The sequence below is a fragment of the Meriones unguiculatus genome, chromosome 6 (genome assembly GCF_030254825.1).
Source record: "Meriones unguiculatus strain TT.TT164.6M chromosome 6, Bangor_MerUng_6.1, whole genome shotgun sequence".
Taxonomy (NCBI): domain Eukaryota; kingdom Metazoa; phylum Chordata; class Mammalia; order Rodentia; family Muridae; genus Meriones; species Meriones unguiculatus.
Window position 1 is genome coordinate 51,169,783 of NC_083354.1, and position 131,101 is coordinate 51,300,883.

General features: G+C 43.0%; 2 protein-coding genes across 7 annotated transcripts; one reads left to right on the forward strand and one right to left on the reverse strand.

Moving 5' to 3' along the window:
* The first annotated feature begins 5,449 nt into the window (after positions 1–5,449).
* On the forward strand, positions 5,450–91,309 carry Armc8 (armadillo repeat containing 8). Of its 5 annotated transcripts, XR_009592349.1 has the most exons (23): positions 5,462–5,793; positions 30,248–30,324; positions 37,280–37,351; positions 38,130–38,272; positions 38,545–38,642; positions 40,856–40,948; positions 43,198–43,278; positions 45,467–45,542; positions 45,641–45,731; positions 47,365–47,425; positions 49,475–49,675; positions 52,595–52,690; positions 66,659–66,741; positions 67,005–67,086; positions 69,515–69,601; positions 72,322–72,414; positions 74,612–74,761; positions 75,742–75,837; positions 80,263–80,358; positions 83,115–83,187; positions 84,431–84,524; positions 88,775–90,926; positions 91,037–91,309. XR_009592349.1 is itself a non-coding variant. In XM_060385444.1 (22 exons), exons 1-22 carry the CDS (start codon positions 5,749–5,751, stop codon positions 91,104–91,106), a joined length of 2,058 nt encoding a protein of 685 aa, XP_060241427.1. In that variant the 5' UTR covers positions 5,454–5,748; the 3' UTR covers positions 91,107–91,309. The 5 variants fall into 5 exon arrangements, 4 of the variants coding, with proteins under 4 accessions (XP_060241428.1, XP_060241427.1, XP_060241429.1 ...); XM_060385444.1 differs by lacking the exon at positions 88,775–90,926 and having other exon boundaries at positions 5,454–5,793; XM_021636590.2 differs by having other exon boundaries at positions 88,775–91,309.
* A 2,467-nt stretch (positions 91,310–93,776) lies between these two features.
* On the reverse strand, positions 93,777–115,594 carry Nme9 (NME/NM23 family member 9). Of its 2 annotated transcripts, none has more exons than XM_060385447.1 (12): positions 115,482–115,594; positions 115,061–115,097; positions 112,626–112,683; positions 108,569–108,642; positions 107,704–107,775; positions 105,652–105,768; positions 102,720–102,795; positions 99,785–99,867; positions 99,222–99,314; positions 98,180–98,334; positions 96,988–97,124; positions 93,777–94,091 (listed from the first exon to the last, which is right to left on the reverse strand). In XM_060385447.1, the coding sequence occupies exons 2-12, from the start codon at positions 115,091–115,093 to the stop codon at positions 94,030–94,032; spliced, it is 960 nt and encodes a 319-aa protein (XP_060241430.1). In that variant the 5' UTR covers positions 115,094–115,097; positions 115,482–115,594; the 3' UTR covers positions 93,777–94,029. The 2 variants fall into 2 exon arrangements, with proteins under 2 accessions (XP_060241430.1, XP_021492271.2); XM_021636596.2 differs by having other exon boundaries at positions 93,779–94,091; positions 108,539–108,642.
* Positions 115,595–131,101: the final 15,507 nt, after the last annotated feature.

The window sequence follows — 131,101 nt, forward strand, 5'->3', positions numbered from 1 at the left end:
GAGAAACCCTGTCTCATAAAACCAAAAAAGAAAACAAACAAGCAATAAAACAAAAAAACTGTCTCAAAAAAAAAGAAAGAGAAGACAATCTATTCAAGATTATTCAGAGATTTATAAATCTGTACTCTTATTTTTTTTTTCTTTTGGTGTCTGCTCTTTTAGTTTGTTTTGTTGTTTTTGTTGTTGAGACAGGATCCTTGTGTATATCTGGCTGACCTGGAGCTATGTAGATCTGACTAGCCTGGACCTCTCGGACATCTGCTTGCCTTTGTAAATTGCCCAGTTCTGCGATTAAAGGTGTATGCAGCCATGCCGGCTGTCTGCTTCTAAAAAAAAAAAAAAAAAAAAAAAAAAAAACACAAACAAACAAACAAAAAAAACAACAAAGAGAACATCCTAGGAACAGAGGCACAAAATCAATTCTAAATAAAGCAAGGCGTGTAAGCAGACCAGAGATAATCGAAAGGCGGGAATGATGTCAAAGACTAAGTACAAGAAAGCCAGAGAGGCACTGCTGGTTAGACCTGGCTACTGCATAGATGTCCAAAAAAATTAGGATTTCACCTTGTGGGGTGGGACGGGGTGGGGGATGTGAGTGTCTGAAGGAGAAGGGTGGTGAGGCACTGCTGTGGGAATTCTTCCTCCAGGCAAGGCCAGTGTAAGCATCTACATGCCAAAGGGCCACTGACCAGCACCAAGGCTATGACTTTGTTAAATTCTTGAGTGAGGAAAACTCAAGATACAGCAGTAAGAGCATGAACATGGTTAGATTTTATAGGACACCAAAACAGACAACAAAAATCTGGATGTAGGAGCCAACATTCTATTTCCACAGGGGAGATTGAGCTTCTGGTTTTTGTTGTTGTTGTTGTTGTTTGTTTGTTTGTTTTTATCTTGGTCCTAAGTGTTTTGCAAATGCATAGAGAAAATAAAACCATGCTTATTGTCTTTAAAGAAGATGAAATACAAAAGCATTGTGCCGCCCCCAGCCCCCTGTGATTTGGGGATGGTTTCTTCAAATTTACCAGGAAGACATAATTTTTGTAATTTTTAACTTGAAAAGATAGAAAATGAATGTTTTCAAATTAGCTTTTAACATTGTCCTTCTGCATTAGAATTTTGAAACAGAAAAAATGAAGTGATTTGACAGTATTGTTAAATTTAACTCCCAACTGCCTTTTATTCATATTATATCATCATATTGTCCAGGCTAACCTTCAACTCCTAGGCTCAAACAATTCTCCTTCCACAATTTACCAAGTGGCTGGGATTACAAACAGCAAGCTATTCAGTGGCTAGTTTTTCATTTTTAATTTATACCAATTATTTTTTTTTAAGATTTTCTTGTTGTTGTTTTAGTGTTTTGTTTTTTGTTTTGTTTTGGTTTTTTTTTTTTTTTGAGACAGGTTTCTCTGTGTACCCCTGGCTGTCCTGGATCTTGCCCTATAGACCAGGCTGGCCTTGAACTCAGAGATTCTTCTGCCTCTGTCTCCCATGTGCTGGAATTAAAGGCATGAGACACCCCTGCCTGGCCCTTCTAAAGTTTTTACATGTAATTTTTTTTTCATTTTGTGTATATAAACCTTTAGAAATATGCCTTAAAACATCAAATGTCACCCAGGAATGGTGGCACATGCCTTTAATTCCAGCACTCAGGGAGAAAGAGGCAGGTGGATCACTGTGAGTTCCAGGCCAGCTTGGTCTACAAAGCAAGTCCAGGACAGTCAACGCTACACAGAAAAGCCCTGCCTCAAATAAAAAAATAAAATAATAAAATGATAAAATAAAAATAAATTAAATAAAATAAACAAAGGTGTATAAAAACTTGTATCAATGTATCTCCAAAAAATATGTTGAACTAGAAAGAACATATTTATAAAAAGCTAAGATACACACCTAACTTCCTGTAAGGTCTATATTCTTCTATCATTTGACTGCTAGTATCAATGCCAGTTTATAATATAATCTGTCTCAGCAAGGTTTTCAAATCCAAATCAGATGAGCTTTAATTTCCAAATCTAATTACTAGAAGGAAACCAAGGCAATGTTGTTACCTACCCCCAGTACCCAACACATGCTTTTTGTTTTGGGAGAGTCTGGCAATGTAGTCCCAGGCAGGTCCAATCCCCTTGCCTCCACTGCCTCAGTGCTGAGGTGATAAGTGGCAGCACCACACTGAGCTTACCCCTTTTTTTGACAAGCTAGTGAACTCTCCAATGGTGGAGTTTCCTCTAGTCTTTTACTTCCTCCCATCTGCTAATGGGGCTCAGGGCGGTATCATCCTGGTAGCTCCAGGTACCACCAGCTGCTGTTTTCAGGAAGGAACCACAAATGCCTGGTCTCCACAGTCCATCTCTGCCTCCCTGTCTTGGTCTCTCCTCTCTGTTTTTTGGTTTTTAGGCAGAGTTTCACTATATAGGCTGAGATGGCTACCAGCTGATGCATTTCCATCAGAGCATGGCCCACCTGATCCCTTCTATAAGTGTGTCAGTCCTTTCTTCCCCATCATGTAGCTAGGAAGATCCCTAAAGCCATGCAGGTCAAGGTGGATTTCATTATATTTCATACGTGTATATAATGTATTTAGATCACATTCATCACCCTCATTACCATCTCCTGTTGCCCCTCCCCTGCATGCTTGACCCACAGCCTGTAAGTCATTCTAATAAATCCCCTTTCTATATATATAGAGATTCATTCCATAAGTACTATAAGCTCTGCTACTGTACAGAGCCTTGACTAATACAATATAGTTATTCCATGTGGAAGTTCTCATATAGATACCTACAAAGACTTTTCAGACTTACTTCTGGTTATTTACTCTATATTTCTATTTTTCTGCATTAAACTATTATTGTGCCAACTTGACACACAAGCCAGAGTTATCTAAAAGAAGGGAACCTCAACTGAGAAAATGCCTCCATAAAATCCAGCTGTAAGGCATTTTTTAAAATTAGTGATTGATGGGGATGGGCCCATCCCACTGTGGTCCTGGGTTCTATGAGAAAGCAGGCTGAGCAAGCCAGAGGATACAAGCCAGTAAGCAGCACTCCTCCATGGCCTCTGCATCAGCTCCTGCCTCCAGGTTCCTGCCCTGTTTGACTGGCTTCTTCCTTCAGTGATGAGCAGTGATATGGAAGTTTAAGCCAACATAAGCCTTTCCTCAAGTTACCTTGGTCATGGTGTTTAATTGCAGCAATAGAGACTCTAATTAAGACAACTACTACTTTTTTGAATACAGGGAGAAGTGTTATTCTTGTTTGCAGAGGTTCTGGAACATGGTCCTCTGGGCCTAACAAGCCCCCACCCCCCACCCCCCCACTGTCTTAAAACTACCAAAGCCTCAGTTACCCACAGGTGACCCTCACAAAAATGTGCCCACTCACCTTCCCTTAAGAAGGGGAGGGAGGGCTCATGAAGTGCTGGAGACGGCACAGAAGTGTCTCACAAGGCCGGTCCATGAGTAAATATAAGCACTTAAGAAGTGGTGAGGGAGTGTTGTGGGTGACTATTCTCTGAGCTAAGCAACCGAAATCTTGGGCATTATGCTCTGCCAGCTTGCAATCTCAGCTGGGTTGCTCAGGATACACATACACACACACACACACACACACACACAAAGGGTTGGGGGCAGCACAGAAGGAGACAGGCCAGAAAGGCAGAAAGTCAATAGCTTAGGGGGAAATCCTCAACTAACACAGCGGTAGGACACTTGCTGTTTCTCTGAGGTGTTTGAAGACTATACAGTGATCTCAATTGCAGATTATTATATATTTTTTTTCTTTTCTCCTTTAGAGTCACCAACTTGTTCCTGGAAATACTTCCAAAATAAACTGCCTGTACTCATATATTGTTCCAGGATGAAACGAAGCCAAAAATGTTTATTCAACAAATATTTAGTACATGCCTATGATAGGCATCAAGATAAAAGACCAGGAAGATAACGTTTTTGGAGTCTTCCTGAAGCAACTAGTACAAGTAAATTCACTTCCCCCAAACCTCTATAATCGATATGTATAACAATATATAGCAAAACACTGTTAGAGATATTATGTTACAGGAAGAATCAACTGGTGACTGAAGTTAAGGGAGACGCTTCAATATGTGAAACCTCTTGCCACTAAACCTGATGGTCTGACTCTGGTCTCTGGAACCATGGATGAAAGGAGAGAACCAGCTCCCCAAGTTGTCCTCTGGCCAGCACTTGTGCACACACACAAAATAAATAAATGTAAAATAATTTTAAAGAAAATATATAGGGGTGGGGAGAGTCTCATATCTCATACTCGGGGGAGGAGTTTCTTGGAAGCTGCATTGATGGAGTTCATTGGTGAGGTATAGATCACACATAGCTACAGACTATCAAGAATCGCTGGTGCTTTTGTGTGCTACGTGCAGAGTTACAATCTGCCTGGTTGTAGCAGGCATACTAGGATGCAATTTTAGGTGCTACATGGATGGACACTTAAATGTTTGTATTTTTGAATGTCAATGTGTACTAGAATGAAAAAGAACACAACAAATTTAATTTCACAGACTATGATTTAAGACAAGGTAAAATTTTTAAATGGGTTGATACTGACTTTAAACAAAATTATTGAATGAATAATAATTCCTGGGTGAAGATTTACAAAGACTGTTTAGGCTATACTGTTACAGCTGGAAGGTTCTCTTAAACTTCCAGCCTTCCAGAAGTGCAATCTTTTGTAACAGACTTATAAGCAAGGGCGAGAGATGATACAATGAATTTAGACACTAAAGTACAGAAGGAAATGAGGAACGATGAGAAAGATGCCCTTTCACTTCAAGAGCACTCGGAAGTGAGGTAACAACCAGAATTAGGGATGGCTTCACTAATCTGAGTATTTTAGTATGAAATATTCAGATAGTTACTAATTCCCCCCTCACCCCCCATTTGATGTAGAGGCTGGAAAAATGCTAACACATAGTGTAATGCTTTCCACAGTTTAGGCATGTTGTTTTATTGGTTTATTTATTCTCATTGGCCCTTATTTTACAGTCGGGAGAACTGAAACGTAAGGAGACTAAGCAACCCGACCAAGATTATGGTGCTAAGCAAAGCGGCAAGAATTAAACCGGGCGTTTTGGCTCTGGAGAGCTCATTCTTACCACTATAGCAGAGTAAGTGGGTCGGGCAAACAATGCTAAATGAAGCAGGTCATACTTGAGCGTTGAAGCGCGAAAAGACGACTTTTTTTTAATTGCAGGTCTACGACCTGGATTTGAGAGCAGCTTCTCCAGCTTTAAGACTGAGATAATACTGAAACCAGGAGTTTGGTGCAGAGTGAGATAACGAATGTGAAAGCGAACTTCCAACTACGTAGGTAACTCCACCTACTAGCGGTTAGGAAGGCGAACCTGTAAACCGAAAATTGAAGAGCACCGACAGCTCTCCCGGCCAAACCGAGGCTCCGCCCCCAGCCAGCGGAAGGTGGGGCAGGCAGGCCTCTGCGCATGCGGAGGCCGCTACCCGCGCCCACCTCTGACCCCAGCCGGGAGTAGCTGCTGTTTCTCAGAGGAAGATTCGTAAGCGGGGAGCCGGTGCGGCGGCTCGATCCTTCGTCCTTCCGCCCGTCCCTTCGGTGGCCGAGCGGCGCCCTGAGCGCGGTCGGTTCCGGGCAGCTTGCCTGGCTTTCTCCCGAGGCTCCGGCTGCTCGCCCCGTAGGTGGCTGTCGAAAGTGCCGGCCGCGCGCCGGCGCCGGCAGCCGCCGGGTGGGAAGGCTCAAGATGGCGTGCCTGTTGGAGACCCCAATCCGCATGAGCGTCCTCTCGGTGAGTGACCCTCCCGGCGCCGGGCACACACGGCCCTGCCCACAGCAGGACCCTGGCGCCACGGGCCTCCCGAGCACCACCTCCTACGGTGGCCTCAGGTGGGATGCACGCTCCCTGGGCTGAGTCGGAGGCGTCTTCTGCTCGCGAGTTCCCACCGGTGCGGCTTCCCGGGACCGCGTCCGGCCGGCGGGGAGGTCGGGCTCCCGGCAGCCGGCCCCTGGGCGCGGCTTGGGTTTGGCGGAGCGTTTCCCCTACCTTCCTCTCTCCGCGGTTGGTTCTCGGGATCAAGCTCACTGCCTGCCGAGGTTCAGGGCGGGCCTGGGACCCAGCGTCCACTCCGCTCCACTCCCCCCCGGCTGTGGCTAGAAGAGGTGTGAGCTCTTCGGCTGCCACAGCACAGAGCTGCCAGGCTCTAGGGCTGTGTGTCTTCTGTCACGTCTCTACACCCGGGCACCTGCCAGGGCTCCTTGCTTCTTGGCAGCGGGGGTTTTCGTATAAGCTGCAACACTTGCTATATTGTAAGTGGTTATTTAACCCCCTTTGCTCTGTTCTACTGCTGAGGCCGCGGCTCTGAGACTAGGGAAACTTAAGTCTCTACTGCCCGGTTTTCGGTTTTTCTTTAGGGACCAAAAAGGTGGGAATAAAAAGAGATTAGGTTTCCCCGTTATTGAAAAACGGGAACGTATTGATATGCCTAGAAGTAATACCAGTTTTTTCTTCTTAAATTAAAAAGAACAACAACTAAAGCCCAAGAAGGCGACTTTCACCGTCCGCTCAGTTGTCCCTAAAAGAACAGGACCAGGAATGAAATGAATAAGAATGAAAGTTGCTGCGAGGTAACTTTGGAGGGTTTTACAACAGTCTTTAGCAGTTGGTCTCCAAATAGAGCTCACCAATGATAAGTTTCTCGGTGGAATTAAAGAAGTAGGCAGGCGAAGAATGATTAATCATCTTTTAGACCTGTGAAGACCTACTGAGATGGTAGTTGGGTTATAGATGACTTGTCAGATTCGTACAGTCTTACAAGCAACTCCAACCGGTTTCTTTTCTCTTCTCTGACCTCTCACACAAACACACATGTCCAAAGGCACCTGGTACATCACTCCGATTCAGGGTGAGAGCCATGGAGCAGGCTGCTGCTACCCAGAAAAAACTGCAGTTCCAATACAGTGCAAAATGTAATTTGGGGAAGCAGTCGACAAATCTCTCCCTGGATCCGTTTTAATAAACTGTTTATTTAAGCTGCAACTAGAGAAGTACTGTTTGCCCAATTATTGAACACATTAGCCCATTATTTTATTTCATGACGTTCATGAATGTTTTGGAGAGGAGGATAGAACAATGACTTCTTGCGTATTAGAAGGCAAAAAGAATGTTTCAGAACTGTTCAATTCCCTTTTGATTATGTCATCTAGATTGCAGTTATCTTTTAGTTCACTTGAAAAACTTTCGATTGTTTGGTTCTGTCTCCCCTACCCCAACCACCACCGCTGGTGATTGAACCCAGCCCTTAGAGCATGCTTGGAAAATGCTGTTCCAAAATACAGCACTGGCCTCACCTGTTTCTTTACTTTCTGTACATTATCAGCTTATATACTGTATATAGTTGAAAACTTCATTTGGCCCACTTTCCTACTACATGATTATGTTCTGTTTATTTCGCTCAGAAACTTCTAGAAGAATATTTTCCATTTTGAGTTAAGACTTTGCTTTAGCCCTAGTCTTATCTGGGAACATAAACTAGCTGTAAAGTCTAGTCCTCCAGTTCTTCACCATTAGGGCCTTAGAAAGGCAGCGCTTCGGACAAATGATTGCAAATGTCTGGAACTTGCTCATCTTGCCAGTTTAAAGGGAACAGATAACTAAAGCACCACTTTAATATCAGTTAGTAGTTAGAAGTTTTTGGGAGTTGAAAAAATGGCTCAGTGGGTGAAATGCTTGCTTCATAGGCATGAGGACTGGAGTGAGGACCCCGGTACCTACATGAAAAGTCAGGGGTTAGGGCAGTGCATGTCTGTAATGTCAGCATTGGGAGAGGGATCCTGGAGGCTTTCTGGCCAGTTGGGCTAGTTGGAACAGCGGCTTCAGGTGCAGAGGCCTGTTTTAGAAAGTAGGTTAGAGACTGAGGAGGACACCAGACATCGACCTCTGACATACACATGCACACACACTTAGGGGAATCCCTTTAATAAGCTACTTACTATGTATCAGTGAAGTACAAAGCCCTGTGTTGTGTACTTTAGCAAGCGCAGGGGTATATCAAAATGCTGTGATGGAGCTCGTAGTCCTGGTGATTCTACAGTTCGGTAGCTGAAGGTGACTAACAGGAAGACCTCAATTGCTAGCCTAACCTTAACTGCTCAGTTCACACATCTACCTTATCATCTTGACTTTCCATCTACATCTAGTCTTAAATCTTTGTGTGGATGTCATCCATAACATCTAACAAAGCATGTTCTTTTTCCTAAGAGGACGTAGTCATAACTTCCTAGTTCCATACTGTCTGTCACTAATCATGCTGTTAAACTTCTCTGAATCATCTTCTGCTCTTCTTTAACTCATTCTTCTGTGGAATCCGTTGTGTTTCTTTTCATTAGTGTTGCTCACATCTTTCTGAACGATGATGTTCTTTCAGGACAGTATTGCTTTGTATATTCACTGTCACAGCGTCCTTTTAATTGTTATTATTATGTTTACTTATCCTGTGTCTATCTTTTTATATGTGGCGGTAAGGTGCATGTTTGCTACAGAGTGTATATGAAAGTCAGAGGCAACTTGAGGAGGTTGGTTCTCTCCTCCCGTCGTGCAGGCTCAGGGGCTTGATTTCAGGCTACTAGGCCTGGTGGTGTTATTCTGCCAGCCCTTCGTTATTTTTTGAGCTGGTGTCTCGAAACGTTGCTGGTCTTGAACTTAAAACAAAACAAAACTCAAGTGGCACTCCTGCCTCAGCCTGCAGAGTAGCTGAACTGTATACAGATTCGCCCTAGTACATCCTGCTTTTCAATTCCTGCCTCAGTTCAAGTCTACTTCTGCATGAATTTTCATAAAGAACACTTTAGAGGACCACTCCTAAATTCTTAGTGGGCTCTGACTTGGAAGGGTTGATGTCTGCATATAGTTTTGAACTTCGGCGTTGTTTATATTCCATACAAATCATCCATTCCATACAAGTGGATTTCTTAAGTTGAATTTGGTAATTAATTCTTCCACCAGTAACATTGCCTAATCTTTTGTGTGTAAGTGAAGTTTTGGATACCCTTTTGTTGTTGCTGTTTGCCTTTTTTTTTTTTGAGACCCAGTCTCATTGTAAAACTTAGACTGGCTTGAATTCAAGGTCCTCTTGTTGGGGCTGGAGACATGGCTCAAGTTAAAATCACTTGTTATTGAAAAGGATATAGATTTGGTTTCCAGCACCTACGTGGTAGCTCACAACTCCAGTTCCAGGAGGTCTGGCACCCTCTTCTGACCTCTGTGGACATGATGCATGCACATGGTACATAGACATACGTACAAGCAAAAACACACATACAAAATAAATACCTTAAATTTTTTTGTCTTGCTTCAGTCTCCAAAAATACTGTGTAGCTTGTTTTCTGTAATGTGTTTTGAGCTTCTGACATTGACCAGAAACAGCATTAAGTTGGGGAATGCGGTGGTGAGCTTTCCCATCTGTGACCTTTAGAGATTTCATTGCAGTAACAACCCAGAATCATGGAAAGTTTTCATGAAGACACTGAGCAGAGAGTTCAAGAATGAGTTAGAACTAGCTAGAAAAAATGGCAGAAGAGCATAGCTTTGCAGATAGCTTTAATAATTACTCTGCAGTAATTTCTTGGAGAGTAAATTAAATCAGATTTGAATGTTAGTCCTTTTTTTTCTCCTTTATCCCATAATTAGAGCTTTTGTTGTTTTATTTTTCTTCCTCTTGTAAATACAAGGCTCTTAATGATTAATTGAACTGTTGGAGGAGGTGAACAAATTTAGCTCTCTTTGTTCTGTACCATGGTCTTTCCTGTTTAACCTCTTCAACATAGTTCCCATGTTCTTGAGACTTTGAAATTGTATTTATTTTTATTTTTTGAAATAAGTATAGGTTCATAGGAAGTTGCAGAGAGGTCATGTGTATAACTAATTCAAGTTACCCGATTTGTTGCATTTTTGTATAGTTAAAGGACCAGGAAATTGGTATAGAATGTGGATAGGTTTATATCATTTTGTAACCACTGTGGTTAAAAGATACAAAACTATCCATTATCATGAATTCCTTCATGTTACATCTTTAAAGTCACACCCCAACCCCATCCTTAATTTTTGCTGACAACTACTTACCTCTTTTTCCTGCTCAATACTATTATAAATTTTATGCATTGTTCCATGAATGGAAACTTAAAGTATATGACCTATTGGGATTGGCTTTTGTCACTCAGCCTTATTCTTCTGAGAGTCATCCACAGTTTTGCATGTGTATGTAGTTTGTTTCTTCTTCTTTTGCCAAATAGTATCCTGGGAATGGATGTCCCAGTATTTGTTTATAATCAGTCATCTATTGAACATTTTTGTTTCTAGCTTTTGGCTGTTATAACATACTGTGAACAGTCATCGACAGTTTGTGTGTGTGTGTGTGTGTGTGTGTGTGTGTGTGTGACTGAGAGAAATGCCCAGAAATGTAATCACTAAAAGTATTGTTTTACATATCATAAATGTATGTTTAGTTTATGTTTTATATTCCTATCAGTAATGTATGAGAGATTAAATTTTTCTCAGTTTTTATCAACATTATTGTTAGTTTTCATTTTAGCTTCTCTAATGGCTGTGTACTGATACTGATCTTGTATCATGCTCTTAATTTGTATTTTCTTTTTTAATTAATTAATTACAATTTATTCACTTTGTATCCCCACTGTAGCCCCCTCCCTCATCTCCTTCCCGTCCCACACACCTACTCCCCCTATGCCCTTTCCCTAGTCCCCTGATAGGGAAGGACCTCCTCCCCTTTATCCAACCCTAGGCTATCAGATCTCAGTATTTATTTTCTTAATGAACAATAATGTTGAAATCTTCCAATGGAATATGGGGAAATGTTTGTGTCCTTTTTACTCACTCTCTAATTGAACTGCTTGCTTTTTGATTACTTAATTTATGTAAATATATATTGAATTTATATGTGTATCAGATGGGTACTTACAAGTATCTTATGAACCTTGGGGGTTCTCTCTAAAAAGATGCCTTACACAACAAGTAACTTGAAGGGAATCAAAGATTTTACTGTAAAACATAAAAAGAGAGAGAGAGGAAAAAACCCAACCAACAAACAAAAAACAATCTTTAGAATAAAACAGGAAGGAGGGCTGGAAAGATGGCTCAGCAGTTAGAGGCTAGGCTCATAACAAAAAAATAGAGTAAAACAAACACACACAAAATCCGTGGAATCTTGGATTTGGATTTGGTGAAGACTTTTACATCTGCTTAAACAATTGATATACCAGATTTTGTTTTGTGTTTTGAGACATGGTTTTCTGTGTAGCCCTGACTATGGAGCCCTGACTTTTTGGGAACTCTAGTGTAATCATCAATCTGTCTGCCTCTGTCTCCTGAGTGCTGGGATTCAGGGCATGCTCCACCACACCTGGCTGATAACATTAGATTTAACAAAATGAAAATCTGCAAAGATATTGTTAAAAAGATGATTGCATTTTGCTTTGATCACTTTGTTATTTTTTGAGGGTGGCATGGTAATAAATGCATTTGAATTGTGTATATCTGATGTAGACAGCTCAGGGGATTGTTGTTTCTTTACAGTCTTTACCAAAGACCAGCATGACCCTTTGGCAAGCAGAGTTTTGCAGGATATGGTTTCTTGAGTCTAGCTAGCTCTCAGGTTTTGTCTGTTTGGTTCTCTACAGTTGTGTTTTATTGGCCTGTTGCTGCCTATCGTTCTGCTCTCTTCTGTGAGCAGTTAGTGGTAATTAGAAAACTCTGAAGTTAAATCCAGCTAGCCTCTAAACATGTATTTGCCTTCCCTTGGTTTTAGTAATAAACACAAAAATGAAATTTGTTCATCATGGTTTAGAAGTTTGCACTTAGTTTATAAAACACCGGTAAGGTCAGGGCTTGTCAGGAGCCGTCTTAAAGTAGATTTGCCAATATGAACTTCTTAATCTTTACTGGCAGTGTGTGACTTACGGGAGATGCTTATTTCATGTTTTAGGACATTTTACAGTGTTTTTAGGGAAAGATTGCCATGCTAATTCAGATACTTGGTGCTCAGCAAGTCCTTTTGTTTGTTTTTTGAGACAGGGTTTCTTTGTGAAGCCCTGGCTGTACTGGACTCGATTTGTAGACCAGGCTGGCCTTGAACTCACAGAGATCCGCCTGCCTCTGCCTTCCTGAGTGCTGGAATTACAGGTGTGAGGGCAAGTCTTCTATGAAGAATCAGAAACATCTTAGTATAGTCTTCAGCTTCATCTGGGGAGCTAGAGCTAGCCTTTGGATTGATTCTGGGATTCACACACACTCCCCCGCCCCCCTAGTCCAGGGCTGTGTGCACTTTCTCTGTCACTGAACTTTATCCTCTGCATTTTGATTTTTGATGGTTGTTTTCAAGTAAATACCATCTGCCAGGTTGATTTCTGGGTAAACATAAAGTATTATATGGCAAAACATAATTTCTGTTCCTTGCTGGAAAGTGAACAGCCTCATTCACTAAACATGGGTGCTGTGATCCCTGCAGCATGGTGGAGGGGTTTAGCTTCTTAACAATTAGCACTATCTACCCTCTTCATAGAAGTACCTGCATATGGCCTAAAGAATCACATGGTTTCAAGAGGTTCCTGTGCCTTGGTTCTGAATTAAACTCCTTCACTTGTCCCAGTGTCAGGCACCAAACATGCGCTGCCAAAAGTCAATTTTAATTATTTTGGAATGGTAAATAAAAGTTAACATTGTCATCTTTGACTTGGATCTGAGGAATTTAACTTTTCTGTCCAGAGCATGTCAGTGAACTTTCCCACAAATTGAACTCTGGCCACTGTGAGGGCTTTGTGCAGTTGCTGGCGTATGGATGTGGAATGCAAGGTTGAGTTTACTGGAGAGTCAAGCTAGAAGAACATAAGAAACTTGAGGGTCTCAACACAAGCAAAAGTGGAAAAACAGATCAGCTTTGGCTCCAATTGCCACGGTGTGGATTACAAGCAGGTAGATGCAGGGAGAAAATCGGAAAAGCTCTTACCAACTGTTAGATGAGACGCCCGAGTGCAAATTAGCACCACGGATAGCTCCGTGGCCGCGGTTCCGGCCTCTGAGAGTGGGAAGCAAATGAGGCCCTTATTTATAACCAGGAGGCAGCCGGTTACACTTAGGGATGTGCTGTGAAAGACCACACCCAGGATCCTGAAGTCGCTACACCATTACAGTCTCGAATGATTTATTATACAGTGCAAGGCAGCATCCTCTTGTGTCTAAGTAGCTTACTTTTTTTAATGTCAAGATTGAGAAATAGGCATTTGCTGTATCTTAGAGGATTTCCTTTGCTGTCCTGTCGTTGAAGGCATGTGACTAACGTCAGCCAAGCTCTGGGACACTCGCAGTTCACTTGTGCTTATCAGAGGCAGTCTCGATTTCTTTTTGGACTGCCACACTATGCTGTTTTGCGCCCTAGGTGTCTTTAGCTTATTCATCCTATGTAGGGTCATCTCATGCCTACACTGAAGAGTAAATGTGCTACTTTTCAAAACAGGGCGAAGGAGCATTCACAACCAAATAGACCTCTGTGTCTATTTTTGTGCCACATACTGTCTTATAAGAATGAATACATCTGGTGTTTGGTTTTAGAAGTATGAATGGTACCAAAAGCAGTGTTGCTTCTGGTTCTTGTGAGCACCAAATCTGTTTTTAATAGCATGCACCAGGGTCATGAAAATATATTACTAAATTAGAAACTCAGTACAGAAAAAAAATCAAACAAAAGGTGTTCCTTATACCTCCTTTACTCTAACTGTGCACTGGCTTTTCTGTTATGAAAAAATTCTGTTGTATATGAGTATAAAGTTAGGGAATATTTTACCTGGAAAAAACCAGACAGTCTAGTTCATCTTTGTCATCTTTTATTGGGGGAAATCTAAGAACTGGATATCTTAACTTTCCCTCTGTTGTATGCTGAATGTCCAGCTCAGCTCTACAAATTCCTGCATTTTAAAATGCAAAATTGGAGCAATGAGCTGGTTCATCAGGGTAGAGGCACTTGATTCCAAGGCTGACAGTGTGAGTTCAATCCCTGGCACAGACCTGCAAGCTGTCTTCTGATCTCACACATTCACTGTCCTGTGTGTATCATGGTGTATTTATGTGCCGCCCCGCCCCCAATAAATAAATGAAAAAAATCTCAGAATTTGTATTCTTGGCTTTATATGTTAGGAGTTTGTGTCTGCATTTTATGAGCACTGCTTAAGTTGCTTTTTGTAAATTCTGTTAATATATAAAGCCTTGTTTTCTGTATTTATTGAGAGGTCAGGGTTCCAGCATAAAGAGAAAAACTACGTATTTGGTATTTTCATGGTGACGTTAGAATTAAAGCAGGTCATATTTTAATGACATACTTAGATGCCAGAGTATATTACTGATGGGGCTCAACTCAGCTGTCAAATTTTAGAAACTTGAGGTTATAGGAAAGTGGGGTTTTGATTAATCCGGAAAAGAAGGATGTTGTGAAACTTCAGAATAAAACAGAATAACCCTATGCAATACACACACACACACACACATATGGCTAAAAAATAGGTGCAGATATATTTTGTAAAATGTCATTATGAGTTTGTTGGGTCCTAATGCAGCCAGAAAACCAAGACAAACAAAACACAAAACCTTAGATTTAAGTAGTATGGGGCTTTTTTCTTTTCTTTTTTTTCTCTTCGGAAGCAAGTTGGAATTTTGTTATATGTAGTGAGGACGGGATAGCTGTCTGCATACCAAAGGTCTTTCTTTGTTAATGATGCTATTTCTTTTTTTGTATTGTCTCAGAAGAGGCTACATTTTTTTCCTGTCAAAATTAGGGTAGACTTATTGAGTACTTAGTTTTGTCTGATATTGAGATTAACTCTTGGACAAAGAAATACTTACTTTCCAATAAGCTGTCACATGTCAGTGAGAAGTGAGGCAGTGTTAAGGTTTTGTATCTTTTGTGTTGTTAAAAGAACACAATTCAAACAAACCAGGAGGGAAACATGATTTGAAATTGAAGCAGTTTAGTAAAATGACACTCTCAGTATTGGCTTCCAGTTCTTGACTGTGGGGTTCCTGGTTTCTCGGGATACAAACATAAGCATAGTAAGTGTCTAGAACTTTAAAATGAATAATCGAGAACATTTGACTGGGTCTGGATAGAATTTATCTATTTGATATTTCAGAGTGTTGACATGGTGACAAAAGGAAGTTTGTTGTTTCTGTTCTTGTTTTTTTCAGATGGTTTTGAAGACACTGGAAATCCAGATTTTCATTTTGCATTGTTTTGCATAGGAGTGCATTTCTGAGGCTTCCTCTTTGACTGAGTGGGACATCACAAGCCCCTGCAATTAGTTGTCCCCAGCCTTGTGCTCACTTTCTTGTAGTGGTAGACATTTACAAATGGATACTCCTTGTCTGTTCCAAAATGAAAATGTTAACTGCACTTGTGTATAGCTTTTTAAAAGTTGACGTAATACCCTGCTCTTGTTAAAAGGAAAAGGAAGCTAATTTATTTAAATTATGTAAATGTGTAAATATGTAGGTGTATTTACATAAAAATTATTGATATGTTTCCAAATGTGCATGTTGGCTACTAATATGACAGGCTCACCACAGACTGATGAAAACTCTAAGGTTACTTAAATGGAACCATTAGTGGTTTTTATGCAGCCTCTTCAATGTCTGAACTTTTGGTAAAAGATCCAAACAGGACGAAGTACAACTTTTATGTATAAAGAAGCTTCATTCTTGAGCAACTGGCTGTGCGTTAAGATAACACAAATGTACTTTAGCTTTGTATGTAGGATGGAATTTGATTCTACTGTCAGATAAGTAAGGGTTTTTTCTTTTATCTTGTTACCTGGATAGTATGGAGTTGTGGGATATGGGTGGTGGGCCTGCCAGTCAGGCATACACCATTCTCAGTCCAAGTCCACTAGATGCCAGATTTATTTTATTTATGTTATTTTCACAGATTTAGAAAATACAGTCTAAGGAGCTGTTCTGTCTACTTTAGAACTGCTGGGCTTTCCCAGTAGTGTTTCTAGCTTTTTGGCTCTAATTCCCTTTGATTCCAGCTTGTGATGGTGTGGTTACAACAGAGGGAAATGGAAACATAAGTGTAAGCTTGTAGACATAGGCACCATTACTTTTTTCTGCTCTGCCTACCTGACTGCTTGGACAGACATTTAACTCTTTAATGTAACTTCAGAGTCTTTTATATTATATCATTTTAATACTAAATTCTTTTCTTACTTTTCTAAATATACCTGTTGTTTAGAACTGTTGTTGTGTATGTGTCATCCTTCCCCCCTTCCTTTTCATCTGATAAGTTAATATTAGATCAGTCACCCTTGATGCTTAAATATTACCTTCCCAAATCAGTTTTTTTAAATCTGTGTGTCTTTTTTTTTTTTTTTTTTTTTTTTTTGCAAAGAGATGTTAATGTTTTTTGACAGTCTCAGTATGTAGCTCTGGTTGGACTGGAACTCACCTTGGTTCAGGGTGGCCTTGGCAACACAGAAATCTGTCTTGCTGCTTTCCAAGTTCTGGGATTAAACAGTTGGCCCCACACCCAGCTTCTGCTCAGTTTTGTGCCGATAGTCTCACTTGCTACATTACCCAGTATTTTCCTTGCTTGTGTTGAGACCACAGTGAAGGTAGGAAAGCTATTTTATCTCGCTCTTCCCATCGAGCGTAATGCCTGGAACTTAATGGTAGAGATGACTTTTTCTTTTCATTATTATCATTTATTACAATTTATTCAATTTCTATCCCAACTGTCGCCCCCTTCCTTCATCTCCTCCCAAACCCACCCTCTGTCCCGCTACTTCCACTGTGCCCTTTCACTAGTCTACTGATAGGGAAGGTCCTCCTCCCTTTCTATTTGACCCTAGCCTATCAGGTAGAGATAAATTTTAACATGCAGTAGGTTTAAACTTGAATTCTCTTCAGAGTTCAGATGCCTGGCTTTAAATTTCTTGTATCTTTCTACAAACTTACCTTCTTCTGACATAAACATTATGAAAAATTTAAAGATCATATCAGTTTTCTAATTAATTGTTATTAAATTTTGCTGTCACTTGTTTAAACTTTCATTTCTTATGGGATCAGAATTTCATAGTGGAGAGCGGGAGAGATGGCTCAGTGGTTTAAGAGCACTGGCTACTCTTCCCGAGGACCTGGGTTCAGTTCCCAGCACATGTTGGCTCACTCTAGTTCCAGGGAATTTGACACTCTTAAATAAGCATACACGCAGGCAAAACACCAGTGCACATAAAATAAAGATAAATAAATCTTTAAGAATTCCACAGTGAGCTGGGCGCAGTGGTGCACACCTGTAGTCCCAGCAGTCAGGGAAGCAGAGGCAGGTGAATTGCTGTGAATTTAAGGCCAGCCTGTGTCTACAAAGTTCAAGACAGCCAAAGCTACACAGAGAAACCCTATCTTAACAAAAAAAAAAAAAAAAAAAAAAAAAATCAAACCAAAACCAAAACAAAGAAAAGAATTCCACAGTGGAGTCTTTTTAAAAAATATTTTATGTTCCCAAAGAACCATATGGATTAGATTATAAGTTCAATAAGAAAATGTGTTCAGTAAGCTGTAACATACTAAAATATGTATGTATTTATTTTTTCCAAGTATGTAGGGTGTCCTGAGATTCAGCTGCGGTTACTTGAGGACAGGTGTCCTTGTTTGAAGTTTGGCTTCAACCATAAGTATGAGCAACTATGAAGCATTGATAGACTCATCTAAGCAGCTCTTTTTCTTTGCACAACACACCAAGAAAATAGAATTCTTTTGAAATTAGTAGGATATGTTCACAGTGTATAGGGAATTTTTTTGCATGTTATTTCATTTAAACATGTAAAACTCTGAGCTTTGTGTAGCCATTTTTATAGTAAAAGAAACAGTGACAAAATTTAATTTTGCATGAACTTACATATTGTTAGAACTAAGACTCAAATCTTTTTTTCTACTGCATGGCGTAAATAAAGACTATTATATTAGCAAGGTAAGTGTAGAAATAAAAAATAAACAGGAGAGTAAACAAATGAATGGGCAAGAGCATCAAAAGGTACCTCTTAAATGAAGTACAAATGAACAATAAATGCATTAAAAAATGTTCATCTGGAAGCTGTAAGTCAAAATGACATTAAGACCCCATTTTAAGCCAGTCAGGGACTTATCAAAAAAAAAAAAACAACCCACAAATATTGATAAAGTGTGAGAGAAAGCTGAATGCCTGTCACCAAGAAAACAAGTATTTATGAGTGTGGAAAAAAGGAACTCTTACACACAATGGATTAGTCCAACTAGTGTGGAAACGATTATGGAGGGTTGTCAGTGAGTTAAAAAAAGGACTACCATGTGATCCAACTATACCATTTCTGAGTATACAATTCAAGGAGTCAAAGTTGGCTTCCAACACACCCGTGTTGTGTCACAGCGCTGTTTACAGCTGCCAAGTTACAGAATCTGTCTAGGGACATGGTGACAGCAGGGTAGAGACAGGGTAAGAAATACATGCAGTGGTCTTTATACAGCCAGAAAAACAAAACCTGTCACTTACAGGAAGACGGCTGTAACTGGAGGTCATTCTGCCAAGTGAGATTAGCCAGACTCACAAAGAAGAAAAAAGGGCAACAAATGAATGAACGAACAAACAAACCCATGAAAATAGAAAGGGAACCTTCAAGCAAGAAAGGGAAAAGGAGAAGTTAGGTATAAGATAGGATGATAGAGATGGTGGCCAGATCAAGGTATGTGCACATGAAAGTGTCACAGTGAGACTTATTGCTCAGACAGTTATATACTCCAGTGAAGAATAACGAAGCTAAAAGTAAACAGAGGAAAGAGGTAATGAAATAGAGTAACTTCCATGCTTACTAACTTTTCATTCTCTAGTAAACTAGTAGTTTGGTTTATGTAGTTCTAAACTCAAGTTTGACACTTCTCTATTTCTAAGTTGACTCTATTCTTGGCAAGTCCTGGCTTTAGCAAATTGTCACTTCAGACCTTTACTGAAGAATTTTATCAATTGATTTTTTCCTTTTTTTAATTAACTTTTTATTTTTTATATTAGTTATATTTTATTCACTTTGTATCCCAGCTGTAGCCCCCTTCCTCATTCCCTCCCAACTCCACCCTCCCTCCCACATCTCCTCCCATGCCCCTAAGTCCACTAGTAGGGGAGGTCCTCTTCCCCTTCCATCAACTCTAGCTTATCAGGTCTCATCAGGACTGGCTGCAGTGTCCTCTTCTCTGGCCTGGCAAGGCTGGTCCTCCTTCAAGGAGGGTGGTCAAAGAGCTAGCCACTGAGTTCATGTCAAAGACAGTCCCTGTTCCCCTTATTAGGGAACCCACTTGGATACTGAGCTGCCATGGGCTATATCTGAGCAGGGGTTCTAGGTTATCTCCGTGAATGGATCTTGGTTGGAGTATCAGTCTCAGAAAAGACCCCTGTGCCGAGATATTTTGGTTCTGTTGCTCTCCTTGTGGGGCTCCTGTCCTCTCCAGTTATCAATTGATTTTTAAGAGCGAATGGCTTAAATTCATCCTGCTCATGGATAGTTTAAGAGGCGTAGTTAGAGCTTGTTCTGGTTTGTCTGTTTAGAATCTCTGATTAGTTTTCTGTGATGTCTACGGATGTTTTTCTTTCTTCTTTGTTGCTACTAAAGAAGTGTAAAACTCAAGGTATTTCTATAGCCCTGGTTGTCTCCAGAACTCTTGGTTTGTGTGTCTTCTGTGGCAATTAGTAATAATTTCTTTTTTACCCATAAGCCATTCTGATTTTATACATTCAATGGCTCAATGTCTAATTTGTGTGTGCGTGTGTGTGTGTGTGTGTGTGTGTGTGTGTGTGTTAAAAATGCCAAAATTTAGCTGCTTAAAAGCAATGTTGGTTATCTGTTCCTTTTGAAAGTCAGGAGTGCAGCTGAGGGTTAGCTGGTACCTGGCCCAAGTCTCTCATGAAGTTGTAGGCTGATTTTAGGAAGAAGCTGGATCTCAGCTTATTGGTTGTTGGCAGGACTTAGTTGTGGACCGTGTGGGCTCCTCTGTGGGGCGGCTCATAAGCACAATTAGCTTCTGAGAGGAAGAAAGAACTCCCTGAGGTGGCATCCCGCCTTGCCTGCTGCAGTCTGTCACCAGAGTGAAGTCACGAGCCCAGCGCTCCTTTCAGGGAAGACCCTGCTCCAGGGAGTGGAGAGCAGCAGGCGGGGACCGTTGGAAGTCATTCAGGGGCCCTTTGCAGATAGAAAAAAAAATTGCACCAGCACCATACTTTCTACAGCCAAGCACAACTTGTGACGTTGCTGTTTTTGTTTTCCTGAAATAAAGAACTTGCTTCGAGCTTTTCGTTCTTCTTGTTGTACGTGCTTGATCATGGGATTTATTCAGTAATCAATTTCTTAGCATTAACTCTAATTTACAAATTTGATATCTACAATCTTTCTGGTGAAGGCATTTATTTTTACGTAATATAATTTTAGAGGAGTTCTGTGATGGTTTTATTGCAGCTTTGATTATGCAATGTGAAGACAGTCAGGGTTTAAGGTCGTGTCAACCTGTTTTAAGCTCCTTTTTAAAAGGCACAGACTTTAGAAAAAATCTGTAATTATTTTCTTTTAGTTCTTAAAATTTTATTTATATATTTACTCACTTTACATTCTGATCGTAGCCCTCTTCCTGCTCTCCTCCCAGCCCCTCCTTCCCTCCCTCTTCCCCCATCCACCCTCCCCTACTTCTCAGCTAAGGGGAGCCTCTTCTCCTAACCCATACCAGGACATTAAGTCTAACCTTCTTCCCCTGTGCATCTTCTTCCCATGTGGCCTGGCAAGCCAGTTCCACCAGGGGAAAGTGATCGAAAAACAGGCAACAGAGTTCATGTCAGAGATAGCCCCCTCTCCCCTTTCTAGTGGACCCACATGAAGACCAAGATGCCCATTGATGACATATGTGTAAGGGGCTTAGGTTGAGTCCATGCCTGGTCCTTGGTTGGCATTTCAGTCTCCATAAACCCTTCTGGTCCTGGTTAGTTGGCTCTGTAGTGGCGCTCTTGTCCATTCCGGCCCTTTTCTTCCAGCCACTCTTCCATAAGACTCCCTGTGCTCTGGCCAGTGTTTGGCTGAGTGGAGCTACTCAGAGGACAGCTGGGTTAGGCTCCTGTCTGCAAATATAGCAAAGTATCATTAATAGTGTCGGGTTGGCTCTCTCCCATGGGGTAGGTCTTAGTTTGGGCCAGGCATTGGTTGGACATTCTCTCAATCTCTGCTCTATCTTTATCCCTGCCCTTCTTGTAAATTTTGGTTTCAAGTTTTTGTGGGTAGGTTGGTGTTCCCCGCCCTTTACTAGAAAACTTGTCTAGTTAGAGGATGTCCTCTTTAGTGTCCATGACCCCTGCTAGTAGGAGTCTCAGCTAGAGCCTACCCTGTCTTAGGTCTCCAGCTTGTTACAGAGATGCCCCTACCCATGATTTTTCTTCTCTCTGCAAGCCCTCTGTTCTCCTGCCCCTGCTCTCCCCAGGTCTGATCTCCACCCTCATTTCTCTCCACACTCTCTCTCCTACCCTGTTTCCTCTCTTCAACTGCTTCCACTGTCTATACTATTTTCCCCTTCTGAGTGATATTTAAGCCTCCTCCCTTGGGCTCTTCTTATTACTTACCTTCTTTGGGTCTATGAATTATAGTATGGTTATCTTGTACTATATAGCTAATATCCACATATAAGTGAGTAGATACCATGTGTGTCTTTCTGCTTCTGGGTTACCTCACCCAGGATGATATTTTCTAGTTCCATCTATTTGCCTGCAAATTTCATGAGTTCCTTGTTTTTAATAGCCTAGTAGTATTCGATTGTGTAAATGTGCCACATTTTCTTTATCCATTCTTTGATTGAGGGACATCTGGGTTATTTCTAGTTTTCGATATTATAAATAAAGCTGTTATGGACATAGTTAAGCAAGTGTCCTTGTTTGGTGTAGCGTCTTTTGGGTATATTCCCTGGAGTACGGCTGGGTCTTGAGGAATGGCTATTTCAAATTTTCTGATAAAGCCCCAGATTAATTTCCAAACTGGTTGCACAAGTTTGCGCTCCCACCAACAATGGAGGAGTATTCTCTTTTCTCTACATCCTTGAAAAGGTACAGACTTAATAAATTTGACTCTGGATCACTTTGCTGTCCTTCATGAGCACAGACTGTACTCTTCATTTTAGCTAGCTGCTTTACACATTCCTGCTTTGGTTGGGAAAATGGAAGAATCACCATATCTCTTTGAATTACTGAAAGCTACAAAAAATAACTCAGAGGTGTTTTGAAAAGACAGAGAAGTCACATCATGAAAGGATAGGACATCACCAACTTTTCTCATCTGCTTGTGTCCATAGGTAGGAGTAAAACAGCCATCACCCCAGGCCAGACTATTGACAAACGTGAGGAAGAGCCCTGTGGCCTTTGTGTTTTGTTCCCCTCACCCCACTTTTAGCTCATTGTTCCTTTGCGGTGGCCACAGGATTAAGCTCTGTGTCTGCACATATTAGCTCCAGGTAGCCAGGGGTTCTAGGTCATTTCTCATGCCTACTTAACTGTCGGTCTACTTTTGTACCTTGCATTTCTTGTCTTCTGTTTCTTTCCCTAGATTTACTTTATGGCTAAACTTTGTGATCCTTTCATCTTTGTTTAGAAGGAAACAAGATTCTTCACCTGATAACATTTTCCCCAGCTTTTTTTTTTTTTACAGTCTTCTCAGTTAATGTTTTTTTCCTCCGTTTTTTTTCTTTTTTTTTTTTTTTGTAGCACTCAAAAGAAGTGGGTAGAGATCTTTTTCCAGACCCTTTGATTCACATCAGATTTCTTATCTCCAGACTATCTGATCATTCCTTTAAGATGTTAGCTCTTAGCTCATGTTTACTTTTTCTAGTATTTCTTGATTGATGGAAAATTAGTTTTCATGTTCTCTTTCTCTCTCTCTTTCTCGTCTGTCTGATAGAGTCTCTTTCTGTGGTCTTGGCTGTCCTGTCCTAGAATTCTCTGTGTAGACTAGGCAGGGCTTGGACTCACAGAGACGATCCTCTTGCTGCTGCTTCTTGAGTGCTGGGTGTATCATTATGCCTGGCAGAAATTTAGTTTTCTATCTTTGTATCTGATATATATCTGATTATATCTGATAATCATCTTGTCCTGTCTTGAGTTACCAGCTTCCAGGATTATTTCCTAGACCTTAATTTAACCATGACTAAAATCCTTTCATCATCTATTTCAAGTATTCTGAATGCTGTCTTCCCCCCAGTTATTCCTACTAATGCATCGTCATTTAATCACACCCCTCAATTCAGCTGAACCCCTCTTGGAGCTTTGCTATGCTTTCTTGGTAAAATTCTCATTGATGTTTTCCATGTTCTGAATCCAGCAGTCAGGTCTCAGTTACTATCTTATGAGGCACATCACTAGGCTTTGACATGGTTGACTACTCCCTCCTGGACCATTCTGTGAACTGGCTTCATGGATATCTGTCCACAACACTGACCGTGGCGCAGATTTCTGGCCATGATTTCTCCATGATCACTGCCTTCGTGAATTTAATCCTATTTATAGGATGATAGTTTTTCTGATTTGTGTTTACAGGTCACAGCTGTCCCCTAAATCTTAAACTTAGCATGTACCTGCTCAGTTGGGCTGTTCAATAGAGATTCTCAGTCCTAGCATAATCTGAAGCCAATTTTTTTTTTTTTTATCTTTCTGCCTAATTCTGTACTTAAATATTATTCATCTCACTAACTGACAAGTCATTCTTCCAGGGGGTTAGGAAAAGCCTCCAGTGTTACTCTTGGCTTTTCTTTTCTCCTGCGCCCTACGTCAGACTGCTCTGTAGTCTGAGAGCCTATAGAATTTGACAGTCATTTTAGATTTCTCCATTTATCTGGAGTCTGGGTGAGTCGTGTTTCCTCACAGTGTTCACTCTGGTCCCGGCTGCTGTCATGCCGTAACTGAATTTTTGGTGATTGAGATAGCCTCCTGTCTGGCCTCCTTGTGTTTGTATTGTAGACTTTCCCTTTCTCTGTTCCTTCATAAAGTTTACAGCCAGAACAACCCTTTAAAAACATAAGTGAATCATGTGTCTGTTTTGTGATTTCCCATCTCATGCCATAAACATAAACATCCTACAGTGACTAGCCAGACTCTATACCAGTGCTGTCTGTAGAAAAGTCACGAATGCTAATTAAACATTTTCTAGAAGCTGTACTATTACATGTAAAAAGAAAGCATAATTTAAATGTTAAGACCCATATATAAAAATATTATGTCAATTCATCTCTGTAAGCTATTAATGTGATTATTTTACTTTTGTGATATTTTGAAAGTTGTATGCACTTTATATAGTTCAGAAAAAATTATTAGAAATACTTGGTTTTTATTTGTTTTACAAAATTGACAACTGAAAAAGAAGGTTCACATATCTATAGGTAACTCCAAATATTCTTGAAAGTTTCCTCATAATTGGATGTACTGTTGGCTCTTACACTTTTAGTTTTAAAACTAGGTAAGGGGTTAGGGTTTTAGCTCAGTGGTAGAGCGCTTTCCTAGCAAGTGCAAGGCCCTGGGCTCGGTCTTCAGCTCTGGAAAAAAAAAAAAAGATGAAATTCAGTTTCTATCCATATTTCAGATAGTTTAAAAAAAAACAAACAAACCATGTACCCTGGGGTTTTTTGTTTGTTTGTTTGTTTTTCCCTCTTCTGATTTCTATCCTGTTTGCCTTTCTGAATGAGAATTGAACATCTTTCCCAGGATCCTCCTTCTTGCTTAGCTTCTTTAGGTGTACAAATTTTAGTATGATTATCCTATATTATCTGACTAATATCCACTTATTAGTGAGTATATACCTGTGTGTCTTTCTGCTTCTGAGATAACTCACTCAGGATAATCTTTTCTAGATCCCACCCATTTGCCTGCAAATTTCATGATTTCCTTGTTTTAATTGCTGAGTAGTATTCCATTGTGTAAATATATAATTTCTGTATCTATTCCTCAGTTGAGGGACATCTAGGTTGTTTTCAGAATCTGGCTATTACAAATAAAGCTACTATGAACATGGTTGAACAAATGTCCTTATTGTGTACTTGAGCATATTTTAGATATCTACCTAGGAGTGGTATAGCTGGATCTTGAGGTAGCACTATTCCTAATTGTCTGAGAAAGTGCCAGATTGATTTCCAAAGTGGTTATTTAAGTTTACATTCCCACCAGCAATGGAGGAAGGTTCCCCTTTCTCAACAAGGATGTGTCGTCCAGCATGTGTTGTCACTTGAGTTTTTCATCTTAGTCATTCTAATGGGTGTAAGGTGAAATCACAGGACAGGAGCCTACCTCAGAGGGCCTCTGAAAGACTGTACCCAGCAGGGTATTGAAGCAGATGCTGAGACTCATAGCCAAACTTTGGGGCAGAGGGCAGGGAATCTTATGAGAGAAGAGGGAGATAGAAAGACCTGGAGGGGACAGGAGCTACACAAGGAGAGCAACAGAACCCAAAAATCTGGGCCCAGGGGTCTTTGCTGAGATTGATACGCCAACCAAGGACCATGCATGGAGATAACCTAGAACCCTTGCACAGATGTAGCCCATGGCAGCTCAGTCTCCAAGTGGGCATCCTAGTAAGGGGAACGGGGGCTTGTCTCTGACATGAACTCAGTGGCTCTTTGATCATCTTCCTCTGAGGGGAGGGCAGCCTTACCAGGCCACAGAGGAAGACAATGCAGCCAGTCCTGGTGAGACCTGATGGGCTAGGGTCAGATGGAAGGGGAGGAGGACCTCCCCTATCAGTGGATGGAGGGAGGGGCATGGGAGAAGAGAGAGGGAAGTCTGGGTAGGAAGGGATGAGGGAGGGGGCTACAGCTGGGATACAAAGTGAATAAATTGTAATAAATAAAAAAATAAAAAAAATAACCTTAAAAAATGCCATGTAAGGCTAGTGACTGCCATGTTGGACAAAACAATTCTTTCCCAACATCTCTGTTGTGGATCTCATCTCCCAGTGCTTTCTTCCGTGGTCGTTCTACTCCAGCTATAATTTGCTTTTTCTTTCATTGTGGCAGACACATTGTGTTCAGAGTTTTGTGTTTGTTGCTCTTTGTAAAGACCTGCCCTTCTTTAGGCCTTTGCTCAGATATCATCTTATCAGTACTTAGTACCTGGACTAGTTGTCTCCCTTCTTAGTTTATCATTTCCAAACTGTACCCTAAAGAAACGAGAGTATGGGTAGAGGACACCCATCTCTGGGTAACAGCAGTGAAATACAGGAATTGCTCCATGCAGTCGCAGGCATGACTGTGGGAGGAAAGAGCTCATCTCCTCTGAGCTTCTGTCACAGTGGCTTACGGGAGACATGGCTGACGTCTTACAGATTGGAAGGCTGTTAGATGGCTCTTCCTTCCCTGTCTTTGGCGTCTTTGGCATGTAACAGGACTTTTAGCAAAAGGCAGTGTGAAATACTGCATGGTGAGTCACATCTCACTTATCCTTTCATCGTTTGCGTTCTACAGTCACCTCTGTATCCTCTCTCTCCTTTTTCAGTACCAGCAGCTTGACAGGCATATTTGGCAGTTAATGTTTTTGCTTTACACATCCTGTGGCTGTGATCCTGATGTTGACTGTCATCCCGTATCCATTCTAGTATGCAGTACTCCTTTTATTTCTCTTTCTTTCTTTCTTTCTTTCTTTCTTTCTTTCTTTCTTTCTTTCTTTCTTTCTTTCTTTCTTTCTTTCCTTCCTTCCTTCCTTTCCTTCTGTTTTTCTTTCTTCTTTCTTCTTTCCTTTCTTCTTTCTTTCCTTCTTTCCTTTCTTTCTTTCTCTCCCTCTCCCTCTTTCTCTCTCTCTCTCTCTCTTTTTGAGACAGGGTTTCTCTATGTAGCCTTGGCTGTTCTGGACTCAGTTTATAGACCAGGCTGGCCTTGAACTCAGAGATCCCCCTGCCTCTGCCTCCCAGAGTGCTGGGATTATAGGTGTATGCCACTGTGCCCAGCTCAGTTCTCATTTTCTAAGACCAATCCTTCTAGTGTGTCACATATACTTCTGTTTTCATATTTTAGTAGGAAACACAAGAATGTAAACTGTGGGCATGAGTTCTTAATTTTTAAAAAAGATTCATTTATTTATTAAAAATAAAGTAGTCTGCCTGCATGTGAGCCAGAAGAGGGCACCGGATCCCATTACAGAGTCACCATGTGATCACCGGGAATTGAACTCAGGACCTCTGGAAGAACGGCCAGTGCTCTTAACCTTTGAGCCATCTCCAGCCTGACTTCTCCATCTTTAATAACTCTGTGCTTGGTGTGTTGAATGAACAGAACAGGAAAGAGTTGCTATTAGAGGAGGGAATTTTGAATAGCCCTACAGCTTGGAAAAGAGTTACACAGTTGGTCAGGAGAGGGACACACTCACAAATTTATCATTTAAAAACTTACTAGAAAGCAGTGGTAAACACCACTGGTGTTGGCATTAAGACTATATATGTTAGTGAAAACCAAGAATAGAAATAAAAAAACTTGTGGGTTTTCCTCAGCCCCCTGTAAATGGGATTTTTGATAAGGGCATCAAGACATTCAATGAATAAAGAATAATTCCTTTCCACCAGCAGTACTGAGACATCCAGTTACTCACATTTTTTGAAGAGTGAGTGAATTCATGTTAGTTAAGATACATAGTCTATGCCCCATACCTTTTTCTTCTGTTGTTTCAAACATATTGCAAGGCAACAGATGTCAGCCCCTGGGTAGGAGAGAGGCTCAGTTTGAGAACTCCAGAAGAGCTCAGGAGATGAGTAGATGGCTCATTTGGTAAAGTGTTCACTTCAAGGGTGAGGACCTGAGTTTAGGTCCCTGCACCCAAGTAGAAAGCTGAGTATGGAGGGCCCAGACTGTAATTCTAGCACTGGGGAAGTGGAGTCAGAAAAATCCCCCAAAGCTTGCTGATCAGCTAGTCTTGTCACCTTAGTGGTCTCCAGGTTTGTTTCTCTGTCTAACTTAAATGTGTGTGGCATAGCTTTCCTGCTTGTTCTACTGATTTGCTTAGTCTACCCTAGCCTAGAAATTTTTCACATTTATCTATCTATCTGTCTATCTATCTTCTCTTTCTTTCTTTCTTTCTTTCTTTCTTTCTTTCTTTCTTTCTTTCTTTCTTTCTTTCTTTCTCCTTCCTTCCTTCCTTCCTTCCTTCCTTCCTTCCTTCCTTCCTTCCTTCCTTCCTTCCTCTCTCTTTCTTTTTCTTTCTTTTATTGCCTGCATGTATGTTTATGCACCACATGCGTACCTGGTACCCACAGAGGTCAGAAGGGGTCTCATATCTTCTGGAACTGAAATTACAGCTAGTTATGAGCCACCATGTGGGTGCTGGGAGCTGAACCGTAGCAAAAGCTGTGAGTGTTCTTAATCACTGAGCCGTCTCTCCAGCTCTGTGTTTATTTACCCATTGCTACTAATGTAGTCTTCCATTGTTTATTCTTGTAGTTGCTTGTAGCCTCACTTAGCTAACATTTTTTGATCAGATAGCCCATGATGAGCCTAAGAAGCTTGTAAACAAGGAAGAGGAACAGAGAGCTGTTTAGAATCCTCCCCCATCCTGTTATTTTTGAGGAAAAACAGACTCTAGCAGGTGCTTTAATGATCATGGAGGACATAATAATTTTTATTTTTTTGCTGTTTGGGTTTTTATAAATGGAGTATGAAAATATCTTTATCTGCAAAGTTAAGAGTCTGGGTAGTTCTGCAGTGCTAATAGTGGTGTAGAAATCTAAGCTAGAACTGTACTGTGGCGGTTCGCTCTTCTACTTATTTGAGATTCTAAGGACACTGTAAAAATTTCTTTCTCCCAGTAACACCTGATTGCTGATTGATAGCAGTAGTACTTGAACACATTCCAGCAGATAAGAGAAAACGAGCAGGGAACAAAAGTGCTTTTTTCTAGTTTTTCAATACATTATTTTAAATAACATTACATATTGAAAATTAAGTGTAAAAGAACACCCAACAAAATAAATATCACAAGAAATTGCATAATAAAAAGAGCACATCCCATAGTACAGAGTGTTTCCCTGACTACTCTTTTTTTGAGAGAGAGGTTTACTGTGTAGCTGGGATTTGCCGCCTTCTGTGTCGGCCTCTCTGCATCTGGGTCTGTAAGTGCTGCCTGGCTTCCCTTGCTCTGTATTCCAGCTCTCCAGCTCTCCCAAGTGCCATCCAGTTCAGACTAGACGGCTGTTTTGGGTTATGAATTGCCTTGACTTTTAGTTCGCTTTCTGAGGAACTGCTACTACCGTGCCATTTGTGCTTTTATCTTTACAGTGTTAACAGTAGCACTCCCTGCGTCTGAGGGGCTTCCTTGTACTGTCCTCTCTCTCACTGGGCAGAAGCTCTTCCCTCCTGTAGTGTGTACTAGGCAGAAGCTTGGGCCCTTGGTCACACACACACACACACACACACACACACACACACACGTCCTCCAGCTGCCAGTGGAGAGCACTCATTCCCAGCTCTCCTGCTGACAGCTTGTGGGGCTCAGCACAAAGGGCTTAGTGGCTAGTTATGTTTCTAGTGAGTGCTGGGTGTCCTTTTTCTCCCCTAACTTACAGTTTATCCCAGGTCTTTCTCAGAGCTATTGAAAAGACTGATTGCAAAAAATAGTATCTCCCCTTTTAGTTCTAACTTTTTTTTAAATTATTTTTTATATTAATTACAGTTTATTCACTTTGTATCCCCTCTCTCCTCCCCTCCCAATCCCACCCTCCCCACATCATCTCCTCCTATGCCCCTCTCCAAGTCCACAGATAGGGGAGGTCCTCCTCCCTTTCCTCTGACCCTAGCTTGTCCGGTCTCATCTGTAGTTCTAACTTTTAAATGAATTGAATTAGGTATCTTTGATTTCCTAAATTATTCTACCAGTTTCAGTACCAAACTTGAGTGTTTTATGGACTGACTTTTTTTTCTTTTTTTTTAAATTGGATGCTCTTTTAAAAAATAAATTGATCATTGGCATCTTGAGTTGAACACTGTAGTTTTTAATTATTTTGATAACCAAGAAAAAATCCCCTACTTATATTAGTATGTCAGTAAGGGAGCCAATAAAACGTATTCTGGAAGGAACCCATGCTCTTCCTTAGGGGAGACTGTTTGAGATTTAATGTTGTGGGTGATGCTACGATTTGTGATTTGCATGGTTTCAGATGTTGTCTTTTTTCCTACTTCCTAGGAAGTAACAGCTAGCAGTCGCCACTATGTCGACAGGCTATTTGACCCTGATCCCCAGAAAGTTCTCCAAGGTGTCAGGTAAGTAGCATGCATTTAAGACTCTATCAAAGTCTTGTTTGTCTTCATGTTTTAATTTGCCAAATATTATAATTATGAAAATGTAGGTATAACCTCCCTTCGTACGCTTGGCTTCATTTATGAGATAATTGCTTGACATTTATGACTATTTTATTATAAAGGTTTTGTCTGTTGATAGTTATTAACTAATATGACTGGCCTCATTTTTTGTAGAATACTTGTTTTCTGTTTAAAATGTTTCCTTTGGAGAATGCTTTTGCTTTAAATAGCAATAAAAGCAAAATAAAAAAAAGTTGATGGCTAATAATTGGAAAGTAGTGGGAGAATAAGTTAGTATTATGTTGATGTTGTTTTGCTTTTTTTTTTTTTTTTAAATCAACTGTCATCAAAATTTCCCTGTGCTGGAAACTTAAATATCAACATTTAGAAAGTAGTCATTAGAAAAATTTAAGTTTTTGATAACAGAGAGCTTGTGTATGTCTTTTCTTCAAAGTTCTTTGATCTTCAATAAGGGGGGGGGACATTTTTAATCAGCACATTATAGGTGATTATAAATTGAAGTTAGAAAGGTGGGATAAGATTTCAAGTGACTGGAAGGCTAATTTTCTCTCCTTTGAGATTCAGTGGCTTTTACTTTTAATACATCAATTCTAAGGAAGGAGATGTAGCCGAAGGCTGCTTGTGGAATTGGAAAGCACAGGAACTACAGGCCTCAATTATGTACAAGGAACAAGGCTCAAAAGAGGTTGAGGATGAATTGCATTTTGGGCAATAGATCACCCGGCACCAGGCAAATAGATGACTTTCCTTTTATCTTTTCCTTACTAACATTTTCAGTGAAATAGTACTTTACGCTTTATTCTTGCTCAGCCAAGGTAAGCGTAGATGCTTTGTTTATAACCTTTCTTTTGCCTATAGTTCTTTATTAAAAAAAAAAAAAAATTACATTTGGCCAGGCTGTGGTGGCCACACCTTTAATCACAGCCAGAGAGAGAGAGAATATAAGAGAATTGGCAGGCTGCCTTTATCTTGCACACTGGTGGCAGGTGATGACGTAATGTTGCTAGGCAACTTAGAAGCAGGCTATTGGCTTGTGAGCTAACATTACAACTTCTGTGACCAAAAACAGTTATTCCCCAGTCAGAGATACCACCAGAAGATCTTTTATTGTAGAGGATTGCAGTAGAAGAGAGGGAACAGGATGGGAGCCTACCACTAGAGGGTCCTCTGAAAGGCTCTACCCAACCCAACCAAACTTTGAGCAGAGTGCAGGGAGTCTTGTGGAAGAAGGGGGTTGGAGGGGGCACAGCAGGACCTGGAGGGTACAAGAACCCTTCAAAGAGACCAACGAAGCTAAAAATAACCTGAGCCTAGGGTTTCCTGCAGAGACTGATGCACCGACCAAGGACTGTGCTTGGAGAGGACCTAGACCCCTGCTCAGATATAGCCTATTGGCAGCTCAGTGTCCATGTGGGCTCCTGAGTAAGGGGAGCAGGGGCTGCCTATGTCATGACTTGATGGCCTGCTCTTTGATCACTCGCCCCTGGTGACGCAGCCTTTTGAGCCCACAGAGGAAGAGGATCCAGGCAGTCCTGATAAGGCTGATAAGCTAGGGTCAGATGGCAGAGGAAGAGAACATCCCCTTTCATTGGACCAGGGGAAGGGGATGGAGAGAGAAGAGGGAGGGGGGATTGGTAGGAGTTGAGGGAGGGGGCTTCACTCGAGATATATAATGAATAAATTGTAAAAAAAAATTAAAAAAGAAAACAGTTATTCCCTAATCCTCTTAAGTCTTTCTCTTCTCCCTGTCACTTTGTTTCTTGCCATCCTAAAGTGACCTGTATTTTTTCAGTGACGGTTCCTTGTAGTTGCCCCTAGAATATACCCCCTTCATGTCTAGCATAATCTATGAACTGCCTTTTCTTTTGCTCTTGCAATCTGCTTACCAAGGTTCTGACGAGGTTCTATAGTTCAATTTAATCCCCCCCCCCATTGCCTCAAAATTTTTTGAAGTTTATCATCTACATTTTAAAACTTTCACTATAAATACTGAAACTTATAATTTGGCTGGCCTTACACTGTTAATAATATTTTGTCTCTTCAGTAGATTGTAACTCTTTAGACTAGGTGTTCAGTTGTGTGATGTTTTACAGTCTTTGTAACACCTAGTACAGTGCTGAGCTCAAGAAGTAACTGTAGACCTTCAGAAGAACATAAATCATGCTGCCCTTTCTCCCCCGCATTATAAACACGATAGCTAGGCGAGACTGTGTGTGTTTTTTGTTTGTTTGTTTGTTTGTTTTTATTTTTGTTTTTTGATCTCCTGGGAAAAGGTTGTCTGTCTAAAAATTAGGAATGCTTTTATTTTGTATACAGACATAGAAAAAATAAAAAAGAAAGATACCAAATTTATTTTTTTTTCTTATCATGTTGCTATTAAGGCCTCATGTATAGAACGAAATGGGAAAAAAATCATCTGTCTTTGAAGACATGAATTGGTTCTTTTGTTTTGCTTTGTTTTATTTTTGATTTTATTGAAATAGGGTCTCCCTGAGTAGTCCATCTGGAACTCACTATGTAGTCTAGGCTGATCTTAAATTCATGATCCTCTTCAGTGCTGGAACACAGGTGTAAACTTTAAGCCTGGTGACATACTTAGATCTGCCATTTAATTTGGGAGTTCTCAAAAACAAGCAAACACACAAACCTGAGCTGTAGCTTTCTCCTGTGTGAAACGTGGTTAATCTTACCCAAAGCTGCCATGAAGATGAAGTAGAGTAGTAGGTGTGGAGTACTGTGTAAACTTTAAAGATGGACGGCTGGATGGCAGAATTTTGTTATACTGATGTCTTCATTGGGTTTGATTTTTGTAAACTTGTTTCTCTGGGGTACATTTTAAGGAATTATAAGTTGTAATCCATGTAGTGACAGGTCAGACTTACATTCTTGCCTGTAAAGAGAATGGACTTAGGTCCTAAGAAAGTGATGACTGTGCTGCAGTTATAGGCTTCCAGAGGGACCCTTACCTAAACCTGGAGCTGCCAGGTCACCCTGTGTGGAGTGAAATTGACATCAGTCTTAGACCAGAAGATTGAGGAAAGAGATGAGTAGTTGATGACAGGTAGACTGACAGATTCTACTATCCTTAAATGGGGTGACTGTCATCTCTTTTTGTTTTAACAGTTTCATGAAAATGACTTGCTGGGTCATTAAATTAACAACTGAATATATTTAACATATTTAATTTGCTGGTTTTTAACATGCCTGTCTAACATGGGTATATTTACTTACTGTAGCCAAAGCAAACAATCTTTTATTCTTAGACATTGATACAAACTATAAGAGAATTAGAAAATTGGTTTTGTCAGCGTGTGTGTGTGTGTATGTATGTGTGTGTGCGTGTGCGTGCACTCGCATGCATCTGTGTCTTTTGTCTGACACACTACTTTCAGATATTTGGAATGGGTTCACAAAGTATTGTAGGGATAGACAATTTTTGCTTAGTTTGGAAGGATGACGGGAAATGAGGAACAGGATTGAGGATTCTGTAGCTGAGAACCTGGCATGAAGAGGCGCAGCAGCTGCGCGCTGCGCTTAGCACAGGCAGGTAGACAACACTAAGGCTGGGAGGTAGTGAAAGCACACGACCAGCTGCTAGGTTGGAATGGCAGTGGCTCAGAGCTGTGTCACTAAGAGAAAACAGTAGGCTTAATTAGGAAGTAGGAGCCGAGATGTACAGTCTCTCACTAACTGCTCTTTACTGAGATCTTGGTATTTTACTGTTGTAGAATTGTATATCAGAACTTGGTTAAAAAGAAAAAAACTTAAGAAATCCCATTCATCCTAATAAGCTCATAATGAATAGGTAGTTACCTGTTTTAAACCATCCAGAGGTTCTGAGGGAAAGTTTACAGAGGATTAGATCAGTCTTTGAAAGATTTACCCTCAGATATTGAGCTAATGGAAAAGCCTGAAGTTCCAGTGTTTGCCTCTACATAAAAATACCATTCAGAAATGTGTGGTGACATCAGCTTTCAGCACATCTCTAAACACATGAGGATCCCCCTGTGATACTGAAGAAGATAATTATAGAAGAGGCTTAGTAAATGCTTTTTGTGTATCTTAATTAGATGCTGAGGATTAAACCCAGGGTCTTGAGCATCTAAGGCAAGCTCTCTGTCATAGAGCTATTCTCCTTGCCAGTAAATGTGCTTGGCGTTGGAAATATGTACTCATTTGTTGAGTTGGGTGTTTGTTTGTTTGTTTGTTTTTAACTTTCACCCCCCCCCCCCTTTTTTCTACTGGATAATGTTTTGCCAGCTCCATAATTCTTTTCTACGATTGTAACTTTCAAGATTGAAAAATGTTCTTATACGTTATAAACCTCTATTACCTAAAACAGGAAGAAGCAAAAGTTTTTAGGGGGGTATATTTTGGGATTAAAAAAAAAAAAGGATGAGCTGAATCTGATTGCCACCTAACAGTGGTCTTAACACTCCCTGACCTAATTTCCCGCCATTATTTGGTGACATCATTACACTCTCCTGCAAGGTTTAGGTTGAAAGTAACAACACCTACTCAAAATAGTTACTGCAGACAAGAAAGTAATGCCTTCCCTTTTTAGAGTTCACGTAAGATTTATAGTGCTCTAATGTGTAAATGCTCAGGTCTGACTACAGGAGAAGCCTCTAAGGTAGTTGGTTTCGAGAGCTGCCAGGGTGTCCTGCGACAGCTGTGTGGTGCTGATGCCTCAGATACAGTGAGTGTGCTGAACTGGTTCTCAGTTTCCAAAATGTTTAACTTTTACTTAAAAAATCAAAACCAAAAACAAGCTTTTATTTATGTGACACAAACACTATGGGAAAATACCATCTTTCTTTTTAATTAATTAATTAACTTTACATCTTTACCAAGGCTCCCTCCCCGTCCTCCCAGTCTTTACCCTGCACCCCACAGAGGTGCACTCATCCACTCTTCCTTTCTTTTCAGAAAAGTGGGGTCTCCCGTGGATATCAACTAGCCCTGGCATATCTTGTAGTAAGACTAGGTACATCGTCTCCTGTTGAGGCTAGAAGCGGTCCCAAAGGCAGGCAGTGTAGTCAGAGGCAGCTCCTGTTCCCACTGTTTGGAGTCCCACATGTAGACCCAGCTACACAGCTGTTACATATGTGCAAAGGGCCTAGTCAGTCGCATGCATGCTCCCTGGTTGGGGATTCAGTCTCTGTGAGCCCCTGTGGGCCTGGGTAGTTGATTCTGTAGGTTTTCTTGTACTGTCTTTGACTCCTCTGGCTCCTACAATCCATATTCCCCCTCATCCACTGGATTCCCCAAGCTCTGCCTAATGTTTGGCTGTGGGTGTCAGCATCTGTTTCCATTAGTTGTTGGGTGAAGCCTCTCTGATGACTGTTATGCTGGCCTCCTGTCTGCAGGTATAGCTGAATGTCATTAGCAGTGTCAGTGGTTGGGCTCCTCCATATAGTGTGGGTCTCAAGCTGGACCAGTCATTGGTTGGCCATTCTCTCAATGTCTGCTCCATCTTTACCCCAGCACATCTTGTAGGCAAGACAAATTGTAGATCAAAGGTTTGTGGCTGGACAAACCTTTGTATGTGTCCTACTCCCTCTATTGGAAGTCTTGCCTGGTTATAGGAGATGGCCAGTTCAGGCTCCAAATCCCCCATGGCTAGGAGTCTTAGATAGGGTCACCCATAGATTCCTGGGTGTTTCCATTGCCCTAGGTATCTAGTTCATCCCAGAGATGCCTCCCTCCCCATTCCAGTTGTCTCTCCCAGTACTCTCTGTCTGCCACCCCCCACCACTGCCCGATCCCTCCTCTTCCCATGCCATTTGCTTTAAATCAAAAGATGACATATTTGCTCTAACAGTACACAGAAAGAACAGGATGGAACTGTATCCACAGTCTATTCTGATGATAACTGGGATAGCATATGAAGGCTAAGTGTAAGAAATGAAAAACTGCATTGAAATTTTAAGGAAGCCATTAAAAACAATCAAACCCCAAAGCGGTACAGCTAATAAGAAAATCAAACAGATAAAGTAGAACCATAAGAAATGTTCAGGGGCTGGAGAAATAGATGGGAGTGATTAAGAGTGCTCGCTGCTTTTCCAGAGGACCCGAATTTGATGCCCAGCACCCATGTTGGGAGGTTCACAGCTACTTGTAACACCCGATCCAGGAGATCGGACACCTTCTGCCCTCTGTAGGCACCTGTACTCATGCACACACGCACACACACACACACACACACTCAAAGAAGGAGGAACAAGAGGAAGTGGAGGAGGAGTTAGAGGAGGAGGGAAAATGCCACATTAAAACATTAGGATCAAATAATTATTCCCGAGATCCTTGCCCTCTACCACTTAAGACCATCTTCCTCATTCTAATACCTTCCTGTTTCCTGAAGCAAACACATGCATGCGCGCACATACACAAACACATGGGAGAGTAAATATGAATGGCTATATGAGAATATATGAGAGTGAATGTGAATCCCCAGAAATATTGCTGAGCGCTAATAGAGGATTAATGGTTCTGAGGTCAGACGGGAAGTAGAACATAGTGGTACTTGCTACAGGGTCAGGTATGTTCTAACTAGCTCTTTGTTTGTCATCCATTCCCAGAGTTGTGTTGAAAGTGGCCTAATATACTCCATTTTATTTAAAGGATTGTTGCCCGTGTTGGAGGAATCCAGCTTGTTTTTAGTGGAAGTTTTAGCTATTACTCAGGACTTTTGCTTGCTGTTGTACAGTTCCACAGCCAGTTAGCACATGTCCCTCTCTTCAGCACCTTGGCTGGCTAGCGAGGGCTTGGGATTTGTGACTTCTTTCTGTACTTGGTTTATTGCATGATAAAGTGGAATCAGTTGGTCTTTGCTATTTCCCTACAGTGTCTAAACACGTCGTTTTTTGTTTTTTTTTTCTTCCCCTGAATTCAGAGACATGAAAAATGCTGTAATTGGAAACAATAAACAGAAAGCCAACCTCATCGTTTTAGGAGCTGTCCCAAGGTATGTTTGCTATCTAACTTATTTTTTGCCAGTCCTGCCAAGTTTCTAATGTCCTTCTTCAAATATAAGAATCCCTGTACTTATCATTCTTGCTTTTTTTAAAATAAAATTTTAAAATAAATGCCTTAAAGTACAGTAACCATTTCTAAGGACATGTTTATACATAAATGTGTGTGTGTGTTTATATGTGCTTGTGTGTGTGTACATGTGTGTGTTTCAGGAACATCCTAGCTCATAGGGGATACATGGTCCTAAGTGGTAGAGGTTGAGGACTTGGGATTAATTCTTTGGCAAGCTGGCTCAAACTGGCATGGGACGATTAGAAAGAAAAGAAAGCTTTTTATTCACAAAGCACTTCACAAGAACTCAGAACATTTTCGTTAAGAAAATTAGTAAGAGGCCCTCTTAGTACTACTACTCTGAATTCAAGGTCCATTTCTACTTTGCATTTAAGATTCAATAGAACTTGGCATTGGAGTCTTCAGCTCCTGAAGGGATGACATGGGGGATGGTGCTGTTTCTACAGAGACCGTTTGTGTGCAACTTTCAGATTTATAGTTTGGTAGACTGAGATATTTATTTGTACAGAATAAGACAATCTCTTAGATTTTTGTCTCTCAGTTGGGAGTGTGTTCTACAACTCTGCCTTTTGATTGTGTCAACCGTATTTTTATTTTGTGGGATATATTTCCCACATTGCCTTTATTACACTGTTCTGTTAGATTAATGACGACTTTTTGTTTTACAGTCTGTTTACCAAGCCCCCTTTATTTTTTAGATTGTTGTATTTGCTTCAACAAGAAACCTCAAGCACGGAGCTGAAAACTGAATGTGCAGTGGTGTTAGGGAGTCTTGCAATGGGCACAGAAAACAATGTTAAGTCTCTACTAGACTGCCATATTATCCCCGCCTTACTACAAGGTATGTAGGGAAGCAGTTTTTACATAGTCTCTTTACATTGTTGTAGATTCTGGTTGAAAGATTGTCTCATGGTGGGAAGTGGTGGCACATGCCTTTAATCCCAGCACTTGGGAGGCAGAGGCAGGAGGAACTTTGTACGTTTGAGGCCAGCCTGGTCTACAGAATGAGTTCCAGGATAGCTAAGGCTACACTGAGAAACCCTGTCTCAAAAAAGAAAACAAAAACCAAACAAACAACAAAGAAATGTGCCTTACACGTGTTTCTCTTCCTAGGACTACTGTCCCCAGACCTAAAGTTCATTGAAGCTTGCCTCCGATGTCTACGGACAATCTTCACCAGCCCTGTCACTCCAGAGGAGCTGTTGTATACAGTGAGTTTGGGGGATGTGGGGGTGTGTGTCACAGTTAAATTCTCAGTGTATTTCTAACTTGCCAATTCACCCTAAATGTTAGATGTGGAAATCTCACCAAGCAGTTGACTTTCTGCTTACTTGGAATGTTAAATGTTCTAGGCTTTGAAAATAAGTGAGTGACAGTTACACATTTTGAGAACTTACAAGCTGTTTTTAAAGGCTTATTTCTGTGGGTTGATTATATAAATTAAGGGAGTATGTTTTTCTAAATTATGAAACATTTCAGTTTTATGCTTTGGCAATTTCATATCATAGAGACAGTATAGAATTCAAAAGTGTTAGCTGTCAGGACGGCAGAGAGGTGGGGGTGGGAAGCCTCAGAACTGTTCAGTGTACCTAGCTGACTGGACTGGGTAGAGGCTGGCTGTTGGAAGCCACTCAGACACTAAATCAGACAGCACAGTGAGTAAGGGGGGGCTTTCTATTTGGAGTCCTACTTGTCTGACAGGTAACTGGGGGCAGTTATGTAACTTCCTTCTTCTCTTTATCATGTGTGAACTACAGATAGAGAATTGACAGGAACATGCCTGAAGAAATGGGTTGGGGGTTGTTGGAAGACCGGTGGATCAGAGAGCAGTGGAGAAAAAGGAGGGGCAGCTTAGAAGTGAACAGCCTTGGAACCTGGTCAGCCCAACCTCTACTTGCTCTTAACCTTTTGGACTTTTCTGGTTGTTTTGAGGATTTACATTTTTCATTTTGTTTTTCACTACAGAGAGTCATACTAACACGCAGGCAAGGGGCAGAGATTCCGCTTTCAGGGAATTAACAGCTTCTGTTTTCCTGCATCGCCCTTACGTGTCTCTGGCGTCCTTTCTTCCTCCCCTTCTGCTTTTGTCTGCAGACCAGCATAGTTTCTTTGGGAAATTAGTTAGGTTTCAGACTCATAGGTCCTCCCCAGGCTTGCAGAATCAGAATTGTCACTGAGAACATCTTTTGGAAATGTGTGTGCACCTTTGTACGTATGCATGGTTCTGGACTGTAGCCCACTTTTACTGGGAAGCTTGAGCCAAGTTTTCTTTTCTGTCTGGTTCAACCTAAAATGTCTGTTTCAGTTTGTAATTGTTCTTGCATTACAAATAAAAGGAGATCTTGGAAAACCTGGCAGCAGGGTTCTCTCTCTCTCTCTCTCTCTTTTTTTTTTGCCACCATGTAGGCAAGATAATGGGCTATAAAATATTTCTGTGTGTGTGTGTGTTTGTGAGCGGTGTGCTTGACTGTGTGTGCGCATGTGTGCACATTGGTGCCTTTACACGTCTGAGGACAGAACTTGACATTGGGTGTCTTCCTCAGTTGCTGTCCAACTATATTGAACCCAGAGCCCATGGATTGAGCTAGTCTAGCCCGCTGGCCTGTTTTGGAGACCACCCTGTTTTCCTGGCGTTGGGATTGTTGGTGGGCTGCCATGCTTACCTGGCTTTTCTGTGGGTCCTGGGATCTGAACTCCTCAGTCTTGTGCTTAAGATGGCTGCTTGCGTAGCAGGCACTTTACCCACAGAGCCGCCTCTCCAGCCCAGCGGTGGGCTTTATGTGAGAAGTTATTAATCTGTGAAATGTCCTGTCTTGGGTACATTGAAAACAGCTAACTCATCATTATAGCTGCTACTGGTGCCTACTATAACATCCCAAGATCCAAGCTGTCAGATTTGTTTTATACAGTATTTCTTCTTTGTTAATAAGTCACCCCATCACATTTTGATTTCAGAATTGATTTTTTCCTACCCTCTGCAATGCTGCTGTTTTATAGTGAGAAACATTGTTTATGAGAAATTAAGTTCCTTCTCTTATATTTTATTTTCAAGAATGACTATGAAAACATCTTTCCATATACTATGCTTGAACAGTTCTGATGGCCATGGTGCTTTTATTTTGCTGTTCTTTAAAGAGACTTGAGTTAATACCATTAAGATAAGCTTTAGCTGGGTGTGGTGACACAACGCCAGTAATCCCAGCCCTCTGGGAAGAGGCAGAGACAGGCAGATCTCTATGAGTTCGAGGCCAGCCTGGTCTACAAAGGGAGTCCAGGACAGCCAAGGCTACACAGAGAAACCCTGTCTCAAAAAAAAAGAAAGAAAGAAAGAAACTTTGCTGTGTACTTGCTTGTAGAAAGACTGTCACATGCATGCTTAAGGCCTAAGTTTCTTGTTGCTGTCGGCTCCTTCCCTTCTATCCAGGATGCCACGGTGATACCGCACCTCATGGCGCTGCTGAGCAGGTCCCGCTACACCCAGGAGTATATCTGCCAGATCTTCTCACACTGTTGCAAAGTAAGAACTAGAGAAATGTTGAGTAAACGTGTGTGTGCCCTGTGGCGCACACTCTGGCCTGCTTCTGGCCGTGACTGTGACACTTGGGGCTGAGTGTGGTGTCTGACATCTATAAGCATTGTGTAGGTCCCAGTGACTGCAGCATACTGTGTGTTTGTGTGCTTACAGGGGCTTTAACCTTTTCATGTAGAGGAAGTGCATGCTAGCCTCGCCTTAGCAGGAGGTCTGAGAGCAGTGCCGGGAGAGTGCAGAGCAGCAGCACCTTGCCCTGCCCTCCTCTGTCCTCCGCGTGCTCAGGCTCTGAAAGGCTCAGTCTCTGTGCTTTTAAAAGGCTCCAGTCACTTTGCTTTATGTATTAAGTAAACTCTTAGGCAACTGTGGGTGATTATTTATTTAAAAGGTTTTTGCTGTTGTTGTTTTGTTTTGTTTTGTTTTTTGAGGCAGAGTTTCTCTGTGTAGCCCTGGCTGTCCTGGAACTCACTCTGTAGACCACGTTGGCCTTGAATGCAGAGATGCACTTGCTGCTGCAAGTGTTCCCAAGTGCTGGTATCAAAGACATGCGTTCTTTTGTTAGTATGAACACTGAGAGACAGGTTTGGACTTTAGAGAAGAATCAAGAGACTGAAATTTTTAAAATAATTATGGAGAGCATTCAGAAAAGTCATGTACTGATCCGATATCTCAGAGATACATTGTGAAGACAATTTAAAGGGTTTGAGCAGCGTATTTAATATCTACTCTTTGTGTTAAAATGGGGTAAGGCAAGCACATGCATTTGCCTCTTTACAGTTTGTTTTGCTCTGTTCTGGTTTTTGTTGTTTGTTTTGAGATAGGGTCTTACTGGAGAGCCTTGGTTGTCTTAGAACTCACTCTGAGGACAGGCTGGCCTCAAACTCTGCCAGCCTCTTCTTCTGCCTCCGCCTCTGCCTCCGCCTCCACCCCTGAGTGTGGGGACTAAAGGTGTGCATACCGTATCTGACCACTGTCCCTGTTAAACAGCCTGGGCTGTTTTCTAGGCTGTTTTCGAGTAGTGACCTTCTGCTCAGCCTTCAGAGTGCTGGGCTTATAGGTGTAGGCCACAATGCCCAGCTTTCTTTGTATGGGTGTGAAATATCTTGAAGAATAGAAAATAATACCTTACAGTTAGCTCACCTCATATCACAGAAAGGCTGGCTTCAGAGGAGGAAGAACAGAGAGGTGCAAGTGTTTGAGCAGTCCTCCTTCTCCTCAGCCATTCTGATAATCTCCGCCAGTGTTTAGTTTTTCTGTTTAGTTTTTTTAGTTTTTCTTTGTATATTCTTTGTATATTCTCTGTCAGATGACTAGGCTGTTACATATTTTCTCTTATTCTGTAGCTGCCTCTTCACATAGTTCAATGTCCTCTGCTGTACAGAAGCTTTTTAGTGTCATGGGATTCCAAACTGAGGCAGATTTGTAGGAAACCTGTTTTTTACTTGGCTCCTCCATAATAGTCTCTATCATCGTGTTCATAGTGAGAAAGGTATTTCAAACAAGATAATTGAGTGAAAGCATTTATAGCAGTGCCCATCACACAGTGAGCACCTAGTGAGTGGTGCTCATAATTTTATCTGCAGGTGTGTAAATGAGCTGGGAGGAAGGGAAATAAATGTGCGTAAAGCCTGTGCCTTGAGACTGTGCCAAGTTGTTATAAAGGATGTTATGCACCATTCTGGATGCATGGCTGACAGTAAGTGCGTTGTGTCCTTGTATGATTGTAACCTCATGTACACAAGCTCACATCCGCTATTCTCTCAGTCATCTAGAGCAGCAGTTCTCAGTCTGTGGGTCAAATCTCAGCCTGCATATCAGATATTAACATTATGATTGACAATAGTAGCACAATTACAGTTAGGAAGCAGCAAGGAAAATAATTTATGGTTGGGAGTCACCACAACATGAGCCGTATTAAAGGGTGGCAGTATTAGGGAGGTTGAGAACCTCTGACTTAGATTTTTTCCCCCTTCCTTATTCTGGAGAGGTAAGGCACAAGATGTAGACATGCCACGTGTAAGTTATGGCAGCATACACATACTCATACACACACACACACACACACACACACACACACACACACACCTCTGTCTGCCCTGCTTTGGGGTTTGAGTTTGTTCAGTCATAGGGCAACTCAGAAAACTGTGCTGTGGAAAGTGTAGTTTACTCTAAGCAAGTGTGGTTTCATCAGAATTGTGCTTTATGCTAATGTGTTCCTATGTTCTCTTTTCTTACAGGGACCGGATCATCAAACAATCTTGTTTAACCATGGGGCAGTACAGAACATTGCTCACCTCCTAACCTCACCCTCTTATAAAGTAAGATGTAAAAAGTTATGTCAGAGTTTATCTTCATTTTCATTGATAGAAGAAGCCTACTTATGTTATTGCCTTTTCTGTAGGTGTGATCAGGAGTAGATTTCTTTTCTTCTTTTCATCCGTCCGGGTTGTCATGGTCCATCAATAAAGTGGTGCAGGGCGGATGTTACTGCAGCGTGTTCTTCTATTGGAAAAGGTTGTCCTTGTCTAGTCTTTCATGACATTTTATGCCATGAGCTGTGGATTTTCATCTGAGAAGTAGTAGTTCAGGTTTCTATAGTCAGTTGGCAGTGCTGAAACTATTGCTTGAGCTGATGCCTTCATCGGGACATGGCTGGCTGCATTGGGCTAGGCTTTGGATCTTGTTTTTAGTCTGTGGCCACACAGGCTCAAACCTACAGTATATGCTTACATATGTGTCAGCATCTAGAATGTATTCTGTTTTGTGTTAAGATGTCAAAAGTTTTCAGGCTTAATAATTTTCTTTACTATCTGTCATATATAGATAAGCAATATTGAAATCTATTATTAAAATCAAGTTAAAACTTTCACTGTTGCCTACCTATCAGGGTTTAGAAATGGGGCATTGTCCTGTGTCTTGTTAAAATTCAGTAAGTCATTACAGGGAGGCACTAATTTTTCTCTCTGTCTGCTTGTGGTAACAATGGTCTGCTCTGCTGTTTTAGTTTCCCTTATGGCGAATCTTCACCTTAGATAGCTACCACATGGTTATTGGTCATGGTGAATACAGGGCAGGAATGCACATGGCACAGCTCAAAACTAGCCAAAAGCAGCACAAGAAGCCTCTGCTTTATGCATGCTAAGACTGTCATTACATCTCCCTTCTCCTACACATCAGTACTCACCACCCTGTCTCCCTCCCAAGTTCATGTCCTATTAGTAGTAGTAGCAGCAGCTCCCTTAGTCCACTCAGTACTGGCTGTGTGCAAATGGGTGTGGGACCATGCACTGGGGCACAGGAAACCTACCAGTGACCACATCCATAAAGAAAAGTGAGTTTCTCTTTAATAGCCATCAGTTGCCAGTGACGCAGCAGGGGGTAGATAAGATCAAATACATTACTGTTTTTTTAAAAAAAAAACAGTTGTAGAGGTGCTGGTGGTTCTCTTGTTACTGCCCAGCAGCCTGCCCCGTGCAGTAGTCCAAATAGACTTTTCTGAAAGAACAAAGAAAAGAAAAGTAGCTTTTTCAGATAATTATTCATAACCCCTTCGTTTTTGCCATCCTCCAGCTTCATTAATTCCCCATTTTTCAGTTTCCCTACATTTATTGACCATAACAAAATTTAAAAGTTAGAGTTTGTGAGGAGGAAAGTGTTTGAATAATAGTTTATCACCCGTGTCGTCGGCATCTTGTAGGCTCCACCTGAGGGCATGTGTGCACTGCAGAGCATTCCCAGGGGAGGGCAGGCTCAGCACATTACTTGTCCTGGAACATGCCAGTCAGGCCCTAAGGTGCTTATGTGTAGCCTCAGGCTCAGTGGTGAGATGTCCTGGGTCCTCTGGTAGATGCTCTGGTGGGGATCCCTACAGACATAAACATAGAACATAGCTTAATTCCTCTTTTACGGTGATTTTGCTTCCTGTTTTAAGCCCCAACTCCACTTCCCACACATGTATAAGAATACAAAAAACAAACAAATAAAAAATTCCAACCAGTGAAACCAAAACAAAAAAGCTTAGAACCCTTTACTGATTCAGTCCTCTGTACAGAAAAAGACTTGTCCCACTTGAAAGGCACTTGGTAATTTTTATTAAGCTCCTTCCTTCTACCTTATAAAACTTACATTTTATATAATGTTTTCTAGATTTGACTAGGTATTTTTCTATTGATTTTTTGAGTGCTACTTTTTCACTTTTTCCTTCTCTATTACTTCAAAAATTACTTGGTTTCTGTTGTAGTCTTTGCATTTGCAGGTGTTACTTTTATTATCGTGGAGCTGGGGTTTTTTTTGTTAGTCCCATAGTCCTAATGAATGAGCTCAGGCCTTTGCACATGCCAGTCAAGTGTTCTGTCAGAGCTGTGCCTCCTCTACTCATAATAATTAAATTAGTTATTTAATTAAATAATTATTAAAAGGAGGATTTAGATTCTGAAGTATTGAAATATTTCAAAGATTAAACAATTTTAATTAATAAATGTTTTGTTTCTTTGTTTGCTTTTTCAGGTTCGAATGCAGGCACTGAAATGCTTCTCGGTCTTAGCCTTTGAGAACCCCCAGGTATCGCTGACCCTGGTGAACGGTAGGCTGGACCTTTCAGTGGCACCTATGTGACTCATTTATTATGAACATCACAGATTTAAAGGACTTTCTTACTCTTTGATTTTGTCTTATTTCTAGTTTTGGTCGATGGGGAATTGTTACCTCAGATATTTGTGAAGATGTTACAGAGGGATAAGCCTATTGAGATGCAGCTCACGTCAGCCAAATGGTAAAAGTCAAAACAGCATGGGCAGAAACCCTGTTAATACCGTGGAACAAGAACGTGGTGGCATAATTTGCTCACTCCCATCGCCATCTTGTTGGGAGTTTGAAATATGAAATTCACTAAGCTGTCTTACAGTTTTGTAAACTGGACGTGGCTTTTATACTTGGTATGAGGAACGAGGCTATCATTTAAAACTGTCTACAGAAAATTATTAAATCTTCTGTATGTTCTCCTTGTCTTTAGGGAGAAACAACCGAAGTAGATAAGGTGTGGGCAATACGTTCCAAATACTCAGCTAGGAAGACAAAGATAAAGAAAACCTGGAGTGTTGTTGCATTATCAGTACATTAATATGCTGGAATATGTGTTGTGCAGAATTCAGTGCAGTGTTTAGTTCTCCAATAGAAAACAGAATTTTGTATTATAGGTTTCTTTCTAACTTTCTTTTCTTCCTTCCTTCCTTCCTTCCTTCCTTCCTTCCTTCCTTCCTTCCTTCCTTCCTTCCTTCCTTCCTCTTTCTTTCTTGGTCTCAGATTCAAACTGAGTATTTGCCTCTTGTTAATAACATAATGGTCTCAAGAAAGTGGGTTTTCAAAAAAAACCAAAAAATATAAGTCTGACAGTGATGACAAGTCTACAAAAATTTCAGCCCTCTAGAATTTAAATAATAGTTCTGCTGATTTGCTTACAGCCTTTGGAAAAGCTAAGTGTGGTGTGTTTTAGTCCCTGCCCCCAGCTTACTGAGGGACTCTAATTGAGAAAAGCTCACTAAGTTTCTGAAGTACTGAATCTTCAGTGTCTGCCTAGGAGATACACATTCTTTTTATTGTAATTTTAAAAACCATATTTATTTAGTGTGTGTGCATGCTTGTGTGCACATGCGTATGAGCACCACTGAACACATGTGGAAGTCAGAGGACAGCTTATGAGGGATGGTTCTCTTCATATGGCCATGTGGACCCCCAAGTATGAGCTCAAAGTGTCAGACTTGCCATCAAGTACCTCTGCCCACTGACCCATCCCACTGGCCCATTTTGTTTATTAAATTTGTTCTCATTCAAAGCTAGATATAATTATAGAGTAAATTGTTCCTCAGTAGAACTGAATCACTGACCAAACTGCAGAGCTACTGTTGGCACCTCCGAATCCTTGTTTCTGATGGAGAGCTGCACTGTCTTCTGTGATATTTCTACTGCTAGCAGGCTTGGACTGTTCCTACATAAGACCCTTTACCCTTTTAACATTGTGTTTCATTATGTCTTTCCTTTTTGTTAGGGAAAATTTTAAGCATTAAAAAGTGTAGGCTGGAAAAAGAAAAAAGGAAGGGGGTGTAGAGGAGAACAAAAGAACCTACTTTAAGCCTAGCACCTACCTGCAAAAGTATATCCCCACAGTCTACCCAAGGGGGCATTTATTTCGAAGTTGGGTCTTTTTTGTTTTAAAGCAAGCCTACTATTTATATATGTTTTCTGTATTTCCGAGCTAACTGAATTTTATGTGAGGAATGTCAGAATCTTGTCACTTAAATGATGCTATATGGGTTTGCTTTTTTCCCCCTTAACTATTAAAGTATTTAATATATAGTATTTCTTTAATGCTTTAAACCTCAAGAGTAATTTATGTCATTTTATTGCAGTTTAACTTACATGTGCAGAGCTGGAGCAATTCGGACAGATGACAGCTGTATTGTATTAAAAGTAAGCGAGTTCATTCTCTAAAAACATTTGAGTATTTACATACTTGAATTGTGTTATGGGTGTACTGCATAAAATGTCATCAAGCACCATACTTTTCTGTGGTATGCCCTGTGGTCTAAAATTGGGTTTATATGTATATGAATATCACAATAAAATAATTCCTCTGTTGATACAACCTTTCTTTTATAAGAGAATATAAAAATGTACACATATGTAAAATTCAGATAAAGTAGAACTGTTTGCCATTTACACAGATAAAGATATATCTCCCACTCACAGTCAGAGTCAAAAGGCATATTAAGAGTCAGTAAATGACAGAAAACAGTGATTATCTGTGTCCTAGGTCACATGCATCCTGATCTTAGACAAGAGACCATTCCTAATAGTCCTGAGAGCTAGAGCCTTTTTTTTTTTTTTAGCATGTCTACTTCAGGGATACATTACTCTCTTCAACTCCTGGATGTGAAAATGGAGGCAATGGTTCTCACTCAGCTATCTCACAGAAGTATAGCAAAGCTACCCATGCATTAAACACATTTTAGCCAGACTACGACAGCATATACCTTTAATCCCAGCATTTAGAAGACAGAGGCAGGTGGGTTAGAGGCCAGCCTAGTCTACAGAACTAATGAGCTGCAGGACAGCCAGGGCTATTACACAGAGAAACCCTGTCTCAAACAAACAAACAAACAAACAAACAAAAAACACAGTCCAATATCTTATTTGCATTAAGGAACAAAACAAGTGTATTGCCACCGTTGAAAAGTCCCAGGATCATTACAAATATTCAGTTTAAGCTGGGTAGTGGTGGTACGTGCCTTTAATCCCATCACTCAGGAGGCAGAGGTATGCAGATATCTGAATTCAAGGCCAGCCTGGTGTGCAGAGTGAGTTCCAGGATCAGGACTGTTACGAAGGGTAAACTGGCTGAAAAAAAACAAAAAAGAGTATTTAGTTTACTCATGAAGCCAGGTGTGGGGTTGCACATCTTTAGTCCCAGCAATCCAGGGAGGCAGAGGCAGGCAGATTGCTGTGAGTTTGAGGCCAGCCTGGGCTACAAAGTGAGTCCAGGACAGCCAGGGCTATTACACAGAGAAACTGTGTCTTCAAAATCCAAAAAAGGTTTACTCATGAGACACAGTCAAGCCTGAGGCCATCTTGAACTTGATAGTGAGACCCTGTCTAAACCAAAGCACCAAGAAATCATACATAAGTAGATAAATTGGTCACTTGGTTGCAATACTCTTTGGTGAAAAACTTAATACCTCCTGATAAACAGCTGTACATAGACTACTAAGGACTTGCATGTAAATGACTGGCTTTTTAGTTCTCTAACCCTTATTATGTTCTTTTGTCATCATTAACATGGATTTAGTAATGCTATCTTCAATGCTTCACTTGGGAGCATTGAATCTGATGCTCAATTTATAGGATTGATAAATATTAATAATTAGGAATGTTAGGAAAAGAATGGGACCTGCCCCTCAGAAACCTACTGATAGTTGAACTAACTTGAAGTAACCTAATAAGAAGTCGGTAGTAATCAGCAACATGCTGGTTTCTATGGTAAAAGTAGGATGATGCAGCTGTCTTTGAGGCATTTATGCTTCTAGAAGGAATCCCAATAAAAATCATTGGTTATCAAGTTTTGGGGAGAAATGAACAGAAATGTAGAAACAGTGGTCCCAAGCATATTCCTAAGGGAAGACTGTCATTGCTGGTTAACCTGTAGCTCTCTGTAGCGTGAGCAAGGAGGGGGCAGGGCTGTTGACAGCCTCGATCTGTCAGGAGTGCTCACAAGCCGTCTAAGGTTCTCTAATAATGTTTCAAAGCAAGTTTGAGTTTCTGTTAACATAGTTAAGAGTTTAGTATGTTAGAACAAACAGTCTGCATGTAAACATTTTTTATTTTCTTGAAAAGCCAGTGGAGGAAATATACCATACAAACATGTCTTCCAACCAATACCGCTGGATTAATTTAGTTACCAAATGCTCTTCATCAAGCTTTTGCCTTTACCAAAAAGCAAATAATTAATCTCCCTGCTTTCAGACTTTGCCTTGTTTGGTTCGAATGTGCAGTAAGGAAAGATTACTAGAGGAGAGAGTTGAAGGAGCTGAGACACTCGCCTATCTGATTGAGCCAGATGTTGAGCTACAGAGAATCGCTAGCATAACCGATCACCTCATTGCCATGCTTGCTGACTATTTCAAGTATCCAAGCTCAGTGAGTGCGATCACTGACATTAAAAGGGTATGTTCTTCTGGATTTTTAAAGTTTTCTTACTGTGCACAGCTTTGAAACAATTGATAATTCCATCTGAGAGTCCATTCAAATAAAGGAATCTTCTATCTTTATTAACATAGATAGTTTGTGAGGTTTTAAAATCCAGTTTGTTTACTGTATATTATCAGGTCGGTTTTTTTTTTAAGCTTTTATTTATTTATTTATTTATTTATTTTACATATGAGTGCTCTATTTTGCGTGTACATCTGCATGACAGAAGAGGGCACCAAATCTCAATATAGATGGTTGTGAGCCACCATATGGTTGTTGGGAATTGAACTCAGGACCTCTGGAAGAGCAGACAGTGCTCTTAACCTCTGAGCCATCTCTCCAGCCCCTATCTGGTCGTTTTTTACTAAGCACAAAATCAAGAAGAAGAGAAACTACATTCTTGGCTTCCTTAATGAAATCTCCAAAATAGTGGGGTTCCTACATTATGTGTTGGTACTATATCAGTATCTAATTCAGTTCAGAATCACAGAATCATCTCTTGTGTTCACTCACTCTCTCTTTTAGATCAAGGATTCAATTTTTCTTATTTTGCTTGATTGGTCCCAGTTTACTGTCCATTTAGTCTTTTCTACTTCCTTTTTCTGTCTTCTTCATTTTGTTTTCATTGTGCTTTTAGTGTGCAGTTAAATGCTACAGAACCATTAACCTCAGTTTGGGACCAGTAAGGACCAAGCCATGTTTATTTTTCTGAAAATAAAGCTCCTTAGAATTTGGTATTCTTTTGAGCTGTTGCCCCTCAGCCTGTTTACCATATCTATTTCTCTAAGAGAATCTGTTAACATAACCTTACTTAAGGAGGTCATGGCAGATAAGATGATGACTTATTTGTGGTCAAGACCATGTTATGAATGTGACAGTCGCAAGAATGACTGCTCTTTTCACCTCTCACGTGCTGTGACTTTTGAAGCCACTCATTCATCAGACAGTGGCCTATTTGTCACTTAGTGTTGGAAGTAAGTTATACGTATGTCTTTTCTTTGTCTTAGGGCCCTGAAATAACTGTCAGTGATGCTTACATTAGTTACAATGCCTGCCCTATTTGAAGTTATGGCTCAGGAGCCAGATGTGATGACACATGTATGTAATTCTGATACTTGGGAGGCTGCGGCAGCCGGACAGTGATTTTGATGCTAAATCATGCTACATAATAAAAGACCCTATCAAAAAAAAAAAAAGACAACAAAAATAAAACAAAGTTATGTGTCAACACTTGTCCAAGGGTAGCATATTTTCCTAGTAGAAGTGATGAGCACATCGCCTAATCTGTTTCTGTGGAGCATTTGCTCCTACTATAAAATATCTCACCAATACAAAACATGCAAGTGAGTCCTAAGCCTGGTCTCTGAACACCTGAGCTTTCCTTCCCAGTAAGGCAAAGAGAAAAATGATCACACCCCAAGGAGGCTGCTCTAAAAGCTTTGAATGTAAGCACATGTAATGTACTTAATTTGCATATGGAAGATGATGCCTGGTATTTAGACTTTTTTCCATTTCATTTTTTTCATCATAAAACTGGAATAATTTTTAAATGACCTCCAAATGATAAACATTAGTGGAAATTTGATTTGTAAACTTTAATTTTGCTGTTGGATTATCCAAAAATGTCTTAGCTATGAAAGTATAGATATTAAACATATAGAGGGAAATTCTCACGTTAATAGTGGATGATTTTTATGATATATACCAGTCCAAATCTGTGTTCTGTGGCTGAGTTACGGCTGGCATGTGATGAAGACTTGAGGGCTTTAGACCTCAGAGGTAAGCAAGTGCTGACAGTGGAGCCCTTCAGCGAGCCATCAGTGCCGGAGCTCGTGCAGCCGTTCTGAGTGTCCTGAGAGCTGCTCTCCTTGTGTTTGTGGTGCACTTTGTTCCCAAGTCCCTAACAAGTGGCAGCTGACTTCCCACGCTGAGGACAGAGCTCTCTCACCATCTGGCTCGTAGGTGACTCGACTAGTGCTTTAGGAGGCTTCAGAGAAGGGTTTCATAGTGTTCTGAACAATACTACAGACTGAGGGAAGAGTTCACCTGCCCAAAATAGGCCCTTGGGAGAAGGTGTTCACTCAAATCAGTAAGTTATGACTTATGTGTTAAAATGTTGTTGCTACGCCTTACATAGTTGCAATTCATAGTTAAGTATCCTGTGAAAATGTTTTTATTTTAATTTTATGGTAGTTTGTTAGGAAAATAGGTTTGTGGAAGAATTGCTAACATAATCATCTGTGCATATTTAAAGATAGCAGTAATTTCTCATGCTAATAATTCATTTTAGTAGTTTTCTTTAAAAGCCCTGGACATAAACCTAATTGATAGTGATGATGACCCGGCCTATTGTTTGCTGAGTGTTTTCACAGAGCAGTTCCTATCTCTGAAAGTTTTTTAAAATGCAAAAAATTAGGAAAACAGTAGTATAATAGTAGTCAGTTTGTTCAGCTTGCAATCAGAGACTGTGCAAGTCTAGGCATGCTTTCTCTTTGTGACCCTCTTTTAGGGGCTAATAGAAGCGAATGTCAGTGACGCTGCCACTACCATCTGGAAGCACTGGACTCTAAAAGAGTCCAGCATGCAGGTTTTTGTTGTTGTTGTTATTTTCTTTCTTTTTTTAACATATCAGTGCCAGAAGCTGTGGAAGTCACTTTAGACAGGAGACTGCATTTTAAGTCATTCTGGCGTAGACACAGCAAGATCTCAAACGTGAGCAGAGCTCAGAAATAATTAGAAAATTCATTTAGTGACAGTACCAGTGCTAATAGTCGGTATTTTTTCTGAAACTCTGTGTTATTTTTATGTTTCTTATTTTACTGTGTTATGTTCTATTAAAATGTAACTTATGTATTAATTTGGATTAATTAATTCATTTTTACCCACTTGTTGTAGCTTGATCATGACTTAAAACATGCCCATGAACTCCGCCAGGCTGCGTTCAAGCTCTATGCCTCTCTTGGAGCAAATGATGAAGACATCCGGAAGAAGGTGAGTCTGGGAGAGGGTCGTCCCCCAGTCCTGACAGCCAGCAGGCAGGGAGTGACGTCAACCTGAAAGTCGTGGTGAAGAGCACTAACAGTGACAGAGTGACAAAAGGCAGAATTGAAGAATGAATGGGACCTGGATTTGGGGGGTTGTCTGTTTTTAGAACATAGAGTGGCATGGCCATGCTGGAATGATAAATAACTGGCCTGCTGTTTTGTGTCATTAACATGGATCATTATGTTGCACACTTTTGCATGTGTTCTGACAAAAATCATTTTTAGCACTGTGAAGCTTTAGACACCTTGAAAGATCTAACACTAGAATTGTAAATGTTATTTATTGATATACCTTCTAATGCCATTGAGAAGTTCAAATCTATTGTATATTGTTCTTTAATAATGTGGCTTAGTTTTATGTTTTGGCTTTTTAAATTTTTATTTTATTTTATTTTTTGCTACTGTGCAAGTTTAATGTGAATAAAATCTTTGTGGAATGATGATTTTATGTTTAGTGAGTGGTCATCTGAATTTTCCAGCTCTTCTAAAATGTTCACTGGTACCTCACCCCAATGTTAGTCTAACACTGACCTCATGTTGTTTATGGAAATAGTTCTAGGTAAGATGTACAGCACAGGGTTAAATTCTAACCTGGCTCCCACAAACTAAAAGGCTAGAATTTACCACTCAGAAAGTTAGCGTTTGATGGAGGCCACATAAGGGGAATACAGACACCAGGCACCCAAGCCACATGTCGTGTCGTGAGTGGCCATAGGAAGAGCAACTGGATTTATTGAACATGATGCTTTACTGACTCTCCCCACCTGTACTGCTATTTTAGAAAGAAGTGTGAGAGAAATCACAAAGTATTGGCATGATTCAGAGAAGTATTTAGGCTTGTTAGAGAAATAAAGGAACCAACCTTAAGTATGTTGGATGAGATAAATTGAAAAAGAATCTTCCTTGAACAAATGGAAGCATCAGCAATAAGATTAGATATGTGAGGAGTTTTGATTCCATAACCAGCTTACAAAGCACAACTAACAAGCTGATTTTCCCATGTACCTCTGTCTTGTTTGGCTAGCGAGAGGTTTTGACTGCTTAAAGTGAGTACATGACTTACGATATTTTTGACACCTGTGACTTTCACTTGTGAACTGTTAATTCAAAGCAAACATTAGAGATGTGTTATTACCTGTGTCTAACCATGGTTTATGGATGTTGACACTGAAATATTTTGTTCACTTTAGACGTGTGGTGTATCACAAGGGAAGATGTTTTGTTGGTAACTCATATAGATAAATGAATGATGACATGGACTATATAACTTATTACTGGGTTATTAGCAAACAGGAGGAATATTTTATCCTTCCTCACAGCTCCAAAAGACCATGTCAGAGACTAAAAGGGAGTTAGATAGATGGACCATAATGGGGTAGGATGTTCATTTGTACTTACTTGTACTTTTTTGTCAATAAATGATTGTTTTGGAATTAATGACTTAAATACATGATATCATGTTCTAGAAGTTCTTGCACCGTAACAGTCCAATCAGTAGTCTACTAAACTTGTATTCACAATGTATACTATTTTCTGGCAAGGCTGTTGATCATTTGTGTAGAAAGATAACAAATAAAGAATAAGTTATAATTGTTAACTATAGTTTTCATGTGTGTGGTAAAGAAAAGTTACTGTGCTATTCTTATGTGATGGGATTACATAGTATTTAGGAAGTTATTTAATTTTGGGAAATTGTTGAATAGTTTACAATTCATAGAACTCACTGAAGAAATTGTAAAGAGCAAATTATGAAAGAAATATGACAAGATCTACTTAAAGTCTGGTATTAGAAGTGGAAAACAATCCTTATTTTCAGTGTATAAAAATTGATAATTCTTTCTTGGAATGCATTTATTTCTATTCCTTTATATTTTTTTTGAAATGGTTATTTTGATAGATTGAATTTACTTTTTCCACGAAGTATTTCTTTTTCTTTTATACTTATGCCATATGTAATTTGATTGTGTTGATTCTTAACATTGTTACATTTTTTAATGTAACACCTACACTTAAGAATATAGAATTTCAGTATACTGATACCTGTGTGCATAATCTTGATAAGAAGTTTCAAGGATTGTATACGTTCCCAGGCCGCTCAAAACAAATTTTTAATTTTTCTTATTTTGCATGTTTTATCTGCAAAGATGAAATGTTTAATTGGTCTGGTTTTTGTATTGGAAACAGGAACATAATTCAGTAGATAATATTCGTCACAGTGTCCTACTGTGGCCAGTTAAGGAAAGGCTGAAGAATAAATATGAGAAAATCAGAGCAAAAAACAGGGACAATCAGAAGTCTACACAGCCGTAAAGGAAAACGGCAAATATCTCTCTTCCTAGAATTACGTTTTTCTCTTTCTCTCTCTCAGTGCTTTTAAAGATGGTTAATGCCTGTTTTGATACCTTTTCTTTGAGTCAGACAAAATTTAGTGTAAGACTAAACATGATCTCCATGTCAGAGATTTGCCATCCCTTTTTTGGAATCATGTCACTGTATTTCCATTAAAAAAACAATAATAAAATCCAGCTGTTCCTATCACTTAGAAGAACTCAATAAATGTGTGTTGAAGAAGTTGAATGTGGTCCTGCACACCTGTAATCCCAGCACTAGGGAGACTGGAAGCTGAAGAATCAGGATTTCAAGGTCATTCTTGGCTACATAGCAATTTGGAGGCCAGGCTGGGCTTGTGTCAACCCTCCCCACTACCCTACAAAAAATTGTTGAGTAAACATAGAAACAAAAACTCAGAAATAATGCATAGGTGCTGTGTCATCTGGTATGATTGGATCTTTCTCCTGTGCACAGCTAAGTTGGCGTTTTTCTTCCTGGCTTTTCATCTTTTATCACTCTGCCATATTTACCGATTTCTTAACTGCTTGTGATGTGTGCACAAAAGGGTAAAACAAGGTTCAGATTGTGAGAGTGAAGACATTGCCGTTGGCTGTGTCAGGAAGAGAGAGAAGCCCAAGACAAGATGGGCTCGCTGAGCTTACTGAATGTTCTACCTGGCTACATTAACCCTGGAAGAAGTCAGCTTACCAGTAATAACTGACCCTAGTTCTTGAGTAGATCATGTTAGGGAGACTAAGGGCATGGACAAGAAATGAGAGATCAGTAGAAGAACCCAGAATATCTTATCTGTAACTAAACTGACAGCAATACCAAGTAGGTACTAGCGCTAGTCTCTGTGAGGGGCAAGTCCCATTCCTAATGATACCACATAGTAGTGCTGGTTAGCAGAAGTTCAGCAGCTTGTGGGGCGGGACAGCAGGAAGGAGAGCAATAAACCTTCAGGTGCAGGCATTGCCAGTGAGGTGTAAGGTCACACAGAGCCAGCAGGAGCGAGGAGTCCTGTACTATAGTTTTGTAGCCAGTTTTTTTTTTTTTTTTTTTTTTTCTGATGAAGACCTGAAGACCATCGCTTCCTTTCATAACTGTTGATCATCAGGGTCATTAGAAACCGAGCAACTGTTACCTCTATCGCAATCTCTTCAAGGAATAATGAAATGTTTCAGGAATTTAGAAAGTGTACATTGGAGAAAAATGGCAACAACATAGAATAACTGCAAGGAAATGAATAAACTATGGATGTGGTTTTTGCTTTGGGTAAAAGTAAACACATTAGAAATGTTAATGAAACACTGATTGTAGGCATTCTCCTTTCTGGGCTTAGACCAGGAGAGCCTTTCTCAGTATGTCCTCTTACATCTGAGTACTTGCCTTTCGATGAACTAGAATGTAAGCTCTGCGAGAGCAGGGGTTTTTCTCTGTTACTCATTACTGTGTTCCTAGCATCTGCAGCTCTGCACAGTTGACAATAAACATTTCAAGAATGAATGTGAACGAAGTAATCAAAGAGATGGGTGAATGAGCTGTTGTAGGATTACATTATTCTGTAATGGTTATCAAATTATATGTCGCTCACTTGACTAGGAGCTTTCCCAAATTCACAATCAATCCTCTATGTATGAGAAGAGAAGAACTTTGAAATGGTAGTATTATGTCTGCTCCTAATAGGCGAGAGCTGTCATTAGATACAGCATAGAGAAAACACAGTAATTCTCCGTTTTCAAGAGGCAGGTGATCCTAATTTCAAACTGTCTGCTAACCTGGTCAAAGAGAACATGCTTTACATCGAAGTAACTTTGACTGTCATGTTCTAACTAGAGGTAGAGGAGCAGTTCTGGGGCTGCGGTGCAGAACCAGCATGCCAAGGCCCTGCCCCTTCAGCACTGCCAGATGTAGAAAAGACTCTCCTCTTCGCTGTGTGTGATTTACAATCAGGAAATCATAGAAGGTACAGTTGTGAACATGGAGTAAATTTCCTAAGGATAAACATACGATGTAGAAATTAACCTGAGGAATCAACCCATTTGCGAAAGTGCTATTCTGCCCACGTGAAGTATCTTTCCACTTCATGACCACCTGTTCCTTAAAGGTCAGTGCTTTCTTCAGTTACATATTGACCAGCTGAACTACTGTCATAGTTGCATGAATTGGCCAGCAGGCATGTAGAGGGGAGACTAAGCACAGTAGGGTGGTAGCTTTAAACTGAGCATTCATTTTAAAATCGTAGTAAGCCAGAGCAGCAAGAAATGATTGGGCAGCATTTGATAGGGGCACAAGGGATTATTTGGAATACATTTTAGAGTACCTGTTGTTTAAATGAGCTTGAAATCTAATTGCTTTGGGGGACATCACTTCTAATCCTCTAATGCTTTTCATTTCACATTTCAAGAACCGAAAACCCAGTTTTGTCTCCTGGGGAGATTTACAGTGGCTTTACATGGCCAGCAATCAAGGCTGGGATTCTTTCTATCTTTTTTTTTTTAAGTGCCAGGGTCAAGCTATGTTGCCCAAGCTAGCTCACACTCCTGGTCTCAAGTGATGTTCTTGCTTCAGCCTTCTGAGTGGCTGGGACTGTAGGTTAACACCATTGTATTAGCTTGCTTTTTATTTTTAAGTTTAGCTTAAAAAAAAAATCTCAGCAGATAAATAATGGCAGAGGAAAATAAGAACAAAAGAGGCAACAAAGAAAAACAAGAATCTCCCGCCTGCCCCTTTTCCTAGCAAGGAAGATTCAACATAATGTATTTATATTTAGCATGATGTCAGCCAGATAAGCACTAATAAATAGCATCAGTTGTTTGATTACTTTAAATTAATTTGTTGGAGAAAAATAAATACCATATGTCCTTCATGTGTTTGAAGAAAAGGTGGGCAACATTTGAGATGTAAATAAGGATTCATAACGAAGAAAGTGAATTTATAATGTAAATTGTCCAAATTGTCAGTAAGTTCGTTTCAGAAAAGAATTCTTATATTTCAGAAACATACTCTTTCTATAGTGAATCTCTTATGACAGATTTGTTTCATAATTTTAACTGAAGATATGTTTAAAAAATCTAGTGTCAGCCATGGTTATTTAAGTATTGCCAACCATGATTGGTACTAACACTATTACTCCAAGTAATCACTGTTCCTAGGAAACAAATTCCCAAAAGTCCTCACATTGTTTCTATTTTTTTAATGCTGTTAGATTTTATACTAGCCATGCATGGTGCCACACACCTGTAATCCCAGCACTTGGGAGTCAGAGACAAAGGCAGGCAGGTCTCTGTGATTTCAAGACCTGCCTGGTCTACAGACTGAGTTCAGGACAGCAAGGCTACACAGAGAAACCCTGTCTCAGGGAGGGGGTGGATTTTATAGTATGTTTGTATTTGAAGTCAGTTTCATATTCTGCACTTTTTAAAAATTGTGTTACTCATTCACCTTGAAAACTTTTAACCTTTGTTTATAGCTTGATTTTGTTATTATTTGGTCTTTTGGTTAAGAGTATAAATGAACATGAATTTATGTTTTTATAGTTTTACAAAGTGTGATAGTTCTAAATGGTTATTGCAGAGGCACAACATCGGATTCTGTATTTGTCTCTTCCATTGGGCAGATGTGAACTACTTTTAAGACTTACCTATGTATTGAATCAAACACCTTGAACATTGCAAGGGTTTTCCGTGGCACCACAGACATAACATCCTTTAGGACTTGGCTTTACTCTAAATACAAGCTCAGTATTTATAATTCCTTAACTTAATTGGTGACTAAATTCTAAGTTGCCTTCTTAAAGGTGACCTTCCAAAGAATTCTAAATGAGCCCTGTGACATCCATTGGAGATGGTAAGTATTTCTAAAGAGATAACCAGGTTTTGCCACATGTCCACATGGTGAGACATGACCTTGACCTTGACCGTCACACACTTGACCTTCAGATGCAGCAAACCTGCTTGTCATGCTGCTGTATACAGAGAGGTACTTAGAGAAGAAAGCAAAAGACTGACCTCAGGATTTCATTAAATGGAGGTGTGGAATTAAGTGTTTTCATACAGTTTTTGGTTTGTAGTTGATAAGTTCTTTATAACTTAGTTAAAAGACAGGTGTTTTATAAATAAAAAATGGGCTAAAATATGGTCTTTGGTTACATTTGTAAAGTAAATGGACAAAGTAGCTGGATTCTTCTGGATTATTTTGTCTGGATGTGGAGTATTTGGAGTAATTAAGTACTCGGGAACAGCGGACCTTGAGAAAATTCAGTTTGTGAAGATCAGGGCTGTCCCCACCCTTCTCCATAATTAAAGTGTGAGCACAGGGGTCAGCAGTACACACACTTGTTACCTCTCCAGTAAGAGAGTTAGCTACCTTACCTATCAGAATGACTTTTACATTTTTAAGTGGTTGAGAAAAGGCTATCAGAAGAAAACTGTGTTTTGACAAGAGAAGAGTAAATTCACTTCAAACCCTTGCCTATAAGGCTCTGTCCCACTACAGCCATCCTTATTCATCTTGAACTCCCAGGCCATGTTGAGTAGCTTAAACAGAAGCTTGATCTCCTGTAGTTAAAGGATTTACTGTACTGTCTGGCTTTTGCACAAAGAAGTTATTCTGTGCTGACACTGCAGAGCTTAAAAAAAACAGTAACAAAAACCAGCCAAACAAAAACCCCACCATACCCAGTGATTGTCAACCTGTGGGTTGTGACTCCTTTGGAAGTGGAACAGCCCTTTCACATGGGTCACCTAAAGACCATCAGGGAAACACAGATACTTACATTCTGATTATTAAGAGTAGCAAGTTTACAGTTACGAAGTAGCAACAGAAATAATTTTATGATTGGGGCTCACCACAGCATGAGGAATGTATTAAAGGGAAGGCTGAGAACCATTACCATAAACAGATCTGGTGGAAAACCATTCTTAGTGTTTGCCTTTGGAAAATGGGCCCCCACCAAACCAGGAAAGGGAGACGCTAGTGATCTGCCTTCCTGCAAGAAAGCATTGAGTGCTAACAGTGTGATGTTGTCACTACATGTTCCCTGCAGATCAACTCCCTTATTTGAACGCTGGTGGTATATGAGAGACCTTGGGCAAAGGAGATAACTGTGGCTCTTAGTTACGATATAAACTGTTACTGGATTACGTAGCTTGGTTAGGAATATTGTCTGAGTAAGATCCAAGAGAAAAGCAAATAGAAAGCATGCTAGATGGTTGAAAATCATACAATTCATATAAATCCAGATATATTGTATTTTGAGGCTGAGTTTCATGTAAGCAGAACAGCTATTGATTAGGAACTCACTATGTGCTGGATACCTTGGTAAACTTCAGTATGTTATCTCTCTTAAATCTCACACCACCCTGTGAGATCACTGCTACTGACCCAGAAACAATCAGTTTGATTAACATGGCAGCTGGTAAATAAATCTTGAGTGTGAATGCTGTCCCAGTCTCTTTGAAGCTGATGCCCTGCTTGTAACCATTACAGTGCTTACGTAAAGTTGCATCTCTAGTAGAGCCCAGGGATGATGTAAACGGGTAAGAAGAATGTATGATTAGTCAAAAATGGGGAACTTGGTATAGAATTACCTATTGTGTGCTAGCTGATGGTGGGCAGCAGGTTGAGAGCATAGGCCAATTTTCTCTGGTTTTGGTACTAGGTAGATAATGAGATACATTCATTCATTTGTGTGTTCGTTACTCATGATATATCACCTGTATAGTCACTAGTGACGCAAAGATAGGTTTATACCTTGTGACTTTAAAATAGATAGAATAAGTTTCTGTGTAGTCATCCTAGGGTTTCATAGGTGTATGGGAAGTCTTATTTACATGGAAAACCAGTTTTGCCATGATTAATTAACATGCTGATAAGAATGACTATACCACGACCTGGTGATACAGCTAGGCAACTGTCAGTGGGCAGGCATTGAAGGCTACATAGCAAAGACCACAGTATGATTGTAACTAGGAGAAGCTGTAATGAAGGTGTTTGCAAAGGTCCTCTTATGATAAACTTTTGTTGAAAAACTTTCCCTTCCACAAATGGAAATAGTTGTTTCAGAAGTTTGGGCCTATAGAGTGGAAAATCTTTATTTTTTCTGTATTACTTTTAAATGTTTGTCTAAGTGTGGTTATGTTGTAAATTATCCTGGAGAGGAAATAGCCAGATACTATTTCAGTCTTTGGCATTTTTCTTTTAAATAATTTGTTTATTTTTATTCTTTTGAGGTGCTGGGATCAAACCCAGCTCTACATGCTAGGCAAACCACTCCACCACTGAACTACATCCCCAGCTAGAGGTACTATTTCAGCATTTTATTTTGTGAATAGATTCCTTATGGAATATAATAGATTTGAACTTGAGTTAATGTGTGGGATCCTTTGATTATTGAATAGTGACTACTTTGTCAAGTTGTAATGTTCATCATTAGAACACAAGCTACATAAAGGCAGTCCCTGGACTATTATAACGTGAGGCTTGTATTTTCTCAGTGAATTGTGTGTGTCTAGACCTTAGTAAAGACTGTGAGGTGTGCAGCTGTGCATCTGTAGAATGAATTTTATGTTGTATGGTTCCTGAGACAGTTCACATCTCTGAACAGCAAGCAGGGGTGGAAGAATGTTTGTGGCTATTTGAATGGTGATGTATAATGGTTCTGTTTATTTGTTAAACTAAAGTGTAATTTAGGTTCTGTGCTGTTTTGAGCTAATGGGTGAATTTAAAGTTTGAATTTCTTAGTAATACTTTTTATAGATATCTTGAAGTTTTCTAATACACCATAACATTTCTGACATCATAATGTTTATACATTTTTGTTGTTTGGGCATAAGGAAAAGTTGAGCCAAGAGAGAGAACCAACATTTCTTGAAACTATAGAATAGGTTAGAGCTGTGTGTGTGTGTGTGTGTGTGTGTGTGTGTGTGTGGAGTATATTTGTATGTGTGCAGGTGCACAAATCCATGCTTGCTCATGGGGAAGCCACAGGGCAATGTCTGTATCTTCCTTTCCTTACAACCCCTCTGTTTCCTACACCGTCATGAAAATCAGCCTTTCTTTGGCTAACGTGCGATCTTACATTCACAGTGCTCAGCTAGGTGAGTGTTAGAGCTTAAGTCAGTGGCCATTGCTATCTATAACAGCATTTAATAGACTAATCAGTGCAGTCCATGCCCACAAGGTCCCTCCACTGTGGCAGGTCCCTTCCTCATATTCTTCAGCTACTCACTGTTTGGCTGCTCACTTTCTCCTGCTTATCTAGACTTCCTGGACGCAGTCATTTGTCTCTGTAGATCTGGGAGGCTGCCTCTTCTGATTTCAGTTTGGCTCTAGCTCCTTACTGCTAGTGGCCAAATCTGTTGTTTGGAACTGCATCACCACACTTCACAGAACTTCCGAGGACCTTTCTCACAAGCTCATTTGGAGTTAAATTGTACTTGGCTGGCTGCATACCATAAGTGACTGGGTTGACATTAAGATAATGACCACTTTGCCATCTACCCCTTTGGCCCCAAAGCTACCCACTTTAAATTGCTTACCACAATCACTAATACCATCAGGAATCTTTGAGGTTTACTTTTTGTATAGTTTGCTTGACCTGTTTCAAACATAGTTCAAAGTCCAAACTCAAGTTTTTTCTGGTCCCTGAAGATTGTTTCATCCTGAGTCTTGCTGAGGAAGAATGATCGAATCTGAGTGTTTTGCTTTGCTTTGTTTCTTTAATGATATATCTGATCCTTCTAGCTCTGTATAAGCTCTCAGGAACAGGTAACTTACGTCCTGGCCATACTGCATTTTCTTAATGAAGGACTGAGAGGTTTTCTTGTAACTAAAGGACAGCTTTAGGTTGTTGACATTGGTATATGTGCAGTGAACCATCTTGGCATTACTTGGGTTCTGTACTTTCACCATCTCTTTCGCATGCCTGAAGGCCTTTATCCTGATGACAAAGGTCTTCCATCCTGTTCTACTAGATCCATGTCCATTCCTGGAAGAATTGCAGGAATACGAATGCAGCAGCATACAGATATTAACTATAGTCCAGTGGCCTAAACTTCATCCCTTTCAGATGCAGATATTTAATTCTGTAGATGCATTTACAGTCTCAGTCCCTAGAAGAAAGAGAATGACTGCCTCCACTAGAAAGACAGCCGATACCTCTTTTGGTGGCACGTGGTATGTGTAACAGGGCCGTATCTCTTTTATGGGATCTCCAGCAAGAACCATGGGTTAGGACAATTTTCAGCTCTACTTAGCATTACTCTTACGTCCTCAAAGGACCCAAGATGCCATTCTGGGTGCTATGTCTTGGTCCCTTTCAAAGCTTTGGAGCATGGTACCAGGCTCACTAAGAGGTACCATAGAGAATATGGTTTATTGCTCTTGTCTTTCCAACCCCAAATATATAAAGCAGTGCGGCACTCCATTAGACTATCATGAGTCAGTAGACTTTGGCAGTAATTACCTCTATGTCCCTTCTGTTGACCTGGAAATTTGTTGTCTGGATATCTAAACCTGTCCTTAAAGCCTTATAACCACATTTTTATCCTCATTTTGGTCATGGTTCTCACCATGATGTCCCCCTTTACTCTTATATAAATGGCTACACTGCTCAGGCTGTATTACCTTGGTTAGAGCATGTTCACATGACTTCTCTGGATGCCCTTTTGGACTGGAATTATATGTATATGTTCATATTCTGATTTTGTATCATTTTTTACCCTCTTATGGACATACAATCTTGAAGAAGAATAAAATTCTCAAGTTTTAAGCTTCCTAGAACCCTGGCAGGGTTCCTGAAATCTGTTTTCATTCTCCCTGAGCTTGGATATTCTCTAGAAAGATCATTAGTGATTATTCCACAATTAATATCGAAACCCATTCTTAAGAATGGTTATCTTTCCTTTATTCACGTTTCTTTCATTCTACCCACCGCTTTAAGCCCATGACCCTGTCATTCCTTTAGAAGTAGTCACTGTAAAGATGCAAGAAAGAAATGGGGAGGTGGGTCTGGGGTCACGATAGAAGGTATTTGGGCTTTATGTATCCAACTTGATATATTCAGCGTAACAAGAGTAAAGAAAAATGGGATAGAATTGGGAGGTTCCAATAAGAATTGGGACTTTGGCACAGTCTTGTGGTCCCTAACACTCAGGAGCCTAGGGTGACAGGATCACTTGGGTTTTAGTTAGAGAGCAGCTAGGGCAACACAGACAGACCCTATCTCAAAATGAAAGAAAAGTGAGCTGTTAAGTCAGCGTCTTCCCATCAAAAGAGCAAAGCCCCTATAAGTAGTGGTGAGTGCAGAGGAAGGTGGGAAGCACTGAAATGGGAGATAGGCACCGCGAGGAACATGGGGGTCTCCTGCAGGTGAGTACAGGTCTTGGGAGGACCAGTGGTCAAAATCTGACAGGTAAGATTGTGTCTGCTGAGAAGGGGGCAGGTATCCATCCACGTTGAGAAAAAAGACAATAGGAGAGTTTATAAAAAAAAGAATAACTAGCTGGGCGTGGTGATGGGCACCTTTAATCCCAGCACTCAGGAGGCAGAGGCAGGCAAAGGTGGATCTCTGTTGAGTTCCAGGCCAGCCTGGTCTACAAAGTGAGCCCAGGACAGCCAGGGCTACACAGAGAAACTCTGTTTCAAAAAAACCAAACCAAACCAGAGTAGCTAGCCTGAGAAAGAAGGCACATGAGAGGCTAGAGGTGATAATGGGGCAAAGAATGGATGCCCATAAAGGTAAGAATGTGATTGGGGTTGGTCTGCCATAAGGGGCGTACATACTCTTGTACTACATTGTACGTATTCTAGGGCTGTTTGGACACTGTGAAACACTGTATGAAAACGTCTTTCCTAACCTATAGGTAAAGGGTGGTTCTTTGTTCTTTCTTTCTCTCCCTCTCTCTTTCTTCCTCTATCTCCCATTCTTTCTTCTTTCCTTTCTCTTTCTCCCTCCCTGTGTATGTATGTGTGTTACATGTATGTATGTGTTACATGTGTGTGCATGTGTGTTATGTGTACATGTTTGTTAGATGTATGTGTGCATGTGTGTAAGTAAGAGCACAGCTTGCAGAAGCTGCTCTCTCTGCTTCCACCATGTGGGTCCAGGTGCTTTATCTCAAGTCCTCAGACTCAGTGACAAGTACTGTCAGCCACTGAGCCTTTTCACTGTCCGCCCCCCCCCCCCCGCCTTGTTTTGCCTGGGTGTCTCTCTCTGTACCACCTGTGTGTAGGGCTTGTGGAGGCCAGAAGAGGGCATTGAATTCCCTAGACTGGAGATAAAGATGGTTGTGAGCTGCCCTGTGTGTGCTGGGAATCGAACCCGGGTCCTCTGGAAGAACAGTGCTTTTAACCACTGGTCCATCTCTCCAGCCATAGGTTCTCTGCTTTTGATAGTAGAGATCTCTTTACTGTTCACTGGTAATTTGAAACGACTTCTGAACATCTGGAGATTTCTCACCTCCTGTTCTGAAGTCAGGCTTCTGAATCTTTTCATTTTGCTCTAGGTTGTTGGGCTTAAGCTTCAGCCTTTGAGTGCACACTGGACTCACCTTTGTAAAAGATACAGGTTCCTGTCTATGCAAGAATCTGATGCAGTTGGTGTGTCCTAGACGTAAGGACAATCAACAGCTCCCTCAGGGGATTGGTCTGTGCTGGGTGTTCCAGGTGAGCGCAGCACCTCCTCCCGATGGTGGACCATTCATGTTACAACTGTCAGCAGTATCAGGAGTGTTGCTAAGTACGTGGACTCTGCAGTCAGAACTCCTGTGCTATTCAGAATGTTCAGTTTCCTAGCATGTTGGTGGGAATGCTCTTAACAACCCTTTCAGAAGAGATAATGGAAGAGTCAAATAGCCAGAGAATATAAAATGCTCAGTGCAACGATGCCTGCCACACCCATGAACTCAGCAGGTGGCCACTGTGACGTCGAGGTTTTTGTGATTGCTCTAACACTTCCATAGGAAAAGCCCGTTTTTCCACAGGTCCATACGAGTTCAACTTAATTTCCTCTACACACTCTTCACTTGTCAGTGCATGGCCTAATGAAGACGGATTTCAGGTTATTTTACTTTGAGCCATCAGAAGCAAAGCTAAATGAATGATTGTTCTGGTTTTCATGTACCAGGGCCTGGTGCTGCGGTGAAGGACAGCAAGGGTTACTTGTAAATGTTTTACACAGCTTAACTCTGCTTGGTAAAGTGGAGCCGCAGGGTGGCTGCGTACGAGCCTACAGCTTTCATTCACTCGATGAGGGCAGTGTGGACTGTGATTCGCTGCCGTTCTCACAGGAAATGCCCCATACTTACTTACACCCCCTCAGCCCACATTGGTTACGCACACCTCTGTAGTACTTAGGCCATTCAAATACCCTTAAAAAGAAAGAAGCATAACTGCGCCCGTCGTCCACGCCGGCACGTCCTTAGTGGGTGCTTGCTCCATGTTTCTGCTGAGTGGCCTGCCCCACTGCAAGGTGGCTAAGAACGTTAGGCCCTAAGGAACAGTAACTTTTACTTGCGTTTACAAGCAGTGAAGTCTGTTACCTTCATGTTGTCATTTATGCAGCATTAACCTTTTTCTCCAGATCATTGAGACTGAAAATATGATGGACCGAATTGTGACTGGCTTGTCTGAGTCTAGTGTCAAGGTGCGGTTAGCTGCTGTCAGGTATGAGCTTTACGTGGTCTGAATAAAAATCCCTTGCTGTGTGTTTAGCCTGTTTCCTTTCCGGTCCTCCACTAAGCACAGGATACAGATGTTCCTGGAGTGTATGCTCAGGTGAATTCATGCAGTGTGTCATGTCACCTAACAGAAAGTAGCCTCCGATAGTCATGCTTGAAGTGTACTTTCGTACTAGTGAAAAGCCAAGCAGTTGATTTGAAATGTGAGGTTTGGCTTCTTGGGAAGCTAATTTTGATCATTCTTTATAGATGTTTGCACAGTTTATCCAGATCTGTACAGCAGCTTCGAACCAGTTTCCAGGATCATGCGGTGTGGAAACCTTTAATGAAGGTGAGAAAGTTACAGCAGTTGGCACGGAGCCTGTGTGAGCCGAGCACCCGGGCCTAGGAGTACATCTGCTTCTTGGGTAGAACATTTTGCTGTTTATCCTGAGTCACTCAGCCACACTCAGGTCAGCGGTTCTCAGTTCAGCAGTTCAGGGGTGAGAGGGAAGTCCCAGCCCAGGGTTTATTTATTTTATTTTTTTAGCTTGAGCTTTTGGTCTTTTGTGTATTCATTATTACTCTTTAAACTCACATCTTGTTTAAATTTAAAGAGTTTTCCTCATAGCCTTTGAGTTATAAGAAGGGAAAGAATCAGCTATTTATAGATATAAAATGAGATTTGGGCTATTAACTCTGCTTTTGGGGTTTCCCATGCCAGCAGGGAAGAATTGAAGACAAGTGAATATGAATTGAAACTTATAAAGGGTACAGCTAAATTCAGCTTCACATTGAACCATGGTCAGCTTGGTCTTTGATCTTTTTCTTTTTTAAAAATCTCTTAACTGTATGCATTTCATTTACTCAATAGAATTTTAAAATTATTTTGATTTTCTTGTTGTTGTTTGTTTTTGAATACTTACTAAGCACTAAACAAAGCTTCCAGGCCTCCAGGCCTTGCAAAAAGTCTTTTATTATGGCAATCTTACCCTTGCTTCAACTTTAGGCTAGAGTAAGGACATCAGTGTGACAGAAAAAAGAGAAATGTCAAGCAGGAAAACGTGAATTAGACTTCAGGGGTAAAAAGAACAGAAGGATTTCTTTCTATGAGCAGAAATGCTATGTACGAAAGTGTAGGAACTAGAAGGATGGAGTAATGAGATCCATCATAGGATCCATCATAGAAGGATGGAGTAATGAGACAGATGGCTGGACAGAAAACCAGGTGGAAGGTAGGAAATGCATGTCTGAATTGTTAGTACCTGAAGGCAGAGGCAAGAAGATCATGAGTTGAAGGCCAGCTTGGACTATAGAGTGAAACCTTGTTTTTGTGGAGTGTTGTTGTTGTTGGGTTTTTTTGAAGGTGGAATTGGACCAGTGCTGTAGTCCTGGGGAATTAGCATGCTGAGTGGTTCTTACGGGAAAGCTGATCTCATGCAGAGTATATGATTTATTCTTTGAGGTCTTGAAATAAGGTGATAGTCATTGTTTAGGGAACAGTAAGAACCCTAGAGCTGCTTCACTAGAAGACATGACAGTTCTGGGTATGTGATTTGTGGTTAGGTTATAGAAGGATCATGATACAACTTTGTGAGGCTTATCAGGACAAAACGTTTCTTCAGTTTCTCCTTTGCTGTGAGCCTTCCTTCTCAACCTGTAACCTTGCACTTGTCCCATGTCCATTCATTGTCACTATTCTCTGAATTTCTTTTGCTTTATTTCACCTATTGGGCGCATGGCACCTCTTGAACATGACTCATTTCCTACTGTATTTTTGTTTCCTGGAACTTATTAGAAAGTAACCAACTTCAGAAAGGTTATTTGCCTACTCCAAGTACAACCTTAATGCCTTTCTACACTGGTAGGATACACCTCAGGGGTAGGCCAGTTCAGTCAACAAAAGTCTGTTTTCCATTCACAGTCTCTTACCTAAAACCAGTGGAGCCAAATTTGACATTCCTAGACTTCGGAAGGCTCTTCTCAGTTACTGTTTTCTTTTACAGTTCCTATTTTTCCTTTTCAGGTTTTGGTTTGCTTTTTTTTTTTTTTTTTAAATTGATAGCTTGATCTTGATTTATGTATTATTCACCCAATACTTTTTAACTGTTTTCTGTTTCCCAATCTAACATCTTTTCTGTCTGGACCTTCTGGTTGCTCAGCTCAGAATCTCTGTATCATGCACATCAAGGACAGAGCAGGGTGATTCCTGTCTACTTCTCCTAGGGCAGATGTTCGGTGAACAGTCTACAGGAGTTTTGTACTCATGGCTGTATGTGGGTTCGACTCTCAAACCATGACTAAGTTACACGAATAAGCTGTAATATTAGATGCAGATATTCATACTCATTTTGATTTTGCATAGTTGAAAAGCTGATATATATCTAATATCTAATAATTTTCTCATTTGCTTTTTCATATTTTAATCTGTTCACTAACAAAGCACAAGAGACTAGCTGTTTAATTTTAATAAAGACTTTTGTTTGTGTTTTAAATTTTTCTGTTTGGGTAAAATTGACTTGTATGTATGTATATATATTTTTCTTGTTCTGGGATCAAACCCAGGTAGACAAGCACTTGACCAACTAAGCTACACCCCAGTCTTATTTTACTATAATCGCATCAACTTGACAGTAGAGGTCAGCTTCTGAGTTGCAGTATTCTTTCCTATACATACTGTCCAGTGTGAGAAGTCAAGTTGGAAGATAATTATTTAGGGTTTTACTTGACCTCACCTTTAGCATTTCGAAGTTAATGACATCGCCCTTTTTATTCTATAGGTTTTACAAAATGCACCCGATGAAATCCTAGTAGTAGCATCTTCCATGTTATGTAACCTTCTTCTTGAATTTTCTCCAAGTAAAGAGGTTAGTATTGATTTTTCTCTTATCTGGCTAAAGTTTAGTCAATTGCTATATATATATTTTTTTTAATTTATTTTGGTTTTTTGAGACAGCATTTCTCTGTGTAGTCCCACCTGTCCTAGAGCTCACTAGACCAGGCTGGCCTTGAACTCACAGAGATCAGTCTGCCTCTTGCTCCAGAGTGCTGGGATTAAAGGTGTGCACCACCACTGCTTGGCTTTTCTTCTTAAAATAATAATTGGTGTTGAAATTTGTGGATTGAGTTAAAGAACTTCTGAGTTGTTTCATTTGAGTAGAGAAGGAAATAAGTCACTTATTTCTCAGTGTTGGGACAACTTCCCATTACTTTGTTCATTCTATCTGTAATGTTTAACTTACTTAACAGATGTTACAAAGCCCAGATCCACCGCAGTAACACTCACCTGTAGTCTCAGCTACTTGGGAGGCTGAGGCCAAAGGGTTTCAAGAGCCCAAGAATTTAAGGTCAGCTTGTTTATAAACAAAAAAACTAAAATATACCACAATATATAACTAATATATACTGAAACTGCAAGAAAAGAAATAATTAAAAAATATAAATAGACCATTTTCAAGCAGTATTTACTAAAAAATAAATTGACTTGTCTTTGAAAACCTGGATTGTAAGTCATTTCAAAGGAATAGCTCCTTACATCAGAAAATAATATTCAGTAGTAATTGTTTGAGGAAGAATGAATGTAAGGTGTTTTTCCCCCCTATTTTTCTCTTGACAGTTTCCCACGAACATTAGGAATGTTTGTGGTTCTTCCTGCTGCGACCGCCTCTCACCTCCTCCCTGTCCTGTCTTTCCAGCAAATCCCTCTCCTGTCTTCATGTACTTCTTATGTGTGACCCGCAAGGTTTAGTTAAGAGTTGCTTCCATGGCCATGGATGGAAGTTATTTACTAGAGCATGGACTGCTTGACTGTGGCTGCACCACTGAAGAACTTGACTCCCTTCCGCCCAGCGACCACTAACTGACAGTAGCCCCCCAGAGAGGGCCGAGCTTCTTGGTCCCTCCATGACTGTGGTGCAGTGTTGGTCAGCAGCCCAGTCTAGGCAGGGCACACGGAGTTAGCCACAGCTGCAGTGAGTTTGGTCACGCGTGTGTTATGTCCAGAAGGTCCCTTTCGATACACATTTTCCTGTCGTCTGGTTCTCATGTTCTTTCTGCCACCTCCTATTTATGCCATTTTCCCTGTGTTTTAGAGGGGTCTTTTACTACAACTTATACATTTTTTTTGAGCTCGTGGCTTTTGTTTTTAATAAAGAACAATAACTGAATGTGGGCAAACACCTTCTATAGTTTTACTGTTTCATTTTCTGGTCTAGGCTCTAGAGCATGCTTACATATGAACAGAAAATGGATTCAGTCTCCAGCAACAGCAAACAAGTGTGTGCATGTGTGTGTCTGTGTGTGTCCTTCCTCCCAATTCTGAGGTCAGATTTGCTGTTTGTTGGACCTGTAGTGGTTTATAAACTTATTTTCTATATTGAAACATCTGCAGCTTTGACTGACTTCAAGACGGCAGCTCCGAGAAAGTGAAAGTCAAAGATGGTTATTGAACATTCTTACACTATAGGGGACAAAGAGCAAGACGGGCTGAGAAAGGCTCCCAGTCCTCTGCCTGCAGTGGAATACTGACAACTGAGTTAAAGTCTGAGCACCTGCAGCCTCCTAGAGCAGCTTAGGTAGCATCCAGTGAGGAAATGTGGTGGATGAACCCAAAGGGTCTGACTAATTTTGTATATTGGGAAACAAACAAACAAACAAACTTTTTTCCTGATCCAGAAGAGAGAGAGATGCTACAAAAATATTGTTGGACCAGTTGGCAGAATTGAAGTATAGAATTTATGTTGGGAAAAGTGTTGTTTTAATTTAGTGCTAACTTTTCTGCATTTAGTAGCTATATTGTGCTTGTCTAAGGATGTTTTGTTCTCAGGAAACATACTGAACTATTGGGGGTTAAGGACATCAAGTCTGTAGTCTTTTCAAATGCAAAATAAAGTTAATAATGCGGATTAATTGCATAGACTAAGAAATAGAATAATGCCACCGTGGCAGTTGTTTGAAATGCCATAATTTGAATACATGTTCTTCAAAGATGTCATCTTGAAAGGCAGTGAATTCATTAAGAGCCTTCTAGACACCAAGTGGCATATGCCTTTCAGTAGTCATTAGTGGAAAGTCTCAATCCTGTAAAGTCTGGAGTTTCGAGAAGTCTCTAGACACCCATTTTGGGTGAGATATTTGAGCTATCGTCAGTAGTTAGGCTTCCTGCCATGGGCACGAGATGTGACATGACCAGGTGTGCTGTGCACACATCATGGACAATTAGTGCTGAGAATAGATCTGAAACCTGGGTTCTCCAGTGTGTTTGGCATGAGGAGAACAAGAGTAAGGAAGTAGACAGTGCAGTTGTAAGAGTCTGTGGGGAGACATGCCTGAGGGTGCAGGGAAGAGAGAGAAATAGACACAGAGGAAGGAAGGGAGGGGCAGGAGGAAAAAGGGGGGGTGGGAGAGGGAGATTGTCTTCCTCAAGGTAACTTAGGGTTCAATCGTTCCTGCTTTGTGAAAGCTGCTTATAATTGAGTAAGATGGGGAAGAGATTATTCAATGATGGTTTGCACATCTGACATGGGTTTTGTTGTAATTTATTTATTATTCTGTCTTGCTCTTCCTTTTTTTTTTTTTTTTTGACCAGCCAATTTTGGAGTCAGGAGCTGTAGAACTGCTTTGTGGATTGACCCAGAGTGAAAATCCTGCTCTACGTGTGAATGGGATTTGGGCTTTAATGGTATGTCACACCCTTCAAATGTCGCAGTTTACAGGAAAAATAGAGGCATTATCAACGTTATAACTGTAGCATGTGTTCTGGAATTTTCTTTTTTAAAAACTAGCTAACATGCCAGGTATGGTGGCACACGCCTGTAAACCCAGCACTCAGGGAGGCAGAGGCAGGTGGTTCTCTGTGAGTTTGAGTCCAGACTGGTCTACAAAGTGAGTACAGGACAGCCAAGGCTACACAGAGAAACCCTGTCTCAAAAAAATCAATCAGTCAATAAAGCTAGCCGACATAGTCCAGTTTCCTCATGACCTATGGCCTGAAAGAGTCTGTGTTTATCTTTCAGGTTTATTTGTAAGAGTTGTTTGGTCATATAGCACACCCTCATCTGAGAACAGATATATGTGCTTCTGAATACACTACTAGTCATAGAGAGCTGCTTATTTTATGCTTGCATGGAGTGATATTCTTTTCCTTCTTAACAGTTAGTAGACCAAGGCATGGAATGATTGTTGTTCTAGCTGACACATAAAATTCCATGTTTATGGTGTACATGTTTTAAAAGAAGATCTGAAGTAGCTGAATTGAGCTAATGTAAGCATCACTCATGTAGTTAGCGTATTTTGTAATATAATTACCTTGCCAAATACTTAGTAATTGAATAGTTTCTAGTAAACATAGTTAAGTTTCTTAAATTGAGATCAGAACCATTTTCTCAAGATCATTAAGGTAAACTTCATTGACTTTTGAAAAGGAGTAAATCTGTATGGAGTTTCAAAAACATACTTAGGGTATTTACAATTTAATTGATGCATATTAGACCAAAACTTGGGGCTTTAGGTTTGTAACTGCTATTTTAAAAACAGAATTTTATCACATTTAGTTAGTAGGGGTGTGTACACACATCCCAGAGGTGAGAGGACAACATTTGGGGGAGGGTCAGTTCTCTCCGTCCACCTTATAAGTTCAGGGACTCCAGCTCAGGCCTGTGTCTTTACCTAACTTAACCCTTTCAGTGGTCCCATGCTGGTTCTTGTAATGTATTTAAAGTAGGACTGGGATGTGTGAAGTTGCTTCCCATCCAACAAGTGAGTGATGGAAATATACTTCAATGCCATCCAAGCCTGAACTCATCTCCCTGCTCCGTAGTGTTATCTGCTGAGTTACTGACATGAACTTGGGGACAGAAATAATAAAATAATAAAACACTAAATCTGATCATGTCTTAGTGATTTTTTTTTTCCTTAGCACAGCTTGTAGCTCTTCTTGGAAAGCTCCCAGGCTTTTTAAAGTTTCTCCTGCCGTCTCTCACCTTGCCTCCTGTTCAGGACTGCTCTGCCAATGTCAGTTTCCTTTACACTGCAGTCTCAGGAACCCTGCAATAGGAGCACTTACTCAGAAGCCTGTGTTGTCTACACATACGAGACCCACTCCCGGATCTTTCACTCATCTAGCCTTAGGGACTTGAGTTGGGGGCTTCCTGAGATGCAGGTTTTTTGGTAAACACCAAGTGAGTCATCTCATTCTGCCGTCTATCTTATTCTAATCAGTCTCCGTATCACCGGTTTCTTGTGACCTATGTTCACAGACATAAAGCTGCGAGAGAGTGCGTTGGCCTGGGTCTCTGGCTAGGAGTGTTCTCTTGACTGCCATTGTCCTATTGAGAACCTTGCTCTGTTATAGGTCTTAGATGCCTAAATAAAATGACTAGACGGCAGTAACTACATATAAACCACCAAGCTATAAAAATTTTTACAGCAAATGTTTGTTTATGAATTGTTACTTGGCATCTGCAATTTTTTTTTTTTTCTTTAGACATAGAGCTTGGAGTAAGCTGGGCTAATCCATTATATGAATTAGGAAGTAAGTAGAAACAAAGTAGCGCCTGGCCACCTGAGCTGCTAATACCCCGGGGATACTCCCCACATACTGAGTTTCCTGTGTGGTAGGGTGAGTCATCGAAACACTAGCAAAGTACGTAAAACTCTTCTCAAAGGTCACAGTGGGTTTGCTTTGTTCAAATGCCCATGTCTGTATTCCGTGTATAGTATGTCTAAGAGTGGTTGCTCATGCTCTCTAAAGATGATGAAAAGAAATCAGAAGCATAGGATGACTAATTCAACTTCTTTGAAGGATCAGGGTTCTATTAAAATAAAATTTAATACAGTGACTGTAGACATGCTTCTTGTAATTTCTTTAATCCTTGCAGAATATGGCATTTCAGGCCGAACAAAAAATAAAAGCAGACATTTTACGAAGCTTGAGTACTGAACAACTATTCCGGTTATTATCAGATTCAGATTTGAACGTGCTGATGAAGACATTGGGACTTCTTAGAAATCTCCTTTCCACTCGGCCTGTAAGTAACATCCCCGGGGTTCCATATTAGTTTGCTCTGCATTGCTCAGCATCTGTGAGTGTGAGCAAAGTGCTGTTCATTCCAGAGAATCAAGCTCACATACCAGTCTGTCACCTACACGTGTACACTGGGAACTGCCACGCTGTCTAACCCGCAGCCTGCCACCACTGCCTGAATGCTGGGTGTGCATCCATCCAGTGCTGGCTGTGTACCTGCCTCAACTTGTCACTATTCGTACCTGGTTTGCTGAACAAAGTGGGTCATCTCATCTGCCCAAATCATTGTCTCTGAGGCCTGTCTGCTTCTCATTTGAAATTTCCTCTCAGTATTATTCCACAGACACTATCCATCCGTACTTACATATCGATGTCATTGTGGAAAGAAGTGGGTGCATGAAAGAGTGTGAGAGGCTCAGCTTTGCTAGTGGGGTCGCTGTGGACGTTCGTCATCAGTGGCTCGCAGGTAGATAGAGAATGCCAGCCCCTTCTCTGCCTTACTTGTCCCTTCAGTCATCCTTACCACATTTCTACCCTAAGATCACATTAATGAGTTACATCACAGTTTCCATGTCTCCTGCTCTTCTTCCTCATTCATTTTGTGCTTCTTGATTCTCAGTGCTTTTAGCTCTCTTTGTAGTATACATACAGCCACACACGCATGCACATGTACACGTACATACACAGAGCGGGGGCCGCTTCAAAATACGCTAAACACCGGTCTTTGGAGTCTGTTTCTGTATGCTCTATTGTCTGTTTGAAGCAGTTGTATATTGTGTAACCTTGCAGAACTTTCTCTGTTGGGTGTGGTGGTACTGACCTTTAATGCCAGTATTTGGGCAGTGCATCAAGAATTCAAGGTCTTGATCAGCTGCATAGGACCCTCTCTCAATAGACTAAAACTAAAATGAAAGAAATGGAGGCCTCCTGTGGTCCCTTTCTTTGTTTCCCAGGTGTAATTGTGGCTTTCCCGTTGTCTTACAGCATATAGATAAGATAATGAGTACTCACGGGAAGCAGATCATGCAGGCTGTCACTCTGATTCTGGAAGGGGAGCACAGCATTGAGGTCAAAGAGCAGGTATGTGTTGTGGAGAGCCTTCTGGGTATAAATACAAAGGTCGAGCTTTCAGGTTTCTGAAATATGTCTTGGAGAGGAGAAGCTCCTTTGCGTGACTCCTTCAGAGGAAGACATGACCAGAGCCTAGTTTTCTCGGTTGTGTCAGATGCCATGTGCACTGTCCCTGCCTCTGCAGGAACAGCCTCCTTTTAGCACCAGTCTGAACGACAGCCTTCCCTCCCACCGTACTCACAACTCAGATTCCCACACCTCCCTGATTAGATAATTCCTTATTCTGAGGACAGTTTTGGTTTCTTTGCTCCTGGGCATCTTTTGTTCTTGGTTGGCATTTCAAATGCTTATTTTCTATAGGACACACCTAGGGAAGGTATAAAAGTATGGCAGCCGCATTTTTAGGGAGTAAGCTGGGAGTCACTTTCTGTGTTTTCTAAAATTTATCGTAGAAGTTGGATACATTTTATTTTATCTCAAAAATAAAGCTCACCTGCCAAGATGTTAACAGAGTCAGTCAGATTTACTGCTAATGTTTGCTTTCCTGACGTAGTTGTTTGCTAAAGAGCTCTGTTCATGTTCTGAATTCATTGAGTTGTACACTCGTGTATCTGTGTGCACCCATGCACATGAATACACACATAAATAATATTATGTATGTTAGTGTGTGAGAGCGTGAGAGACAAAAACTTGTCCAACATCATTATGGAGAATTGACTTGTCCTTTGTGCTCCTGACTTAGAGCCATCCTGGACATCATAGAGCTTAGGACTTGAGAGCTGGACTTGAGTTTAATTACAAGAAAAAGAGTTGACTAAGTAATTTTAAGACAAATGTCCTAGGTGATTTAAAATTAAGAAGTAAACTTTTCATGAGCAGTACCTTAACACTGAAAAGATGTAATCTAAGCATCATTGGAACTAGTTGGAATGAAAGCCATCACTGGGATACAAGACTGGAGATACACTATTCAAAAGAAATTGCTACTTAGAAAATGTACAGATGTATTCTGTCTGTAGAGACAGCTCACCTGGGTAAAATTCCACCAGTCTGACAAAAAGCAAGGCATAAAGGCCAAGCAGGATTTAGATATGGGCAAAACAATCGACAATAGTGTGTTTTCACAAGACACTCAAAGAATTTGGAGATGACCCGGAAGTGGGTGTGGATAGAAGGCTTAAGCTTAGTTGCTGGCTGGAAGTTCAGTCCTCCTCTAAAGCATCTAGTAAGTTATTTTTATGGGGGCATGCAGTAAGCTGAATACATTTGCAGTATATGTAATTGCATATAAGTTTTCACAGGTATATTTACCCATGAAGCAGCCACTGCAATCAAGGTATATATTGCGAGGGATACTGTAGTCAGGGAATATACCTGTTGTTGCCCTGTGGTTGGAAAGAAGACAAGTGTGTTCATTGATTTCACCCTTCATCAATCGGACGCTGGAGTGTGGCAGGCAAAATAAGTGAGACACACAAATTGGAAAGGGTGAAGCAGAACTGTTTCCCAGACACAAAGAATTGTGTAGAAAATAACATCCACTCATTTTAAAAAAAAATCTATAACTAAATAGACAAAATAGAAAAATTAGTTATATTCATAAATAGGCAGTGTGGGAATATTAATAGTACTAAAAAAAAAAAACCCAGCATTTTCAGTAACTTGAAAAAAACTAAGTACTTAGATTTATCTCATAAGGTCTGTGTACTAAAAGTTATAAGACTCTGATAGCAATAAAATTAACTAAGAGCTAAATGAACAAAGATATAAAATGTTTACAATGTCAGCTAAATGGTTTACAGACAACATAATGCCAATCAGGATCCCCGGATAAATATTAATTTAGTTACAAATTACTAAAGTGTCTGGAAAGTAAAAGGAACTAGAACTTGTGTCTAAGAAATACAAGAAGCTTTCAAACAAAAAGAAACAACTGACAACAGATATTCCACAATAAAATATCACTGCAGATTCTGTAGAATGGAAAGCTTTTAGAAAAACAGGATATATTTTCCCTATTTTTTTTTTTGTGGGGTGGGGGTTGGGGAGTGGACATGTTTGTTAGAACAGAGGACATCTTGCAGGATTCAGTTCTCTCCTTCCACCATGCGGGTTCCAGGGTTCTTGGTGGCCAGTACTTTTGCCTACTGAGCCATGTCACCAGCTCAGCATTTTTAAATGGCCATTTTTACAATTGCTAGCAAGAATGCAGTGGAGTGCAAGATGATACACTTTGAAAAATATTACGGTATTTTTGTTACAAGGTTAACTTACACAGTCACCCTCAGTATTCTTGGTGATTGGTCTCCCCTTCTTTGCACATAAATGCCGAAGTCTTGAGCCTTCTGTCCCAGATTTAAAATGAATGGGTATAGTACTTGTATGTATTCTACACGCATGTTCCTTCTACTCTAATCTCTGCATTATTTTTGTTTAATAATGTAAATGCTATATAAATGATCATAATACTGGGTTGTTTAAGAAATAATGATCAGAAAATGTATATACACTCACTACAAAACACTTTCCCCCAGAAATTTTCTGTCTGTGGATGTGGAATCCATAATACAGATGTCCATTTGTTGTTTCCTCACATGTCCCTAGTCCTCTCCTGGGTAAGAGTCCATATATAAAATGAAAACATTTTCACAAAAATCCTGTCAATATTTATAAGAATTACTCACTGTCACCCAAAACTAGAAACAGACCAAATGACACTCAAGTGAAGAATGACTAAACTATGGAAACATGATTAGCAACAGGGGTGGAGGGATAACACAACGGACAAGTTTTGATGCATTCCAGAGCGTGGGCGAATCTTAGGTGCATTATGCCCTGTGAAAGAAGCCAGGTTCAACAACCAGCCAGCATGTTAGGCCGGTCTGTTCATAGAGCAAGTTATAAAAGACAACAATGAAAAGAAAGCAAATCAAAGGCATGCCAGGCTCAAAGAGAAACAATGGTAGAATTACTCCATGAGTAAGGGTTTTAAGAGTCTTCTTACACTGAAGTCATACAAAACATTTAACTTTATGTGTGTGAGTGTTTTGCTGTGCTGTGTTGCGGGGGAGTGTGTGTTTGCTACATGCATGGCTGGTGTTGAAATCAAGCTGCAGATCCTTTAGGGCATTTGAGGTCTTGGCCTGAGTAAGAAAAGTTTCTTCCTTAGCTTAATTACTTAAGTCTTACAAAGGAAAAGGCTTAGACTGGAGAACAGAGTCTGGGCCCCATCCTCAGCTCTCATACTGCCCTGTGATCCCTGTGCTTCAGGGTCATGTTCCTTCTTCCCAGAAGCTTCTGGCCTTGAGAGTACCTAACAAATTTTGTTTTCTTGGTTCCATTTTGCTTCAGTGAAATGTAGTTGTTTATGTAACTGTGTCAAAGTCAGGATGTGTGTCTTATTCCCACCTCACTGGGATGCCCTGCCTAAGATGGGCTTGTGTTACGCTCCATCTGGCATTGTCTTGATTTCCCTGCCGACGTCCTTTTCTCCTTTACCTTAGTCCTGGCTGCAGAAATGAAGCGTCTGGTAAGACTGGTCTCCTACTGAGCAGAAACTCCAGTTGCCAGTGCCTTTCAAGATGTACTGTCCCACCAGCTGGCATAGGCTCCCTCCAGTTTCTTCATCAGGCCAGCTTGGACCAGGCTCCTTTACACTTATCTTTTTCTATCCCTCAAAAAGCATTAACATGTTCTAATTGCAGCAGCCAGGTAGTTTGTAGACAGGTTCAGTCATGAGCTTGGGAGTAAGCTACAGATGGAGGCCTAGGGAAGGGAGGAGAGTTGCAGCTCCTAGGCAGCTTCCAGTGAAGAGGCTGCATCTTCAAAGAAAGCGGAAGTCAGTCATAGAACCTTCTCATAGAAATGAGTTTCTAAATTTATTGTCTTATTAGGAGGAGCTCAGTGGTACCAGGATCTAACCCAGGCTCTTGTGTATACTAGTCAGTAACAGTAATGTGATGCTGTAGCAGCCTTTACGTGTCTTAAAGCCCAGCAAGAAACCACTGAAGTGAGTTCTTGTTTGCATAAGAGACTTTTCTTGGATGTGGTTACTTTGTTTGGTAGTAATGACAGGAGATGAGAATCAGGACATTGATAGAACCCATGAGAAACTGCACCTTCAGATGAGAAATTTCGCATGATCTTCTGGGAACTTTCTTTTTAAATGTTACTGTATTTTATTTATATGAGTATTTTGCCTGAATGTGTGTATATATACTGTTGTGGATCTGGTGCCCACAGAGGTCAGAAGAGGGCATCAGATTCCTTGAGCTGGGGTTATGGGTAGTTGTGAGCCACCGTGTGGGTGCTGGGAACCAGACCTGGGTCCTCTACAAGAGCAGCGTGTTTTCTTAACCACTGGACCATCTCCTTGGCCACCCCCTCTCCCCCCCAGGGAGCTTTCTTGATCAGTGGCTTTTTGTTCTTTTCCAGACACTGTGCATCCTAGCCAACATTGCAGACGGGACAACAGCAAAAGAACTTATTATGACCAATGATGACATCCTGCAGAAAATCAAATATTATATGGTAAGCCTCAGTCTCTCTTACGCAGCGTTAGAAGGGCTGTAGCATTGTAGTTCCACTGCAGAAGAAGAATGCTAACTACTCTGTAGCAAATTCAGAATTTGTGTTTAGGTTTTTTAAAAAAAAACTCTTTTATTTACATTCCTTTTATCTTTTTCTCCCTACTCCACCCCAATCCCTTTCAACACTCCAACACCAGGTAAGAGAGAGAAAGGTTTAGTGGGAGAGGGGACACAGTTCTCTTTCTTAGCTGTTTTCTGCTGGGTTAGGGTTGTCGGGTTCCTTGGAGCCAGTCCAGTCCTCGTTTCAGAAGATCTCCAACTTCTTGGCTCACAACAGCAACCAAGAGCAGCAAGGGAGAAGCAGAGCAGCCTTCTTCTTTCTCCGATCATCTCAGTCTCTGCCAGAGTCCTCAGATTTATACTATCTGCATCTGGCAAAGAGCTCCTCTCAGAGCCAGCATGAGGCTAATAGTCTGCTTCTGTGGACCGTCTAAATCAGTCCCACATCCCACACTTGGGACCAAAACAAAAACATATTTATATCCACAACAAGTTTGTACCCTGAAGTAGGAAAAGCAAAGCAAACCACTAGAAATGTGCTGTGAGCGCTGTTTAGCTCTGCCACCCAGAGGACCAGGGTCCTCTGCCCTCTGCCTCTTACTGAAGATATGATTGAGCTCTTGGTTCTTCTAAGTCCTGTCTGCCTCAGGTCTCTCAGTCCCATGGTGGTAAGTCCTCTAGCCACTTGGTTCCACTTGGTGCAACTTTGATTTTTCCAGTCCTAACTACACATTTGCCTAGATTATCAGCAAGTCCTATGAATCCTTTCTCAAAATCCAGTTTTGAATTTGTTCACATCTTCCTATTGCCCCCACTGGAGTCCATGCCAGCGCATCTCCTGTCTGATCACCTGTCTTGTAACGGTAGCCTCCAGAGCGACACTCCAGTTCTCCCACCCAAAATGAGCCTCTACGACTGTGGGTCAGATCCTGTGCCTTTAAATCCTTCAGAGGCTTCTTCTGAATGCAGAGTGAAACCCACTTGTCTAGCCTACAAGGGCCACACATTCTTTGAACATCCACCTGTCTGATCCCCTCAAGAAGTTTTCTTTTTAAAGCGCATAGCCCCGTGATTTTTATACCTCCAGCTCCCTCCTTTAAGTCTCTATTTAAATGTTTCCTCTTTCAAGGAGATCTTCTGTGTACACTCACCTATGTTAAGTTCCTACCACTCCAGCTACCTTTGTTATTGAATAAGTGACAAATTAATTTCTTAGTAGTAAGTACTATGTTATAAGGTCATTTGCTTGGTTTGCTCATCGTTAGTCTGAGGCCAGGCCCAGGTGACAGGTTTTACTCTCTTTTGGCTTAGTGAACCTAAGCCAGATCTTTAAAACCATTGACAGGCAAAAGGAGAACCACTCACCAAAAGTTCTAGTGGAGGAAGGCTCACCCAGTTCTTTGTCTTGTCTTTGTAGACGTGCAGTCCTGACTGCAGGGATAACTCTACGTTAGTTAGCCTTCCAGCAGTCTTTGAGCAGATCCTGCACTTGGTGTTCCTTTGGGTGTACGTTAATTATTTAAGGCCTTTATTTTTTAATTTCTTTCTTTAATTTTATGTGTATGTGTGTGATTGGTGTCTATGTATGCACCACACGTGTGCCTGGTGCCCTCAGAGTCAGAAGGGGGCATTGGATCCCCTGGAACTGAGGTTCTTGTGAGCTACCATGTGGGGATCAAATCTGAGTCATCTGGAAGAACAGCAAATGCCCTTAACTGCTGAGCCATCTCTCCAGCCGTCGTTTAAGATGCCATTTAAAATGGACAAATGTGGAAGTAATCTAAAGGTTGCCTACTGTTTATTGAGTCATCTTTCATTTAGGAGAAAGCATCCTATAGGGCTAAATAATCAACCTGAAGGTTGCACTTGCAGTACTTAATGGAAAATAAGTAGGAATCATGTGTTAGAATATGAGGTGCCTTAGGCACAGTTGTGGCATTTGATAAGCCTGGTAGCAATTTAATCTAGTGCTTTGGGCTATTCTTACAGAAGTGAGAATAATTTTATTATTCTAAAAGCCAAAAGGATTCTGTCATTCTTATTTTCAGCAAGTAGTATCAGGAGAGTAAACTATAAAGTGTGCTTGAATGTGTTTGTTCATGAACCTCCTGACCATGGCTTCATTTTTTATGCCAGAGGAATTATTGGACTACTTGAGCAAGGTAGTAGCTGAAGAGCTAATAAGTAGTCCACTTCTAGCTCGTCACTGCCAGTGACTGGGAGCGTGGGCTAGTCGAGAGCATCGACAGGTTAGGTGCCCAGCTCATTGAGCTCACTGCTGCCAGTGACTGAGAACAGAAGCTTGGCAATCACCTGCCCAGTTCATCACTGCCAGTGACTGAGAGTGATGGGCTAGTTGACGGTGTAGAGCTGTTAGGTACCTTGGTTTCAGGAAATTGTTAAATTGCAAACTTCTTACCTGTGGCCTCAGAGCTATTTTCTTTGGCCACTGGATGCTTTCTAATTTTTATTGTCTTTTGGCAAGGGCTGTACTCCTTTCTTGGCCACATTTCCACCATTCTCCATTACTTTTAGCCTGACCTATACTCTATTTAATGTTAACTTTATAGCTCCTCAGGTTTGTAACCTCTGGTTCAGAACTGTAGGCTCTTACAGTTACCTATGATATGTCATGAGAAAAATGATGTACAGTCAGATTGCCCTATTCTGATTTTTATTCCTTTTCTACATCAATAGGGTCATTCACATGTCAAACTTCAGCTTGCCGCTATGTTTTGTATATCAAACCTCATATGGAATGAAGAAGAAGGTAAGATATTGGTGAGGTTTGTTCCAAAGAAACTTTGGATGGACATTTTTATATAGGGAAAGCAGAAGTGCCTTTGGAGTCCCGGGTGGAAGCCTCACACACTTGGAACTAGCTGGTTCCCGATGTTACGGAGTCATCCTGCTGTGAGAATCAGTAGGGTTAACCTGAGTCAGCCAGATACTTAGTTAATGTTGAGTCGTGCCCCACCCCCATACTTGAAGCTATCCGGATACTACATTACAAAGGGTGAGCATAAGGAGGAAGCCCCAGTCCCTCCTTACCTGTGAGGGAGCTGAGGAGAAGGATGCGGAGTTGCCCTTAAAGAAGGTGAGAGAAGAGAGTGGTGGAGGGTAGGCCTTTCATTTTTAGTGGAAGACATGCACATTTGTGAACTATCCAGATAGCACGATGGCAGAAGGGCACACGGAGAGGTGGTGCGGGGACCTGTCGGTGATGAGCCTTCTTGGGTGAAAGGTTCTCACCTAAGCTGTGTGTTCACTTTTGACACCAGGCTTTTTACATCGGAGGTGGGCTCCAGGCATAGGCAGTTCTTCATGCTTCGTGTTTCTCTCTGTGTAACCAAGCGGGGATCAGACTTCAGAGAGCACTGGTCTCTCTCCAGGTTGGCTCTATTAAAATCACCTGGGAAAGCCTGCAAGTACAGTTTTCGGAGGCTGCCCTAGAGAGTCTGGGCCACTGGCCCACGCATTTATTGCGGAAGAAACTCCAGGGAGGTTCATGTACTTTGCATTCAGAACATTACAGAGCCAAGTGGAAGGAAGCAAAACCAGATGTAACCCACAGGCTCTGGGACCACTGGAAGATGAAACAGAGCAGTATGAGTTTAGAAATGCCATGTGTTCTAACACAGAGGCAACAAGTGCTGGGAGGATCAAGGAGTAGAAAACCCAGAATAGGAAAAGTGTGGCCTGCCAGAGACTATTGCTTTGTCCTTAAAGAGTGAAAAAGCCTAGTGAGTGACACAGGGTCTTGTGCCAGGCCGAAGAGTGTGATCCTGATTCCAAAGTCAGTGCAAGAATTAATTTTTCAGCAGAACCTAGGGTGGACTTGCAGGAAGGAGGAGGGTTCAAGAGGCAAAGAGGCTGAAAGGAAGTTCAGGCATGAAGGGATCCAGCTACACAGTGGTCATAAAAGGGGACAGGGTTGGCATCAACGCCTGGCAGGGGCGGAGGAGAGCAATGTCTTGCATCACGCTCCCATTGATGTAGTTTCAATCTTGCAGGCTCACAGGAACGCCAGGATAAACTGCGAGACATGGGCATTGTAGATATTCTGCACAAACTGAGTCAGTCGCCAGACTCAAACCTCTGTGACAAGTGAGTATGGACATAAAAGGGCCATGCTGTGGGCCATCCGTGGCTCTGTCGTGAAGGGTCTGAGATGATTTTATTAACCTGTTCCGCCAGCCTTCTAAGTTTTAGATTGCTGTGCTTCATTCCTCACTGCATGACCCAGATGTGGCATTTGATTTATTTTTACATCTATTTACTTTATGTATGTATAAGGGTGGGTGGGTGTGCACATAGCTCATGTATGGAAGTCAGAAGACAGTTGTCTGGTCCTCTTCTTCCATCATGTGGGTGTGGAGGGTGGTCAGATCACATCGTGCTTGTCTGCAAGCACCTTTAACCACTAAGTCATCGCCCTAGCACCCAGCAGTGACATTCGAGATATAAACAGTCATCTTATTCTGAATGAGTGTGAGTGTGGGCCATCTTAGTGGTTATCTGAAGAGCATCCAGAGGTTGCTCCCTTACATTCCCTTGACCATTAAAATAGAAATGCATGTGGCACTCCAGGGAAGCACAGAGACCCAATAGTGAAATACTCATTGGCTCAGAGCCTCACTGAGCTCTACCTTAATGCCATTGAAAAGGGGAGCCCCTGTCGCATGGAGCTCATCACTCCTAGGAGGGTCAAGAGGTACAGTCAGAGATCCAGCCAACCTCAAAATAACCTTCCTACCCCCCTCTCCCTGCCCACCAAGATAGGCTTTTCCTGTACTATCTAGCAACAGCCTTCACACCCCTGCTCACTTCTGAAAAGAACAGCAGGGAACATTACTTTATATGTTAAGATAGTGCAAAAGCCCTCTTGCCTTCCTGTTGTGGCTCTTCTTCTCAGTTCTGTGCCTATGTCGTGCCCACCCCAGAATGCAGCCACACCTGCTTGCTTACAGTGCCATGCCTTCAGGCATTACACGTTCTGTTCCATGGCATTTGCCATCTGAGGTATTTTCCATTCAGGTCTCCACTGTTCAGTTTTTTTTCAATTGTTTTTTTCAACCACTCTGTATTGCTGTAACTGCACTAGTTAAGGCATTGGTTATGAAAAGGTGAATAACTTAGTGAAGTCCTTGCCCATGTGCAACTTAGATCCTAGTGCAAAAGTCAGACACTAACAAATGGATATATATCAGGTGATGACAGGTACGATAAAGAATAAAGAACATTTCTTTGATACCGTGTAGTCAGAAAAGGCCTGAAGGTGTCACAGCTCATCATAGGTTTGGTTGAAATGAGAGTCCTCTATTCAGAGGATAGAGGGAGACTATTCCAGGCAGGGAGCGCAGTTGAAAGGCCCTAAGATCCGGGACTGAATTTCATATGCTGAAGAGTAGTAGAGCTGAAGAAAGGTAATGAAGGGACCAGATCTCAGAGAGCTTTGTAGGCCCTTTGTAAGGACTTTGGCTTTTTTATTTGTTGTTCTTTCTTCTTTTTCTCTTAAGTTTTATTTATGAGTGCTCTATCTATATGCACATCTGCATGCCAGAAAAGGGCACCAGATCTCATTATAGATGATTGCGAGCAACCTTGTGGTTGCTGAGCATTGAACTAAGGACCTCTGGAAGAGCAGACAGTGCTCCTAACCACTGAGTCATCTCTCTAGCCCTTACTCAGGGTTCTAAAAGGAAGTTGTAAAAGAACTTTGAGCAAGGAAACAGAAGCAGGTCTGCAGGACTCTTATAGACTTTGTATGGAGCCTTAGAACAAGAGAAAGGGAAGATGCTTAGGCATATGTAGCCTGTTTTGGCCTTGAACTTGTAATGATCCTCCTGCACCTGCTCCCCCAGTTAGCCATAATCCCCCATGCTGGAATTACATGCGTGTGCTGCCCCACCTGGCCTTAATCTATAGTCTTTACAGTAGGGCACAAGAATTGCCTTGTTTAGTTGACAGGCTTTACTGGGCATTTTGAACACATGAGGGTCTTAATCAAAATTTGTGTTAGTCTTTGAAGCTACCAATTCAGATCATGTAATGGTACACATCTCTGACAGCACTAGAGAGATGGAGGTAGGAGTGGGATCATGAGTTCAGGCCAGCCTAGGTCCTCCCACCCAAATAACCCGATGATTCAATTGTTAGATCTTTCTAGCTCCAGCAGGCCGCATGACTACTTGGAGGCTCCAGAGGGAATTGTGCTTATACTATCTGTTTTTATCTAAGGAGTCTTTCAGAGGGGTGGTTTTCAAGGACAAACAGCCTGAGTGGCTCACTCCTTGGTTCTTTTTCTTTCCTGAGGCAGAGCCTTGCCACAAAAGCCAGCTTGCAGCCCAAGCTGAACTCAAACTCACGATCCTCCTCTTAGCTTCCTGGGTATTGAGATCACAGGGGAGCGTACCCATTCACGTATGGCTACCTTTTCTTTTAATAGGGGTTTGCATGAGGAAACTACCAAAAACTTACATGCTCATAAATTTTGGCCTAAAGCAACACAGGCCAGAACCCAAACCTAGTCTGCTCATGCTGAGGTCTTTCTTTGCACTCTAGATCCCCCTAGAGACAATTTTTAAGTAGAACTCTTCTCTTCCTAGCGAATCTGATCAAAAGTCCTAATTAGCAGCCTGGCTCTCAGTCAGAAGAGCACTTAAGACAACAGCTATAAAGGGAAGGCAGAGACTACAGCCTGCAGCACGTACGTGGCTTGGGTTCTATTTGCCATTGGCCCTAGGCTCATCTGATCAGCACCTAGGGCTACAAATTCCCCAGACTCATCTTCTCTAAACCATGGGACAATAAGATTCAAGAGGCATAAGTCCCACCTGCTCTGTATCCTCTGGGAGTCTAGAACAGCCCATTCCTAGACAAACTGACACCGGAGACAGATACTGCGGGAGCAGAGCAGTGCTGGCAAGGTCGCTGAGGAGGTGTGGCTTCTTAGAATGGGGAGTTCTGAAGAAGGATCAGCCGCCACTGGGCATTTCCCTCCTTGCTTTCATGATATGCCTGCATGTCTGCTATCCCACTAGCTCTCCCTCCTGCTTCTCTTGTTGGAGTTCTTTCATCTGTCAAAAATGTTGGTGGGTCCTGAATCTCAGTTCTTAGCACTTCTCTCTCAACTTAATCTTCTTCAGTGACTCCAGCTCCATGGCTTTGAGCACCATTCAAATCTTCATCCAGTCATACCTTCCTGAGTCCTTAGATATCAAACAGGTACCCTAGAGTCAGCATGTCCAAATAAGAACTCAATTCTGTCTACCCCAACCTATTTCCCCCTTATCCACATCTTGGTAAACACAATGCCCTCTAACCAATGTTCAGGATTAAACCTAGGCACCTTTTTTATTTTGATTAAGACCCTCATGTGTTCAAAATGCCCAGTAAAGCCTGTCAACTAAACAAGGCAATTCTTGTGCCCTACTGTAAAGACTATAGATTAAGGCCAGGTGGGGCAGCACACGCATGTAATTCCAGCATGGGGGATTATGGCTAACTGGGGGAGCAGGTGCAGGAGGATCATTGCAAGTTCAAGGCCAGCACAGGCTACATAGTGAGCTCTAGGCCACTAGAACTCTCTCTAGACTCCAGAGAAAGAAACTGTCAAACACACACAAAGAGAAACAAACAGAAAACTCTAAAATTATACCCTTGACTTAGGGTGGCAGCTGTAATTGAGTCTAGTTTATCATTGGCTTGATCTACTTAGGATGACTTTTATTGGCAAATAGCAGCTACCAGTTTTAGCATTTTCTTTCTGTAAGCTAGGCACAAAGACTATTTCTAAAGCCAGACTTCCTCTCTTTATCATCTGCCAAACTATAACCTTCATAGTTCTGAGGCATTTGAACCAGGAAGCAGCTTCATCCCACAGGCCCTTGCCCACCCCACCCCCGTCCTTCGCATCTTTATTTCACAGGCCCTTGCCCCCCCCATGGGCCTCAGCATCTTCATCCCACAGGCCCTTGGCCCCTATGGGCCTCAGCATCTTCACTTGCATCAGCTTCCTAGTGTCTTCCCCTAGTCCTATGCATTATACATACAACCCACACAGCAGTAAGAGTAAGTCGGAGTTCCAGATCCATCTCAGCTGTAGGAACACTGTAGACTGTCAGCACATGCCAGGGAATGTGGAATGTCACCAAGCCACAGGAGGCTCAAGGGTAAAAAGAGCTGTCCAAGAGAAGCCAAGAGAGAAAAATTCCTGGTGACCATAAGTCTCTGCCTCATAAGGTAGGTGCTCAGCTGGACTCAACCCAGCCCCTTCCCAGCTACCACTGACTACCAGGGTTTCCCCCACAGTGACAGTTGTGAGATGGTGGCTAACAGGAACTTTGTGATTTCAGGGCAAAGACGGCGCTGCAGCAGTACCTGGCATGATGGGAGAGCCCTGGGCACCTTCGATCACCCCACACCTTTTATAAGGAAGTACAGGAGCTAGTCTCATTTGACTCCTTCTATTTGCACACGTCACCTTGGACTGCAGGGAACTGTTTTGCAAAGCAGTTTAGTAGGCTTAGATCTCAAATTCATCTTGAGACTTTTTTTGAGGTAGCAATTTCCTCAGAGGACTATTGTGTTTTGTTTTGTTTTGTTTTCTGAGCTACCTGGACTCTTTATTAGAACAATCAATAATTTTCCTTTGGACCTACAATTTTTTGCCTATGCTGCAGCCACTTTGTGAGCAAGAATGATTGTGTGTGTGTGCGTGTGTGTGTACGTGTGTGTGTGTGTGTGTGCGTTTGTATGTGTGTGCACGAGAGTCAGAATGAATGGCCGTGTGAGTGAGGGATACCTCAGATTTTTCTTTTCTTATTTTGTGTGAAAATCTCTTTTCTACAGATTTTCCAGGGTTTAAGCATTGCTTGCTGTATAAAAAACAAAAACAACAAAAAAAAAAGAAAAACTTTACTGAATTATATACAGTTTGAATGAAATGTTATTTTAAAAGCAAAACAATTGTTTAGTGTTCCATAAAAGTTATGTTGAATTTTGGTCAGATGAATATTTGTAAGTAAAAAAATATATGCATTTCTGAACCTCAACTTACATAGATTTTCTTTATAAAAAAACAAACAAAAAGACAAAAAAAAAAAAAAGACAAAGAAAAAGTTGGCTACAGTCTGCCTGAATAACAGGTGCTGTACACGGTGCTGTGCGGATAGTAAGCTAGCATCTTACTGCCATCAATATTAGCAGGTACAAAGCCTTTGCGGTTTTTTTGGGTTTGTTTGTTTGTTTGTTTGTTTTTTCCAGCCTAATCCAATAAGTTCTCAGGCTTCCAAGGACAGCGGAATAGAGCAAAGTGAGGAAATAGGATCATTGTAGATTTTTGCAACATCAGAAGGAGATAGAGCTACTGATAGTGGAAGCCTGTCAAGGACCAGGTAGGCTGCCTTTGACAGGACTGGGGATCGAAAGCCTCCCAGCATCCCTGAGTCCTGTCATTCGTGTGACAGTATCCGGCAGGGTCTCAAAACAGACCTGGAAAGCAGGTTGCCACTTCCTGGAAACAAGCCAGATCACCTGGTGCTTCCTGCAGCAGCACGGGTCACTGTGAGACTAGCTTGTTCCGCAAAGACATCCTAGAAAGAAGTAGCAAGATGAGGCTGTTGCTCAACTGTCCCATCAAAGGCCACACGTTAGCAGAGGATTGCTGGGTGCTGCGCTTTCCCAGAATGAGATGGGAAGTCTTTTCCTGAATGAAGCTAAAATACTTCATGTTGAGAGAAGGGAAGGGAATCTCCCCATGATGACCTAAAATGCTTTTTTTCTTTCTTTCTTTTTTTTTTCTTTCTTTCTTTTTTTTTTTCTTTCTTTCTTTTTTTTTGTGTGTGTGTGTGTGTCTGCTCCAACTTCTAGTCCCTTCAAAGTGAACTCAACAGAGGTAGAAACAGCCCCTTTCCCCTTTCCTTTTACTAGAAGAAGATGAGGAGCATGGCAGGCAGGATGTGAGGTCTGTGAGGTCCAGAAGCGTGCAGTGTGTGCAGCTGCGGGCGCCCACGCCCTCCCTTCCACCAGCCACTCCTGGTAGTGCTGCTCCCTCACTAGCCTGCACCTTCCTTGGAAGACTTAAGTATGGTTGATCGCAAATGAATGTTTTTAAGTGTATTTAATGCAATGTTTCCTGTTCTCCTTATGACCACCCAAGATGCAAACACAGAGATTTCCAAATTGTTTTTTCCAGAACCTCACTGATTTTAAAAGCTGTCACAACAGAACTTGGGTTCTGTGCAGATGTCAGAGTGCTAATGTGAGAAAACTAGCTTAAGGAAAGCCTAGTTTACTGGGAATGAAGCCTTCTCAGGGCCCACTCTTTGTCCCTCCTGGTGCTGAGACTGCACCATCCCATAGCATTTGTAACAAGATACTGCAGCGTCAGTTTTAGAAAGTACCGGTAAATGTAAAGAAACCAATAACACGTTGCCGAGACAATCGTGAACCCAAATAGCATGAGAGGGCTGAAGACGCCGTGAACTCTGTGGATAAATCTTGCCTGTGGGTATAAGCAATGGTGACATAAAAAGTGCTTTACTATAATTAACTTTTTTGATTTGAATGAAGGGAAATGTATTTATTAAAACAAAGCTGTTTGCTGCTTTATGCAGGTGCAGTGTTTGCTCAGCAAGGAAGTGGGGAGAATGGGACATGGTCTTATGTCTACACCCAAGTTCTTAATGAAGCTTCTCGCTCTAATACTGCATTCTGTTTCTCCTTTTGTGCCCTGATTGTAACCCAAATTTTATGAACTAGAAAAGAATGTCCAATTTAATAAGTTGCATTTTTTTCCTTAAGCACTTTATTCAGAACAATACATGTTCTTCTGGTAGTGTTTGGATAATATGATTTTAACACATGCTAATAAAAGCCAAGAAAAGTCATGGCAACTTCTTAAAAGGAGTCTGTTTTCCAAGTGAGTGGAGCATTAGGAAATGGCAGAAGATCATGTGGACTGGCTTCTAGATGCTGTGATTTGTGGTATGTGAAGGGCTATGAGGTGGTTTTGCATTGCAGAATGGAGGTCAGTACCTCAAGCCAGCTGTGGTTCTCAGAGGCACCTGCAGTAGTCTGAGGGCTCCTTTCTCTGGCCTCAGATTCCTTTCTCTGGCTTTCTGGAAAGCCTGCAGACTCTACAGGTGCCCCTTCCCAGCCTCAAGACCAACCCCCAACCTGCTATGCTGTGTGTTTCCCTTCCCCGGCCCCTCTTAACCACCATCGCTACCACCTACTGAAGTCAGACTTGAGTTTGACAAGTGACCAACTGCTGTCCTTCTGCAGGGACACGGGTGTTCCTCACTTCGTTCCTGTGCTGCCTTCTGAATCTAAACCTCATCACAGCTCCCAGTTCAAGGCCTCACTGGAAACAGAAAGCCAGGCATGCCTGCTCCAGAGCGTGAGGACAGAGGACGACAGTGGGGTGGTGTTAAGGGAATTTTGATGGCAGGATTCTCTGGGGAACACAAAGTGACTGTAGATGGATGACCAGTCATCTCCCTTTCTCGTAACTTTCCTAGGAAACATGTGCAAGGCCTGAGGAAGGGGATATTATCACTCCAGGTCTTGGTATAGACCCAGCAGAGGGGGTCCGGGCGCCTGAAAATTGGGGCGGGTCTGCTGCCCTTCCCTGCCCCTGACATTCTCTCGTTTCTCAGAGAAACATGAGCAGAGGCTCGTTTGTTTCTCCCAAGTAGAGTTTTTCTTCAAGTCTTGTCCTCAAGGAGAGCTGAGGGAGCTGTGAAGACTGCGGTGCAGCTGGCAGAGCCACCCACTGTCTCTGCAGCTCCAGGTGTCTGCTTCCGAGTTGCCAGGCAGCAACGCTGGAGGGCAGGTTACAGCCAGCCCTTAGCATCAAGCCGCCCCTCTGACCCCTCACATTGGACATTTGAACAGAGGAACAGAGATCTCAAAGCCCTATCCAGAAGCTGCCTTTTGGCTGATTTCTCTTAGGGGTGCCAGGCCAAGGAAGGGTGGCCTGATCTTAGCCACTCACTGGAGCTCCTTCCCAAACTCCATTCTTAAGCCAAGGATCTTCTGGATTCTTCAAAGCAGTGCAATGCTGAGCCCAAAGCATCCTCAAGACCAAAGCAGTAGAGGTGTGTGTCCCCGTGACAGTACTGTGCCCTCACTGCACAGCCTCATCCTCCCAGCTGCCCCCTGGGAAAGGCTCACATTGTCGCTAACACAAACATCTCACCCTCAGGCCCAGTTCCCAACCCACTCTTCCTTCTTTCCCCTGCTTATAGAGGCCTCCATTGCTCCAGCTCTCCTCTTGCCAGAGATAAGCCCCCTGGCATCCTGACTTTGGGGAGATGAGGTAGCTGTCAGTTGAATGCACACACTCCTATAGTTTGGAGCTTTATCAATGCTTGTTGTGTCAAAGCTGTAGCATGGTAGGCCTCTAGAGCCCATGGTACACAATGGCCCACAGTGCTTTATGTGCCTGGAGTTTGGAATAGTAGATCCTAACTGCTGAGTCCACAGTGTCATGAGGGAGCCCAGGACAGAGCCTGCAGAGTATAATGTGGGTACATATCAGAGGTGAGCTAAGGTCATAGAACTTTATGCCTTGTCTCACACCTTTCCTACCTTCAGGCAGCCTGGCCGGCCTTTTCCGCACCTGCAGTATGGCCAACGGAGGTCTTAGGTCAGGTAGACAGAACACGATGCCCACAGTGAAGAGCTGACATCCGAGAGCTAACTACCTACCGAGAGCCTGCAACCTCGGAGTGAGCTCCTAGAGAAGACCAGCAAGGGGGTGCTGGCATCTTCCTCATGGTATGGAAGAGCTCAGCCTTTCCTCAAAGTGGGGTGTGCCTGGGTTTCGCCAACTCACAGATGACGCAAGAGCAAGGCGATCGTGGGTTGCCACGCATGCGCGGTAACATCACAGGGCTCTATATGTGACTTTTTACTCAAATCTTATATCCCTCAAAAGTAGGGGCAGCTCTGCCAGCAACTTGTGAAAACTTAAGGCCGCCTGGCCCCCTGGGAGCACATGATCAGGTCTTAAGCCTGGGCTTTAGCCGCGTCAGAAGCCAAACGGACTGCACCGTCCGTGGCTGCCCTCGCGGCCTGAGAGGTGATGTGGGCGGTGCCATACCAAAGCCTGTTCGCGGTGTTCTGCGTCAGTATATGGCATAACTATCAACCTAACTTCAAGTCCTCAAGTTACTAAATTGGGACTGCTGAGATGGCCCAGCAAGTCAAGAAAGGTACCTGATGCCACGTTTGATGACTTATAGATACCCAGATGGAGACCATTGTCTTACGTTGTCATCTGACACACACACAAATAATGGATGTTTTTCTTAAGCTACCAAGCTTGGATCAAATCAGATTTACTGTTGGGGAGACCCAGTGTCCTTTAGGTGACACCATGCCTCAGAGTACAGTGATTAGAGGGTAGGGAATGTTCTGTAGACACTTAATAAGGCAGGGAAGTATATATATTTTTATTGTCCACAAAATAGGGCTAAGCCAGGAACATGCTGGTGCTCTGAAATCATCCTCTGGAGATCTGTGCAGATGTGAGCACACCAACGGCCCCTCTTGTGGCCTTGTGACCTTGATCCTGGCAGAACACAGCACACCATCCCAGTGCTCAGATACTCTCAGAGATGCCAAGGGCCTCCATAGGGCCCGCCACAATTTGTGCCTCAGCACCTGGCGGGGGGGGGGGAACGACATTGTTTTATAAGATTCCTGAAACAGCTTCCTCCACCCCCTCAAAAAACAAACACACACAGGGGACACAGCTGGAGTGTGTTGACAAGTGTGTCGAGAAAAGTGTTCCTGGGAGGAATGATCACAGAATTGTAAGAATGTTATAGAGGCTAGACCATTACATCCTGTCCCCATCTTCACAACAGATCTGTGAGGAAGATGGTGTTTAGGAATTATTAGTTTGGGGTTTTAATGAACCTATCATTGTCTGTGCTTCACACAGGAACAAATGGACCCAGCAAAGGTAAGTAATTTCCAGAAGCTGTTGAGCTGATGAACAGTGGAGGCAGGAATTGTCTCCAGAGGAAAAGGGCTGAGTGAGGGAAGGTGCATGTCCCTCCCACTGAGGCTCCTTCCCAGAAGCCACCTGTCGTCTGGGCCCAGACCCTTCTAGAACTGTCCCCTTGATTTATCAGCTGAGGCCCAAATGTCAGATCCCAATTCTCCAGCATTCCCCAGAATCCCTAGGCAACTGTTTCTAGTCACTTCACTTCCACCTACCTCAGGTTGGCCCTGAGTTACAGCTTTGTGCCTGCAGTCATGGCCCTGAAGCTGGCTCTGGCAGAGCTGCCCTCCAACATGAGAGGACCAAAGAACACGTGCTTGGATATGTGAACTTGGTCTCTGGGTCCCCCACAGAGCCATACTCCCTAGTTCTGGGGGGATTAAAGGCCACCACCACCTGGCTTGCCTCCTCTTAGGAAACCAACCTTCACAACTTGGGCTTTTCTAGACTGTTCATTCCTCTCCCCTCCCCCTTTCACCTCACAGCAGCCTCGGTGCTAGCTGGAGCCAGTTCTTCCACTGGCTACAGAATCAATGTTCTATGCCCCTAGACTCTGGTTTCTCACCCACATCTGGAAAAGGGGATGGCCTGACCCATCTTGCCCAGGCACTGTGAGTGCTTCCCGTGGAGGGAGAGATAGTGAGCTTTCACAGCCCACTATAATATGGGCTGAGGGCCACAGGGCCACAGCAGGCTTCAAAAGGGGCCCAGCTATACAGTCTGGCTTTTCAGCAAGCCTGCCAGGGAAGGGAGGAGGGCACGTGGACATGAGAAGGACACCTGGCCTTGAAGAGAGCCTCAGAAGGTTACTAAAATTTCACAAACGGTTAAAAACACTTTTAAAGGTGTTCAACAACCTTTGCCGTTAAGGAGTTGCAGATTAAAGCCGCTTTAGGATTCCATCCTACCAACAGGATGGCCGCTACCGAGAACACCGGTGACAAATGGCGGGACAGACTTGGGGGAAGAGAACCGTGTACACTGTGGGTGGGGGTGTAAACTCCTGCAGCCACTCTGAAACCAGCCTGGAGGGTTCTCAAAAAAGACACCCTCCTGGCATGCACCCAAAGGATTCTAGGCCCTGTGACAGAGGAAACTGCCCTTGGTCGGTGCTGTCCTGTTCACATCGGCTAAGAAACGGAAGCAACTGATGAATAATCAAGGTTTCCACAGACACAGTGGAATATTGGTCATCTCTACGGAAAACTGAAATTTGCAGGGAAATGAATGGAATTGGGGAAAAAATAGTTTAAGGTAACCCAGGCCCAAATGGATAAATGTTCTCTCAAATGAGGACCATAATGTCGACTCTTCAGTATGGTCCATATCACATGGACTGCAAGCAAGGAAGGAAGGTGATGTAAGGATTACCTTAAGGCAAGGCACATAGTATAACAAAATTAAAAAGAAGGGGCAGTGTGACTGGGAAGGTTTAGGGATGGAGGTCTTGAGATTGGGGAGACGAGGATGCAGGATGGGCAGAGGATCAACTTTATCAAGTATGAAGAAGCCATTTGGAAAGGAAGGTCTACCCACATACACAGTAGCAGCTTGACTGTTGATAGGATAACCAACCGCGATCTGCGTGGGTTCAAGTCCTCCAAGAGGATAGGACCCCTTAGCCTAGCTAACAATCCAGGTACGAGGAGAAGTAGGCCCATGTATTGGGGAATGCATTGCCCACAGTTAACTGCATTATTAGCATCTGCCTTCTGAATACCAGTGCTGAGACCCATAGACAATGGTAACACTCAGCTTCATCAGAAACGACCCCTGAGAGTGGACAGTGTTGAATAAAGATTCTTGCCTGCAGAACATGAGTGGCCGGTATGGGCCCAGCCCTAAGTAAGTCACATACCACCCCCTCTAAAAGGCTCGGGGCCACCAGACACCATTCCCTAGACTCAGAAAGCTGCTGTAATCATTAACTCACATCAGCTGCTGTCACCTGCACGGGGCCCACAGGAGGCTTGCCTCATGAGGTCCCACTCTTTACCTCTAAACTCTTGACTGTCAGTAGATGTTAGGAGAGAGTCACCATCCTTATTGTGGTGCGCTCTTTCTCTCTCTCCTCCAGGCATTCGCTAACAGATAGCTTTGAACACAGATGACCCTGGTTAATCTTAGGATCATAAAACAAAATTAACACTAGAGAAAGATTTGTGGGGTGCAGGGGGGTTTGGGGGTGGGAGGTTAAAGTGCAAAGCATAGCATAAAAATAAAGTTTTAATTTGTTGAAAATCGTGAGATTTTCCTCATGATTTGCAGAAAGGCAAAGTGTCTTTTCAGTGGAACTAGGACTTGAAGAAGGAAGAGGAGGAGGACGAAGAAGAAAAGGACAGAAGAAGAAGAACCAATATGGTATTAAGAAGCAGCCCTACTGCTCAATAAATGCACCAAATGATTTAATGTTGACACCAGTTTCATGGAGATCTGTGTTTCAGAACAGGACTTTATGGCTAATTAGGAGGCGAGTCATCAGTTTCACACACACAATCAAAAATGGCTTTCACCTCAGATTTAATAAAGAAATCTGCCTTGACAACTTACCCTGTGGGGATTTCATGTCTTTATCTGAAAACTTGAGACTGGGGAAGAGCAGGGCCAGCTCTCTCTTGGCATCCTCTCTGTCCCGGCTTCCATGCACAGCATTAAAGGGCATTTCTGTGCCATACTGAGCCCGGAGACTGGGAGCATTGGTACAATGTAAAAGAAACAATTGCTTCACTTGAAAAGAAATGCTTTACTCTCTGGGAGCAGGACCACCAGCTACCAGTCAGAATAAGGGTGCTTGCTTTTTGTAGAGAACCCAAGAACAGCAGCCACATGGTCCAGGGGCTGTTACACACAGAATCTGGCCACATTTCACTTCTGCCCAGAGGGAGCTACAATTCCCACTGGGTCAGGTCACTGTGTCCAACACATCATACAGCTTTTTATGACTAATCTTGATAAGACCCATAACACTACATAGGAGCCATGCGCTGAGCACTGATCTAAATGCCTGATAGTGGATGTCCCTGCATTACAGCCTAGAGAAATGAACTGAAGCCCCGGACGGACTTGACCCGTTAGGTAGCGACATGAGGTCCGAGTCCTCAGCTGCTTTATTTAGCCCAGTTGCTTCAGTTAGATGCCCTTGCCCTTTATGGCTGCAAAGTACAGCTATAGGGCTTTAGGGGTTTGTTTTGTTTTGTTAAGATTATAGTGTCCTACCTGCATGTTTGCCTGCAGGCCAGAAGAGGACACCCAGTCTCATTATTGATGGTTTTGAGCCACCTTGTGGTTACTGGAAATTGCACTCAGCCATCTCCATCCTGGGCATTGGTGTTTTGTTTTGTTTTGACAAGTTCTTTCCTGTTGTCTGTCAGCTTCAAAGGCCCCTGACCCCTGGATTTGGCACTGTTGACTAGCTGCTCCCTGAGTCACAGAGCAGGCTGAGCAGGTCTAAGTAGGTGTGCTGTACAGGAAGCTGACTTGAGGGCTATGGGAGTTGAGTCTACAGTGCAGGCCATTCTGCAGCCTTTGACTTGCCAGGCTGGACTGGGTCCCTGAGGTCTGTGACTAAGCCAAACCAGCATCTTTAGAAGGGGTGGGGGTGGTAACCCCATGTTGGGGAGTTTTGAAAACCTCCCAGATATATAGAAATGGAACCCCTGACACCAGAGAGCTGATAGCATCACCCACAATTCTGACCCAAATGCCAAGTGAAGCTTGAGGTGGATGAAAAGATTACTGTCACCTTTCAGGATGTTCCCTCCTGGCCACGCTGGGGTCACAAGGCCCCAGGAAGGTTCGCCAAGCAGTGACTACATCCTCGGTGCCCTCCGTCTTGGTGAGGATCAGGAGGTGGCTGGGTCCACTGCACATGTGATGTACTAGCTTTTCAAATGCCTCCTAGGCACAGGAAAGTAAACAGTGATGTGGGGGCAGGAGCTACTGAGACTGAAAAAGGCCAGCAAACCCAGACTACCCGCACACTGGAAGGTTCGAGTTTGTGAGCAGCCTTGTGAATGCATGGACATTCAGCCCTGGCCTGGCCACCTCTGCCTGCTATGATAGTGATGACCCAAGACCCCAGAAAGGTGAGCCAGGGTTGAACATGGGTTAAGTTGGGCAGTGGTTTGCTAAACATATGATTACTTTGGGTATGTAATATATGGGTGTTGGATATCCAAGGGTACAGTGTAGATGGGACTTCCCCTCCTGTGCCCTGCAGCCCTTTTCCTTCAAGTATCCTGGGTTCCCTTTGGGGAAGATCCCTCCTCCATTTCATTTGTTCCTCATTTCACAACTATGACGCTTAGTAAGCATCACACGTCTGACCTAGGAAGTGGTGCTATGGCTTAAGAGTGGTCATCTGTACAAATCAGAAGCAAGCAAAAGACACAAGTGGACCTTAAGTGGCAGGTGGTGATGTCCTGGATGGTTTGCCCAACTATGGCTTTGGCTTCTGTGGGCCTGAGAACTTTCTTGGTTCTTCTTATCTCCAAACCCCTTGTTAATATTTTTCATATTCTGCCATGACATCAGGGAGTTATGGAGTTCCAATGAACATCTTTAGTCCATTACTGAGAGTCAAAAACCTCTCTACTTTGCAACAGTTGAACTTGAGCTGAACAGGATCTGATCATATTCTGAGTGTAAATCCATTACCTGCCCACCAGCTGTTCATATTCTTGTTCTTCACATTACTCCCCCACAACTCCCATTGACCTATCCATATAGTGTTGGAGGAGGAGGAAAGGAGAGTGAGATGAACCAACAGAAGCAGATGAGCTGACCTCCCCAGCTCTGTGTTGATAGAACGCTTGCATTTCCGTCTTTGTCAGGATTCTCTCTTCATTTGATAGTATGTCAAATCCTGCTTCCTGGATCTGCAGAATATACATTATACATATATATATATGTATGTGTGTGTATAATGTATATATTATACCATGTTTTATATATAATTATATAAGTGTATATATTATATTACACATTATATATTATATATACATTATATGTATAATGTATATATACATTATACATTATATATACATTATATATGCATTATATGTATAATGTATATATAATGTATATTCTGCAGGTGTGATTCAAGCCCACAGTTACAGGGATCTTAATGGAAAGATAAAAATTAAAGGTGGGCAACACTAAAAGCGATGCAGAGCCTCAGCCCCTGCGCCCAGATCTAACCCTGTCCTAACCTTGAATAGACTTGGAGTTACCACTCATCAGGAGCCTTCTTTCCCCAGCACACCACAGGCGCTGCTGCCCTCATCCCTGTGGATCTGCTGCAGGGGACCTGAGAGCAGTAGGGCACGGTATGTCTTGTGCCTCCTACCTTCATGATGATCTCATCAGCCTTTCCGTGGGCCACTGCATCTGGCTTAATGATGCCTAATGTACAGGACTCCTCTCGTGACACTGAAATAAGCCAGGGGAGGCGCTGTCAAATGGTGAGGCTCTTGGGGAGCCATTTGCAGGGACAGTCTTGTTTCAGCACAGGCTCCACTGCACCGAGTACCAGGTTTAGGTGTGGGCTTCAGGCTTCCAGCCTCTGCCGTCTAGGCTCAGACTCGAGCAAATGGCACCAACCCAGCACCAGACCCCAACCAAAAACCCCAGCCTGACTTAGACTCTCTGAATGCTGGTCTAGGGACACTGAGGGGTGGAATTTCCAAAAGATTGTTAAGGGGCAGAAACTTGGAATGACTAAATGAGGTGCTTGGAGATGGGTGAGCAAGAAACACGGGAGCTGAGGTCACAGTCTCAGCCACCCTCATGACTTCCTGTCCCCCTCTTGTGGTTCTCAGCGTTAACTGCTGTCCATCATCTTCTCTTCTCATTCTCCTGACTCCTTTTACTTCTGCAAAACAAATTTATTTTAAACGTGTGGATGTTTTGCCTACACGTACGCCTGTGCACCATGAGCATACAGTACCCACGGCGGCCAGAAGGCGGCGTTGGATTTCCCGGGGCCGGAGTTACAGACGGTTGTTAACTGTCATGTGTATTCTGGGGAGTTCTCTGGACGAGCAGCCGGCGCTCATAGCCGCTGAGCCTCTCTCCAGCCACCTACTGGTTTTGCCTTTCCTGCTTGGTGGCAGAAATGATTGCTCCAAGCCCTGTAGCTGAACTTTGTGATTCTCTACTCGAGCACAGGCTATTACATTGCAGCTTCAAACCTCTGTCTCGCTTCAGATTCCCCAAGAGAAGGTCAGACAGAGCAGCTTGAGCCCCCTTTTTAAAAATTATTATTATCGATGTTTTGGTTTTAGCTTTAGTTTTCATGGTGCTGGGGATCAACCTTGGTGGTCAGAGGTCGCTTAGGTCGCTTGTAGGGAACTCTGTAGGGAGCACTTTGTCTAGTCCTGGAGCCCATCTTTGTTGGGCTCCTATTGACATGAACTTGGCCTTGGTAAGTTATCTGCATTCTCTACCGAACTGACATGTCCCGCCGTCGGTTTTCTGCTTCTCAACCTTTATGTCTGTTGTGCCACAATGAAACAAAACCGTCTGTATCTAAGGAGGGTTTCTACTGGGAGTATCTGTAAAGCCTGCACTAAATACGTATGTGCTAGCCATTGGATATATACCTTCTAAGGACCCAAGCTAAAAGCTTGGTCCCCAGCCTGTGGCCCTGTCAGGAGGTGGCTGAGCCTTTGAAAGTTGGGACCTACTGACAGGTGGCCAGGCATCGGGTTTATGCTCTTACAGAGCATTGTAGTGCTCCCAGCTCCTTTGCCTCCTGGCCGTGAGATGCCATTTCTACCATATGTTCGTTTCCTGTGCCCCTTTCCCACAGGCTCCCAGTATCTGGACAAACTGATTGTGGGCAGAAACCTCCAAATATCTGAGCTAAAATAAAAAAAAAAAAAATCTTGATTATCCCAAATATTTTGAATGGTGATGGAAGTCCGACTTGCACAGTATATGTCACCCTTAGCAAAGGACTGTTAACTTTTCCCTGGTGACGGTCTCTGATGGGCTGTGGAACTGCTATTAAGGTACTCTTACAATTGATTCTGTGATGTGGTGGACTCATGAGATCACCTTAAGGGTAGAGGGAGAAGAGATGAGGCCTTCAAGGCCTGCCACCCTTGGCTTGAAGGGGAAACCCAGCAAAAGAGGCTGGAGAAAAAGATGTTGTCTCAGAAGCCAGAGGGAGGGGGCTTGAGCTGTAGCTCAGAGGTGGAGACATTGGCCTAGCATGCATGAGGGCTCCATCTCCTGATAAACACACATCTGTGGAGGCGTGGGGGCACTGAGAAGGAAGGCACAGGAACACCATGAGTTTCAACCTTTTCTGCAGCAAGAGACTGTGGCCTTGGGCAGCAGGAAGGCCACTGTGCCTCTCAGGAGCGCCCTTCCAGGAGCAGTGGGTTCAGAGGCAGGCCACAGAAGGTCAGCAGGAGAGGTGAGGGGTGGCCCCAAGATGTGGACAACGTTCATGAATCTTAACTGAGAAGGAGACGAGGCAAAGGGAGAGAAAGGCTTCTGTGTTGGCTGTGGAGGATATAACAGAGGAGGGAAGAGGTAATAAGGCAGAAAGGGTGTTTCATGTGAGAGCCAAATCACAGATTGTCTTCTCTATCGATTCCTGGCTTTTTGAAGCCATGCCTCCTGTCCTGTCAGAGTCCAGGCCCAATGGTCCTTACTGTGCACCTGTGAGAAACAGCCACGAATCTCAAGCTTTCCTCTACCAGCTGCATCCAGTCCCAGTTCCTGGGAATCTTGGCCATTTAACTCGAGACATCTTCCCAGCCGCAGCCTGTCTGACTCTCTGGTCCTCACGCTCAGGCAGCCTCTCTTTTCACAGGAAGGTTCAGGAAGGGACACAATGAAGTACATATGAGACCTAAGGCCGATAGCTAGAGAATGAAGGGGGGAGGTGGTGGGGCTGTGAGCAGAGGAAGCAAGGCTGTGAAGAGAGAGGGCTCCTGGTGCTTTAGAGAGAGGGCAGTAAGGAAAACTTGAACTCCCCAGCTCAGACAGAGCTCATTGCTCCTCTATTATTAGTGAAGTCTCTAGAAGGATCACTTCCTGATGTTCAATGATTGCCATCAAAGTCATATTTGAATATCATCAGACAGGTGTTAAGTGTGCCCGTGAGGCCACCAGTGGGCAAAAGGATATCTGATACCAGTTGTTTGAAGCCAAGGATTGAAAACAAAATGCTCAAGGCTAGCTTCCCAGAACTGAGATGGCCCAAGAGCCTACTGAGTCCAGTGTTTAAAATGCATACAGTCTGCCTAGCTCGCCAGCTCCGCACTCACCGTTGTCCCAATCTTCACCATCATCCTTTTCAAGTGGACCACCCTTGGCTGCACCAGAAACAGCCTCATCAGCAACCTAGGACAAGTCAGTCACGAATACAAGGGATTTAGCCAATGCAAATTATGATGAAGGCTTTCAACATCTGCAGAGACAGCATCAAAACACCAGAGGTTCAAAACACAGAGCATAATAAACCCTGGGGATGAGGACAAGGTCATCAGAGTTTGGGCAACAAGGGCCTTTTTAGTAGCGGATGGTGTGTATGTGTGTGTGTGGGGGGAGGGGAATTCTTGATGAGCTTTAGAGCCTGCCTCTTAACCAAATGTAAGTAGAGACTAAGGGACAATAACGAATGGCATTCAATGGCAGTTGGCATTCAAATACAAGGGCTAAGCCCCCCATGCAGAGAAAAAAAAAGGGGTCTGTGCTTTTTGAACCTTAGTATGAAAGATTGGACAGCGAGCACCCAAGGGTGCAGTGCTGTGCTCTCGGCAGAAGCGCAGAGTGCCGGGAAATGCCTCCATGTGCTTACGGCATATGGATTTTTTTTTTTTAAAGGTTGTCAGTTAGCTGTGAAGGTGGTGTGGTCCGTATTATTATGGAACTAGTTTCTCAGAGCCACAAGTTGGGGCGACTCTGTCCCCAACGGTAATAAAAGCGCTAGATTTCTAAATTAAGGAAATTGAGCTGTGTGTGATCACAGCTAAAAACCTTCAGGAGTTTGAGTGTGTGAGTCATCGGAAGAGATTGTGCCGTGAGCCTGAGGGGAGACCCTCCTATAATTTGCTGTAGCTTGGGTGTTCCCCAAAAGACTATGTCTTTTTTTCCCCCATCAGATATTTATTTTATAATATATATTTTTTTAATATCCTGATCACAGTTTCCCTTCTCTCCTCTCCCTCCAGTCTCTCCCCCAAAGCCTCCCTTCTGCCCCACCCCCCATCCACTCCTCCTCTGTTTCTCTTCAGAAAAAGGCAGGCCTTCCATGGATATCAACTAAACATGGCATATCAAGTTACAGGAAGACTAGATACCACTAGGGTGGTTGATTTTGTGGGTTTTCTTACACTGTCCTTGACCACTCTAAAAGCTCACTTCTCAAACTTAGGGTCCTCAGCCTGGCAAAATGGTGAAACCTAAAGAGATGGAGCCATAAAGGTGATGAGGGGAGTGAGCTTGAAGGTGATTGGGAGAGGAGGTTATTCTTTCCAACCTCTCTGAGATGAACAGCCTTCACAGGCTGCCTCAACACGGGCTCAAATTCGTAGACCTGAGTAAGCCTGGACTGAAGCCTAGGCTGTGAGCCTGAATGAAGCTTTCCACATTAAAAGACAATTGTCTTTAGGTGTACAGATTTTAGCATGTTTATCCTATATTATATGTCTAATATCCACTTATTAATGAGTATATACCATATGTGTCTTTCTGCTTCTGGGATAACTCACTTAAGATGGTCTTTTCTAGTTCCCACCATTTGCCTGCAAATTTCATGATTTCCTTATTTTTAATAGCTGAGTAGTATTCTATTGTGTAAATGTACCACAATTTCTGTATCCATTCCTCAGGTGAGGGACATCTGGGTTGTTTCCAGATTCTGGCTATTATGAATAAAGCTGCTATGAACATGGTTGAGCCAATGTCCTTGTTGTATACTTGAGCATATTTTGGATATATGCCTAGGAGTGGTATAGCTGGATCTTAAGGAAGCACTATTCCTAATTGTCTGAGAAAGTGCCAGATTGATTTCCAAAGTGGTTGTACAAGTTTACATTCCCACCAGCAATGGAGGAGGGTTCCCCTTTATCCACATCCTCTCCAGCATGTGTTGTCACTTGAGTTTTTGATCCTAGCCATTCTGATGGGTGTAAGGTGAAATCTCAGGGTCATCTTGTTTTGCATTTCCTTGATGACTAAGGATGTTGAGCATTTCTTTAAGTGTTTCTCTGCCATTTGATATTCCTAAGCAAGAAGGAGGACCCTATGTAAGATGCTCAATTCTTATTCAGAAAGACAAACAGGATAGACCTCGGAAGAGGGAGAAAACAAGGAACATGACAGGAGCCTACCACAGAGGGACTCTGTAAGACTCTACCCCAGCGGTGTATCAAAGGAAATGCTGAGACTCATAGCCAAACTTTGGGGTGAAGTGCAGGAAATCTTATGAAATAAGGGGGAGATGAAAGACCTGGAGGGGACAGGAGCTCCACAAGGAGAATGAGACTGATACTCCAATCAAGGACCATGCATGAAGATAACCTAGAACCCCTACAAATGTAGTCCGTGGCAGCTCAGTATCCAAGTGGGTACGCTAATAAGGGGAACAGGGGCTGTCTCTGACATGATCCCAGTGGTTGGCTCTTTGATCACCTTCCCCTGAGAAGGAAGACAGCCTTACCAAGCCACAGAGGAAGACAATGCAGTCAGTCCCGATGAGACCTGATAGGGTCAGATAGAAGGGGAGAAGGACCTCTCCTATCAGTGGACAGGAGAGAGGAATGGGGGGGGGGGTCATGGGAGGAGAGGAGGGAGTGGGGGCAGGATTGGGATGGGTTGAGGGAGGGGGCTACAGCTGGGATACAAACTGAATAAATTGTAATAAATAAAAAAATAGATATAAATGGAAAAAAGACAATTATCTTGAGTATTTTGATATAGGAAGAAAAGGCTGACTAAGTCACCACTCAATTCTATATTATATATTTATCTTCCTCTCTGAAGTCGTTACTAAGAATTCAGTTGTGAGTGAAATGGATAAGAGATGTTCCAAGGGCTCTGGAAAGGAAAGAGGATGGAGAGACTTCTAAATGCACATCCTTCCAAGGCCTGGGTGAAGAAAAGGCTGAGTGTGGGACATGAAGGCTTCCGCCTGGGGAGGGGACCCGTGTGAGCACACTTGTGAACCTTCCAGTTGGACAAGTGACCTCCACATACCACGTTCCATTCCCTGCCTTCAGCTTGAACCTTCTTTTTGGCCTCCAGCTGGTGTAAGATGGTCTTCTGAAGCAGGGGGCCATTTGCTCCCCTCACCACAGCCACGAGTTTTCCTCCCTGGAATGTGTGACAGACCACGTGAAAGCCTCCTCGCAGCAGGTCGGCGCTCTCAGGAGAAGAGGGTGTGAAGGTCAAGGTTCCTCAACCCTCTGCCCACCTCCTCCACCCTCACTCTTGCTGCCACTTCCTGGGTGGGGCCCATCCCACCGAGAGGCCCTCAAGATGGCTCTTAGTTCTGAAATGATCTCTCTCTGAGCTCCACCTTCTGCCTGACATCCCTCTTGTCAAAGCTTCCTTCAGGACAACCAGCGGTTAGTGAAGGGAGGAACAATACGCAGAAAATTGTGTGATTAACTGTGCTTTGTATGTGGCTTATTAACAACTATTGATTGAGTACTTACTATACCAAGCACTCTGGCTGAGGCAGAGAATATAAGCACTAACCTCAGAAAGACGTGGGAACGCCTCGGTGCAAAGGGAGTGGTCACTCCAAACACACAATAAGGTACCGGCTTTAACAGGGGACTTTGTGTTCTATGCCAGCATGGAAGGGGAAGAATAAATTCCCAGCACTGGCTGTGGTAGCTCATGAGTAGTGTGGGCCTGAGTTTTCTGCATTCGCTTTCTCTGTTTAGCACTGAGAAATTAATCTGAAGAATTCTTGTAGAATGGTCCTGCTTTCTCTCCATCCCTCCCTGATCAGCTACAGGTTGGAGGTTGTGGCCTGAATCCCCACAGCTGATTATGATTTTTGTTTTAACCACCTTGGCCTAAGCAATAAAATTACTTTGGTAAGGGCTGCCTTCGTTGACGGCTCTGAAGGCTAGTGTGGCTGGCTGGGCGCAGCCGTCTTCTTCCAGCCAAACTTTCTTTCTCCCCCTCCACCACAGCCATACAGCCATCACAGAAGCTGGTGGGTCTCCCTACCAAAACACAAAACTTAAGTGCTATTTATTATGTATATAGGGTCCTGCCTGCAGCCCAGAAAAGGGCACCAGATCTCATTATAGGTGGTTGTGAGCTACCATGTGATTGCTGGGGACTGAACTCAGGACCTCTGGAGGAGCAATGGGTGCCCTTAACCTCTGAGCCATCTCTCCAGCCCTCAAGTGGTATTCTAGCCTAAGTTTCTAGTGTGGGGCTGGCAAGGTGGCTCAGCAGGTAGAGATGCCTCCCACCAAAGATGATGGTCTGACTTCAATCAGACCAAGATCCACATGGTGGAAGGAGAGAGCCAGCCATCATTGACCCCCATGTGAGTGCTGTAAGATGCATACGCAACAACAAAGAGAAATGTAGTACTGCTAAGTGCAAACCCATCGTCCTTAAAGTGCCTAGTTCCAACCAATTATGTATACCTATCCTTGGAGCTCACCCCCCAACACTCCCCAAGGGGTAAGAGCCTTTGTTCTCTGGAATTAAAGTTGAACTAGCTCCCTGAAGTGGTTCCTGGGGTGTGTGATCCCTGTCCAGTGCTCACTGGCCATTCCAGGCATGCTTCTTGTCCTGTGTCCCTCCTGACTTTGTGGGCTGGTGGGAGACAGCTCCCGGCAGGAGGAGAACCACAGTTCTCTATCTGTACTGTATTCATTTCAGCTCCCCTTGGCAGAGAGGAGAAATCTCGGAACTGTGCTCTGAGAACAGAGCTGCAGCCTGGAGTGCCCAGCGGGCAAGTCAGAGCGTGTGTGCGCTCTAGGACGCGTGTTCCTCGCCATGCGCGGTCACCTGGGAAGGCTGTCCGGCCCCCAGGGGCCACCGTGGAGCTGTGTCTTTGATCTCCTGTGGACCAGGGCCCACAGGCAGGGCTGAGCACACCCGTGTATGGCCATGTCTTAGGGAAGGTCTCCGTGAGGCAGTCTAGAGGGCGTGTCAGGGGCAGCGTCACCCCTTAGCGTGCCTGAGGCCTCAGGTGGCTCTGAGAACCAACGCATCAATCCGAACACCAGGGGTTTGCAGTCACACAGACAGTTCTGCTTCTGCAAAGATACTTACTAAATAAAACAGGAAGGTTGGCTCGCACCTCCCTCGGAATTTTTCCAGAACATCAAGACGGTCTGCCTCTGCCTGAAGAAAGCAGGCTGTCAGTCGGCACCCTTGGTTACAGACAGTGCAGGGTCACAGCGGCACCAAACCCTCCCACGCAATGGACCTCCCAAAGGAAGCCCGGCTCACTGTCTTGTCAGCACGTTGGCAGCACTGCCTTGAAGAGGCAGGTGAGAAGGAAGAGAGCTGCCCTGGCTCCTCCCCCAGCCAGCGGACGGGGTAAGGAGAACCCTGAGAACCCCACCGTCTGATATCCTCCTGAGGTCACGACTGGCAGGGATAGGCCCCAGGGCCCTCAGGCATCCCCTTCACTGTCTCGCCCCCTGAGAGGTTACCGTAAGTAAGCCCCGTTGGCTCCTGTTGTCCTACTGTCTGCGAACCTCACAAGGCATCGGTGTACACTATGTCAGCGGGGTCTCTCTCACAACCCTGTGGAACCCCATTTCTGTACTTCGAGCAAAAGATTGCTAAAGCAATCACCCCTGTGGCGCTGAGGACGAAGTCTTCAAACACTGCTCTGAAAGTGACATTTTGGGCGACAAGGCTCGCCAGCCAAGATGCATGCACAGTTACATCTAAGTGGCATGTGTTCCTTCCCTGAATACAGTTTGGTGGGGAGGTTGGCACCTTCGTGTCTAGAGTAATTATTGGACACGGTGACAACTGGTGATCTGAAAAGGGCGGCTTGTACTTCCTGTCCCGTGCTTTCTCTGTGTTTGATTTGTTTACACTGTTGTGTGACTTTTTTTTTTTTTTTTTTTTTTTGGCAGAGAAGCAATCTTACCAAAGCAAAATGGAGAAGGTCCAAACCAACCTCTATCCTCATCCTCTGGAAGAGGCTCACCACGGGTTTGCAGGGGCCACACCAGCCCTGGTAGACGTCCACAACTGCAGGGACCAAGGAGCAACAACGTTCAGCAGGCAGCCACGTCCTTGCAGACGGGCTGCTATCCCATCTCCACCACCACCACCACCCCCTCCCGCAGTGGATGGGCCCGCAGGATAGGCGTCACCCTCGCAGAGGGGGACTGAGCACAAAACATGCCCGTCCCTCATCCAAGCATGGAATCCTGGATCTGAAACATTTCTGAAAGATCGGGTGTTGAAATCCTCAACTACGCTCCGGTTTGTTTTACGTCAGATCCTGGAGAGGGTGAGGAGATGAAGAGAGCCGAGAGGGGAGAAGAAACATGTTTTTAGGGTGCCCTATTTACCTTGTGGGGATCAGGCCTGGTGTGGAATGTTGGCCAGTGAATGTCCGAAAGGTAACACAGACTACCCCACAAGTAGGAGGTCACTATAGGTGACCAGGAAGCAACTAGTTGACTCTTGTCTACTGACAGCCAACTTGGCTTTCCCCTAATGAATCAAAAGCCAATGGCTCTCATGACATTCACAGTGGTCAAGAGCACTGGCTCCTCTTACTGAGACCCAGGTTCAGATCCCAAAACCTACATGGCAGCTAACAACTGCCTGTAACTCCAGTCCCAGGAGATCTGACCCCTTCATCTAATCCACGCACACTGCACATACATGGTGCATTTACATACATGCAGTCAAAACACTCATACACATGGAGGAAAACGTGGATTCCTTTTATGGTTCCCATTCTAGTGGCTGTTAGGGCTGGGTTTGCTGGATCTCACTCTCTCTCTTCCCCCACCTGATTGGAGCAAACCATAAGGCCTAGAAGGAAGCTACGCAGACGGAATCAACTCATAGGCGCCAGATTGGTGCAGGATCTAGCCTGTGCTACCAGAGGGGTACAGCAAGTGGCAGCCTGTGGCAGCCACATTGTCGAGAATGGATATTTGCCAGAACACCCCTGACACTCGGGAGCCTGTGTCTAAACCGCACAAGCGATCCGGCCTTTTTGACAGAGTAGCACTGCCTGGGAAGACTGCAGAGGCCCCTGGGATTAACCTCTGAATTCCGTAAATTTCCACGCTCAGCTTTTGGAGGAGACGTACTGAAAACATTGCTGGGCAGAACCAAGTTCTGAGCCAGACCTGTCTGACACCATAACCCGTGCTCTTTCTGCCACTCCTGAAAACAGACGAGGTGCACCAGTTGCGGGGGGGAGCGCCGGTTGGTCTGGCTGAGTAAAGTAAGTGTGCAGAAAATGGGACCCCTGCGGGGTCCAGCAGGGATAAGGAGGCCAAACACAGCAGCAGCAGTGGAGACTAACAGAAGAGAGCACAGCATCTCAACACCTTCAAAGGACTGAGGACAGCTGAGTATGAGAGGGACTTGTCTTTTGAGACACTTGGAGGAAGAAAAAAAAAAGAAAACTAGGTGGAGCTTGGGAGAAATGGTTGGAGAGAGAGAAAGAGAGGAAAGCCAACTTGATTCTAGACAGGCTGGGTTTCTGGTACCAATTAGAATGGACAAGAGATCACAAAGGCACAGAGACATTGTGCCTCCTCAGTGTCTAGTCTGAGAGCAAGGCTCAGGGTGTCCCTGAGAACAAGGCATTCATAACTGACAGGGTTGGGATCCAGCACAGCACAGGCAGAGATGCACTTGGACCAACTAAGGAAAATGTCTTTGAAGACACAGGATGCTGAAACTGGTTCTACATTGAAAAAAGGCAAGTTCAAGTTCAAGACCCAAAGGAAAAGAAATGGGCCCAGATTAAAGTCTCCTCAGCATTTGTACTGACACCTCTGCTGCCTGCCGGCTTCTGTCCCATCAATACCTTCTACCGGATTCTTATCTTCTTTCCTCTTTGGCTTTGGGAAGAGTGGTGAAGACAAGCATGATTGAATGTCCACAGGAGGTGTAGAGAGTGGAGCATGGGAACACTGGAGAGGAAGAGCATGAAGATGGCACTCCCATAGGCAGGAAACAAATCGGAGGACGCTTGGGAGGCAGGTGTGTAAATCTGAAGACAGGTGAGAAAGGGCAGCGGCAGACCAGACTGCCAGAGGGGATGACTCTGGAAACCAGATAGAAGGGCATTCTTTCTCACCCCTCTGTCCCGTGTGTGTGTGTGTGTGTGTGTGTGTGTGTGTGTGTGTGTGTTCCTCTAACCTGCCTAGTGAGAAGTCTTAGAGGAGCCTTTCACTCTAGAGCTGCTGAGAGTCGACCTGGCATAGTCAGTGCTTGGGAAGCATTAGCCATGGTCACGTAAGTGCTTATCAGGGCAGCTGGCAGGGCAGCAGAGTCTCCGGCAGATTATGTGATACTGGCTCTTTTACTGTGGGTAAAAAAAAAAATGTAATGGCTTGTTTCACCCTGGAGCTGTATTTAGCTGTCTAGACCAGATACGTGGGTACAACAGCTAAGCCTTGGCACCATCAAAAGGCTTCATAATCCCTCCAGCTGGAGAGTATGCCAGCACTCACACCCACACACAGGGGATCAATGGGACTGACATTATTTAGTATCCATTTGGCCCCGGGCATGGGTGAGTCTGCTACAGATGCCAGCTGAAAAAGTTAATACTGTTGTTTTAGAGTCTGGGGTGACAGACAAACTGGAAATATGGTGGGGAGCTTTGACAGAGCCCTAGAGGCAGCAGCAAATAGAGCAGAGAGTAACAGAACACAGTTAGCTTAGGGGAGAGGAAGGAATGGTGGGCAGGAGAGGCTGGTCGCTTCTAAGACTCCAGCCTGCTGTTATAGATACCATTATGTCAGCGCAGCCCTTGACAGTGGCCTGGATCCCATGATGGGTTTCTACTAAGCATGATAAAGTGTAGACGTGACTTAAATTAACAAGAGGCTGTGCCCTCTCCGTGCTCCCACTCTGGAGGAAGCAAGTTACCATGATGTGAGCGGGCTCACGCAGAAACTGATGGCAAGAAATGATGTCTCTGGCCAACAAGCAGGGAGGAAGGGAGTTCTGCTGACCTCCACTCAGTGAACCCATAAACCGAGCCTTGGTACAGCCTCTGGGGCCGGAAGCACAAAGCTGGACTGTACTTCATCCAGAACTGCAGCTACAAGAAGGCAGGAATTACTCAAGCCACTCTCCTGTGGGTAAACTGTTACCCAGCAGTGGTAAATGATTCAAAGGAGATAGGCATGGACAATGGTTGTGCGGCCCCTGGTTGGTTCCAGTCCTCTGGGGTGTCTCACTCTTTCTCCATCCTGGAGGTTCCAGGAAACTCCCATTTTCCTTCCAAAACAGTCTCCTTTTTGTGCCTCAGGTCATCAAACCAAGTCTAGCGATCAGCTCTAAACCGAGAGAGCTCTGTTCCTGACAGGACCTACTTGTTCGCTGAGCTGAATTTACCAATGCCCAGCTAAATGAAGTATGATGGCGCCCTGTATCCTCAGGGGGATGTGCTCCAAGACACCAGCATGTAACAAGCTGGGTGGGTCTGAAGCATTTTAGGACCAAGGCAGTCAGTTTGGTAACTGGCTTCTAAGACAGTAATGAGCAGATGATGTGGACACACCAGACAAGATAACAGTTGGTGTCCTGGGTGGGAGGGCATGACGTTTCAGCACTTCTCAGAATAGTGTGTGATTGGAAAATTACAGACTTAATACTTGTGGAGTCTTCTGTGGGACGATGGTTGAATTCAGGTAACTGAACCCGAGGAGAGTGAAACTGTAGACAAGCCAGGGCTCCCGTGCACACAGACACAAAGAAACCACCTGGTTCTTTTTCTGTTTGTGCATCTTAAAACAGAGTTATAGGTAGCCCAAGCTAGCCTCAGATTTGCCACGAACCTTCAGCTCTGATCATTCGGCTTCCAACTCTCAAATTCTGGGGCTACAGATATACGCCACCGTATCTGGCTTATGCAGTACTTGTGGAGAACTAGGCTTAAAAGAAGGTCCCACCCACTGCAGCCCCTTCTTCCCACGCATCACTGAATCATTTTGAAAAGAATGGACCAGGGGAAATGGTTTCCTCACCAGTCAGTCCTTTGGAGCCGAGCATTTCTTCCCAGAGCTCCTGGGTGGTGATGTTGACCTGCAGCCAGAGAGGATCGAAAGCTGTGTCAGTAGGGGCAGAGATGGGAACCACTTTTTCTCCATTTCTCTCTCTCTCTCTCTCTCTGTATCATTCCCAAATGTGGTTCTAATTGTCTTCTCTTCACAATCTTTCTTTCTTTCTTCCCTTTCCTTTTCTGTGCCAGAAAAACATTAACCTAAGAACAATGTGTGCCATGCTCGGACATTAAGAAATGTCACCTGTCATCTGTCCAGGGATCATAGAGAAGGTCGCTGTGCGTTGTTAACCCTCACACAAGCAGCGCTACACTACAGTTTCCCTTTGTAGTTCATGTTCAGTCAGTATCAGAAATAATTGAGTTTGTTGCCATCCATTTACATTGTTTCTTACTTATAAAAGAGTTCTGGTGTACATGAGACATGAAATACAAGGAGAGATGAATATTATTATCCCTCTCCAATTTTTTATAATGTATATAAAACACATCTTTATTTTAAAATATTTTCACAATCACAGAAGAGTAACATGTACTTGAGAGTACAGGACAGTGGCTAGGGAGATGGCTCAGCTATCAAGAGCACTGGCTGCTCTTCCAGAAATTCAGACTTCAATTCCCAGCACCCACATGGTGGTTCATAACCATCTGTAATGAGATCTGATGTCCTCTCTGACACGCAGGCATATAGACAGAGCACTCACAAATAAATCTTTAAAAAAAAAAATAAGTATGGTATAAAGAATACTTGGGGGTACTTTTTAATTGCCTGAAAGTAAACTATCAATCTGATATCCCATCACCCCGAAGTACTGAATGGGGGCGCTGGACCAATGGCCCAGGAAGGTGTTCACTGCACAAGTACAAAGACCTAAGTTTGGATTCTTGATACCTATGTAAAATGTGGAGAATGGAGGTGTGCATTCAGGGATAGAGGCAGGAAGATCCAGCGGCCAGTCCTGCTAGCTGATTAGAGAGGTTCAGCTACATAAGGTAGAGAAGCAACTGAGGAAGACATCCTGACTTCAACCTCTGGCACACACATGTACCACTACAGGTGTGCACCTGAATGTGGGTGTGTGTGTGGGTTGGACTGGTGGTTGAGAAGTTGCAGAGATTCGCCCTCGTTACAGCCAATCAGGCAACACACAGTTTCCACCTGCCCATTAAAAAGCACCTTCATTTGGCTACTCATGGAAGTCAGCCAGCCTCCTCCACCAGGCAGGAATGCTCTTGTTCCAGCTAATGAACATGTTTCCACAGAGAGTGTTACAGTTTCACCGTGAGATGTTCCACAGGCTTCTGGAACACACACAGGCTATCGTGAGACCCTCTGAGAGCATGCGTGCAGGCGGCTGGGAACTGTGTGGAGTCTTGCCACATAACTGCAGTTTATGCAGTTATCCTTCTGCCCTCCTGCACAGGGGTCAATGCAGTTGAGGAAATGGTTTGCAAAGCAAAAGCGGGGGAACCAAATGCTCAGAATCTACCGCAGAAGATGCCCCGACTCTGCAGTCCTAGCATGACCCTCTGGGATGTTCAAGCGGCCCCTCTTCACAGGTGAGCTACATAGAGGAGAGGAGGATAAAAAAAAAAAAAAGAGGAAAAGGAGGAGGAGGGGAGAAAGAGGAAAGAGCTGGTTTGTCCTATGAGCAAATGAAGTAAAGCAAGTGGGCGCAGCGGCACACACCTGTAATCCCAGCACTCAGGGAGGCAGAGGCAGGAGGATCTCTGGGAGTTCGAGGCCAGCCTGGTCTACAAAGCGAGTCCAGGACAGCCAAGGCTACACAGAGAAACCTTTTCTCGAAAAACAACAACAAAAAACCAAAAATAAACAAAGAAACAAAAAAAAAAAAGTAAAGCAGCCTACAAAGCAAATTTCACACAGTACGTCTCGAGCCAGACTGTTTGGACAGAACAGTGCAGGGACCCTGGTCACGCCCGAGTGCATAGATGCATGCCCAAATCCAAAGGGTCTGTATGTATCCTGTGCATTTTCTACAATTATTATTCAACAGAAAATAAGCTTGCTTCATCTTCTCTCGGATTTTGTGGTTTTATAGTAAAGCCACTTGAGCCTTACGGTTGCAAAGGCCGGTTAAGAGCTTCAAGCATGTTTATTTAAAATATCTCCCTCCCTCCCTCCCTCCCTCCCTCCCTCCCTCCCTCCCTCTCCCTCTCTCTCTCTCTCTCTCTCTCTCTCTCTCTCTCTCATCTGGAACACCTAGTAATTTTGCTCCAGATAATTCATTTCTGCTTTCTCACAGAAGGCTCGAGCACGTGGGCTCCAGAACACTGTCGCACACTGCTAGCAAGTAGAGAGTCAGCTTCCTACTGTACCCCACTCCCACACCACCCTCCCTAATTAAATGCCAGAAGCTAGCGCCCCTCAGAGCTTACCTGCAGGGGAACTTCCTTCTTCTTGCCGCCCATGGCTCTGCAAAGAAACCAAACCCTGTTACTTGGGCATTAGGCTGTCAGCGCGGCAGCTGCCGCACAATCTTTGTGCGAAACCACCAAGCCCAGAGCCTCTTTCAAAGAGAGGGCCAATCAATGTATTGATGCAAAAATTAATAGAGACAGCCTGACGCACTCTTGCTCTCCCTCCCTTCCTCCCTCCTTCCTCCCGGGGAGCCAGGAGGTCGCCAGGCGGTTTTGGGGGTAGGGTGGGGGTGGAGTAAAGGTTGTCTGTGAAACCCCTTCATTTAGGAGCCCTGGGGGTGCCCGCAGGCATCTTAGGCACATTAGAGTGTCCACATTAGAGGAATAGATAAAGAGGGTCCCACGTCCCTACAAATCCCCACAACTTCTGGGAAACAACCTCTCTCAATGGATACCAAATACCGGGCCTGGACGAGGCCAAACCTCTCCGACCTCTCTGGGCAGCGTCTGTGCAACGGTTGTCCTAGCAACCGAGCACCCAGCTCACCTCAGCCAGCGGGCAGCTCTCATTGGCTGGAGGGAATGTCAGGGCCTGGAGGCCCTTAGGAAAAGATCCCGCCCTTCCGTGCTTGGGGGAGCTCTTCCCGCCTCCTTCCTACCTGCCTGCCAGAGTTGGTGTGCAGCTTTCCATCCACCTGGGATATCCTTGAAGGAGTGCCACGCGGGAAGATGGCTTTTCAGGAACAGGAGAGCTGCCTTTAAATCTGCAAACAACTGCGAATTCAGAATTGACTATGAAGGGCAAGTCCACATAGTCCCAACAGGTTCAAAATAGTGGGTATTGCTCCAAGCAAATCAACAGTCTGATTTGATTAAAAGACCGTTGAAAGACAGAGATGAGTGTGTGTGTGTGTGTGTGTGTGTGTGTGTGTGTGTGTGTGGCTGAAGAGGTGACTCAGAGGTTAAGAGCACGTATTGGTCTCCAAGAGGGTGCGGGTTCGACTCCCAGCACCCATGGTGGCTGACAACCTTTTGTAACTCTAGTTACAGAAGATGCTGAGCCTCTTCTGACTTCCTCATTCTTCTGACACCGCAACATAGAGGTATCTAGGAAAAAATACTCGGGAAGTAAAACAAATCTAAAAATAACAATTTAAGTTGTACTGTTTGAACCATTAGTCTCCCCGCCCCCCCCCCCCAATGCATCACCTTGGGCTAAACCACGTTTTATACCGTTATTTAATAGATTGTGGGGGTTGTTTTTATATGTGTGAGTGTTTTGCCTGCAAGCTTGCCTGTGTCTGGTGCCCAAGGAGGTCAGTAGAGGTCGGTAGAGGTTGCCAGCTCCTCTGGAAGTGAAGCTACAGATGGTTGTGAGCCACACTGATCCCTGCATCCTCTGGAAGATCAGCCAGCACTCCTAACCACCAAACTATCTCTCCAGCCCCTGGAACTTGGTCTTTTTATATATAACATTAGTCAGTGAGATTGTTTTGTCCAAAAGCAAATCTCTGGAAAATGTACTTTTAAATTAGACTTACGCTAAGGAATATGCTTAATATTTTTGCTTTGTTTTAATGCAAAAAATTCTAACTTTGTGGCTAAAGAAATGCTTTGGTCTGAGAGATGAACTTTCTTCTGCAAGTCATGCTCTTTGCCACAAGGTGGTGGTTTGTGCAAAGGAATCCCTTCTGAGGCCCAAACTAGCAGGTGCATCTTCCTCACACCTCCCAGAGTTGATGAAACTGTGTGAAACCAAAAAGAAAGAACAAAGTCCATGGTGGTGGCACACGCCTTTTATCTCAGCACTCGGGAGGCAGGGCAGGAAGACCTCTGTGAGTTCGAGGACAACCTGGCTTACAGAGAGAGTTCCAGGACAGCCAGAGCTACACAAAGAAATCCTGTCTAGAAGAAGGAGTAGGAGGAAGAGGAAAAGAAGAAGAAGAAGAAGAAGAAGAAGAAGAAGAAGAAGAAGAAGAAATTTACTAAATCTGCCTGTGTGTCATCTTCCAGTTTTTCATCTTAAATGATAAGGAAATAGAAACCCAGAGGCAGAAGTGAAAACTTCTCAGTCAGACCAGCTTGGCTGGATTCCACCCCTGCTACCTTCCCCTCCCTAAGCCTGGAAAGAGTTCCTGGAAAGGGGGCATCCTTCTTCAGCCTCAGTTTCTCGTTTTTAATGAGGAATATAATTCTGCCATCCAGGAATGTTGTAGCAAAGATGATGTTTGTCTGTGTCTCTGGACACTGACCCCAGCATTGCTGCTGCTGTGGAGTCATGTCTTTCATGGTGTGGAGTGGTGCTGGGCAGCAACTCCAGGCAAGGACCACAGTGGCCTCCCGACCCACGTCTCTTGTCACCTCTTCAGCCACACACACCCATCTCTGTCTTTTCATGGTCTTTTAATCAAATCAGACTATTATACTTGGAATAATACCCACCCTTTGTACCTGCTGGGAATATGTGAGCTATTTGATGAGCTACAATTCACCAAAATTGTATGGCATGTTCACTGATTTTTTTTTTCTGGTCCTAATAAATCCTTGCTGTTGGCGATGGTGGCACACACCTTTAATCCCAGCCCTTGGAAGGCAGAGGCAGGCAGATCTCTGTGAATTTGAGGCCAATCTGGTCTACAAAGTGAATCCAGGACAGCCAACCCTCTTTTACACAGAGAAACCCTGTCTTAAAAAAACAATAACAATAACAAAAATCGTTGCCTACCCACAGGTCATGAAGCTGTGGCTATTATTGTTTTCTACAAAGTGTAAAAAGCTCCAATGCTTGAAATTTTAAGATAAAGTATAACGAAAAGAAACACAATAAAGTTACATCTAGGGACCTTTAGGGGCTGGAGGAATCACTCAATGGTTCAGAACACTTCCTGCTCTTGCAGACGACCTGAATTCAGTTCTTGGCAGGCTCCAAACAGCCTGCAACTCTACCTACAGGGGATCCCATAGGCCCTTCTGATCACAGCTCCTGCACATGTAAGACATGTCTATACACGCAGGCACAAAGAAAGAAGAAAAGAAAGAATTGGGGAAGGAGGAAGGGGAAAGAGGGAGAGAGGGAAGAAGGAGAGAGGGAGGGAAGGAAGAGTTAGTTCAGTTAAGCTTACAGTTTCCTGTCTTTTTAGTCTTCCACTGTTGCTCAGGCCGGTTGAACTTCAAATAACCCTTTAGTTTACCAAGCAGCTGCCTTTCTGACTGCTCACGACTCTGCCCAACTTAATTTCAGGTTTTGGCTGAAAGTTTTACTGTGATACTTGTCTCTTACTGCGGTTGTAGCAAATAGCACACAGAAATCCCTTGCGTGCTCAGCCAGGATTCTCTCAATGGTAACGGTTTAAAAAAATGATTGCACAATAGCACAAAGAGATTAGTGATAGCGGCCCAATGCATTCGTCTCAGATGGCCCCAGTACTGGTTGCTGGTGTGTGTGTCCACGTGTGCTCTATAAGCATTTTATCAGCTGCACAAGTTCAGTATTTCGAACACCAGGCTTACAGGCTTATGTTAGGGCTTACAGCCACACCCACCTTCCTCCTGTGTCTCTCCCCAGCTCTACTCTTCCCCATGCTCACCTTCCCTCTGCGTCTCTTCCTAGCCGTACCCTTAACCTGTATCTAAACTTTCGCCGTTAGAAAAAAGTTAGATAAAATTATACGAACGACATCATACAACATGTAATCTTTTGGGGCCCGGTTTAATCATCTGGTCTAATTCCCTCGGAATTTGAAATTTCCCCTGGCCGCTATCCCAGTTGTTGCGTGGATTCATAGTTTAATTCTTCTACGTGGCTGTGCATTCCACAGTCTTGGTGCACCGGACTCTGTTTCAAACTACTTTCTGTGCGGGGTGTGAGGGAGGGGTCCAAGGCTTATCCTCCTACGTGTATTTCCAGCCGTGTGAGCAAATGTCGAGAAGGGCGACCTTTATTTCGCTGAATTGCTTTCTGTTTTGTAAAAAAATCACCTGGCTGGGCCAGGCACACCTTTAATCCCTAGCGATGAGGAGGCAGAGGTAGATGGTTCTCTGTCCGATCCAGATCAGCCTGGTTACATAGCGAGTTTCAGGCCAGCCAGGGCTGTAGCGTGAGACCCTGTCTTAAAGAGAATTACTGATTATACTAGTGTGTGATTTTTTTTTTTTTGCTGTTGCTGCTATTTTTAGTCCTTAGATAACAAGCAAGATTATCTTAAAAACATATAATCAAAGTCATTCAAATTTATTTTATCTTTTATCTTAGTATACAAGCAGTGTGTTTAATTATAGCATTTTTATGCATGTTGTTTTCCTTTTCAACATTCCTTTGGTTATTTTTAATTGCTTTGATTTTCATACCAACTTCAGAATCAGCCTGTTAATATTTTTTTTGGAAAATTCTATTAGATTTGAGTAGGAGTGTGCTGACTCTAAAGATTAGCTTGGGGAGAACTAGAATTTTATTGCTATTGACTTGCCCAGCGTGCAAACAGGATGATCTTTTTCTTTCTTCCCAGCGCTGGGGCTAGAACCCAGGGTCTTAGCCTTCAGGTTTCTGTTTTTCTAGTATTTCAACAATATTTTCTAGTTGTTTAAAAAAAAATCAAAAGACATTTGCGTTTTATGTTCCTCTACGTCATTGTTGAAATATTTTATTTCTTCTTAAAAAAGATTTCTATTTAATTATGCCTATTGGGGGAGTGGAGGCTGGAGGAGTCAGATTCCCCCTGAGGCTGGAGGTGGAGCTGGGAACTGAACTCAGGTGAGCTGGAAGAGCATCCAGCACTCCCACCCAATGAACGAGCCATCTCTTCAGCTTCATCTTCAGTTATCTGCTGCCAGAACATGCAGATACAGCTGCTCATTTTTACATACTGACTACTATTCTGGGATCTTGTGAAACTTGCTATTGATTGCTGGCAGTTTTAAGTGATACTTTTATTTATTCTGTGGCAGCCTCAGACATTTCTACAATGTCTTTTGTATTTTGTCATATCCATCCACCACTACCTTCTCCCAGCTCTCTTTATGCCCTCGCCATGTCTTGCTCCCACTCCATGTCTTCTCATTATTATTAATAAACTCCGTAGTCTGGTCCGTAGGCACTGTTTAGTTGTTGGTTGCTGGAGAGTGACTGTTTTCTTTTGAGACAGGGTTTCTCTGGGTAGACCTTGAACTCATGGAGATCTGTCCGCCTCTGCCTCCCCAGTGCTGGGATTCAATGCGTGTGATAGGCTGGGATGACTTTGCCGACAAGCTACTGAGCCATAAAATGGCTCTCTGAGCCTGAGGACCTCTGTTCACTGTGCTGTGCTTTCTCCAAGCCACGGAACTCAGCATTACGTCAAAGTGCTGAGTCCTGGTGGGACCTCCTAGTGCCTGGGGTAGAGAGCCTCAGGTTGCTCCTGAGCTCAGAACTGATGAGACCCTTGCTGCCCGCTGTACTAGCTTTCTTGAGACGTGATTGCAGTGAAGAGCCGTTCTGTGGGCTTTATACCTTCTAACCCACTGGCGAATGTTTTCCTAACAACCTCTCATGTTTGACATACTGTGCAAACGGAAGTGCCGCACGCCTTTCTTCCTGGCTATCATCCGGGAATGCTTTACAGCCTTGAAAGATAGCATTCTTATAGAGCAACGCAAAGGTTTGCCTTGAAAGGGAGAGGTGTGCCGTCCTCTGCAGAGGCACATTCACTCTCCATGTAGGGGCGTTAGTTTATTGGAACTGGAATTCCTATCCTGCGACAAACCCAGCCCCTTTCTCGTGGTCCTTCGAGGTACAGCAACCTTGGAACTGTTCTTGTTTTGACTAATACATTCCCCTTTGCCTCTAACCTAGAAATTTCGAATCTTCTGCCAGCACCTATGAAACAAAGGAAATTTAACTATTAGCTTGCAAAGAGGGTAAAAGTATCACAGATTGCAATGTTTTGTTTAGGATGGAATCAAATTATTTACCAGGCTGACCTCAAACTCCTGGGCTCAAGTGAGCCCCCTGCCTTATCTTCCCAAATCCTGGGGCTACAGGCATGATCCGCCACGGGGCCACCCGCTTCATAGTTCTTGAGGACTGCAGAGAGGCAATGAAATTTGTCCATTGACAGGGTAGGGAGAGCACGGCCTTCTAGTCTCTGTTCACAAGTCCTCTCCCAACTAGATGGCTGACTAGACAGGCTGCAATTCAGCCACTCCACCCTCCTCATCATACAGACTTCTTCCCCCCACAACCCCGCAAGCCTCCTCAGGTTGCCCCTCTCACCTCCCAAAGAGCTGAGAGCGTTATGCTAAATGGCCCTCGGGGATCTCCAAACTTCATTAATATTTATCTCAAAGATCGGTGTGTGTTTTGAATACATGCCTTATTTAGAGTATCATTTAGATCGACCAGTGTCTAAATGATACTAGTCACTGCATGGGGCAAGCAAAGTCTCCACTCTGATGCCCAGACACTGCTTGGGTGGCAGGCAATATTCTTCACTCTGGCTCAGCCTCTCATCAGCTACTTGGAAATGCTCATCAGGATTTTAGTTTTCAATGAAGAAAGCCATCAGATGCATTGAAAAGTGTTGGTTAATCTCAATGCTATCACTTTTATCGAATGTAAATGACTGAAAATGTCAGGTTCTGAGTAAATGTATGTTTCTCAACTTCTCTTTCTCAAACTCCCAAGGTTTGGGAAATGATTAATAGGTAATGTCAAAAGACACTCAATTTGCCATCCAGAAAACAAGCTGTCTCTCCTCTGCTGCCAGGTACAACACTGATGTGTACAGAGATGACAGCAGTGATGGGGTACAGTAGTCACCCACTCTCTTGGACGCACCCACTCTGGAACCACACCCTTTCTCGAGATTGGGTCCACAGAATCGATCCCAGCAAATTCTCAGGAGGCCAAAGCTCCGGGCTTCCACTGCACTCGCTGTGTCCTACCTTTCCAGGAGTTGCTGAGAAATTCGAGTCACAGAAAGAAAATGAGGCACCTCGGGATCCAGTTTGCATCTGCCTGCAACATAGCCATCGACAGGAAAGGCATGAAAAGCAGTACTGCAATTCCACCATTCAGGAGGTAGAGGCAGGAGGATCAAAAGTTCAAGGCGGTCCTTGGCCACACAGCAAGTTCAAGACCAGCCTAGGATACAAAGGTGCTGTCATAGATAGATAGATAGATAGATAGATAGATAGATAGATAGATAGATAGATGGTTAATAGGAGTTAGAGAGATGGCTCAGTGGTCAAGACAACTTGTTGCTCTTGAAGAGGACTGGGTTCAATTCCCAGCACACACACGGTGGCTTGCAACCACCTGTAACCTCAGTTCCAGATGGAGTTCCATTCTCTGAGAGCATGAGACACTTACATCGTGTTCATGCATGCACTGAGGCAAACACTCGTATACATAAAATAAAACCTATTTTAAAAAAAAATCAAGCAAACCGAAAAAGAATGAAATTGCAAAACTTTGTTCTCCCAACTCACATAGAGAAACCAACGTTGGGAACGCAAGCCCACCACCAGCCTCTGACTGAGCCTGAAAGGCTCACACATGCCTCCTACTGGCATGGGAAGCACATGTCGGCCCTGGTCTGGAGGTCAGTGGCCCCTTGCTCTGCCACCGTCTCTCCGTCCTCTGCTCCACGTCATTTTGTTACGGGGGGATCATGAGAAGGCCAGTTTATTAACACTCCAACACGGAGTGGCCATCTTTAAAATATGAGTCTATCTTAGTGGCTGGGCCTGGTTCTGGCTCCGGTTTGAGTTGTATTTCCCAGAATGAAGGGAGAGAGCATGCAATCCCACAGGAGGCCCGTTCCTGAGAAAAGACGGGGGAGTGGAACTGAGCCTCAGTGATGATAGGATCTGAACAAGGATGTGAAAGAGCCAGGCCCTGGCTCTCAGGCAGGCTCTGGCCATGGCTTCAAGGAAACGGATGCACAGGCTTGCACATCTGCCCTGAGCACTTAGTGATCTTGGGAGGAATTTTATATAGGAAATCTGTGCAGAGGCATTTATTGGGCCCAGGGCTCCTATCTACTTACCTCATCAACTGCTCAGCTGCCGTCACACCGTCTCACATCCCATGCCACCATCTGTTCCAGCCTTCAGCTGGGAAGAGAATTAAGTCCTGGCAGGGCCTCCACAGCATGTGCTGTGGTAGGAGCTGTGGTAGCTCCAGGCAGCGGTCTTGGCTCCCGCTTCAGAAGGCAGCTGAAGCCCCACTGCAAGGAGGGGTTGCCTGGAGAAGCTAAATCATCAAAACTAGGATTGCGGTTGAGTCCATCCTGAGGATAGCTTTGACTCTGAGAGACAGAGGTAGCCCTCTTTTGCCCTTCCCTTAAGGCAGTGGTTCTCAACCCTCCTAAAGCTGCGACCATTTAATACAGTTCCTCATGTTGTGACCCCCCAACCATAAAACTATTTCATTTCTACTTCTTGACTGTAATTGTGTTGCTATTATGAATCGTAATGTAGATATCTGTGTCTTCAATGGTCTTAGGTGACCCCCTGTCAAACGGTGGTTGAATCCTGAAGGAGGGTGGTGATCTACAGGTTGGGAACCACTGTTCTAGTGGCATTCTCCAAAGCTCAATGGCTCCAGTTGTACAGCACAGACCAAAAGCGCCCAGTTTCTTATGAACCTCTGTGTTTGAGAACACTGTCAGAAATATAGACCCATTTGTGTTTTTCCAAATGTCATAATTTATTGAGTAACAATAAAGTCACTAGCTACTGTTCTCTAAGTTTCTCCTTAAATCGAAAGATGCTACCGGGCAGGAAGCTCATGAAGCAGGAAGGCAAACAACTCAAAATGGCTTCAGGAAATCCCTGAAACTGGCCAGATTCACTGGGCCTCTCCTCACCCAGGTAAGCAATAAAAGCTGAGGCTCTCTCTCTCTCTCAGAGGAGAGAGAGCTGAGCTTCAAAGAAGATACTGAGACCAGAGCAGCTGCCTGAAAGAGGTTTAGACCAACTGAGGCGCCAGGAAAGGACACTAACCTGTTGAGCTGCCTGCAGGCTCTGCAGTGTGCTCCAGCCTTGGCGAGCTGTCATTCGAGCTGGGGTGGACCTTGGTGATGCACTTGTCTTTGAGTTGTTTCTGCCCCTGTAAGGAACCCCAGGAAAACTCATTGCTTCACCAAGCTGGGCTTCGGTGGGGTCCACACTTCAGTCTGTCTGGGTTCTCTCTGAGTAGATGTGGGTGTTTCGTCTCTCCAGGGAAAGTTAGGTCACACAACAGTTAAATTTAGTTTTGTTAACTGCAATTTCTCATGTGATCCAGATTTTCCTTGCTAACATGATACACTGGCAATCGTGGATTCTTATTTTGATTTTTTTTATTTTACGTGTATGAATGTCAGTCCTGCATGTATATGTGTGTACCATGTGCCTGTCTGACACCCAGAGAAGCCAGGAGAGGGTTGGGATCCTCTGGAATTGGGGTTGCAGACATTTTTGAGCCATGTGTGATGGCTGGGAATTGAACCCAGGTCCTCTGGAAGAGCAGCCGGTGCTCTTAACCACTGAGCATATCTTGCTTCTTGTGGGATTCTTTTATTTCAATCTTCATTTCCAATATTAACTCAGACCACACATTACACTTCACACACACACACACGCACACACGCACACACACACACACTGGGGAAAGTTGGGAGTTCTCTGCCTATCGGATATTAGGTTCTTTGTTTGTTTTTGAGACAGGGTTCCTCTGTGTAGCTTTGGCTGTTCTGGGCTCTCTGTAGACGAGGCTGGACTCAAAATCACAGTGATCCACCTGCCTCTGCCTCCGCCTCCCTGAATGCTGGGGTTACAGGTGTGCGCCACCACGCCCAGCTTGCCTATTGGGTTCTTAACACAGCTCGCACGACAAGTCACCGACGTTAGGGGTCCTTTCCTGGATGGGCCCCAGGTGAGGACGCTGTGCCCCTTATCTATCTGGTGTGTTTGGCAAGTTCACAGGTCCGGTTTTAACGTGGTAACTTTGTAGGTAGGACCTTGTGCTGACAGGAATAAGTCCTGTGCCTGGTGGATGGTGTCGGGCAGGTGGTGGCGTCTACACTCACCCTGCCTCTGCACTTGCACTCCAAATGGAATCCCCAGGGCAAGGTATAGGCTGGAAGCCGTTGCTCACACAGCTTGGAGCAGGCCCAGTGAGCGTGCACACCGGTCATACACTCCCTACCTTCCCAGCCTCACTTCCCTTTGCCTTTCACTTTTGCTCCTCTGAGGTTAGACCTCTCTTCCACGACTGTCAGCACTTACGGTTTGTCTGGGCTCTGTCGTCTAGATAATAGCTGGAAAATCCCCTTTCTTCTCCCAACTGCCCCTTAGAAAACATTCTGGTGCGTGCGTGCACACACACACACACACACACACACACACACACACACACACAAATTACAAACATATTTCTTGTTTCAATCTATATCAGGGCTTTGTGTTCATTTCACGGGCTTTTCTAACTTTCTTCAGTTTTTAAGATCCATACATGCTGGTATGTGATCAGCTCTTCCAGGAGCTTCCTGGTCCCCATGGCAAGCACTCCCTTTCCCTCCCTTTCCCATTCGGCACCAAAATTCCCCAACCGCCTCATCACCAACAATGCTCCGCAGCTGATTTTTATTTAAAACATTCATTCCAGCTGGTGTCAGGACTAAGCTTTGGCCGGCCAGCTGCATCCCATACTGGTGAACTCGGGCTGTTCTCAGTTACTCCCTGTTTGTCTGGGCTTCACCCTAACTCGAACCCCATTGTTGGAGCTAACCTTGCAGCTACAGGGAACCTACTGAATGCCATTGTGCAGTGGAGAGGCATGTGGTCCTTACCACCTCACTGCTCTGGCTTCTGCAGCTGTCTAAGGTTGTGGGTCCATCCACATGGCTACTCCATCCATCTGTGCTAGTCACAAGACTGTAGGGGCCTTGGCCCGTCTTCTCCTTCCTTCCTTGCCCACACATAAGCATTGCTGCTCCATTATCAGCACCCTCCACCAGTGTCTTATGGTTGTTACAACTGAAAACCTATATCGATGTATCATCATGATATGTCAGGTGTGTTTAACTGTTTGCCATTGTGACATGTCATCATCTGCAAAGTTTATATATAAGAACTGCATAATGGAGTTACATATATATATATATACTTAAAGCACTACGCTTTAAGTATTAGGCTATATTCAAAGCTCTCACTGGCCACATGTGGCCTGCAGGCTGCAGATTGGACATGCTCATTCTCGGTGTTGAAAACTCCCTGCATCTTGGCAAATGTGTAAGGACATATGTCAAGCCATTCTTGTATCATGCAGAATACTTTCTCTACCCTAGAAATCCTCTCTATGTTCTTCTTACTCATCATCTCCCAGGTAGCTCCTGACATCTCTTTATTGTCTTTGTGGCTTTACCTTTCAAGAATGCCATAGAAATGTATTCATTCAATAGGCATACTTCAAAACAAAACAAAACAAAACAAAAACAAACAAACAAAAAAATACAAAAACCAAAACTACTTATTGGGCTGGAGAGATGGTTCAGAGGTTAGGAGCTCTGGCTGCTCTTCCAGAGGTCCTGAGTTCAATTCCCAACAACCACATGGTGGCTCACAGCCATCTATAGTGAGATCTGGTGCCCTCCTCTGGTGTGCGGGTGTACATGCAGACAGAACATGGTATATACAATAAATAAGTAAATCTTTTTTTTCAAAAATTACTTATTTTTACTTTATGTGTATGAGCACCTGATGTATATATGTGTGCCACATGCATGTCTGGTGTCCATGGAGGCCAGAAGAGGGCATCAGATCTCTAGGAACTGGAGTGACAGACCGTTACGAGCTGCCATGTGAGTGCTGTGAACAGAACCCTTGTCCTGGACAAGAAGCCAGTGCTCCCCACTGCTGGGCCATCTGTCCGTCCCCATGCTGGGCATCCCTTAAAGGCTGGCTTCTTTCACTCAGTAATATACAGCCAATGTCCTGTGGCCCGAGAGGCTCATTCATCTCTCTTTTAGCACTGATTAACATACCAACAGCTGAATGTAGCAAAGTAGATTCATTCACTCACCTAGGGAAGGGCGTCTGCTTGCTTCCAAGTTTTGAAAGTTAGAAATAAAGCTGCCCAAAACGTCTAAGTACAAAGTTTTATGAAGCGATAGCTTTCAACCCCTCCAGCAAATACCAAGAATATTTAAGAAAAAAAAAGTTCAGCTTATAAGCAATTATAAATTGCTATATAATTATAAATTGCATAAATTGCCTTCCAAAGAGGATGCTCCAGTTGGCATCCCACCCTGAAAGAAATGAAGACCCCTGTTGTCCAGCACCCTCGCTGACCTGTGGCTGTACTGGGCTTGGGTTGTCTGGTGGCTGTATAGTGGGAGCCCAATGTGGGTTTACTGCCTCTCCCAGCCCGTATGCCATGTGGAACACCCCTCTGATATTTTAGACAGCTCTGTCTAACCATACTCTGGGTGACACTTGCCCTGCTCCCTTCCTGTGCTGCAGCCCATTTGTGGAGACCCTCTTTTCTGTTGTCCTCAGGCTTTGTGGCTTAGCTTCTCTGAGAAAGTCGAAGCCTTTGAAGACTCTGGCTTCAGAGGCGCACTTCTCTTTGCTCTTGGGTCCCCCTAATGCGCTTATGCAAACCTGTGGGCTTTGCTTTTTAATTGACCTTTTAGGTGCCCCTTACTTCCATCCTTCATGTCCACATTTCTGCCTAGAATAATTTCTTTCTGGTTAGAAACTATTTCTTTTACTGCCAGCGAGTAATGGATTTCCTCAGTTTAGGTCCATCTGAAAGTGTATTTCACTTCGTCATTGGAGGATATGTTCAGTAACTACAGAATGTAAAGTTGTGTTTTCTTCCCTTTTGCACCTTAGAGAAACCACTCCATTTTCTAGCTTTCCTCAGTCCTCTTGCATCATCAGCTTAACATTCTCTTCTACTTACTTCTGTGTGTGCACATATACTGTGGAGGCCCCTCAGTATAGACTCATCTGGTTGACTGTTTCGAAGGCTGTACTGTTTCGTTCATTGCTTTTATCATTTAGCCATCTCTTTCATCTTTCAATGGCTTAACTATAATATACGTGCATGTGAGGTTTTGTTTTTGTTTTGGAAAATAGATTAATTTTTTTTTCACCAGCTCACAAAAATTAGATTTTCATATTGGCATTTTTCAGTTTGTTTTTGTCTTCCCCATCCCTTTTTGGGGCCCTTTTACCTCCAGGAGCCACCTATCTGCTTTCTGTCCCCTGTGACTTTATTCTCCCCACTTAATCAACACCTCTGGCTCCTCACTCCTGGTTTTCTATCTATTTCCTCAGTCCGTATCCACTTTGACAACCCATTTACACACGTGCAAACATTGGGAGTTAGCATCTGCATATTCAAGAGAACATACAAGTTGCTTTTTTTTTGAGATTGGGTCACCTCATTTCATTCCAGAGCCATCCATTTTCCTGCATATTTCAGTTTTCTGAACAGCTGAATACAATTCCATTGCACATATATGCCCGTTTTTCATTTCCCGTTCATCAGTGGAGAGGCGTCTAGGCTGGGTCCATCCCCTTGCTAATAGACCGTCTATAACATGGAAGTGCAAGTCTCTCTGTGGTAGCACACAGAGTCCTGGAATATGCCCAGGAGTGGTAGAGCGGTGCCATATGGCAGTTCTATTTTTAATTCTTTGGAGGAGCCTCCACACTGATTTCCATAGTGGTTGCACTAGGCTGCACTCCGACAGCGTGGAGAGGGCGCCTTTCCCCACACCTCACCAGCACTCGCCTTATCATCACAAGCCGTTCTGATTAGGGCAAGATGGAGTCCAAGTGGTTTCGGTTGTTGGTGATCTTGTTGCACTTACTGTTTGGGGATGCCAGCCTCCTCAGATCTGTGTGTAGATTTGTTCGTAGAAAGTAGACCCTCCTCTCCTTGCATCCCTCCCTATGCCGATAGATATTGTCTCTCACTTCTTCCTTGTCCCTCCTTCCAGGATCCCAGTGATATGGGTGTTCGATATTTTAGTATGTCCCGGGTAACTTCTGTGCTGTCATTCGGGTTTCTTTCTTTCTTTCTGTCTGTGCTTTAGTTTCAATGTCGTCCTCTGGATTTGTCATCCAGACCATGAACACTCTACACACCTGTGTTCAATCTGCCATTAAACTGATGGAGTGCAATCTTGATTTTCATTATAATTTTAAATTTTATGCTTTTTTTTGACCCTTTTATAAATTTTGTTCTTTCTCCTTAATCAATCCTAGGGACATTTCCCTTCATGTAGTAACCATTCGTGGGGATATTTAGAGTTTTGAAAGTGTAACACACACTGATGTGTGTAAACTACATTAATCATTCTTGCACAGCACAGTGTGCTTGCAGATTCACATGTGTGGATGTGGTTACTGTTCAGATCAAGAGACACTACATTTCTTTTTTTTTTCGTTTTTTTTTTTTTTTTTTTTTTTTTTTTTTTTTTTTTTTTTTTTTTGAGACAGGGTTTCTCTATGTAGCCTTGGCTGTCCTGGAATCTCTTTGTAGACCAGGCTGGCCTCCAGTTCACAGAGATCTGCCTGCCTCTGCCTCCCCGAGTGCTGGGATTACAAATGTCTGCCACTGTGTCCATCTGATACACTACAAACAGTTTTCCACTTGGAAAACTGTCCAAACATCCAAACCAGGCCTACTGGCCCATATGCTATTACTATCAGCTATATTTATTTATTTATTTAAAGATTTTATTTTAACTTTATGTCCTGGAACTCGCTCTGTAGACCAGGCTGGCCTTGAACTCAAGATTCACCTGCCTCTGCCTCCTGAGTGCAGTGAATAAAGGTGTGTGTCACCATTGCCTAGTGGGGTTTTAATTTTTGTTTTAGCTAATAGCCTTAAGGATCTTGGCATCCTCAATGGAATTTTTGCCCTGCCCTTGAGGGGTTCTTGATTACATTGCCCAGGCTCAGTCTTCACAGAACCTCAAAATCTGCTCAAAATCTTGAAGTGGGAGCTAACCTTGAGTTTTTGTCAAGCCCTTATGTCTTGGGACCCTTTGTTTTCTAGACACTGTGGACTGGGGAAAGCTTAATTCTGTTGTTTTCATCTTCTTAGTCATCATCTTCTTTCTTCTTTTTCTTCTTCCTCTAGAATTTTTTACATTTGTTTTATGTGTGTAGGTACTTTGTCATCTTGTATGTCTATGTACCATATCTGCACTTCTGCTCACAGAGGCCAAAGGAAAGGATCCCCTGGAGCCAGAATTACAGATGGTTGTGAGCCACTGTGTGGATGCTAAGACTCAAACCCAGATCTTCTTCAAGAGCAACAAGTGCTATGAACTGCTGAGCCATCTCTCCAGCCCCCCTCATTCTGTTTTCTTCAAGGCATTGTTGGGCCCAGAATCTGGCAATCGTCACACAGACAAAATTAGCTAGTCAAGGTCTCCTGTGTTCTCATTTGCCATTCTATCATCATGTGGTAAAAGCTTTGCTGGACACTATCTCCTCTATCATACATCCTTCTGGGCAAACAACCACTAACTGGTACCCCAAACTGACAAATATTTTAGACAAAGGGATAGGAGTGACATCCCCCTTCTGTTGTGACAGGAGTTTACTGGGCCTCACCTGCTCATATTCCCCTAGAAGAGGAAATCTTGAGTTTTGAAAATCAAAACTTTTCTCAAATTCTTCTTGTTAGCATGTGTTTTGAAATTTTCTCTTGACCTTTCTTGAAAAGTCTACTACAATATGGCTCTGGTTGTCAAAATATGGATTTTTAATGACACGGAACAGAATCGAACATATCAGAGTATCATACATAATAGAGATAACTATTGTTTGGGAAGACTGGAAGACTTTCTGTCTCTGTCTCTGTCTCTCTTTCTCTCTCTCTCTCGTGTGTGTGTGTGTGTGTGTTCCTATTCACAATTCAAAATCTATTTCTCCCTATGGGTTGCAACCCCTAAAGTTTAAAGTCGCTGGACTGGAAGTTCCAAGAAAGAAAGATAAACACGGTTATAAACCAGTCTGTGAGTTGAGCCAGAGCAACTGTTTGGAGGGGTTTGGTGGTGAGTAGGAAGATTC

Excerpts from the sequence above, each read along its gene's own strand:
- Armc8 (XM_060385444.1), top strand. The coding sequence starts at position 5,749 with ATGGCGTGCCTGTTGGAGACCCCAATCCGCATGAGCGTCCTCTCG. Across the intron at positions 45,732-47,364 it reads CAGCTCACGTCAGCCAAATG|TTTAACTTACATGTGCAGAG; the intron begins GTAAAAGTCAAA and ends ATTTTATTGCAG. Across the intron at positions 72,415-74,611 it reads ATGGGATTTGGGCTTTAATG|AATATGGCATTTCAGGCCGA; the intron begins GTATGTCACACC and ends TAATCCTTGCAG.
- Nme9 (XM_021636596.2), bottom strand. The coding sequence starts at position 115,093 with ATGGGCGGCAAGAAGAAGGAAGTTCCCCTGCAG. Across the intron at positions 108,643-112,625 it reads CGGCTCCAAAGGACTGACTG|TTGTGGACGTCTACCAGGGC; the intron begins GTGAGGAAACCA and ends TGGTCCCTGCAG. Across the intron at positions 102,796-105,651 it reads AAGGCAGGGAATGGAACGTG|GTTGCTGATGAGGCTGTTTC; the intron begins GTATGTGGAGGT and ends GACTTGTCCTAG.